This window comes from Saccopteryx bilineata, chromosome 2 (genome assembly GCF_036850765.1).
Source record: "Saccopteryx bilineata isolate mSacBil1 chromosome 2, mSacBil1_pri_phased_curated, whole genome shotgun sequence".
Taxonomy (NCBI): Eukaryota; Metazoa; Chordata; class Mammalia; order Chiroptera; family Emballonuridae; genus Saccopteryx; species Saccopteryx bilineata.
The window spans coordinates 388,650,508-388,763,503 of record NC_089491.1 but is presented as its reverse complement, the minus strand read 5'-3'; the positions used below and the strand labels follow the sequence as shown (position 1 = coordinate 388,763,503).

General features: G+C 50.9%; 4 protein-coding genes and 1 non-coding gene across 11 annotated transcripts; 4 read left to right on the top strand and 1 right to left on the bottom strand.

Moving 5' to 3' along the window:
- Positions 1-36,675: 36,675 nt before the first annotated feature.
- Positions 36,676-51,542, top strand: TMEM220 (transmembrane protein 220). Of its 4 annotated transcripts, none has more exons than XM_066264304.1 (6): positions 36,676-37,071; positions 38,551-38,694; positions 40,717-40,777; positions 41,864-41,987; positions 43,430-43,489; positions 50,168-50,522. In XM_066264304.1, exons 1-6 carry the CDS (start codon positions 36,979-36,981, stop codon positions 50,187-50,189), a joined length of 504 nt encoding a protein of 167 aa, XP_066120401.1. In that variant the 5' UTR covers positions 36,676-36,978; the 3' UTR covers positions 50,190-50,522. The 4 variants fall into 4 exon arrangements, with proteins under 4 accessions (XP_066120401.1, XP_066120399.1, XP_066120402.1 ...); XM_066264302.1 differs by lacking the exon at positions 50,168-50,522 and adding an exon at positions 43,606-43,727; XM_066264305.1 differs by lacking the exon at positions 50,168-50,522 and adding an exon at positions 50,530-51,224 and having other exon boundaries at positions 36,704-37,071.
- Positions 44,546-62,626, bottom strand: ADPRM (ADP-ribose/CDP-alcohol diphosphatase, manganese dependent). Of its 4 annotated transcripts, none has more exons than XM_066264296.1 (5): positions 62,481-62,606; positions 59,036-59,650; positions 58,085-58,201; positions 54,581-54,797; positions 44,546-48,466 (listed from the first exon to the last, which is right to left on the bottom strand). In XM_066264296.1, exons 2-5 carry the CDS (start codon positions 59,631-59,633, stop codon positions 48,397-48,399), a joined length of 1,002 nt encoding a protein of 333 aa, XP_066120393.1. In that variant the 5' UTR covers positions 59,634-59,650; positions 62,481-62,606; the 3' UTR covers positions 44,546-48,396. The 4 variants fall into 4 exon arrangements, 3 of the variants coding, with proteins under 3 accessions (XP_066120393.1, XP_066120392.1, XP_066120391.1); XR_010729581.1 differs by lacking the exon at positions 44,546-48,466 and adding an exon at positions 51,364-53,527 and having other exon boundaries at positions 53,991-54,797; XM_066264295.1 differs by lacking the exon at positions 44,546-48,466 and having other exon boundaries at positions 51,364-54,797.
- On the top strand, positions 47,532-47,665 carry LOC136327432 (small nucleolar RNA SNORA16B/SNORA16A family). Its single transcript, XR_010729650.1, has one exon. It is a non-coding gene; the product is annotated as a small nucleolar RNA SNORA16B/SNORA16A family (small nucleolar RNA).
- On the top strand, positions 60,636-73,365 carry SCO1 (synthesis of cytochrome C oxidase 1). The gene is made up of 7 exons (XM_066254589.1): positions 60,636-60,644; positions 62,527-62,907; positions 64,728-64,818; positions 65,025-65,222; positions 65,954-66,046; positions 67,766-67,881; positions 72,514-73,365. Exons 1-7 carry the CDS (start codon positions 60,636-60,638, stop codon positions 72,646-72,648), a joined length of 1,023 nt encoding a protein of 340 aa, XP_066110686.1. The 3' UTR covers positions 72,649-73,365.
- Positions 73,366-84,897: 11,532 nt separating this feature from the next.
- LOC136327244 (myosin-3) lies at positions 84,898-111,093 on the top strand. Its single transcript, XM_066264242.1, has 41 exons — positions 84,898-84,967; positions 86,252-86,310; positions 87,002-87,213; positions 87,825-87,968; positions 88,414-88,570; positions 89,084-89,111; positions 89,502-89,610; positions 90,179-90,271; positions 91,351-91,414; positions 91,494-91,592; positions 92,802-92,905; positions 92,991-93,129; positions 93,521-93,639; positions 93,725-93,874; positions 94,917-95,087; positions 95,236-95,542; positions 95,658-95,728; positions 96,319-96,406; positions 96,490-96,607; positions 97,022-97,145; positions 97,234-97,370; positions 97,475-97,730; positions 97,930-98,172; positions 98,262-98,438; positions 98,552-98,697; positions 98,807-98,897; positions 99,673-100,062; positions 100,176-100,302; positions 101,336-101,454; positions 102,025-102,221; positions 103,452-103,635; positions 104,709-104,874; positions 105,228-105,352; positions 107,611-107,919; positions 108,108-108,311; positions 108,386-108,511; positions 109,565-109,735; positions 109,832-109,936; positions 110,091-110,186; positions 110,291-110,428; positions 111,022-111,093. Exons 3-41 carry the CDS (start codon positions 87,010-87,012, stop codon positions 111,046-111,048), a joined length of 5,823 nt encoding a protein of 1,940 aa, XP_066120339.1. The 5' UTR covers positions 84,898-84,967; positions 86,252-86,310; positions 87,002-87,009; the 3' UTR covers positions 111,049-111,093.
- Positions 111,094-112,996: the final 1,903 nt, after the last annotated feature.

Sequence of the window (112,996 nt, the reverse complement as noted above, 5' to 3'; positions counted from 1 at the left end):
TAAAGGACCAGAAAAGCCAGCCGAGCTCAGAAGGGCCTCACGTTGAGCATAAAAGCGAATGCCGTTAGGTGTTGCCATTGTTCAAACATTGCATTTTGGGTCTGGGAACACTAAAACTTTTTTTCCATATAAATTAGTGGTAATTGCTTCTTGACTCTGTGACATTTGGGTTCTGAAGGGTTGGACAAGGAACACTGTACATTCAGAGAGCGGGGAAAGCCTGCATCAGCCTGGTTTCAGTGGACGAGAGAGAGAGAGCAAGAGGGCTGTACATGGCCAAGGACTAAACATGGGTGGTCAGGTGGCAGCTGCCTCCGACCTCACGGCAGCGACACATCCTCATTCTTTCCTCAATTCCTTTATTCAACAAATATTCATCTCTGGCCGCAGTCCCCCCTGGATCTGCCCCTCCGGGGAGATCCTTTAGTATTTGAGGTTGGAAATTTTTAGGGCAGGGCCACACAGTGAGAGGCTGTGAGGGCGGGGCGCAGCAGTGGAATTCAGCAAGCCCTCCAGGGCACCCTGATGCGGGCACACCAGAGTCTTAGAACCACTGGGAAGGATCTTTAAAGCCGAACTTGTGCTCGGAGGCCGCCCTCGGGGTGCCCCCATCTCTCCCCCGCTCTCCCAGGGCACGGGAGAGCAAACCTTGCCCACCATGGCATGCAGTCCTGGCCAGCTGCCCTTGCCCCGGGGCGGCTCTGTCAGCTGTGAGGAACTCTGAGTCCTGGCTAGCCCGTCCTGTCCTGAACGGCCTGCAGTTAGTGTCCCTTGCCAGCCAGGGGCTACATTGGTTTTCCCACCTGTCTCACCTGCATTTCAGTTTTCAAGATCAGACTTGCCATTGCTTGGGAAGGAAGTCCAGTCGGGAGTGGGGGGCCGTTGGAACTGGTGCAGGACACAGGAGGGAGGGGCCCGGGGGACATGGGGCAGAAGGCTGAGGGAGGGACACAGAGGGGGAGACACGGGGAGGGGGACAGAAACACCACAGAACAGAGAAACCGAGACGGGAGCCCATGGGGGTAGAATGTACTTGTCAGCGTGTGGTCCCTGGACCAGCAATAGCAGCGGCAGCACTTGAGACCATGCTAAACGCGAAAATCTGTGGTCTCATCCCAGAGCCTCTGAACCAGGAACTCTGGGAGTTGGGCCCATTCGTCCGTGTTTTTAAAAAGTTCCCACAAGTGATTCTGATGTACACTACAGTTTTGGAACCGCTGGGCTGAAAAGTTCTATTATTCTAAGCAGGCAGGCTGACCCTTGATCCTGGGTTTTTCCGATGCTTTGGAATTTCTGCCTTGGGACCTGGAAAGGAGAGACTGGGGCCTTCCTAATGTGACTCTCACACAGACCCCCGCGTGCTCTTGACCGAAGGAATGTCTTCCTGAATCCGCAGGGACGGGACGGAGGAAGAAGTGGCTGTAATGTCTGCTTCCTCCTCCATCGCTCCCTGTGGACCACTGCTCCCCCCCACCCACCCCCCACCCCCGCTGCTGGCCGTGCCTGATGGTGCAGCCTTCCGAGGGGAGCGTTGTGGGGCTTGGAAGAGCCCCAAGGAGCCACTGCCATGCGTCACTTCCTGAGTCAGCACCAAGATGCTCCTTTGTCACCTCTCTACCAAATACCCTTTCTCTGGAAACACGTCTCTGCCAAAGAGACGAATCATTAAGGAATAATTAATTCATTTCCCCATGACTTATTCATCAAACGTCCATAACTGGGGATGCAAAAAGCAGAAAACAGATGTATTCTGATCTCCATTAGAGTTTCTGAAACATTTAAAACCAGCCATTACGACCGCGATACACCCCAGAGGACGTGGGGGAGGGGGGCAAGGAAAAGAGACTCTGGACCTCGGCCGCCCGTGTGAACAGAGGTCATGGGAGAAAACGGAAAAACCAGAAACCAAATGCTTGAAGGCTCTTGCCACCCTCTCCTGATGCTCAGCCCGCTCAGGGCTTGGCCCCTTCCACAAACTCCACCCTCCGTCTGCCCCCGGGACTCCCAAAGGCATCGCATAGCGTCCCCAACTAAAGCAGGTGAGGCGTGAGGGCCGGCCTCTGTGACTTCTGCTCCTCTGAGCTCCTGCATCCGGAGCGTCTGTTCCTCTCCGACACCCCCTCACCCACACACACTCCATCTCTTGCTAGTGACCTACATTTCAGACTCAGCTGAGGTCCAGAGACCCCTGGACTAGAAGTCAAACATGAGTTCCTGTTTTAACTTTGCAACTTCTCAACCAAATGATCTGGTCACTCCATCTCCCTGAAGACTCCAATGTCATCTGTGAAATGGGCTCTGATGCCCATCGAGTGAGACAGCGCACGCCATCACAGCCAGCACGGACTGAGTGCTAGGCGCTACGTGGTTTATTCTCTTCAGTCTTTCTTAGAACCCTGCGAGGTTGTTACGCTATCTGACCCCAGAAAGGTTGACACCAAGATTCCAGTTAGTGACAAGCAGATGTCAGGCTGGAACCAAGCCATCCGAGAGCAGAGCACTTTGAGCTTTGAGATCTATAGAGCGCACTGCAGCTGCCGTCGGAAGGGGGAAGGCAGTTGAAAGGCAGTGCTTGGAAACTCGTGGTCAGTGTACCGCGCTAACAGAGATTTTTTTTCCTCTCTCTCTCTCTAGATCCCAGTATTCCTGGTAAGATCATCCGCATTTTTTGTTTTGTTTTGTTTTGTATTTTTCTGAAGCTGGAAACGGGGAGAGACAGTCAGACAGACTCCCGCATGCGCCCGACCAGGATCCACCCGGCACACCTACCAGGGGCGACGCTCTTCCCACCAGGGGGCGATGCTCTGCCCCTGGGGGGGGGGTTGCTCTGCCGTGACCAGAGCCACTCTAGCGCCTGGGGCAGAGGCCAAGGAGCCATCCCCAGCACCCGGGCCATCTTTGCTCCAATGGAGCCTTGGCTGTGGGAGGGGAAGAGAGAGACAGAGAGGAAGGGGGGGGGGTGGAGAAGCAAATGGGCGCTTCTCCTATGTGCCCTGGCCGGGAACCAAACCCGGGTCCCCTGCATGCCAGGCCGACGCTCTACTGCTGAGCCAACCGGCCAGGGCAGGTCATCTGCATTTTAACGTGAGCTCTGCCAAGTGAGTCTTACACAGTCCAAAGTTTGAGACCCTCTGAATGAAAAGTAAATCATAACATTCCACTCTGGCCAAGATGGGGGAACAGAGACTGGAGGTACCCGCCCCTCTGAAACAACCACAAAGAAAACATAGGAAATGACCATGTATAGGACAGTCGGCATCAGTGATGAAAGGCAGTAATGTCTCATCCATAGTCCACGACTCTGTATGTGGGCCATGGTGCAGAGAGAGAGGAAGGCAAGGGAAGGCTGTCAGACTCCTGGAGTGGAGGCACTGAAGGCAAGAATCCAAGGAGAACAAAACAGCTCGAGTGCAAAGAACAAGACCTCAGAGAGGAGAGAGTTGCCAGAGAGATCTGCAGAGGGTTCCAATTGATTTTTCAGCAGAACACGGATTGGCCTGTGAGTGTGTGAAAAATCTACCCAAGGCTGGGGACGGCGGCGGGGGTGGGGGGTGTTGGGATGATCAAAGGAAATGCGGAGGGTACCATGCAAGGTCTTCAGCAAGGTCTTCTGCAGGTTATCTTACACAGAAATCGAGGGCGAGAGGAGAGCTACCGTATTTCCCCATGTATAAGACGCACCTTAATTTTGGGGCCCAAAATTTGGGGGGGGAAATGTATTACACAAAATTATTGAACTCAACTTTTATTCATCATAAAATTCATACAACTCCTCATCACTGTCAAATGCAAGTAAAGAGACTACGACCACTGTATAAGATGCACCCAGTTTTCACACCCCAAATTTTTTTTTAAAAAGGTGTGTCTTATACATGGGGATATATGGTAATTCTCACAGGGTCAAAACCTTCTAAGGGGCTAAGATGAGATTCAAACCCTGTCATCCAAAAGTCTTTTTGCTTCTGCTTCTCTGGGTGTCAAAGCAGAAGAATTAAGAGGTCTGTGACTCCTAAACACTCTCCTCGCCTTCGGCCAATCCACAGCTTATTCGTCCTCTTCCCCAAAGAATTTACCTTATGTCCTCATTCTTCTAACCTACATTTCTGCTGACACGACGCTGTGTTCTCTGCTTCTCTGATTTCCCCCCATTTCCCCTTAGAAATGTTCAAAGCCAGTGACAAAATGGTCATGTTATGTTGCCGACACCCACGCTGGGTGTATTTATAGAATTCTATCCTAGGAATGTTTTCCTTTTATTTAAACAAACAAACAAACAAAAACATGTTCATGACATCCATGTCATGTGAGCAGCCATATATTCGGTCAGGTCTCAGAAAAGTGGGAAAACACACAGAGAAACTACAACCTGGAAAGGGGGTTGGGGACCCAAATGACAAATGCAACATATTATAGTATTTGAATCCAGAACATATAAAGAATTCTCATAATTCAACAATAAGAAAATAAAAACAATTTAAAAACGGCCAAAAGAGCTTAATCAACATTTCACTGAGAGTATGTTCAACATCCTTAACCATTAGGGAAGTACTTTAGCCACTCTGAGAGACTACTACACACTGACTAGAATGTGGCCAAAATAATAAAATACCGACAATACCAAGTGTTGGAAAAGATGTTGAGCAACTGGAATGCTCACTCCTTGCTGGTGGAAATGGAAAATAGAACAGCCGCTCTTTAAAAAACGGTTTGACAACTTCTTATGAAGTTCAACATACATGTACCGGGGGACCCAGGAATCCCACTCCTGCATATGTACTTTAGGAAAATGAAAAACTTATCTTCACACAGAAGCACAAATGTTTGTAGCAGCTCTATTCGTAATTGCCAAAAATGGGAACAACCCAACAGCCCTTCCGCGGTGAGTCACTAAGCAAGTGGCGGTGTACTCACGCAAGGCAACATGACTCAGCGATGAAAAGAAGCTTGCCGTGGATACGGCTTAGCTGAACCTGCAAGGCACCAAGAGGAGTGAGAGAGGTCGGTGCCAAAGGTTACGCAGTGTAGGACGATAGAGCGTGCTTGGAAAGACAACGTGACGGTGATGGAGAGAGATCCGTGCTTACCAGGGGTCAGGATTGGGGCGAGGGTGTGATTACAAAGGGATAGCACAGGGAGGTGTTTGAGGTGGTGAAACTGCTCTGTATCTGGATTGTAGCGTTGGCTCAACCAATCTATATGTGGGTTAAAACTTTGGAACTGCACATCCCCCCTCCAAAAAAAGTCAACTTTATGTATGTTAATTTATGAAATTAAATTAAATTAAAATTTCAAGTTCTTTAAAATTTCTCTTTCCAAATTGTGCAAAAGGGTCTATACAGGTGGGTCAACTTCTCTGAAATCTCTCCCATCTAGTCACCCAACCCGGGTGTTTCTACACCCCTCCCACCTTTCACGCCCAATTTCCCTATCCAACCCTGGGGGGGAGGAGGGAGTGTGGGCCCCCTAGTCCTCCTCCTGTTCCTCATTCTTTCATATGAGCAGAAGACATGCTCAATATCAAATGCGAGGGTGAGCAAAGGTGGGTTTACCGTTGTTCGTATGGAAAAAGAAACGCAGGTTATGAATATAATAATAACACGAGAACAAACTCCACGTTTCACTGACTCACAACTGTAGCCCTACTTTTGCTCACCCCCGTGTCTGTTCAAGTTCCCAGTTTCCAGTCACTTCAGCATCCCGAAGCTTTTCCCCAGGTGGACATCCTGGAACAGATTTCTGCCCGCGGACTCCCTTCTTTCCCTTTGCCTCCCAGTCTGCATTGCAAAGCTCAGAAAAGGAGATCGCCTTTTAGAAAGGCAGGACCTGCCACGACAGTGGTCCCCACTGGGCTCAGCCCGCACCCCCTTCAAATGACAGGATGAAGGCAGAGTCTGGGAACTGCCCTTCACGTTGCCGACACGCATGCATTCAAACGAGTCCTTCAAAATAGCCAGGCCGGGAGGATGCAAGCTGGATAAAGCCAGGCAGCTGCGTAGCCCGGGGCATTTCCAGAGTTGGTTAATAGCCTCAGAGGCAGGAGGTGCTGCAGTGCATGCCACTAATAACAAGGAAGATTCAAACCCTTCACAGGGTGGTCCTCGGGTTACGACACAGTTCTGTTCCTACGACAGTGATGTAACCCCAATTTCGGTGTCAGTCGAAACACACCCTCTAGCCTAAGTCACTTACCTATCCTAACACAGCCGTAACATCGTCATTCTAGAACGTAAAAACACAACTGAGCCACAGGAAAAGAATATGGCGTATTCTTTCGCCAGGCGCAACCAAACTAGTTTGCCCCCGTAGTCTGTAAGTAGGACGCTAATGGCATAAGCTGAAACACTCACATCTCAATTTTTTTTAAAGTTTTTATGAAAGTGGGCATCATAAATTTGAAACGTCGTCTGTCAAGACTGTCGTAACCCTGCCTGACCTGTGGTGGCGCAATGGATAAAGCGTTGACCTGGAACGCTGAGGTCGCCGGTTCAAAACCCTGGGCTTGCCTGGTCAAGGCACATATGGGAGTTGATGCTTCCTGCTCCTCCCTCCCCTTCTCTCTTTCTCTCTCTATTTCTCTGTCTCTCACTCTCTAAAAATTAATAAAAGAAAAATTAAAAAAAAAAAAAAAGACTGTCGTAACCCAAGGATCCCCTGTATGTGTACAAATGCATTTAATCCTCACAACAACTCTGGCAAGTAACTGAATGAGCCCATTATGCAGATAGGAAAATAAGGCACAAAGTGGAAGTCACTTGACTGAGTTTGTAAGGGTAGCAAGTAAGTGGTCGAGGCTGGCTTTGAACCCAGGTGATCTGGCTCCAGAGTCCACGCTCTTAATCACTAAGCTGTGTCACCTGTCTATACATTGAATTTCTTTATTTCGCACCAAGTAATTAGATTTTCCCCAAGTTGTAGCAATCTATTTGAATTTTAGTTATTTCTAAAGAAGCAACCCATTATCCAAGGGAAATTACTGACACAGACTAAATGCAAAAGAGTTGGCTGCTCGCTCTGGGAGAGGCTCCTCACCTGAGAAGTTTCACCCCTGCTCAGGTGAAGGCAGCCTCCCAGGGCTACAGAGTCCGCCCACATCCTCAGAGCCGTGTTATGGGGTCTGGCATGTTGGCTAACCCACCCACCACATTCTGTTACAGTCACCCCTCAAAGCAAGCAGCCACCCTACGGCAGGTGAGGGGTGCATCTCCCAAGACCCTGGACCCCCTTCCTTCTCCAGGGTACTCGGTAAGATGGCAGAAAAGGATTTTAAATACTCTTTCTGCCAAATAACTTCTATCCCAGCCAGTTTACCCACAACTAGGAATAACCTCTCTGCCCAATGTCTTTGGTGGGCTCCAGGCTTTGGGTGGGAGTGAGTGGCCAAACCAAACATAGCTCAGCTCTGGGCACCCCTCCCATGACCCCTCCCAGACTAAAATGAGGCTCACCCGAGGCCCTGCCCACTCCCCTCACTGGTTTCCAGGTAAAACTAGGCTTTTCAGAGAGAAGGCCACCCCAGAGAGACCCTCATGCTGGGGACTCAGAGCGCTCAGAATGGCGGGGACCAGTTTGGAAGTGGGGGTAACAGTCAGCTGGGGGAGCTGTGAAGGAGGCTGGGGGCCAGGAGACCTGGTACCCCAGACAGACAGAAAAGGGTGATTCCCCTGGGGGGGTGGCTTTTAAATCTATAAACCCTTCCCCTCAGGTTCCATGGGTCCAAGCCCTTGAATGTATTCAGAGTTTTCCAGGGTGAGTTCAATATAAAATCAGGGCTAAGAAGCGCCCCTAGATCAGAGGTCAGCAAACTTATCTGTAAAAGAACAGATAGTAAACATTTTAAGTCCAGGCACGTGTGATGTCTGACATTTTTCCTCCTCCTCCACCATCTTCCTCTCTCTCTCCTTCTCCTTTCCTCCTTTTACCCTTTTCCTCCTCTTCCTCCTCCTCCTTCTTCTTCTGCAACTTTTCAAAACTGTCAGTACTATTCCTAGCCCTATGGACAGTGCAAAAGTAGGTCGCAGCTTGGGTTAAGCCCACAGGCTACTGTGGTTTGCTGATCCCATCTCTGGCCAACAATTCTCAAACACGAGTTCTTGGGCCAGAAATGAATAGACTCAATGGTGTGGGATAAGCTGTCTCTCATAAACCCCAACCCTCTATTTGTAGCACTTGTTTATTTCCAAGGTGTAATCACCCAATTTTAAACTGCCCAGGTGATGTCATTGAGCCAGAGTTGGGTCCCGCACACCCCTCTTTGGGACTCACCCTGGGAAACTGCTTAGCATAGTAGCCCCGGAAGTTCTGGGGCTGCCAGGTATGGAGAACACTGCCTTTGTTTCCGTGAGGGAACAGTTTGTGGACCCATTCATTCAACCAATGTTTACGAAGGCCTTGTGCTAAACTTCAGGAGCCCAATGGTGAGTAACACATGTCCCCACCCTCTGGGAGGCCATCGTCTAGAGGAGGAGACTTCACAAACGGGTGTGCGCACTATAAAAATAGACTGCGATAAGTGGGTTCGGTTGCTATGACGGCACCAAGGAGGGGGACCTACACCACCTGGTCTCACGGGTCACGGAAAAGTCTGTTTGGAAAAAGATCTGTGACTTGGAAAGAAGACAAGAAAAGATGATTGATTGTGTGACCGTTGGATGCCGTGTGGAGCATTTTCTAAAAAGCTCACCTGATGATTATCTGACCTCCTGGGAAACAGATCTTTGTCTGACAAATTCTTGATTACAGCCTGGACGTAGAATTAGAAGTTAACTAGTATAAAACTGATAGAGATGACTTTTTTTTTTCTCAGCCAGTAAGTAAATATAGAAATAAAACCAGTGTGACTGAGTTCTTTATCTACTACAACTAGGAATAAAATAAAGCAAAAACAATAGGTTTGCCTTGTCCAGCTCTGATCCCTTGCATCATACAACTTTGACTATCTTCCATAACCATGAACTCCCTAACAAAACCTCATGCAGCATTGATTTTGCTACGCTGCTCTCTGAGGCTATCCCATGACCTTCGGGAGCGCGCCTATGGTCTGAGAGAGCCGATGTTTTTTCCATCGTGGAAAGGCTAGTATAGACGTGCTAACTTTGGTGATTTTGCAGTATTTTCCTTTGAAATGCTCATCGTGCTTTGTATTTGTCAAGCCAGCCCTTCTGAAACCTACTCCTTGACATTCCTGGAAGGGAAACTTGTACTTTCATTTCCTGAACATCGCAGTCTCCGAGTCTTGGACAGAAGATAACCCAAATGGTTACTTTTCATTGCCCTGTGGGACACTGACTAGTCTGATACTGAATTCCCGGTTTTGTTTCAGCATTCTTTTTTTACACTTACTGTATAAACTCCAGTTTCTCATATCTAGAGTGAATCAGCTATTTTCTTTCTGCTGATTCCTTTACTGTAGGGTCAGTGCTCCGCATGGCCCTCCCTCGCCCCTCCCCACCAGTCAGATGGCGCCCAAGGATCCTGACCTCGGGCCAGGAGATAAAGGGAAGTAAAACTGTAACTAAGGTTTTACTAAGAACAATGGAACTGACTCACCAGATATGTATCGAGGAGGGATAATACAGCGTGTTGCATACCCTTGCCCTGCTTACCTGATTGCTGGCACATAGACAAAACGTTTCACTTGAGTAACCGCTCTGGGCTTAACTATTTAAACCCCAAACCCAGCCAGTGGACTGTGGAATTTTCACAGACTGACCGCCACTGGTGCTGCCCCTGTATGTAAGTAATAGATGCTGTGTCCACTCCATCTGGTCCTCCTTCTGGTTTCTTTGGGATCTCGCAACAACACCAAACTCATTTTCCAGGTCGGGACTTCCTGCATTATACCTTATATATCAGTTAACTTCAGCTGTGTGACAAAACTGAGTGGCTTAAAACAAGAATCTGAGAAGCTCATGATTCTTTGTTTTGGCTGGGAAGTGCTTCTGGTCTGGATGGCACGACTAACCTCTCCTGGGTTCACTTACGCATCTGTAGTCAGTCGGCAGAACACTTGGTACCCGAACAATCTAAAGTGGCCAGCTGGCAATCAGAGCAAGAGGGATAACTGGACCAGGGGTGTCTCCGCCTGAGAGGCCAGCCCACACTTTCTATACGGCAGATGCTGGTTCCAAGAGTAGGAAGTGAAGGCAAGCGCCAACGTGAAAAGACTGTCGGAATCTCTACTTTTATATCTTATTTGTTATTGTACGGTCGGCCAAAGCATGCCATGGCTAACCCAGGGGGGAAGGTGTAGCTACAGCAAAGTGTGGATGAGTGGAGACGGTTACAGCAACAATGTACCACACTTCATTCGTGAGTTGAATAAAAGTTTGGCACATGCTGACAGATAACTGGGCCTGAGAATTATGCTTTTACAGGATGAAGAGAGGCCTGAAGGGAACCCTGTAAAAAAATGGAGGTCATAGTGAAGGGAAGGGTGCTACAGGCAGAGGGAACAGCATGTGCAAAGTGCCAGAAATAGAACGGAAGAGCCTGTTTCGGAAAGTCACTCACTGTGGCTGGAACAAAAGGCAAGGCTAGAATACCTTGACTTGAAACTTCTGTTTTATTGAGAAGTGCTTTTTACTTACTGAAAGGTCAGGACCTGCATGCCCTGGAAAAAGAGAGAGACCCGGTCTTTGGTTGATTGAGGACAAGGTCTAATGGGACGTTGTGGACTATAATGAAAGGACGGTGAAGGAGGGAGAAGAAATGACTTGCCTCTGGGAAAGGAAGGTTTTCTCAGAGATTAAAAGGGAGGGCCTAGCCTGACCTGTGGTGGCGCAGTGGATAAAGCGTCGACCTGGAAATGCTGAGGTCGCCAGTTCGAAACCCTGGGCTTGCCTGGTCAAGGCACATACGGGAGTTGATGCTTCCGGCTCCTCCCCCTTCTTTCTCTCTTCTCTCTCCCTCTCTCTCTCCTCTCTAAAAATGAATAATAAAAAAAAAAAGTTAAAAAAAAAGGGAGGGCCTAGGAAGAAGGGAAGAGGGGACAGTGTTATGAAAGGGGCGTGGCAGGGAGTTGGGTGATGATCTCAGGGGAATGCCAGGAAGGGGAAGGGCAGGTAGTTGGGAAAAGCTGGGATGGGGACAACCTCACAAAAGACCTCAAAGACGATCTTTGCTCTAGAGCCCAGAACCAAGTTCTACAACAGAGAGACACGAATGGAGTCCCAGTCACCACTCAAACCAAGCACCTCTCCCTGCCCCAAGCTACACCCTGTTCCCACACTAGCTACTCCTCCCGCTGGGACCAGTGAAGACTTCACTTGGTCACCATCCAACACGTTTTCCAGAGACCTCTCTCCTTGGTCCCCATCTGAGTGCCGCCTCTGGAAAACCCACATTCTAGGCCCCCAAGCGCCCACACTGGGGGCCTGGACGGTTAGTAAGATGGGGAGGAGGCAGGGTGAGGGGCACCCCCTTCCCTCTATACCTATTCTTTAGGGTCTGATGCAGTGAAATCAGACTGCACAGAACCAGCTAAGGAATCCCTGAGCCCGCCCCGCCATAGGAGATTCTGCATGAGAGCAGGGACCAGCCCAAACACCTCATGCCCTCCTCGGAGTTACTCACTGTGGGTTCCTGTGTGGTGTTCTAAAAATTTTATGTGTATCTACACACATTGAGCCAGCACATCCACAACTGTGGTTTTCAGATGTGTTTTCAAACAGAGGAAGAGCGAGGGTGTGGGGAGGGGGAGAATAAAACCAGAGAACCTCGGTTCTTACAGGAAACCTTGATAAAAAAAATTGCTGGGTTGGTTCTCTGGGGGCGCTGAGTGATTTCACGCAAAGTAATCTGTATACCCGGCTGAGTGTCAGAGACAGGAGGAATGAACGATCTCGTTTCATTACCAAAGCCACTCTCTTCCTGAACTGTGGGAGGAAAAAGCATCAGTCAGCTTTTCCCCATGACCGCCCTGACATCTCCATCTCACTCTCTTGATCAGAGAGGAAAGAAAGAATGGGCCCCTGGGATTGGAAAATGTGGTTCTGCCCCCCCCAAACGCGGGGGAGAGGGGAAAGGACAGCACAGAGGAGGCCAGATTGATGGGAGGGCAGCTCAGGAGCTAATTAAGTCTGCAGGGGAGGTGCGCCGACCCCTCCCTGGTCCACTGGGCGAGCAGGAAGCCTTTTGATGTCTCTCTGCAAGCTGAGCAGGCAGAACCAACGTCAGGCCCCAGAGTGCGGGTTCGGGTTCGTATCACAGCCGCCGGAAGTGCCAGGAGAGGAGGGATGTGAGAAGGAGGCCTGTGGGCCCGACGGAAACCACCACCTGAGGGTGCAAAGATTGCGCTCAGGGCATTTCACCTCTCGTCTTGATTTATAATGATTATGTCCATAAATAAGACCACTGTAATCAAGCGGGGCAAAACACGTCCTCAAACGATTCCTGAGATAAGTCATTTTTCAATCTTTTCATCTCATGGCACACATAAACTACCAAAAAATATATTTTTTGTCGATCCAACAAACAAACAAAAAATAGGTATAATTTTGATGCATTCACCCCGGATGGCTACTGTTGTGTGGGCTGTTGTCGTTTTTTAACTTGACAGTCCAAGGGAAAAGAGGTCAGGGTCCCTGACCCTTTTATAGAGTCAGGTATTGTGTATTGCATGTTTGAAAAAATTCTTGCAGCCCACGGGGTTGAAAATCGCTGCCTTAGCCAACCCTGTCATCATCTGTCAGACACCACCTAGTGTCAGCCCCTGGAATTACAAGCACAGGCATTACCAGATTTGGCTACTTTTGCAAAACTAAATAATAAAATAAGTACTGTCACACTGTGGACATCACTCATTCACAGAGTCACCAGCAGCTTGTTTTTTGTCTTTTTTGTTTGTTTATTTTTTGCTACTACCTTGTTGTAATTATATACCCACCTCTGGCCTTATTTTTTGGTCTCACAGGGCTAACACAATTAATGCAAATGCCTTGCATGCGTGTAGTTTTTTGAAATTGACAAAGCCATTTCACATAAATGACCTCAAGCCAGGGACAGGAGGAGGCAGACAGGTGTAATGATCCTCATCTTACTGAGAAAGGAAATCGAGGACCGCCTGACCTGTGGTGACGCAGTGGATAAAGCGTCGACCTGGAAATGCTAAGGTCGCCGGTTCGAAACCCTGGGCTTCCCTGGTCAAGGCACATATGGGAGTTGATGCTTCCAGCTCTTCTCCTCTTCTCTCTCTCTGTCTCTCCTCTCTCTCTCTCTCTGTCTCTCCCTCTCCTCTCTAAAATGAATAAATAAGAAATAAAAAAAATTAAAAAGAAATCGAGGACCAGAAAGACAAAAATAACCTACTCAAGGTCAAAGATGATGATGTAACAATGGAGCAGTCCTGACACCTCCCGGCTCCGAGTTCAGCGCAGTGGCCTTCCATCCCACTAGCTCCTCCCGAGGCACACCTCAGACTAAAGTGCTCAGGCGCACATATGGCTGCAGCCAGAGTCACCCGCGGGGCTTCAAGCACACACCAGTGCCCGGGTCCTGCATTCAGAAACCCTGATTGAGCCCGTGGGGGTAATCCCTGGGCATTGGTGTTTTATAAAGCTCTCCAGAGGAGTCTAATGTGCAGACAGGGCTGAAAACCATGGTATTAAAGAAACAAAACAGAAGAAGATAAAGTCACTATGCTCAAGTCTCTGAGAGCTGTATTACCACTAAAATGCCATACACACCAGAGACCGTCTTGACTGTCACAGAATCCAGAACCATCCTTCTGATGTTCATGTCACAATTATACAGGTACATCCAGACACACTCACAAAGACACCATAGACACATCCAGACATAATAATACATCCAAACGCATGCAGACACACGCACAGACGTGCACACAAAGATATACAGAGGCACACACACATATGGGACAACTTCCCAATATCTAAGGGACACGTGTTTTCTTGTATTAGGACTCGCCCTCTTTTCTAAATAGTTAAGGGAACTATTAATATTAAACGGGGTCCTGAAGTCCCCTCCCGGTTTACAAGACCCCTTTTGTGTTTATTAGATGCTATTCGTCCCTCATGTCAGATGTAAGAACCCAGGAGAATCTGCCAACCCCCAACCCATTCCCTGCTCCCCCTGATCAGGGGACCGGGGCATCCAGAGAGGCCTCAGATCAACTGGTGCTTGCCGCTCAGGGGGAGGTTGTCCCCAGAGCTGTCCACCCAGAACACGGGAGGAACTGCATGTCCTGAACTTCAAGTTTCATTCGGTCAGGTCACGCAGTATTTTCTGTACTTGGCAAAGACTGGGTTAAAGTCAAGGCTACAGTCAGACGCCTGCAAGTCATGCTAAGAGAAAAGAAGGTAAGAAAAAGGACAGGATGCAGAATGGGAATTTAAGATAACAACAGAAGAGAAGGTAACATCCGGGTAAGGACGTGAAGGCAGGGAGAGGGTCAGTGTGCAGATATCTGGGAGAAGACTAGAACAGCAGGTACAAAGGTCCTGAGGTGGCAGTGGGTCCAGGGAGTCCAAGGGGCTGTAAAGAGATGAGTTCAAAGGAAAGAGGAAGCAGGTCATTAGGGACTCGTTGGCCTTGCAAGAACTTTGGCTTTTGCTCTGAGTGAGATGGGAGACCTACAGAGGACATTAGAAAAGTGAAAAAGAAAGAAAAAATTTAAAAAAAGAAAAGTATAAAGAGGCCTATCTCTGAGAGGAAAACAAAAGGGAGAGAGCGTTGCATCCCCCAATCCCAATGGCGTTTGGTCTCCTCTGCAGGGCTTCCCCATCCATTTCTCTCTGCTGCTGCTTCTGGTCTACCAGATGCCTCAGAATGTCTGCGCAAGCTTTGCCTGTCTTATTGGGCCATGCTTATCACTGCCTAGGAGACATCTGTCTGCGCCCAGAGCTGGGTGTGTCCTCTGGGCTCCGACATTTTGTCCAAAGGGCCGATCCTGTTGGAGGCTGGAAGGCAAAGATCCCAAGACGGAAAGGGGCCAAAGCGGTCTTTTATGACCTAGCTGGAGCTCCAAAGGTGAGGGTCCACCTTGTCTGGGAAGCTGTGTGGGGAGCTCAGGGAGGGATTCACCCTAAACAGCCTCTGACCAGGGCCTCACCCAAGCCCCAACTGGCAGTGGCCGAGACCGCCACTGGCCCCTCTCAGAGGCAAGAGAGAGTCTGAGACCATAAACGTTGTTGTCCATCCATCCATCTTTCCCATCCAGAATGGAAGCATGTATTTGGCACCTGGCTCCCCTGACCGTATTCCAGGTTTGCTGACCCAAACATCCAGACCAACACAGTTCTAAATTCCCCAGGGCGGGCAAAGAGTCAGGACCAACCACCGACCAGGGCGAGTACCTCTGAGTGGACCAAGGGTAGAAATACATGCTACAATATGGATGAACTTCAAAGCATGTATGCTAAGGGAAAGAAGCCAGACACACACACACACACACACACACACACACACACACGTGTTTTGTCATTGTATCTATATGGAATATTCAGAATAGGCAAATCCGTACAGGCAGACAGCAGACTTTTGGTTGCCCAGGAGCTGGGGAATGAAGAAAACTGCTCAGGTGGCACCAGGTTTCCTTCGGGGGCAATGGAAACCTTTTGAAACTAGACCTGAGGGTTGCAGAGCTGTGACCAAGCCCACAGTTGCAGAGTCTGGCTTGTTAGGCAAATTCAGACCTGGCTTCCTGGGCATGGGAAGAGAGTCCGTGTCCTTTGGGCCACAAGAAGTCCCCACCCACAGGCCTGGAGCCAGTGCCCAAACCCTGATTAGAGTGACTTTTCAGCAAACGAGGAAAATAACACAGCAGAGCCCGATGGGGGCTCGTTTCAGTGTGGGTCAGACGCTATCTGAGGAAAGGTGCCCAGCTCGGGGCCAGACTTGGCCAGAGATCTCTTGAAGGAAGAAGACAGGCAGGATGGTGACGAATCCGAGAACTTTTCTTTCTAGGAGGAAAGGCGAGAAGAACTGTGAGGTTTGGCCAGACGAGCAGAGGGCAGGCACCGAGGGGTGTCTTCAACCAGCTGTTGGGCACATGAGTTTGTAAAATTTGTATTAGCACTCATCTTGAGCAGCGTCTTCTGTCCTCTATAGAAAAGGGCGTCAAGTCTCTAGGAAACCCTGACACCCATGACGGGACGAACGGACGCTTCGCGGGAACCCGTTATAGGTGCACCGGACACCTCTGAAGCTATTCCGAAAGTGTGGGCTTTGGAGTTAGCCCAGACTGGGCTCTGATCCGGTCCCGCCGCTGCGTTTATCCTGGAAAGCCGTCTGTCTGATTGCCCCCAGCCTCAGTCTCCCTAGCTCTGTAAGATGGAGAAGATACAGAAGGGTTGTAAGGACATATGTTCGGTATGTACAGTGCCAGTTCCTAGCTGCAGCGCCCTGATGCGACCGAGCCCAGGAGGACGCCATTCCAGTGGACAGGGAGGCTGGCACCGCCTGGGCACGCCGCTGTCCCACAAGCCCTCCCTAGATCGGGCCGGGAGACCGTCCCACCTCTGCCGTGGCCAGGCCACGCCCACACCTCGGACAGGGCACGGCTCCCCGGGAGGCAGCATCCCCGGGAGGCAGCATCCCCGGGGCAAGAGACCTCAGTCCCAGAAAGCCGGCCTTCCCAGCAGGCCTGCGGCTGAGCCAGGGGCGCGGAGGCGTCTAACAGGATTAGGTTAATGAGGCCGCGGCTGGGCAGCCGCCTGCTTCCTTAGCCGGTTGCGTTTTCCAGCTGGTGATTAAGAGGCAGAGTCTGCAGGATGCAGGCTCATTACCATGTAATTGAATCTCCTCCCGGACGCCCGCGGAGGCATGCGGAGGTTAAGTACATTGCCCAAGATCGCGAAGCCAGCCAGGCAGCCATCGGGGTCCTTGGGGACGGCTCCGGGATGCTGGAAACTGTCAGGCCCTCGGGGAGGGGGGGGGATGGACGGGAGCACAGAGTTCTTTCTGCCAACTGATAGCCGCCCCAGCGGCGGCTTTGAGCGAGAGCTGCAGATGAAACGCCACCCCCACCCCGCCCCCAGCCTCACCCCCACCCCGAGCTTCCTGTAGGGCTCAAGCTGAAAGCCTGGGGGCTTGCTGCCCTGCCCGAGAAGAGAGCTACAGAGAGAAAGCTGGGGGTGCGGGTGGCCGGACTGGGGTCCTTCAGCTGAGCGGCTGTGTGGTTGAGGCTGAGGGGCTTGGGGTGGGGGGTGGGGCAGCATGGTTCAGGGCAGGGCTCTGAAACTCCCATCTACCATGACCTTGGATGCGGTATTAACCTCTCTGTGTTTTAGTCCCTTTATCTATAAAATGATGAAAGTAAAATTCTATACCCCGTAGCCTCGCTGTTAACATTTGAAAAGTCCCCAGCATACAGCCCTGGCTGAGGACTTGTGCCTGGCCTCCTCTCTTGGCTTCTGGGCTGCCAGGGGCTGGCTGCTCAGGAGCAGTGATGACTAGTGCATCCGTCGCGCACTGAGCAGGCCGTCACCTGCAGCATCCCTCGCATGTGCCTGGGGCCCCGTGGGGCTGTGTACTGAGCCCTCACTGAGCTCTAGACACGGAACTAGGCACTGGCTCAGGGACGTCCAAGGTAAGTCTATGTTATGTGGGAACAGGCTCGGAGACCCGGGGAGGAAGGGACCTCCCCAGGAGATCTCACACCCACAAGCAACAAGAGACAGGGCTGGAATTTGCACGCCTGTGCGTGACTCCAATGTTCATGTCCTTGCCGGGTACACCTGTGACTGATGACAGTCTTCGCATTCCGGGAGAGAATCAATAGGAGGGCAGCTGAGGGGGCTCTTACACCTCCTCGTCAAGGGGGCCTGGTTGCCTCGGGACAGGGAAAACGACCCTGTACACTGTTGATGTTATTTGTTGTCTGCTTGTCTTTTTCCTCTTTATTCGTTATTCAGTGTTGACCCGGGGGTATCTGTGTTTTTATAGCACCCTCTGCATCACCCTGTCTGTGGCCCACGGTAAAGCTGCAGAGACCTCCCGGAAGGACCATCAGGGACACAGGAAGCCAGCCGTCGTCAGTGAAGGAAGCTCTTGCCTGCAAGGGTAAAAGGACAAGAAGCAGAGGGGGCTTGCTCATTCCACTCTTATGGAACGCTAGGGTCCTCCCTCGGCGCTGTTGACATTCAGGCCCAGAAAATTCTTTGTTGTGGGGGAATGCCTTGTGCATTGTGGGGTGCCTAAGAGCACCCTAGGCTTTAGCTACCAGAGGCCAGTGGTACACAGCTGCCCGCTACCACAAGTCATGACAACAGGAATGTCTCCACACGTTGCTGCATGTTCCGTAAGTGGTTCTCAGATTGTCCAGCTGAGAACCACTGTGCTAAAGGTTCACACCATCTTGGAAGTCTAGCTGTTACAGTCAGACAAGAACATAAAACGAAGGGCGTTAGGGAAATAAGGACGCTGGTTCACTTCCTCACATGTATACCAAGTTAAACGTCAGGTGGATTAAAGAGCTGAGGTGTCAAAAGAATCAGAAGACCTAGGAAGATGTTTGTCTGATCCCATGGTCTAAAAATGCAAACTTGTACACCAAAAACACCACGAATAAAAAACAAAATTTAGTGTGACACAGTCTATATCACAGGTAATGTACGTGACCATAGGACAGTCTACAATCCATATCACACGCAAAAGCTTAATAAATCGACATTATGAATAAATTCTACAAATAGATAATAAAGGAGCACTGCGCTGGTAGGAAAAAGTAAACAAAAAACAGAGTATGAGCTGCAAAGCTCAACAAAGGGCATACTATGCACAAATGAAGAAAGGCAAGGAGTCAATAAAATTTTAAATGTCTATCTTGTACTAACCAAAAAAAAAAAAAAAGTAAGTTAAAACGATTGCAATGTACCTTTGCATTGGCAAAAAAAATAAAAGTAAAAATTGATTTTCAATCCTGTTACTGTCCAGCTGTAAGCAGCCGCGCCAGAGCCTGGCTCTGCAGATGGGCACTCACGTGGCACTCTCTTTCCAATGGACAGTCTGGTGTCCGCAAGGGCACCCCTTTGACCCAGACATCTCACTTCTAGAATTTATTCGGGGGAAAAATCATGAATGTGTACAAAACATGTTAGCACAGCGGAGGCTGCTGTTTGCACGCATGGTGCTGTACCCATAAGGAACGCCAGGCTGTTTGTTCAGAGGATGTGTCGGCAGAGTTTCCCACACGGGCCTCTCCCGGGTACCGGAGTTCTCTGAGCTGTCTCGGTGGCTGCCTGCGGTGGAGGTGGGGAGCTGTAGGAGAGGGAGTGGGCCAGGGAACCAGACCAGGCGAGCCTGCGGGCTTCCACCCCTACTGCAGCCAGTTCAGCTCCGCTCCTACCTGTTCTGCATTTAGGCTTATGGGAAAACCTGCTTCAAGAATGCATTCTGGAGCGAACATGGTTTGCAGAACCCTCTGGTCCCACAGTGTCATCACAGAAAGGACAGGGGTTTGGGGGTCAGACAGATGTGCTATTCTCCTAGTTCTACCACTAAACTAGCTGTGTGACCATAGACGAGAGACCCGGTTGCTCTGTACCTTGGTTTCCTCAGCTGTAAAATAAGAGTGATAAGGGTTCCTATCCTATAGTTACTAGTGTGAGAACTGAGACTACACAGGTGATGTGCACAGAGCTCAGGATGTCACAAGCAACAAGGACAGCTAGCTATGATTGCTGTTGAGTGAGAGGCAAAAATGTTCACTGGATGCACTGAGCAGAGATCATACACCATGTAGCCACAGGCAGGTCAGTGTGGGATGACTGCGTGGGAGCAAGTGTGTACAAATGCCAGCTCTGGTGATGGCTCGGAGGTAAAGGGAGACAGTGACAGGTGGTGTAGAGTTATAACATTTTGCTTCCTCCCCGGGCTGTTATAGATTTCTCAGATCCTGCAACTCCTTATGCATAGAGGAGGTCATCTGATACCGACTCACTTTTCCTTTTTACAATGTTGCGACTGTCTAGACAGAGCTAGACCTTTAGCCTATTTGATAGGTAGGATTTATATCGTCTTCAACATTCGTCTCATCTACTAATGCTGGATGGACACTTAGGGGATGACATATCGGTGTCGGTGTCAGGATTTGGGACGCGTTAAATCCAACCGAGGACGTTCTTGTGGAAGCTGAGGCAAAGATGCTGTATATCACAGGACGCCGGCATCTCATAAGCCCTGAGGACAACTACCTCCAAAATGGCAGGGGCTGAATGTTGATGTGCTGGCCATTCCTCCTGTCTCTTTTGCTATAAATGCTGCTTATTATGGGATGTCTTTGATATTGCAATGGGAGACAGGACAGGAAAGGGATGTTAGAATAGAGGGCACGGCCCGTATAAAACTATCTCAGGTTCGCCTCTTTGAGCCATGCCAGAGGCCACACTATCTGGCAGCCACCAAGAGGGCAATGAAATGTCCTAAAATCTTTAAATCAGTCTGACCTCCATCCTCCCCACCCCAAGAACACCACAGCTCCTAATGGGAGCGTGAGTACGGGTGTCTTAGGAGGGAGTAGGGGCTGAAAGGGTTCAGACCGAAGGGCCCAGGTCCACTACAGAGCTGTCCAGGAGAAGCTCTGGTAGGAGGGACATGTTCTGTAACTATGCTGTCCAGAATGGTAGCCACTAACCACATGTGGATAGTGAGCATTTGAAATGTGGCTCAAGGGACTTTATGGATTTTTTTCTCCTTTTCCAAATGAGAGGAGAAGAGATAGAGAGACAGACTCCTGCATGTGCCCTGACCAGGATCCACCTGGCCATCTCTGTCTGGGGCCGATGCTCTGACCATCTGGGGCCATGCTCGCAACTGAGCTATTTTTAGCACCTGAGGCAGAGGCTCCACGGAGCCATCTTCAATGCCTCGGGTCAATGTGCTCAAACCAATTGAGCCATGGCTGCCAGAGGGGAAGAGAGAGAGAGAGAGAGAGAGAGAGAGAGAGAGAATGGGAGGGGGAGGGGTGGAGAAGCAGATGGTCACTTCTCCTGTGTGCCCTAACCAGGAATTGAACCCAGGACATCCACATGCCAGGCTGATGCTCTACCACTGAGCCAGCTGTCCAGGGCCTTAATGGATTTTAATATTACTTAACTTCCACTAATTTATATTTAAACAGGCACGTGTAGCTAGTGGCTACCTTACTGTGTAGCTAGCTCAACATAGTGGTTAAGAACACCAAGTCTGGATACAGACTGCCTGGGTTTGAGTGACGGCTACTCTCACACTGCCTTTGGACACTCTTTAACCTCCCTTTCCTTATCTGTAGAATAGTGTGATGACAGTCTCTAAGCTCCTCCCAAGAATAACGTGAGTTGCACATACACACTGTGAGATGCTCTCTACGTTATGGGCTCACACAGCGCACAGGAAGTGTTACACAGGCCACCGTGCTGGCCTTTCCCTATCTGCCTGCTCTTTTCTGCCCGACGCTGTCCTCCAGGAGGGTGGCCTTATGGACCACATCAATTCTCCCCTGGCCTTCTAGCTTCCAATTGGCTTCAGTCGATGAGAAAGGCTGATGGGAAACCAGAGGGCTGGAGAAAGAGGCCTGGGTGTTTCCGCCCTGCCCACTCTCGGCCTACCTGCCGTGTGGTGTCCCTCTGCTGAAGGCCACAGCACCTGTCAGCAGCCCTCCCCGACGACTGTCCTCTCCTATTTCTAGCTTCAGCTCCGTCTCCCAGTCCCCGGGGCCAGAGGTGGGAGGGATTTGCCCTGGGCTATTGTCAGTACCGGTACCTCATCACCTCTCCTAACTGGAGTGTCTTGCTGCCCCCCACAGAGCAGACAGCCCCTTGACTAAGCAATGCCCACTGCCCCATTGGAGGGCATTGCCCTTTCGCTGCCGGGCCATGCAGGTGCCGTTGCTGTCATTCCCATGGTTACCATCTCCCCTTCCCCCATCGTTGCCATGGGCAGCTGGCAGGTGCCTTCTAGGCCTCACCCACTCATTGGCTCTCTCCTCATTTTGATGAACCCATCAGTCTTATTCACTGGTCTCAGATGGCTGGCTTGGGATCTGTAGAAGTGGGGAGAGGCCCATCAATAAGAGAAAATGTGTTTTCTCCGCAAGAATCCCTGTCCTCAGAGGACAACCGGATGCACTTCGTTAGCAAGCCGAAGCCAGGAGACATTCTAACGGCTGCTCTTCTGTGCTTTGTGTGGGACTCCTGAAAGCCAAATCCATTATTCCCGTCCCAGTGGGAGCAGTAACCCTCCCCAACCCCCACCAGCTGCCCTCTGCTCACACCCTTAACTACAGCCATCGTCACGGAGGACAGACCCAGACTGACTGTGTCATAACTCGCAGAAGAAACACGAGTTATGTCTCAGACCACCTCAGGCCGCATGAGCTGGAGAGAGGGCCAGGGTCCAGGGTGGTCTGCTGCTGCTCAGAGCAAAGACCGAGCGTGAACTTGAAAGAGATGAAGATAAAAGTTGCCATGGCAGCTGTGAGTCTCAGAGTGACCCATCCATTGTGTCAGCAAACATTTATTATTTGCAAGGGCCTGGATGTCTGGATGGTTGGTACATGCAAGTGGCAAAAGACGTCAACTCTGGTTGATTTAAGGAGCAAAGTAATTAAGTGAGAAGAGATCGAGAATGGTCACAAACACAGAATGGGTGGCTAGAGGAGAGGCCACACCCAAGTCGTGCCAAAGAGCCAGGCGTGTGGGTCCTACTGCCTGTGTACGGGGTGCCCCGGCTCATTCGGCCACCCTGCTGCCTCTGGGGACAGAACCCTGCAGGTGCCACCACCCAGATCCATCCTCCCCTACCCTGCCCCTGCTTCCTGCTCCTGCTTCCAAGTCCCATGGGGGCGAGACAGCGTGGCCGAGACTTGACCACATGCCTGTGGACCCTGTGCTGGGGGGCTGGGAGGGAGAACTGGACCCTTCCGCTTTGGGGAGGAAGTGGGTTTTGTCTCCTGCCAAGATAACATGGCAGGAAATCCCCAGACACAGGAAGTGGGCGAGATGCTGGGAGGACATATCCACACGGTGTTGATGGATAAATAAAGAGCACAGCCTGTAGCTTGGAGGAACAGACAGTTTCCAGACCAGCAAGGACCTCACACTAATGTGAACATGCCTAAGCATCAACGGGGTGGTTCGGTAAGCATGGACAGGATGGTTCGGTAAGCGTGGACGGGATGGTTCGGTAAGCGTGAACGGGGTGGTTCGGTAAGCATCAACGGGGTGGTTCGGTAAGCATCAACGGGGTGGATCGGTAAGCATCAACGGGGTGGATCGGTAAGCATCAACGGGGTGGTTCGGTAAGCATCAACGGGGTGGATCGGTAAGCATCAACGGGGTGGTTCGGTAAGCATCAACGGGGTGGATCGGTAAGCATGAATGGGGTGGTTCGGTAAGCATCAACGGGGTGGTTCGGTAAGCATCAACGGGGTGGATCGGTAAGCATGAACGGGGTGGTTCGGTAAGCATCGACGGGGTGGATCGGTTAGCACCGACGGGGTGGATCGGTTAGCATCGACGGGGTGGATCGGTAAGCACCGACGGGGTGGATCGGTAAGCATGGACGGGATGGTTCGGTAAGCGTGGACGGGATGGTTCGGTAAGCGTGGACGGGATGGTTCGGTAAGTGTGAACGGGGTGGTTCGGTTAGCATCAACGGGGTGGATCGGTAAGCATCAACGGGGTGGATCGGTAAGCATCAACGGGGTGGTTCGGTAAGCATCAACGGGGTGGATCGGTAAGCATGAACAGGGTGGTTCGGTAAGCATCGACGGGGTGGATCGGTTAGCATCGACGGGGTGGATCGGTTAGCATCGACGGGGTGGTTCGGTAAGCATCAACGGGGTGGATCGGTAAGCATGAACAGGGTGGTTCGGTAAGCACCGACGGGGTGGATCGGTTAGCATCGACGGGGTGGATCGGTTAGCATTGACGGGGTGGTTCGGTAAGCATGAACGAGGTGGTTCGGTAAGCATCAACGGAGTGGTTCGGTAAGCATCAACGGAGTGGTTCGGTAAGCATGAACGGGGTGGTTCGGTAAGCATCGACGGGGTGGTTCGGTAAGATTTGCTGCACCACTTTTAAGGGCTCCGATTCAGTCGACCTGTGCTGGAGTCTGGAGCTACACACGACGCTGGGCGGGCGGTCCCCACACCCGTGTACATACCTCAGCAGACGCCGGTGCCGTGCCCAAGTGCTTGGAGAGCACAGAGGAGACTCTGACCCAACCCGAGAAGATGAGCTGATTCTGGACGATGAGGTGGGGAGGTGAAGAGGGTAAGGAGGGCATTTGGGGCAAAGGGGCTGGCGTGAGCAAACGTCCCAACGTGAGACCCAACGTGGGACGTAGGAGCAACCCCGGGACACAAAGACTAACGAGAACCTGGACCAGAGGGAAGTGGGCGGGGCGAGGTCTGGGAAGCAGGCGGCCGGCTACGGAGGAGCCGGAGCCGGAGCTGGAGCCAGAACCGGAGCCCGAGCCGGAGCCCGAGCCCGAGCCTTCTGCTCCAACCTCTCCGCCAGCGCTTCCAAACCGCTCTCCACTCCCTAGCACAGCGGGAAATCCATTGAGTGGGTCCTGGCCATAAGTTTTAAAAAGTGACATGGAATACTCAAGTAAGTGTTGAATCTGGGATAAAAAATTGCTTCGGTTATAGAAATAAGCGCATTGTAAAGTCAGTTGTAAAACTGTACATTTCCTACGGTGGGCCCAGGTCACGGAGGTTCGGAAGCCAGGGCTGTGGGCAGGAAGGCAGTGTTTGCGGCTTTCTCTTTATGAATGAGCGGGGTGGTGCGACCAGATCTTCACTGCGCCCAGCTCCCCGTGGCGCGGGGGCAGGTGGGCACAGCGGAAGGACGGACCCTTCAGGAAAGAGGGCCCAGACTTCCACAGTGCTCGGAGGAACGGAGAGGACAGTGACAGACCGAGCAGGGGGAGGCTTGGAGGAGACGAGGCCGGGCTCCCCTGGCCTCAGTGTGAGTGACCAGGAGGAGGGTGTCAGCGCCACCCCCTGACCTGGCGCCCAGCGCGGAGGTGCGGTGTGGGCTCTGGGCGGAAGCACAGGCAGCAAAGGGAATGGGTGCGGGCTGGACACTGGGAGCCTGCAGAACCTCACGGGGCCTTGGTCCAGTAGCTAGCCTGAGACGTGGGCGGGCGCCTACACTGACCACACGACGCTGTCCCTGGGATCGGAGCCTTGAGCAGAGGGACACAGGACCACTCACTCTGAGGGGCTGCCTGGCGTGATGCCCCTGGTCGGGTGGATCCCTTCAGAGACCTGGTCCTTCCGCTCCCACTAAACCCGCCGGCTCCCCCCTGTGCCTCTCCCCCCTGCGCCCCTCCTAGATGCGTCCTTTTGGCTTAATTAGCCAAAGCCATTTTCTGTGGCTTAGTACTAAAGAACCCCGACTGATAAATAACACCTACAGTGCTGACCCCACCGCTTCTGCGAGGACTAGCCAGGCGAACTTCCAAAGCGCACTGTACGCTGTCACGTGCCGGACGCGGGGGTAAGAACCGGAACTGACCACCACCAGCTCTCCCAGGCCCTTCATCTCCATCGACCAGTGTTCGGATGCTGTTCATTCCTGCGCTTCTGGAACTCACGCAGGACCCCGGGCTGGCTCGGGCTGTGGAGAAAGCGCAGGTGGATGCCCCGCGCCCCTGAGGCCGTCCACCGCGGACTGGTCAGCGGCACAATCCCCAGACCGCACTGCCCGCCCACCCTGCTCAGACCAAGAAGCATCTTGATGCCTTGTGAAATCCGGGGCGGGATTTGCAGCTGAACTCTGCCAGCTCGCTGGGGCGGTGCCGGCAGCCTGGCACTCCCCGGGTCTGGACAAGGGACGCGGGAGAAGGCCCAGGCCCTCCTGCAGCAGAGGGCCGGCTCAAGGGCATGCGAGATCGGGGCGTGGACTCGAACTGCGTGATCACAGCTGCAGCCCTTAGGAGCGAGTCTGGGGGTTAAAGCTGTCCTGTTAGAGGCTCTCAGACGGGGTCTGTCTCAGAGCACCCCCCCCCCAGGAGGAGCTTAGTGTCCTCTTTGTGTTCTCATCTCCCCCTGCTTCTCCAGAACGATGACTCCCTCCTTGTTATCTCCCCCAACCTGTGACAGTCAAGGGGCCAGGACGCTGTCCTCACTGTGTCCCTACCTAGTCCCTAGCATGCAGCGGGCGCTCCACAAATACCAAGCCGGTGAGTGAATAAAGGAACGGATGAATGGTCCTTCTTTCTGCCAAGGGGCTCCAATGTCCCTCTTCCCACCGAAGGGCAGACCAGAAGGCTGCGTACACACAGTAACGTGTGGCCTGTCCACCTCAGAACGGGCCAGCTCGGCTCGTCCCTCGGGGCTACCTGCCGAGCCCTTGTTTAAAGCAGAGGCCAGGTCTGACCAGAGTGAGCTGAGCCCAGCCCGGTCATGAACCAGGCAGCAATGGAAAATCCCCAGCCTGGCCCCCAGCTGGTGCAGCCTCCACTCCCTGCTGGCAGATGTCGTAACTCGGGGGGGGGGGGGGGGGGGATGCAGGGGGGGGTGTCAGAGCAGGAAACCCCGCTGATCCAGCTGCAGCCTGGTGGGCCTGCAGCCCTGAAGACCCCCACGGCTCCCACCCTTTCTCTTTGACATTTGGTGTTTGGGGGAAGGCACAGGCCTGGGTCCTTCTGCTTCACTGCAGTCTGCCAGACCCCGTCAGGGTGTGAACAGGGGCAGCAGACTTTTTCTGCAAAGGAGCAGAGAGAGTCAATACTTTAGACTTTGCAAACCAGACAGACTGTCACAACTCCGCCACTGTAGCAGAAAGCAGCACATTCAACATGTCAGTGAGGGGGCAGGGCTGTGTGCCAATTTGCCTTTATTTATGATGGGCCCAGCCTTCACGGTTGATGGGCCCAGATGCGGGGAAGCAGACCCGCCAGGCTCCCCCGCCCCCAGAATTCACCTGACCCCCTCCTTCGGGACGGAGTCCCAGAGCAGAGCTTCTCCGCCAAGGTGGTGGTGCTCCCGGGGCACATTGGCAATGTCTGCCCGACACTGTCTGCAGTGACGAGGTTTGCTCGTCACGGTGTCCGGAGGCATTTGGTGAGTAGAGACCCCTCACAAATTCTGGAGATCCAATGTGCAATCATGTGACTATAGTTAACCGTGCTGTGTTGTATACTTGAAATTTGCTAAGAGGTAGGCAGATCTTAAATGTTCTCATCATAAAAAAAAAGTGAAGAAAGAAAGAAAATGGTGACTATTAGGCGATGAACATATAATTCACAATATATACCTATATCATATCATCAAGTCGTATACTTTAAACCTGTGCAGTTTTTAATTGTATGCCTCAAATCAAGCTGAAGTAAAAATAAAAAGAACAATGAAAGGCCCTGGCCAGGTGGCTCAGTGGATCCAGCGTCGTCCCGGAGCACCGAGGTGCTGGGTTCAATCCCCGGTCAGGACACACACAAGGAACAGTCATTGAATGCACAGCTAAATGGAGCAACTAAGTGGAGCACCAGGTTGATGCTGCTCTCTCTCTCTATCCCTTCCTCTCTCTTTCTCTCTCTCTGCTGAGTCAGAAGGTGGTGGGGGAGACGGCACAGTATCCCTAGACTGGTCACGCTCTCGGGTGGGCCTAGTGGGCAGCACTGTCTTATTCACCATGCCCCCCCCCCATACTCAGCACGAACAAACGAATGAGTACATCTGGGTGCTTGCCTTCAATTCTTTCATTTCTTAGCACAGTTGCCCTGCTTTTATAGACAAATGCCTCAAGGGCACCTAATGAGACTTTATAAGCACCCGTCCCCCCTCCCCCAACCCTACCTCTTGGGATCAAGGTCAATGTCAGGCACAAGCGTGAACCATAAACCACAGTTTGCTGACTGGCTGATGCCTGCTTGCGGCCTGGGCCTCCAGAACACCCTTGTCAGGAACATGCGTGATGGATTCTTGTGCTTCTTTGGCGGAGACTGGAGGGCAGGGAGGCTAGGACAGCCTTGGACTGGGCCCCAGACAGCAAGGAGGAAATGAGCTCAAATCACATTAAAATGGTTCTCTGGTGGGGGTGGGGGACTGCCGAATGAGAGGTTCTGGCAGGAGCAGCTGCGGCCTTCTAATAGGACGTGCGTATTCTGAGCAGTCACGCTATTCGCAATGGTTTCTGAATGTTCAGCTTCTGCAGCCCTGAGAGGACAGGGCTGGTGGTTCCAGTCACCAGCTCTCCACTGGGCCAGGCAGAAGAGTGACGTCCTGGGGACACGCCCTTCCCCACCGGAGCAGGGGACCCGCTGCCCAGACGGACGACCTGGAGCAGGGGTGGGGGCTGGCTTCCCTGCCCGGCTCACACTCCCGGAGCCGGCGGAGGGTGCGCCCCTGCCGGCAGAGGCGGGAAGGTCTCCGCACCAGCGTGCTGCCCCAGCCTCAGCGGCTCCCTCCCCTCCCTCCCGGGACAATCACGCAGCTGCCTAGAGCAGCAGGTCCCTGCTAAGTGCTCCTAACAGCTTCCAGGGCCTCTCTCAGCACTTAGGCTTATCGTTGTGATTTGAATAGCACTTCCTCCCTTGATTAGTAGAATAATAAAGGTTCCTTGCAAAAATAAAGCCACATGTCAACGAAGGAAACAGACTGTAAGGCCACAGCGCCCAGAGAGCACACTTTGCTCGCACAATTTCTCTTGTGCATAGTTCTGAAAATACCAGTTTTTAAAAAATGGGGTCGCCCCCCCTCCCCCCGCCAACCCTGGCGCATTTTCTCTGCCTCTCTGTTTCTCCTCAGCTCTAAGGGACCCCATGAGACTTACCACCAGGAAAGCAATGGGCAGCGGCAGCTTGTCCCAGGGGGTCCCCCTGAAACTGTCTCCAAGGCCCCTTTCCCTCCGACTTTCTAGAGCCAAAGCAGCCCCTCCTAGGCGTGGCGCGTACTTTGACCTCTTTTTCCAGGGATGTGTGAGAAAGGAATGGCTGCCAAGGGCTTGCCCATCCCTCAACGTTTGGGGGCCTAGTTGTTCATGGAATTAGCTTGTGCAGTTTTATTTACTTTGGGATCTAATAACCCCGTTTGTTTGCTCACTTCACTCTTTTGCACGCTATCTAAACTGAGGCATTCAGTAGGAAGTACCGATAGTAAAAGTTTTAGCTGGTACAGAAAATTGGAATGTCTGATCCCTCTGGAATTGTCTTGGATAACGGGTGTCCTTCTCTGCCTTTAGACCTCTGGGTCTGCAAAACTCACACTGAGCTTTCTATTTTCTCCAGAGCACCCGGCAGGAAATGAGGTAATGAGGCTGACGGATGAGAGGAGGTGCCCTGGCTGCAGCACGAGAGTCAAACAGAAATGATGAGCCCACCCTAGACAGAGCCCACAGGCCTTCCTGCTTGTTGTCCTCAGCACCTGGGCTGGCGCTCTAACCAATCGAGCCACTGGCTGCGGGAGGGGGAGAGGGAGAGAAGGGGGAGAGGGAGGGGTAAAGAAGTAGATGGTCGCTTCTCCTGTGTGCCCTGAGCAGAAATCAAACCTGGGACGTCCACACACTGGGCCGACACTCTATCCACTGAGCCACCAGCCAGGGCCACCGCTGCCTTTTCTGAATGCTTCCCACACGACCTGTCAGTGAGTACTCTCGACACTGAGGGCAATGCCATTCTCACAGAGCCATTTTACAGACACAGAGATAAAAACAGTATGCGGTGTAGCTGGGATTTGAACCAGTGTAGTCCAGTTCCAAAACCTGTCTTCTTGGGCACCGTATTTCTCAGTGTCTCAGCGTGGACTACCTTTTCTGGTAAACCCTACATCTATAGTCGTTTGAAACGTCTTCTTCGGTTCACCGATTACACAGAACCACAATACAGAAAGCAGACCGGAGTGGAGGTGCTCTGACTGGGGTGAGGCCCCCAGTCTTGGCCACCTCAGCTATCTGGTTTCCTTCTGTGCCCCGCACCCCTTAGCAGCAATCCCTGCAGACCCACCACCTTCCCTCTTTCCCCATGGAGGGGAAGGTTTGAAAAATCTCCTGTTTGTGTGGGGTGGGGCGGGGCTGGGCAGCGGCAGCTGAGCTTCCTGGTCATAGGCTTCCCGGAACGGTGGGGGCTCTGACTCCAACTGCCTGTGTCATCTGGCAAGTCACGCCACCCCTCCGACTTCAGGGTGACCGCCTGTAACTCACAACGGGACCGACTGTCTCTGCCCATCCCAGGACACTGCTTGGGAGCTGGGCCAGGCTGCTTGCAAAGTCTGGCACGTTATAAGCTGGAGCCCAAGGAAAGGAGAAAGAAAGGGAGGAATACGTTGTGCTCCGCCCTGAGCTCCTGCTCACCCACCGGGCGCAGAAGCAACAGTGTATCCCCCAGCATGGCCCCTGGGGACTGCCCTCCCTCAGTGTGGAGGGTCGTTTCGTCTCTCCACCCCCTCTGTGTGCATGTGTGTCTCAGCCTTCTCCCCTCTTTGTCTTGGTATTCGGACTTTATCACAATTTACTACATTATCAACCAAGTAAGAACTCAGTACTGGTTATATGATTGTAGAACTTCAAACCTCTTTTCTGATAAGCGAATCTGCTTATCATTCCCTAGGATATGATGTCTTAAAAACATACTTAGAATGTAATGCAATTTTTTAAGGAGCTCTAAAGCGAGCATCCCCATAGAGATCAAAGGCCCCCTCCTGCAGGTGGTGCAGAGGGAGATAGCTAACTGTCTGCAGAGACAAGAAGGGCCAGCACCCTAACTGAGCCTGTTTCGGAGCACAGCCTAGCAGACTTCTGACGCATGTCTTTTACCCGGCCCTGCAGTGGCCCGGCCTTGCAGTCAGCAGAAAGCTCTGTGCTCCAGGTTGTGATCACTGGGCCGAATCGAATCATGTTCGGGTCCAATCAAAGAAATGCTCCCCAGGCAGGAACCCGGAGTCATTAGCCGAGTGGGGAGAGGTGCTTAGGCGAGGAGGAGACAGAATGATTGACCAGGAAGTGAGGGCCATAATTTCTACGTCAGGGGACACAGTCTAGCTTCCAGGTCAGCAAAGCGACTTCTGACTTACAACCAAGATCAAACTGCCCAAGGGATTTAGGTTTTTTCCACTCTGGTTCCAACTTTGGGACTGAATCAGATCTCTCCCCCCACCCCCAGAAATTCTGTCCTTTTTCTCTTTAAAGGACCATCATTATGGCGATGAAAATCACTTCGTGGGTATATTTTCTAGGCCAGCACTGAGCTAGGTGCTTGTTCACATCTTTAAGGTACAAATATCAATGGCACGTGCCTGTGCCAGGCTGTGTTCGGTGTTGGGGATGTGGTGATGGGTAGACGGTATGCAGTCTGTATGCTCACGAGGCTCACACTCAAGCGGAGGAGACACAATTTTAAAGTGAGCAAAGAAGTACACACCATCAAGCAGGGAGAAGTGCTCAGAAGAAAAACCAAGCAGGGTCCAGGGAGAGCCAGGGAAGAGGGGTGCTATTTCGGATAGAGTAGCACAGTCTTGACAATAGGGTACAGTCAAAGGGAATCCTAGGGGGAGGGGGAGACCAAGCTCTCTATGCACACAGAGAAGAACAGTACAGCTAGCGGAGAGATCGGGAAAGGGGAGAGCACCCTTTTTTGGCTTATAATATTTTATTCTTCAACATTCTTAATGCAAATTTTCAAGCAGAGCAAAGTTGAACGCACTATGCGTTGAAAACCTACATAGCATCACCCGGCGTCTGCCTTTAGTGTCTTTGTGCTGTTTGCTCTATCCCGTGTGTGTTCACCTCTCCATCCCTCTGTCTGCCACCAATCCATCTTATTTCTGACGCACTTTGAAGCAAGGCGCAGTTATTATTAGTACACTTCATCCCTAAACACCTCGGTCGGTGTGCGTATCATTAACTAGAGTTCAATATTTGCTGAAGGGTTTCTTTTCTGAGATAAAGTTTGCAAACAGAGAAATTGAACTAATCTCATGCATACGTATGCTGAGTTTGGACACCTGCAAACACACCTGGGTAACTGAAACTGAACCTCTATCAGAATAAGAACGTCGTCATCACCCCAGAAAACCTCCTCCTGCCTTTTCCTAGTCAGTTCCCACCGGCCCCAGGGGCAGCGGCTGACGTGATGCTTTCGCCTTCTCTAGAATTTCACATAAATGAAATCCCACGGCATGTTCTCTTCTGTATCTGGCTTCTTGGGCTCAGTATCATGTTTTCTGTAACCCGTCAATGGAATAATGTGTGATTAGTAATTCATGTTCCCTTTCTACTAGCGCTACTGCGTCCTAAGACAATGTCACAGATTGTTTATCCATTCTCCCGCTGGCGGCAATAATTATTTTTGTAAAGACAATTACTCTTTAATGAATGTACAGTCAGACGCCCCTTCCTTTCTGATGAGAATTCTGTCATCTAACACAAACCAGATCTGTCTGAGTCACAGCTGTTAAGAGCTTCGTCTTTGAAATCAGAAAGTTCTAGATTTCTCTCTCAATTCCAACTGTTGCCCACTAGGTGACCTTGGGCCAGTTGCCCAGCCTCACTGTGCCTCCCCTTTCACATCTGAACACTGGGAACACAAATGTCTAAAAGATGTGAGGGCCCTGGCCGGTTGGCTCAATGGTAGAGCATCGGCCCAGTGTCTGGAGGTCCCAGGTTCGTTTCCTGGCCAGGACACACAGAAAAAGCACCCATCTGCTTCTCCCCCTCTTCTTTCTCTCTGTCTCTCTCTTCCCCTCCCACAGCCAAGGTTCCATTGGAGAAAAGTTGGCCCGGGCACTGAGGATGGCTCCATGGCCTCTGCCTCAGGTGCTAGAATGGCTCTGGTTGCAGAGCATCGCCCCCTGGTGGGCATGCTGGGTGGATCCAGGTCAGGCACATGCGGAAGTCTGTCTCTCTGCCTCCCTGCTTCTAACTTCAGAAAAATACAAAAATAAATAAGTAAATAAATAAATAAATGGAAGACACGAGTTGCCTGTACGGATTAGGGCCACTCCTCCGTGCCTTCGCTTGTTCCTGGAACAGTAGTTAACAAGCACCTGCTACGTTCACGAAGTGCTGAGAAAACGGGAAACAAAAGCAGGCACAGACCTCGTGGGGCTTTGCAGGCTGGTGGGATCCACGGACACCAGACAGCTCATTGCACAATTACTTATTGAATTGCCATTGTTACCAGTGCTGCGAGGGGACATGTGACAGCTGCAAAGAGCGTGAGACAGGGTTGTTCAAGGAGTCTGAGCTGAGTCCAGCAGGCGAACGGTGAGGCTCCCAGCCGGGAGGGGCCGCAGTGCCCTGAAGCTCTCCGGAGGGCGGGAGAGCTGCATGTCGGAGAGCTGGAGAAGGCTGAGTCCGGAGATGTCGTGTTTGGGGAGGGGTGGGGAAGGTAGATGGGCAGGGACTAAGAGGCGGCTGACCGGCTGGGCTTCAAAGACCATGTTCACAGTGGAGGTCTTTGACCTCAGGACCTCAGAGCCACAGGGAGCCCGGCAGCAGCTGGCCTGTAAGCTTCATTGGACCGTCCACTGGGAGGTGTCTTGTCTTGTTCACGGTTGTATCCAGGAGCGCTCAGAACAGGGGCTGGAGCCATTTGAGAAAGAGAGCGGAGGAAGGTTGATTAAGCACAGGTTTGAGATTTGTGTCTTACTGGCCACAGTGTGTAGACTGGGTTGGAAGAAAGTGCAGAGTGTGTATTAGTTTGTTTGGGCTGCTATAACAAAACACCACAGCCTGGGAGGCTGAAATGACAACAATGTATTTTCTTGCAGTTCTAGAGATGGGAAATCCAAGACCCAGGAGCTGCCAGGGCTGGTTTCTGGCAAGATCTCTTCCTGGCTTGCAGTTGGCCCACTTTTACTGTTGTGTCCTCACATGGTCTGTCCATTGTGTGTGCATGCAGATCTCTCTGATACCCTTTCCAATTTTTAGAAGGACAACAGTCCTATCACATTAGTGCCCAGCCCCTATGACATCATTTAACTTCCCTACCCTCCAATCCAGTCACTTTGGGAGTTAAGGTCGCAATATAAGACCAGACGATGGGGGAAGGACACGGGCTAGTCCACAGCATGGTAGATGCTGGGACACCAATGAGGAGGTCAGGAAAGAAATGCTAATGGCTTGGCCTAGGTGTTGGCAATGACAATGAAAGGACATTGAGCAGCAAAGCCTCCCAGGATCAGTGGGAGAATCAATGAGGAGGGGGAGGAAGGGGTGCCCGGGTACCTTTTATGAAGGTAGAATTGAAAAGATACAGTTCACGTCCTGACCTCTGAAACCTGGGAACATGACTTTTTTTTAGAAAGAGGGTCTTTGCAGACATAATTAAGTTAAACATCACTAGATGAGATCATCCTAGGTCATCCGGGTGGGCCCTGAATCCAACTACAAGTCTTATCAGGGGCCGAGGGTAGGAGGCACACAGACACAAGAAGGTGATGGGTAGGGGCAGAAGGAGGCTGGGGTGGGGTGGCCACGAGGAGCCACAGAAGCTGAAGCGGCAAGACAGGAACTTCCCCCAGAGCCTTCCGGCTAAGCCCGTCTCTAGGGACCCCTGTGAGAGAATAAATTTCTATTGTTTTAAATCTGCAGCTTAGTGGTAATTTACTAAGACAGCCCTAGGCCACCAATCCAGGAGTCACCGAATATGTGGCATTAGGGGCCATTCACAGAGGGAGGGAATGGTGGGTAGGCCCGGGAGGCGGGTGGGTGCTGTGGGGCCAGAAGGAGAGGGTCCGTGCTTAGATGTGGAGTACAGGACTGGTGTGACTTGCAGATGCCCAGGAGACGGCAGGGCAGCAGCCGGGCTCACAGGACATACTCAGTAATGGATGGCCATTATCGTTCTTATTTACTGCGGGAACGCTCCGGCATTAGCAGACGTGATGGCTCCTCTCCGGGGCATCTGATTTTGCTGCAATCTCGGGACGACGAGCTCTTTGAGGTCCCGCCAGCAGCACCAAGCTCAGTGCTTTCCCAGCAACTCCCCTGTTGGGACACAAGTATTTCCTGGTACAAAGTTCTGTTTGCACCTCTTCACCCCGGGCTGATACCAGCCTGGTCCCCACTCAGAGAGCCTACATCGCAACCTTCCGGAAGGACCCAAAGGGGAAGCCCAGCCAGCCCGCTGAGCCCCCGACCCTTCCACCCAGAGCCCCTGGGCCGGCTGACTCCATTGGTAGCAGCAGTGCGCCACCTTGCGGACAAAGACGGTTCTAACAGCCCAGTGGTGGATTAGAGAGGTTTCCTATCTCCAAATAGGGCCTCAATGAGTCAGGCTCTAAAGGTCAAGGGGACAGGTGTGACATCGTCGTGGTCTTTAACATAGCTGAAAGGTCAGCACAGTGGGAGCTAGGCGCTCCAGAGTCTCTTCATTGTCCTCGGGATAAAACCGAACATCTTAACCTGCACCACCTGTCCCGCCCTAGCTCTCCCCACTCACGCCCAGCAGGGTGAGCTCCTGGACCCTGACCCGGCTCCTCTGTCTGTGCTGAGCATCGGTCCATGCCTTCTGTCCCGGCGTCAGCCCTTCATCCCTGAAAGTCGCCTCTCCAGGATTCCTCACAACCCCTGGGAGAGGTCCGATTCCCCTCAAGGCGGCAGGCAGCAGCCTTAGTTCCCTCTGAGGCCGCCTCACTGGCTTGCAGATGGGTATCTTCCTGCTGTGCCTCACCTGGTCTTTCCTCTGTCCATGGCTATGTCCACGTCTCCTCTTCCTCTAAGGACACTAGGCCTATTGGGTTAAGGCCCACCCTAGTGACCTCATTTTAATACAGTTACCTCTTTTCAGACCTATCACCAATTACAGCACCACTCTAAGGTCCTGGGGCTTAGGGCTGCAACACCTGAACTGACAGGGGTCCACATTTACTCTATAACATTCTACCCTCTCCTTTTGTTTATTTGTTTTTCAGATAAGGAGCAGGACCCTGAGGGTGGTCCCACGCCACCCCCAGTCCCAGGGCTGACTTCAGTGGAACTCATTAAGGAGCCTGACCCAGCTCCAAGCAGCAGCAGCCCTTGCTGAGCCCGCCCAGCCTCTGCCCGACTTAACCCCACCGTGTGGCCACTGTTAATAGACACGCGCGGGCCTGCTGCCCCGAGAACACCCACCCAGCCACGTTCACGGGTCCTTGCGCTCACACAGGACCGGGCAGGCACTCAGCAGGAGATGTCAGAAGAAGCATTCCTTGAAAGGAATGAACCTGAGAAAAGAAAAAATTCCCCAAGAGCTTTAGGAGGAGATCAGTTCAAGGAGGGAAGGACAAGGGTCCTGCTTGTGACCTGAAGGGGCGACGCCTCCAACACCGCAGACGTGATGGGGCTACGGGTGTGTCACTGAGCCCGGGCCGGGACCCATCGGAGGGATAAATCACAGAGCAGGAAAGGCTCACACAGGCGAGGGAAGAACGGTGACTTTATTTCAGCGTCTTTAACTTCATAAGAAATTCATGAGCAACGCATGGGAACATTTTGTTGGTTTTGGTGGTGGAGAAGAACTGTAAATATGTATAATATGTAAATACTCTTTTATAATAATAATAATAAAAAGCCCATGGAAATAAAGAGCCTGCTGCAGGAAAGCTGTGAACTGTGCAGGATGCTAATAGAGCTGTCCTCACTCTAGGAAATTACCATAATGCTCACGGGGCTCTGCGAGTCCCAAGCTTTGGAGAGACGTGCATAAATAAATACGAACCAGAAAACACACCAAACGCCCACGCATCTCTCTGGTTTCGCTTTTTTATTTTCTTTATGTGGGAAAAGTAGCTTTAATAATAACAAGCATTGGAGGTAGACCTTTCTGGGGTCAAAGGCGCCTCCTCACCACCGCCGGGCCGTGCGGCCTTGGGCTAGTCGCCCAGTCCTCCGGGCTCGCTTCCTGCATCTGCACCAGGGACAGCAGGACAGTGGCCGCGGTCTGCGGAAGGGGAAACCGGGCAGCACACCGAGATCGGGCGGCGCGCCCTCCTCGCCGGTGCGCCCTTCCCGCCTGAGCGCGGATGGATCCCGGGGCAGGGCCAGGGCAGGCCAGGGCGGGGCGTGCCTATCCGGGCGGAAGGACCGTAGTGGCTCGCCCGGCACTGCGCCTGAGCCCATGGCGCCGGCCGCGGGGCGCTGGGCACCGGCCGTCTGGAGGGCCTGCAACGCACTGATGGCTGCCTTCTTCGCTCTGGCAGCCCTGGTACAGGTCAGCGGCGTGGCCCGGGAGGCAGGCGGAAGGCGGTGGGGGAGCAGCTCGGGGGGCACCCCGAGGCGCCGGGCTCCAAGCCCCTGTCCCCAGGCCCGTGCAGGGCAAGCCAAGCGAGCAAGCCCGTAGTGTCGCGGGGGCGTGCAGTGCAGGTGGAGGGTGGAATTGATCGGCATTGGATGATAGGTTTCTTACCCACCTGACTCTGTCCCTCTGACCACAGCGCCCCCCTCCCCTTCACGTGCTGGTAGGAGCTGGTTCCAAGTGGGTCACTTTGAAAGCTGCCTGAGCAGAAGCAGCCAGTGGGTGAGACTGAACACCGTTCAGGGCTTATGTCATGAATTTGAATCAAACCCCTTATAGCAGTGGTCCCCAACCTTTTTTGGGCCACAGACCGGTTTAATGTCAGAAAATATTTTCACAGGCCGGCCTTTAGGGTGGGACGGATAAATGCACCGAATAAAATTATGCGACCGACAAACGTAAAAACTGGTATTTTTAAATATAATTGTCGAACTTACGAGACAAGCATCGAGAGTGAGTCTTAGACGGATATAACAGAGGGAATCTGGTCATTTTTAGTATATGTGCTGCCGAAGCGAGCACGGAATCTGGTCATTTTTAAAAAATAAAACATCGTTCAGACTTAAATATAAATAAAACAAATAATGTAAGTTATTTATTCTTTCTCTGTGGACCGGTACCGGTCCCCGGCCCGGGGGTTGGGGACCACTGCCTTATAGCACAGTTAGCGCTCCAAGTCCATGTTTGGCTTTCTTCATTCCTGCAGACGGAAGGGCCCCTAACAACACTCGTTCTAGGTTTGGCATGCTTTGTTTGGAGTTCCTGCACAGTTCTTTACAAAAACGTGTGGGTCTGATGTGCCAGCCATCTGCTGTGTTCAGCCAGAAGCCCTTTCTGCCACCATGAGCCGCTCCGGTGGTAGTCAACTCGGTGCCTACCGCCCCCTAGTGGTGGTCAACCTGGTCCCTACCGCCCACTAGTGGGTGTTCCAGCTTTCATGGTGGGTGGTAGCAGAGCAACCAAAGTATAAATAAAAAGATAGATTTAACTATAGTAAGTTGTTTTATAAAGATTTATTCTGCCAAACTTAGTGAAAATCCAACATAAAGTACTTGGTAAGTAATTATTATTATCTGCTTTAACTTGCTGTAACTCTGCTTTATAAATTTTATAAAGTAAAATGACTTCCCTACTTTATAAATCACCGTTACTGTGGAAGCGGTGGGCGGTTAGAAAATGTTACTACTAACAGAGATACAACAGTGGGCGGTAGGTATAGAAAGGTTGACTGCCCCTGCACTATGTCTTATTCCTATTCTGAATCCCCAGTGCCTGCCGGGGGCCAACGGCAGTGTCTGGCATGTACCCAGTGGCTGGGATGAATCGGAGGGCAGACCAGAGACAGTCGGAACCTGACGCCCTGTCTGCTAATACCTGATGTTTTTGGCTTTCCAGGTGAACGATCCAGATGCAGAACTCTGGGTGGTGAGTATGAGCCGCGCTCCCAGGTCTGAAGGAATTGTGGAACTGCACCAAGCACTCTGTTTGCTGCCACCCCCTGCTCTGTGTGTGCTGAAAAACCTAGACATCAGATCCTTTGTAAGCTCTTTCCCCTGAAGTATTCGGGGGAAATGGGTCAGAGTGATAAGGCACTGTGTGTGCATGTGCGTGTTAATTCAGAATCTTCCAGAGACATGGGGGTCTTTTAGCAGTATTCTTTTTGAATAAAGGGTCCAACTGAGGGTTCATCTTTGAAGACACAAAGTAGAACTCTCAAGGTCAACTGAACCACTCTTCATGAGTGTCTACCCAGAAACTCCAACAAACATCTGACCAGAAAAGACCAGTTGAAAGTTTGTGCTTCTGCTACCGACAGTCCACACTGAACTGGTGCTCTGATAAAAACCATTGGGGGGGGGGGGGGAGGGAAGGCATTCCACACATTTTCTGAAATATCTGGATTTTGCCCTGTTTCTTCCACTACAGATACAGAAGACTGTACAATATCACCAATGAGAGTATTTTAGGCTTTGCAACAACATCAACCGTGTACAGATTAGCAATAAGTAAACGCATTTGGAATTATAATGCAAAATTCTAGGCAGTCTTTTTTAGTGCAGAATAGTAGAACTGTGTTCTCATACTGTCCAGACTCACACGTCCCCGAATCAAAAAGTGCCTTTTCCTCGGCAGCCTAGTCTGTATCCTTAGCTCCAAACACTTTTTCCCTGCAGGCAAGTCTCAGATATACCGCTTCATGTTGAATTTACAAAAGGCTGCTAGATAGCCTCACCTGGGTGTCTCATTGGCTCCTCAAATACACCCATGGGTCCGACCAGCATCTTCCCCTCAAAACCCACGCTTCCCCTGCTCACCGATTTGTTTTCAGCAGAATCACTCTGAATCATCCTTGCTCAAAACCTGTCACTTCTAACATCTCTCTGCCCCTTACTGTCTTTGAGATCCCCTCAAAACAACAACAAAAACAAATAAAAAACAAAGCAAACAAAAAGCCCAAGGTAGGCCTAATTGTTTACCTGTACAGAACCTGTCCATTTTACTGCTCACTTCAAGCTTAACTGACGTGATGTGAAGAATAAACCTCACGTCCCAAGACATCCTCCCTGTCCCCAGACATCTTCCCTTGCCTCTCACGTGGACCCTGGCGATAGCTTCCTAACTCTCCTAGCTGCTTCGAAATGTCTTCCATGGAGAACACTTCTGGCATTTTTCTTCCTACTTTAAAAACTTTTGTCATTCCTCAAGGTATCTAAGTTGAAACTCTCCAACTGGGCATTCAAGGCCCACCACTGTATGGCTAACCCGCCTTCTCAGCTTGGTCTTGGCAGCCTAGGCCATCTGTAATAATTACTGTGCCTTTGCCCTGGAATTCCAGTATGTCACAGTCTACTCAAGCTTCAAGGTCTAACTCAAAGGCCATCTCATAAATCTCTATCCACTGCGCCACCACCAGCCAGGCAGAGCCACATGCTTCCTGTAAAGCGACCATCTCCTTACCTGCCCTCTTCCTGCAACACCCATGCAATAGCAGGTTTGGCCAGAGTCAGCTCGCTGTGAATGAGGCTTGAAAATCGGTCCTGCTCACAGGCCAGTCTCCAAACTCCAAACCAACTTACCAGCAGTTTCCAAGACGGAGAGCCGGGGCTTCTTCGGCACATCTGACCCATCGTTAGTACATTTCCTGAGGCCCCACTTGCAGGGAGGAACATTGGGCTGGAGGGTCCATGGTGCCAGACCCCGCAGGGCCACCTGGCTGGTTATGGCTACTCCGGCTCTATTTTCAAAGAGCATTTTCTTTTATTCAAGTGGGGAAGCCCGTTTGGGCATGGATGTAACTTGGCAGAGATTAGGTGTGTCCCGAGACCCAAACGAGGAATAATGCGCCCTTCCCGGACTAGCCTACAGTCTAGGAAGGCTTGCCGTGGTGCGTACCATCGAAACACTGGTTACCACCTCCTCGGTCGTTACCGAAGCCTAAGGTAAATCGAGTGTGGTGGCCACTGATGTCAGCATCTTCCTTTACTTCCTCAACACTTCTGAACACCTCCTACGTTGGACATACGTCTTCACCCACGTGACTGCCGTTATTTCTGCTAACAGGTTGTGTATACAATCCCTGCAGTGCTGACCCTGCTTGTCGGACTCAACCCTCTTGTCACAGGTATGAACCTTAGATTCTGAATGGAGATACTTAATAAAAAATGCTTCTGAATGAATGAATGGCTCTAGAGCAGAGGCATTATCATGTATTTATTTATTTTGTAACCTGCTTCCTGGACTCCTTACATATATATATCTATCCCAGGTTTTAAAAACAAACCACTCAAAATAGCTGGCTTGTATTGCCCGTAGGATACCCTGCCTCAAGTATGGACAAAACATACCCGCTTTGCCTTTTATGGCCCTAAAAACTCTCAACAAGCCTGAAGTTAGACAAGTTATACTATAAAGCAATGCTTTAGAAAAAAATGCATTTTACATTTTTTACGAACGTTTTCTTATTAATGAAGAATAGTCCAGCAAGTTATTCTTTACTTTCTTGAAAACAGCTTCTCCTGGTAGGGCTTGAAGTTCTCAGCACCGGAGTGGGGGAAGCTCGTCCCGAGGTGCAGGGGTTCCTTGCACAGGCCCCTGGAACTGCCCACATCTTTCAAGTGTGTTAATTAAGTCAGGGCTCCACTGATTGCAAGCAAGGAAAAAAAAACCCTAAAATGGGCTCTAAGCTAACAGGTCGCCGTCCTGGGAGACTTGACCGCGAAGGCGCAGGCGGGCCAGAGTTTCAGCTTCTCTCCTCTCCGCTCCACCGCCTGTCGCACTGACTTCAGTCTGGGGCCCCACACGGTAGCCCTGAGACTCCAAGTCCACCAGAACACAGTCCACTCCCCTGATACAGCCACAAGCCTCAAGAATTGAGTCGCTGGCCCTGATTTGTCATCGGTTCATCCTGGGCTAACACAATGTCACCAACTGATGAAAAGCTTTGACTGACCTAGCTTATGTAGGACTTTGGGGACCAGAGCGTGGGAGGGGTGGGCTTCCCAGTAAGAGTCGTCACAGGAAAAGGGGATGCTGGACAACCAAATTAGTCATTGTCCACTTAAAGTTATAATCATTGCTTCAACTTCTACAATGTCCCTCAACACAAAACCGAACCCCGCCTACTCTGCTGTCTGACAGCAGACTGCAGCAAAGCACACAGAGTCCAGTTCTCCCTGGGACGTGTGTGACTCACGATTTCTGTTTGCAGGGAACTTGATTTGGAAGAGTGTCTCTGCAATACACATATCCTTTTGCACGGTGTGGGCCGTTGGCCTGGCGTACCACCTCGCGCTGCACACCTTGCGGGACATCTTACATGAGGAGGAAGGCAGGTAAGCACGAACTTTGGCCCTCAGAAGGGGCGCGGGCTGAAATCTCCCACTCCCTCATAACACGTCACCTGTCACCGTGACGAGGTCACGTAGTCTCTCCCCCTACACCACGAAAAATCAGGCTAAGTATTATCTCCTTTCCAAGTTGACGAACCTGAAGAAATGATGGGACCAGAACTCGAACCCAGCACTGTCTACCACACTCCATGGCCACTTCCCCGGGCAGCCGTTACGGAGTACATGTTACCCTCAGGGCGTTGGGCCTTGGCCCCGTTATAACGGAGCATGAATACCGCTACAGTAGTAGTCCAGTCTATTAAGGTGAAAATTCCACCAGCATTGACTCAGTTTCTGGTTCAAGCCAAACTCTTACCAACTAGGTATTGCTCAGCGACCTCTGAGGTCAGCCTCCCTCAAGCCTTGTCCTGGTGCTGTATTCTCTCTCATGTCTTCTCGCTTGGTCATGGCCACTCAATTCTTATCCACTTCTCCTTTGCTTCCTCCCACCCTTGACTTCCTGGCCTCACTAACGGCCCCATTCCTTCACTTTTTATCCCACTGCTAACATCTGCCAACATCTGTCAGTTACGCATCACTGGTAAGGCGCTGCTACATTGTAGGACCGCATCCTTGGGAAACTAGATCTGGTTGGGTTCAATCAATGAGAACGGAAACCAAATGGGTTGAATCACCTGCAACTTAAGAGCCTATACGGTATGGTGAACTCCCAGTGGTACTCTGGCCAAATATAATTGTTTCTTAGTCTATGTAAAAGATAAGTGTTTAACATTTCTAGCATGCAGCCACCCCCAAATCACTTGCCTGGCCCCCAATACAAATCATCTCTCCACAAAGCTGACAGTCTCCACAATATGTGCTCAAATGACTCATTTGTGCTCAACCTGCCGAACTCCAAACACTCTAAAACAATGTAAAATACATGATCAAGTTGAAATGCTTTTCTTGGTTGTTGTCTTCTGGAGACCCAGCGACATGAAGTGATCTGGCTGTGCTTTTGTTCCATTGGGTTTTTGTTCCCTGCTAACTTGGGGAACGGTCATGGAGCTTATATCTGCTTCATGCTTTTTTTTAATGTATTAACTTTAGAGAGAGAAATATAGATTTGTTGTTCCACTTGTTGACGCACTCATTGGTTGATTCTTATACGTGCCCTGACTGGGGCCTGGACCTGCAGCCCTTGCACCTCAAGACAATGCTCTAACCAACTGAGTGACCTGGCCAAGGCTGAAATTTATTTTTATTAAACATCAGAGAAAAGTAATTTATGAGTCATGCCAGGCTTGAAAGCACTCTGTAGATGCTCTATCTCTTGGGGGAAGTCACCCAACAATCAGCAGAATCGAGTGTTGTGGAAGTAGTGGGACAATACGTATCTCACTGGTAACCACTTCAGAAATGTGAAATGTATGCTATTTTTACAGGGAGCTGTTCGGGCTGGTGATTATCACAGCATGGATGGGTCTGTGCCACAGTTCATCGAAGTAAGTTTTCAATTCAAAGGTGTATTCAAGGTTGATCAGATCAAGTAGGAAAGGGAGACTAGTGAAACACAAATATACACAGGAATCTTTTGAAAGAAGTTATTTCCTTCCCTAAGGAAAGCTAATGATGAAACCAGTCTTCTGTGTGGCCCAGTGAAATCATAGGGAATTGCCAACTTAAAGGATGTTCTTTGGGGAGATGGAAAATGATCTCAGAAGGAAGCTCGAAGATTTAGGGAATGAAGAGCAAATTTAAAAAAAAAGCGTGAGTACATGTAAATGAATACTAACCTTATAGCACAATGATGTTTTATGATACTCAAACATAAAAATAATAAATGCATGACAAGAGTAGCATTAGTTGGAAAGGGATAAATGCAGGCAGTGTTCTAAGATCCTTAAATTGGGAAGCAGTAAAAATATCAATTTATATTAGACTTTAATAAGGATTCATGTGGTACTCCTTAGGGTAACCACTAAAAGAAAAGAAGAGTACAAGGCAGGGAAAGAGAAGGGAAAAAGAACAGAGAGGAGAAATAGGAAGTATATGTTTAGAGTTTATTTACCCAAATATATGAGAAATTACATTAAATGTAAATGTTCCAAATATTCCAATTAAGAATCAAAGATTTTCAAAGTGGATAAAAAGATTAAAAACTCACTAAACACTGCTTACAAAAGACACCCCTTATAGATACAAAAAGATTGAAAGGTAAAAGATGGAAAAACACACTATACAATCCATAACCAAATGAAAGCTAGTATAGCAATTTTAATTTAAAAAAGTAGACTTTAAGGCCAGCATTATAGAAAAAGGATTTTTTAATTATTTTTAAAAAATATTCAAACATATAAAAAAGCAGAGACTAATGAGTCAGGTGTACCTATCACCTAGCTTAAACAATCATCAGTATATATGTCCAATCCTGTTTCATTAAATCAGTCTTCTCCATACTTAAGATTTTGAAGTAAACCCCAGAAACCATAGTTATATCTGAAAATATTTCAGTATGCATACTTACAAGATAAGCACTTAAAAAAATAACCAGTCTACCATCATCACACTCAAAATATATAATTCAGAACTGAGTTTTCCAGTCAGTGTTTACATTTCCCGAATTGTCTTGAAAATGCTTGTTCCTCTGTGCTGTGCTCTGTATTTCCAATAAATTGGTAGTTACCGGTAGATCTAGAGGCCTGGCTAGATTCTGGTATTATCACTACTAAGCAAAACTATTTCAGGGGTGATATGTACTTCCATCATAATATACATAATGCCTAGCTGTTTCTTTGTAATGTTAATAGTTTTTAATGATCATTGCCTAAGTCCATTAACTCATTTGAGCTGCCAAATGGTGCTATTCTAATTATACCATTCGTTGATTAATAGCTGGTAAAGATCTACAAAGAGAAACTTCCACTTATCAATTCTTTGAGATACAAATCATAAGATGAAAAGGGCAAAGAAAGTGTTGATCCCTAATTTACCAGTTTTCAGAATAAATCGTTCATGCCTGGGCATCTTCCAAAAGTGACCAATCTGTTTCCGTTGCGTTAGTATCATCATTGTAGTCAGGGATCTCAACATAGTTGATGTTTTTCAGTCCACAGATGGTATCTTTATTGATGCTTCAACTGTCCAACTTCAGCCAGTGGCACTTACTCAGCTTTGGATCCTGAGTTCTTTTTGACAGGACCCTAGTAACCTTTGAGTTCTTTCTTGCTTTCCAATATGACACAATGTTCCAGGATAATGTTGTACATTTTATGCCCCATACCTGAAATCAACCATTTTTCCAAAAAGCCGATTACTTTTTAGTAGGTAATGGGATTTAGAGGTCACGATCCAGGCGTGAGCAGTGCTTGTCACTAGTGGATTGGTTATGGGTTCTTCTCCGTGGAACAAGCTAGAACATTCACATACATGTGCAATTTGTACATAATTGTACATATAAAGATAATATGATTACATATATACTTAAAATACCTTGTGAGTTCATACTGATCCTAGCAATTCAAATTCAAAAACACAGATTTTCATTTAACTTTATCAGCAATCTTACATCTGCCTTTCCTTTTAATCATGTCAGAGTCTCTGGTCTCAGTGTCTTCAACATTGGCTCCTTGGACTTACCTCACAATACAAACACAGTCTCAGAATAACAATGGTTACTGAAGACAAGAGTTTCCGGTTTGTCCTTGTTGTTGTTAGGGAACATCCCTCTAAGGCAGTGGTCCTCAACCTTTTTTGGGCCACGGACCTGTTTAATGTCAGAAAATATTTTCACGGACCGACCTTTAGGGTGGGTCGGATGAATGTATCACGTGACTGAGACAAGCATCAAGAGTGAGTCTTAGACAGATGTAACAGGGAATTTGGTCATTTTTTAAAAATAAAACATCGTTCAGACTTAAATATAAATAAAACGGAAATAATGTAAGTTATTTATTCTTTCTCTGCGGACTGGTACCAAATGGCCCACAGACCGGTACCAGTCCGCAGCCCGGGGGTTGGGGACCACTGCTCTAAGGAATATATATTCAAATTATTTGGGATAGTTACTCTGTATGCTAATGCTACCAAGTGAATCCAGTTAAGTTTTTTACTTCCATTTCCAGGGATACCTTTATTAAAAATAGGTTTTGTTTTATAAGTATGTAAATAGCTACTTGGTCCCAAAGTCAAATCTACAAGACGACGTCTATTCAAAGAGCTCTAGATTCTTGATCCGCCAACCCAACACCCTGCCTTTGTCTACAGGTGCAGCTTCCTCTGGTTTTCGGGTTCATCCTTCCCCGGTTATTTCAGGGAGCAAACACGTTCATTTATTTGTATTTCTGCGTGCCTTGGATAAGTGGGGGCAGGTCACACACAGCTGTCCTCGCTCTGATTTTCCCTTACTAAGTCACAGAGCTCTTTCTGTAGGACAGAGTTCCCTATTCTGCTGAGAAGTCCACAGCCTATCCAGTCCTCTGCTGCTTAGACTGTACCTTTTGCTATGAAACAGAATACCAACAGAGGATACTGTCAAAATTTTGAATTTGGGAAATTTTGACAGTTGGGAAATGGGCAGGAAATTTGCATTTTTATTAGAAGCAGAGGTGAGCACATTTTCACATTGATTACAAACCAGTTGTATTTCTTTTTTATATAAAATATTGGTTCATCTCTGAGAGATGTAGGTTTAGCCTGTTTCTTCCTTAAAGCTGTGAGTTTCCTCTGCTTTTAGAAGCTTTCTATATAGATTATGGCTCCTAACCTTTTGTAACACAAGGAAAAATGTTTTTACAGTTTGGTGTCCTTTTATTTCGCTTAGGCAAAGTATACATTACTTTGCCATGAAAATGTCTTGTTTTTAATGTAACCAAATATATCAATCCTTTCCCTTCCTGCTCCTGGATGTGGGGTCAAAGGAAATCTTTCCTCTCAGGTTTCAAAGTCATGTATGTTTTCTTCTAGTATACGTACAGTTTCATTTTCACATTTAAACCCTTTAGAATTTATCCTCGTGTGATGGTATAAAAAACCCATCCAGTATTATCTCATTTCCTTTTGGCTATCTGGTAAAATAAGCCATTATGTCAGATGCATAACAACAATTCTAAATTTGTATATAACTAAGAACAGAGCCTCAAAATAGATAAAACAAAAACCAACAGAAGCCTGACCAGGTGGTGGCGCAGTGGATAGAGCGTTGGACTGGGATGCCAAGGACCTAGGTTCGAGACCCCGAGGTCGCCAGCTTGAGCGCAGGCTCATCTGGCTTGAGCAAAATAAAAAAAAAATATGCTCATCAGCTTAGACCCAAGGTCGCTGGCTTAAGCAAGGGGTTACTCGGTCTGCTGAAGGCCCGTGGCCAAGGCACATATGAGAAAGGAATCAGTGAACAACTAAGGTGTCCCAACGAAAAACTGATGATTGATGCTTCTCATCTCTCTCCGTTCCTGTCTGTCTGTCCATATCTATCCCTCTCTGACTCACTCTCTCTGTCCCTGTAAAGAAAAAAAGAAAAAAGAAAAAAAACCCAACAGAACTAAAAAAGGTGGCCCTTACCAAAGCTGCAGCTGCTTCCACATGGCTGCTGCGGTCAAAAAGGAGCCCAGAGAGACCGTTTTCCATGACAGTCCCCGTTCTGTTTGCGTAACTGATCTGCACCATTTTAGGAAAAGACAGCGGGGGGGGGGAAAAAAAACTAAAAAAAGAAAACTAAAAAATCTATTGTCATTTTGAAAGTTGTTATAAGACTTCTTTCAGTCACTAATAGTAGCAGAAAACAAACAAAAATATCGAGATATAGATGATCTGACCTACACAATAAGAAACTTGAGGTAATGGTCACATACAGAACACCAGCACCAAGAATAGCAGAATTCATTCTTCTCAAGTTCACATTGAATACTTACAGAAAGACAGTATGTTGGGCCATAAAATAAGCCCCCAAAATTTCAGAGAATATTCTTTGACCACAGCACAACTAAACTAGACATAATAAACAAAAATGATTATTAGACAATCACTGTGTGTTTGGAAATTAGGAAATACACTTCCAAACAATATTTGGGTAAAAGAAATCACATGGATTTTAGAAAAAATTTCTAACGCAGTGATGAGATTACTGTGTACTGAAGTTTGTGAGAAGCAGCAAAAATCATGCTTAGGGGAGAAATTATAGCTTTAAATAAATACATTTAAAGAGCAAGAGAGGGTGAATGAGCTAAGTTTCCAAAAACTTAGGAATTCTCCAATTCAAGAAGTTAAGAAAAGAACAAATTAAACCCAAAGAAAAAAGAAGTAAATGTAAAAGCAGAAACCAATGAAATGAAAGTTGACACAAAAAAACAGAGGATGAAGTTGGTCAAACATTCATTCTCTGAAATGACTTGTAACAGTGACAGGCCTGACAGGCCTAAGAAGGGCAGAGAGGGGGGAGGCACAGACAACCAACATCGGGAATGTCCCAGCATGTCCAAGAGATCCTGCAAAACCATAAAAGGACAGTGTGAGTGACTTTTTTGCCAATAAACTTGAAAATGTAGATAAAAACGGACAGATTCGTTAAAAATTACAATGTATCAAAACTCACACCAGAAATACTCAGAACAGTCCCATAAATATTAAAGAATTGAGTCAGTAATTTAAATTTTTTCCTAAAAGAAAACTCTAGACCAAATGGCATAACGGGAGAAGCCTATCTAACATTTTAGGAAGAAATAATGCCAACTTTCAACAAACTCTTCCAGAGAACTGAAAATGAAAAAATACTTTGCAATTCATTTTATCAGAAGAAAAATGTTCTTGATACCAAACGTGACAAGAACATGACAAAAAAATAAAAATAAAACAATTTAAAAAAATACATGGAAATCTTACTTATGACCACAGATGGAAAAATGGTAAACAAACATTAGCAAATTAAATGCAATATATAATCCAGCCACCTGGTTGCATTTATTCTAGGAATACAGCTAGTTGCAATGTTCGAAAAGCAATCAATGTTTTCTACCACGGTAAGAGAATAAAAGGAAACTATCTTCTCAATCTATATAAAAAAGCATTTGATCCAATTCAGCTTCCAGTCGTGATCAAAGGTCTTAGGAGACAGGCACACACGGGCACTTGGCCTGACAAAGGGTATCTCTGCCGAAGCGTGATGCTTCACGGTACGCAGGCGACCCGTTCCTCCCTCGGAGAGCAGCAATGAGACCCGGCTACTCGCTACTGACACTTCTTCTCAACACTGCTCTAGCACTTGTCCTAGCCTGTACAATAAGGCAAGAATAAGAAATAAAAGGCCCAAAGATTAAAACGGAAAACCTAAATTTTCATTATTCATGGTAACACTGCATGCATAGAAAAATCAAAAAGTACTAAAAAGTTATTTGAATAAGTGAGTTTAGCATGATTGCTGGATACTAGGTCAATATAATAGAATAAACTGCCCTTTTATCAGCAAATAACAAAATAATAACAAAAGTTTATTTAAAACAAGATAAAACAATTCCTGTGGCTCTGTGGTAGAGCATCCGCCCCGCGTGTCGAAGTCCCGGGTTTGAGTCCCAGTCAGGGCACACGAGAAATGCCCATCTGCTTCTCCACACCCTATCCTTCTCTCCTCCCGCAGCCACAGCTAGAATGAGCCAGTTGGCCCTAGGTGCTGAGGACGGCTCCATGGCCTCGCTTCGGGTATTAAAAATAGCTCGGGTGCCAAGCAACAGAGCAGCGGCCCCAGATGGGCAGAACATCAGCCCCAGACAGGGGTTGCTGGATGGATCCCAGTCGGGGCGCATGCAGGTGTCTGTCCCTCTGCCTCCCTGCCTCACACTTGATTCAAGGGTAAAAAAATCAACTCCCTAGGAATAAATGTAACAGAGACATGTAAAATATGTACACACAAAACTATAAAATATTAAGGGAGAAATTAAAGAAGACCTAAATATCCTGTGGCAGTACAGGCTAAACCTATTATTGGCAAAAGGATAAATCAATGAAACAAAATAGAACCTAGACACACAACCTACCATACAGACACTCTCTGTGTCCTATGACACAGTGGCACTGAGAGTGACAGGGTACCCAAAGGCAGTCTTTTCAATAAACAGTGCTAGAGCATCTATGTATCCATACGAGAGAAAAGCAACAGGACCCTACCTTACAACTTCCATGAAAATCAATTCCAGGAGGACTACAGACCCAACATGAACGCTACACACTAACACCTCTGGAGAAGACAACTCAGTCTTCTCAAGACCCCGAGGAGGAAGCATCTTCTTAAGCAGGGCACAGAATCATTATGACAAGACTAATTCTAACATTGCTTAATTCATCAATGACTTCAGTTCCTCAAATCATACATATAAATGACAAGAATTTGCATAAAGAATAAAGAATTCCTAAGATCAATGTTCTTTTTCAATAAAAAATTTTTAAAGAGATCTTACAAAAAAGAGGATGTATTTTACTGAATTCTGTCTTTATACTTGTTTTCAAAGCCATCTGTAACTTCACTGGATTTTCACTTATAATTTTCGTGTCCTTATAGGAAGCCAGGTGGTGGGAGACTTCAGCTGGCTGTGGCCACTGTCATCGCTCTGTCCCCGCTGACCGCGTGGGCCTACGTCTATGTCCACGCGGAGATGCGCTCCTCCTGGCCCACTCACTGCAAGACGGTCATTTAAATGAGGAACCTTCTTCTGCAAATGAAGTCTCCATTTTTCATAACCATGAATTTTATTTTGTTAATCCTCACTACTTTTCAAGGCTGACTACAGCACAACACAGGGTGGGATGGGACCAGAGAGGCGGGGCTGGACCACCTACCATGTCAGAGTCGCAGGAAAGACAGCCGGAAAAAAGTTAAGGCATGAATTCTAACTGGGCTTCCTATCTGTGACTCGGGCAAATATATATAAAAACCTCCTGGCGGATAGTCCCTCACCTATCAGAGGGTTAACGGCGGATCTCCCACTTACCCTAGATAATATGAAAGCTCTGAAAATACCAAGTGCTCACAAAGGGCTACACGTGATTAAAACAGGGGAAGCAGGGTTTGGTTAATGATAGGAACAGAGGTTCAAGAGAGGGCTGTACCCCTGAACGAATCTCACCACCTCTAACGGGACAGGGCCATGAACTGAACGAGGATCCAGGTGAACAAAATGGGTGGGTCTTGGGAAGAAAGGAAAATAAAGGAACCTGGAACCAAAAATGAAACGGAGTATTAATTACATTGTAAATAGAAAACAGGACCAACATCTATACACAGTTTTAGGAAAATATCAAAAGCAAGCGAGGGGGCCATTTTAGAGCCCCGCCCCCAATACCGCACCACTGCCACCCTGCGTCCGGCACTAGAAACGTGTCTAGACTGAGGGCAGAACGTTTTTCTTCTTTTTTATTTTAATTTAAAAGCATTCATTAGCCTATTAGAAAAACTATTAATGTTTGGGACACCTGTTTTAAGTATGTTTGGAATAACCTGGGTATGTCAATCTAGTCCTTCAACTGCAAACTTGACATCGAAATACAGGTCAAATGTTTCCAATGAAGTCAACGTCCCAATGGATGCTGTAAGTATAAAATATACACTAGATTTTAAAGATATAGTATTAAAAAATGTAAAAGTTTTTGGATTGCAGTATTTTTCTGGATTGAAATATTTTAGCTATATTAAGGTAAAATACATTAAAATTCATTTTATCTGTTTGTTTACTTTTTAAAATGTGACTGCTGGAATATTTTAGGTTACTTATGTGGCTCACAGTGTATTTCCGTTGGTCAGAGCTGTTTCAGAGCAGGCGGATGGCAACTTTTCTACACAGGCTGGCATCAAACTCCACAGTGAAGACGCTGGTTCACGAGGCGCAGGAACTAGTTCACTCAGGAAGTATCAGCACCAGCCACGTGTCAGGAGTGAAAGTGAGCCTGGAGTTGACCACATATTTTACAGCCTTTCATGCAATGCCGAGTCTTGTATAGATGTTTGTTAAAGGAGGTACGCAAGCGTTGTTTCACACCACGGCCACTGGAGCTGGACCGAAACACAGATCTAATCCCACACGGCCCAGCTCAGGACCCGAGTCCCCGCACTGTGCAGCAGGTTCAAGTCCCTCTCCGGCTGTGACTCGGTTTTCTCCACACGGCCCGGCTCAGGACCCGAGTCCCCAGCTCAGGACCCGAGTCCCCGCACTGTGCAGCAGGTTCAAGTCCCTCTCCGGCTGTGACTCGGTCTTCTCCACACGGCCCGGCTCAGGACCCGAGTCCCCAGCTCAGGACCCGAGTCCCCGCACTGTGCAGCAGGTTCAAGTCCCTCTCCGGCTGTGACTCGGTCTTCTCCACACGGCCCGGCTCAGGACCCGAGTCCCCGCACTGTGCAGCAGGTTCAAGTCCCACTCCGGCTGTCACTCGGTCTCCACACGGCCCAGCTCAGGACCCGAGTCCCCGCACTGTGCAGCAGGTTCAAGTCCCACTCCGGCTGTGACTCGGTCTTCTCCACACGGCCCGGCTCAGGACCCGAGTCCCCAGCTCAGGACCCGAGTCCCCGCACTGTGCAGCAGGTTCAAGTCCCTCTCCGGCTGTGACTTGGTCTCCACACGGCCCAGCTCAGGACCCAAGTCCCCGCACTGTGCAACAAGTTCAAGTCCCACTCCGGCTGTGACTCGGTCTCCACACGGCCCAGCTCAAGACCCAAGTCCCCGCACTGTGCAGCAAGCTCAAGTCCCTCTCCGGCTGCCACTCGGTCTCCACACGGCCCAGCTCAAGACCCAAGTCCCCGCACTGTGCAGCAAGCTCAAGTCCCTCTCCGGCTGCCACTCGGTCTCCACACGGCCCGAACCAGCCGTTTCCTGCTTTATTTCCTGCCCTTTGGGGAATCGTCATAGCACTTCTTGCCTCTCCTAAGCTTAGTATATCCTTCAGTGTCTCATCTTCTGCTCTTCCATCACTTGAGATGCACTCCCACACCCACTTAAACCATCTTTCTTCCTTCAAGTCACCTGTAACCCCTGCACACAAGTGAGATCCATGCCCTGCATCCTCGGCCTTCCCTCGCCCCTGTGACCTGCCCTGCCCCCACCAGCACACAGTGTGAGTGCAAGGAGTGTGTACGGTCCCCTCTGCAGGCTGGAGAACGGCCTCGAGGACGTCCGGGCCAAGCCCCCGGACCTACGCATGTGAACCGGGCAGAGCAGAACAGGCTTTGCAGATGTGAGCGAGTTCCGGACCTCGAGATGAGGTGACCCTGGCTTATCTGGGTGGGCCCTCACTGCCATCACAATTGTGAGAGAGACAGAGAGAGACAGTGGGCTACACGAACAGAAGAGGAAAAGGTGAGGGGACAACAGAGCAGAGAGAGACTTGGAAATGCTACCTGCTGGTTCTGAAGGTGGAGGAAGGGGCCACAAGCCAAGGAACGCAAGAAAGGCAGCTCCAGAAACTGGAAGGGGCAAGGAAGGAGGCCCCCCGAGGCCCCCGAAGGAGTGGGGCCCTGACAACGCCTCGATCTTAGCCGAGATAACCATTTCAGACTTCTGACTCCAGAACTGTAAAGAGCAAATATGTGTTATTCAAGCCACCAAGTTTGTGGTCACGTCACAGTAGCCACAGAAAACGCTCCTGTATACCTGCATAATGCCAGGAGCTCAGCAAGCACGCGTATTGACTAGTTCTGTTTCTAAGCCCTGAATGAGACTTTCTCTACACTTCACAGTCCTTACCTGTCACCTAGTAAGTAAGTGTATCTGCAAATGAGCCTTGCTGCGTGTGACAACTGCGTTAAACATGTCCTATGTATCTACAGGGAGAGTCACAGGTAAGCTCATTTAGCCGCTAGCCTCACGCAGCACTGGCAGGTGGCCTGGAGACCATGTGGGCAGGCACGCGGAGGCTCGAAACAAGGTCCCACTCTGGCTGCAATCACAAGAGGCCCACCCAGCTCCTCTGTGGCCCTCCACCAGCTTCACAGGGGACGGCACACCCGTGTCCACGGAAGCACCGTTCACTTACCTACGAAGTAACCTGACAGTTTGGTTTTGTACAGAACAGGAACTCAAGCCCATGAAAGCATAACATGATGGATATTCTGAGCGCAGAACTGTCCAGAGCTCATATGCATAGCAGGTTCCATGGGGAAACGTGACCTGAGCTTACTCCTTCTCTTTTCCCACGAAGTTTAAGTTACACAGCTAATACGTGAGCATATCGTCCTTGTAAAAATGTAAAAAAAAGTCAGGTAAGGTTGAAATAAAATCTGTCTTGATGACAGTAACCCCCACCCCCTAGCTCATTTCTGCCAGTTCCATTCACTTCCTTTCTGCTTTTCAGCTGGGGATACACAGTCCGGAAATACTTCGGAACGTCTGAGCCCACACACATCGAAGCATTAATGAACACATGTTGTAATGCCCACAGGAAACTAAACATGAGACGGAGGACTCGGGTGGGGCGAAGGAACAGAAAGACAGAGCTGGCGTCCCTCTTCCTACAGACCAAGTCAAGCAGACTGAGGCTGGAGGGGCTTTTCCCGCCTGTAGCTGATGACTCGGTCCGTCACCCTGCCTTTCCCCTTCAGCAGCATCCTGTCAGGGTAGACGTACACCGTGCCGAAGGCCTGGCTGTCGGGGCCCGTCTCGATGACCCCCTCCACGTTGACGTGGTGTACGCCGAAGGGGTCCTCCGCGTAGCCGCCGTCGTGGGTGTGGCCGGCGAAGAAGCACACCACGCACTCGTGTGCCCAGATGACTGCGAGGGCGTCCCTGTAGTTCCAGGCCAGGCACACGCTGTCAGAGGCCTCCGGGTAAATGGGAAGATGGCCTGTCCCAGAGAAGAGAAGGAGCGAGTCCATCAGCATACGCTCTTTCACCAAATCAAACGGCTAAACAGCAGCACTCAGGAAAACGGTGTGCAGGGCCACCTTGTTACGGGCGGAGGGGCTGAGACGGCGAGAGAACACACACACACCCCCACACACGGGCTGGGGAACCATCAGCCACACCCCTGGAGCGGGAAGGCTGAGACAGTGCACACACAAGGGCAGCGAGGCCTCAGTGACAACAGGAGCCCTGATATCTCTAGGGCCTGGAGCAGGCGTGGCCAACAGTTTTTGCCCCAGGGCCAGATTAGAAAGAAAACTTTTATCATGGGCCAGTCGAAATATTAAAATTAAAAAATGTTAAATACAAAAATTCGTTTAAGTAAACAAAATTTTATTATGTAATTTGATTATGAATAAATGAGTGAAAAGCAATTTTAATATACAATATTATTTTAATAAAAATATTTTAATGAAAATATAATTACATACCGTATAAATATCCAAACTGTATCACAATCAATCAAAACAATATTTAATTAATAGAATAAGCTTGAAGGGGTTATATCGCAAATAAAACAATTATTTCATTTTACAAACAGCCTGGACACGTTTTCAGTTATCAACTGCAGCTACTGTCTATGCTACAATGCCACTTGATTCAGCACACTTGACCACAAAAATAACGAATTGTTTGACCTTGGGTGCGCACTGGCAAACTCCGCCTTTTAAAAGAATGTGGGTTTCACATCACCACTAAACGTCAAACAATGCATATCGAGTACAGACGAGTACAAAAGTTGTAAATCTTTATAATGGAATTTTTTAAAAAATAAAGAAGTATCACGAATCCATTCAACCAATTATTGGAAGTTAACCCTAGATTAGTCACACGCAGAATTCTTTTCTGCATATCACTATCTCCTTAAAAATCTCAATTTCCAATAATCCAAGACGCTTCTGCTTCTGAGTAGCTGAGATTTTAAAGTAGCGGAGAATATTAAAATTTAATCTCAGGCCGCATAAACTCATGTGGGCTGGATACAGCCCATGGGCCGGATGTTGGCCATGCCTGGCCTAGGGTCTCAAGACGTACAATTAGCACAGGAGACTGACGGCACCCAGAACCAGGCACATGTATGGACTCCAGTCCCACCCATTTCCTCAAGTGTATGAGTGGTACGTACACACGAGGTGCTACTCTTAAATAAAAGAACAGGTAAGGGAAGGACCAGTGAATTATAGGTCATTTTTATAAACACTCGATGTTTTACAAACAGCTGATTTATGCCACGATAAACACCTCTGAGAACTAGGTACCCCAGCCATCTCGCAGATGAGGAAACTGAGATAAAGTGGGGAATATTCATACTGGGTCCCACAGGAGAGAGGGAAGCAGAGCTGGGGGTGGGGGTCTTCCAGTCCCTGACGCCCAGACACATGAGGCCACATCACACATCGGGCCACATCCACATCGACATACAGATCCAGCAGCTCACTGGTCTTTGCTTCTTCCCATTAAGTCACTTTTCTTTTCTCTCGATTACTGTTTATTTTTATTCTGCTTCATCTCTGCTGGGTTGTATTACAGGTAAAAAAGGAAGAGGGGCTAACGGTGCATCCCTGCAGGCACATGCACGCTCAGCCACCCGTCCAGTGGCGACAGGGCGCAGCGTCTACAGAGGTTGCCACAAGGGACTCATCTCCAGAAGCCCTGGACAATGTCACCGTCAGCTGCCCCCTTCTGTTTCAAACACTAGACTTCCAGGGCAGTGCCCATCCTCCCGGCTTTCCTCCACGCTCGGCAGCTGCTAATTCTCACTCTCCCGGCCAGCTCCCCATGACTGCCTGCTTCCTGGGCGTCCTCACTCCGTCCACTCCCAAAGACCTGGTGGTCTCTGAGTACTGCACACAGCTCTAAGTATCGCCTGTTCTTTCGCCTTCCACATGCATACTTCTAGCCCCAACTCCTACTTTGAATTGCAGAGTCAATGTCCAAACTGCGTCCTCAGCATCTCCATGGATGTCTAACAGGCGCCTGGAAGTGGTCATTTGAAGCCTGAACTCTTGAACTCGGCACTCAAAGCCCCTGCTGCTGTGGTGTTCCTGTCCCAGCGAACAGCACCCCTGTGCTCCCAACTTCCTGGCCAGAACCTGAGAACTAGGCAAAATGACCTCGGAGCAGCCAAAAGCAACGTTTTGAAAAAGCAAACAAACAAACTAAAACCTATTTCTATTAGTCATTTTCACTTTGCTAAAGAGAACCCGGGACACTCTCATGTTGAGGGATTCCATCCACTTTCTAAGCTCACGGAAAAACAAGAGATTGAAGAGGCTGATAAAGTAGATAAGCACAGAGACACAGCGACACAGGACAGCATGGGAACGGGAACGGGACACCAAGCACAGACTCTAGTCTCAGCTCTGTCAGCAGCCACACGATTTATATAGTGTAATCTCCTTCAATTCAGTGTCCCTACTTTTTTTTAATTTATAGGTTGACATGGTTCACCAAACTACACAGGTTTCAAGTGTACAACTCAATACAACACCATGTACACAGTGCACCAGTTTCCCTATTTTTAAAATTAGAAGATTTGACTATATGATTTCTAGGTCTCCTTTAGCTCCAGTGTTCTCTAAAGAAGTACCACTCAGCAGTGAAACACCAGAAGCGGACAGGTCAAGAAGCATTCCCCTTGGCCCTGGCCGGTTGGCTCAGCGGTAGAGCGTCGGCCTGGCGTGTGGGGGACCCGAGTTCGATTCCTGGCCAGGACACATAGGAGAAGCGCCCATTTGCTTCTCCACCCCCCCCCCTTCCTCTCTGTCTCTCTCTTCCCCTCCCGCAGCCAGGGCTCCATTGGACCAAAGATGGCCCGGGTGCTGGGGATGGCTCCTTGGCCTCTGCCCCAGGTGCTAGAGTGGCTCTGGTGGTGGCAGAGCGATGCCCCTGAGGGGCAGAGCGTCGCCCCCTGGTGGGCGTGCCGGGTGGATCCCAGTCAGGTGTATGCGGGAGTCTGTCTGACTGTCTCTCCCCGTTTCCAGCTTCAGAAAAATACAAAAAAAAAATTAATTAATTAAAAAAGAAAAAAAAAAGAAGCATTCCCCTTTTAAGACCACTCTGACTCAACTTTCAATGTTAATCTCATAGATTAGTTTTCTGGTAAAAAATTTAAACTAAGCATTTACTTTATAGAAAGATGGTATCACAATATAAGACATTAGTATGCATTAAACTCTAACTTTTCCCATCCTTTAAAATACTAGTATCAACAAATCATTTACTTACTCACGATCACCACCTTCTCTTGGTTTGTGTCCGAGAACGTAAGGACTTCATTCAACCAGTTCAGCTGTTCTTGGCTGAATCCTCCATTGAACTGGACAAACTGAGGCTCAGAAAGTCCTAAAATGAATTCCGTATGTTAGATCCACGGAGTACCATTCTCTCCTCACCAGGGCATTCGAACGTAGCTAGTTTGTGCACACCTCTTACCTCTCTTTAGGAACCCTGGGCAGCAACTGACCTAAAACAGGGAACTACACGAATTTAGAGCAATACATAAATACTGTAAATCATGCGGTACCTTACTCCTACCCTCGCTACTCCTCTGCTCACTTCACCAGCTTCCTGTCACATTGAACATCAAGTACGGGCTCTTGACGGTGTCCACTGAGCCGCTGCAGCATCACCCTGCACACGAGGCGCTTTTCAAGAACGCCCGTCCTCGTACGCTTAGTGCCTCTGCCGCAAATCCTCTTCCCAAGACTGACTCCCCTTGGTCACGGAGGCTGCAGCGTCCTGCCTGTCTGCTGGGGAGGCCGCCTCTGACCACCTAACCTAAAACAGGCCCCTCAGTCCTACGGTATTCCTGGTAGTCTCCGTCACCGTGTGAACAACCCTGGTCCTGCCTCACTTATTACCTCTCCTGCACCTGCTTTCCTGTTCCCTCGACTCCACCCATTGGAACGGTGATCCCATCGGAGCTGCTGACAGTTCTAAATAGCTAAGCTCTAGAAAAAGTGCTCAGTCTAGAACAGGCATTCAGATCCTAGTTTAAATAAATCTTGAACCAACTGCAGCCAAGCCATGTGCCACGAGGCTTGTGGGAGAAGTCCGGACCCTCCACAACAGTGACGATATACTTTTACCTTAGTCATCCATCTTCCTGCCGAATAAAAGGTAGCTGAAGAATTTAAAGACAATGCATTAGACTCTCAGCTCAAAGGAATAATTCACCTTGCGGACTATTCAATTCCATATTTGGGTTGTGCTCCTTCAGCATCTTCAGACACTGCTGGTACTTGGGAGAAGACTGATCCACGCCCAGGACACTCAAGTCATAAGCATCGAGTAAAATGAACCGGAACTTAGGAAACGGTACAAAATGGTAAGCATAGTAACTCCCTATAGGCACAGTTTCCAGACCGTGCACGGTCCTGTCTTCCAGAAACTTTGTGTTCAGTTTCGAGTTTGTCAAATAGTCCCTGCTGAAGTTATAGAATTCATGATTCCCCCAGGTATGATGAACTGGGACTTTGAGCATTTGAAACACGTTCATAACAAGTTCCAGTGACCTTTCTGAGGCTTTATACTGTGCGTTGTAGCCATCGATGATGTCCCCAAGCTGAAGAACGCAAGAGGGCGGGCTGCTTTGTTTATTCCAGTGTTCGATAGCACCCTGTAAGTGCAGAAGACTGTGTCTGTAGTATCGCCGTCTGTTTCCTTGGTAATTATAGCCATCTTCTAGGTTAGCATATTGAATGTCTGCTATAACTCCAAAGGAGAAAAGTTCTGAAGTCTCACGGGCGGTTCTGGAACTGGGCTTGTCATCCATCACCTCCAAACAGATTTCTGAAGGAAGTAAAAAAAGATAACTAAGTTACAAACATCTTAATTTTCTAACTGGTAAAATGGGTATTATTACACTTAACAGTTAACCCAGCAGCAGCCTGGTATAGAGGAAAATGCATGGGCTTTAGGATCTGACAATCTCAGGTCCAAATTACCAAGTTCTTGAAATGCTTCCATTCTTATCTGTGAGACAGATGATAAACCTGTATCCTTTAGAAGAGTAATAACTTACAGAGTATTATCCCAGGAATGAGTAGGCATTCTCATTCTAGTCAAGTCAAGTTCCAATCTGGAGTAATTTGTGGTTTTCAAGAAACACACACTAGTTTTAAACATGTATGCACACACGTACACACACATATACCAATACTTCTACGACCATTTCAGGATTTTTTATTTGAAAGTCATACGTTATATTCATTGTACTTTATACATTAGGTTATGGCTGTGGGTGATTTTGTGTCAGAATGGATCTTTTCTCTTTGTTCTTGGGTAGGTCACCAGAAATAAGGTTCTCATATTCTATATCTGTAACAACAGGTTAAAGTACTGGATTGCTAGTAACGCCTCTCAGCACTGATAACAGAGCTGGGAGGGTTTTCTGAAAGTTTAGGCCTCGCTGTCCTGATCAAAAGAGCCTAAAGCGAGCACAAAAATTGATCAGCTCTGTCAGATGACATTATCTGTGTCCTATCTGTTTCAAGAAAAGTGTCTATCGATCTGGAAATGCTGAGGTCACTGGTTCGAAACCCTGGGCTTGCCTGGTCAAGGTACATATGGGAGTTGATGCTTCCAGCTCCTCCCCCCTTCTCTCTCTCTGTCTCTCTTCTCTCTCTCTGTCTTTCCCTCTCCTCTCTAAAATGAATAAATAAAAAAAATTAAAAAAATAAAATAAAAGTGTCTAAATTGAAAGAAAATAAAAAAACTCTCATTTAGGAATCTGGGTGGTTTGACATTAATAACAAAAGTGATAGGTTTACCCTAAATGTCTCAGGTATCTTTTAACACTAAAGTTTCATAGGTCCATAAAATCAGGCTGAGAGGGGCTACTAGCCATTCAGCAATGATAGTTATAAAACACCTATTTTAAGTTAGGAACTGTTTTAGAAGCTAATACTTTATGTAACATTACACATTTAATATGAAGAGGTTGCATGGAAATGCTGTGATAAGGAAGTAAAGGTAAGGCTCTTAGCCTGACCAGGCAGTGGTACAGTGGATAGAGCATCAGACTGGGACGCGGAGGACCCAGGTTCAAAACCCCAAGGTTGCCAGCTTGAGAGTGGGCTCATCTGGTTTAAGCAAGGCTCACCAGCTTGAGTCCAAGGTCTCAGGCTTGAGCAAGGGGTCATTCGGTCTGCTGTAGCCCCCCCCATCAAGGTACATAAGAGAAAGCAATTAATGAACAACTAAAGTGCCCCAATGCTTCTCATCTCTCTCCCTTCCTGTTTGTCCCTATCGGTGCCTCTTTCTGTCTCTGTCACACACACACACACACACAAAAAAAAAAAAAATGGTAAGGCTATTTAATGAATCACTCTAGTACAGAAACAAAATTTAACTGACCAGTTAAAAAATACCACTATTCTATTTTAATTTACTGGATGTGTGTTTGATCAATTCACCTGTAACGGAAAAGGATGAACAATAATTTTATATACCCATTGCCTGAATCAGCAAGAAACTTTTGCAGCTTTTTGTCAAATTGAGGAAAAATTTCTCCCTGGGCAAACAAATATACAGAAATAAAAGAGTAAAGAAGTAAAACAAAGTAAAATGAAATAATAAAATAAAATAAATCTTACTACCCACAGGAAACTCCAAGACAGAAAATTCACTTTGGTGAAAATCAACTTGACATGCTGAGCCAACCAGTTACTTTGAGCCGAAATTCCAGAAATTCCTGACAATCCCAGGGAAAGCTTTGGAATGAGGAAATACGGGTAACCCTGGACCACAACCTCAGGGCGCTGAAGAGCAGCACAGACGCCCAGCCATGCCTGCTCCCAGAAGGTCCCAGGCTTCAGGGTACCCCGCACCGGGGCACCCGCCGCTTCTGCTCAGAGGAAACCCGACACAGGAGTGGGAACTGAAACTAAGAAAGAGACCTCGAACGCTATTTTCCCACCATTTTTTTCCTGTACTTTGCAAATCCACCACGGAAGGGGGGGGGGGGAGGTCCAGACCCCAGATGCTGAGACATAAACAAAGGCAGACAACAGGCGAGTTAAACTTCCAAAGGAATGCAAAATACACTTCTACGCGCTCAGCCTGGTGAATATGCGGCTGTACTCCCCCCACCCCAAATAAGCGGATCCACAGGAGGAACTCATCAACAACCCGGTAACCGAGACCCTGGCAGGGGGCAGGGAACGTACGAGTGCATGTCAGACCCTGGGGCCCGGGGCAGGGAGACCGAACTGTGACACAGCACACACGACCTCGTGCTGTGCGGTTCATAATCGGGTCACCTTCCACCCCGGGGCAGGAAGCGCCAGGCACCTGGGTCACGCTCGCCTCGCCCTTGCTGCCCTAACGACTCAAGGTATCATTAATAGCAACACAAACTCAAACTACTTCCAAGTGCAAGAGGTCGGCCTGAAGGTGCAAAGGGTCAGCCGCGGGGTGTTCTCGTCTCCGAGGTCGGCGTCGCCCAGCGGGGAGGGGTCGCCCCAGCTTCCCCGGGCCGCCCGGCCTAGGCCCCGCCGCGCATCCGGACCCCCAGGCCGGGCTCTAGGCCGCCCCTCTCCTCCGGGTCCTGCTGCCCACCCTCGCCCAGCGCCCGGGGCCGAGCCGCCGCCCCTAGGAGCCACTGCGAGCAAACACCTACCACGCGCCAAATCCTCCTGGGCGATGGTTGCTAGCCTCCCCGCTAGGCGACCGCGTCACCATCGAGCCGGACGGAGCGAGCGGCGCGCCTGACTTCCGGCGGAAAACGTCATCCCCGGAAGTTAAGGGGCGGGCTGAAGGAGGCGCGGCGTCCTCAACTGACGGTGGGGCTGTGGCTGGGCTCCGGCCGGAGCATGCGGCTTCCGGGTGGTCAGCTTGGGCTGCTGCTGCTGCGGCGGCGGTTCGCTGTGTGGAGTCCCGCCCAGAGGACCGGCGGGGTCTTGCTCAGGCCGCTCTGCGCGCAGCTAGAGAAGGGGTGGCGCGCCCCGGAGCTCGCCGGCCGCGGTCTGCGTGGCCGGCCGCTGGGCACCGCGGCGCCTCCGCCCCCGACAGGCCGCAGGGACCCCGCGGGGCCCTCGCAGCCCGGGGTGAGTGGACGGCGGGAGCACCGCCGTTCGAGCTCTCAGCCTGCAGTGTGCCATCACTGAGGCGTCAGGGCGTTTGTACGGTGTCTGGCACGTGGGTTCCCCCTTCTGAAGTTCGGGGTGTCCGTGGAAATGGAGCGGAATGTATGGATCATAGTTGCGTGCTGGGTCTGCTTGTTTGTTTGCTTGCTTGTTTGTTCCTCTCAGGTTCTGGTGCTGACCCAGCACCTCCTCCCTCTAGCACAGTGGTAGTCAACCTGGTCCCTACCGCCCACTAGTGGGCGTTCCAGCTTTCATGGTGGGCGGTAGCGGAGCAACCAAAGTATAAACAAAAAGATAGATTTAACTATAGTAAGTTGTTTTATAAAGATTTATTCTGCCAAACTTAGCGAAAATCTGACATAAAGTACTTGGTAAGTAATTATTATTATACTTTTTAACTTTGCTTTATAAATTTTATAAAGTTATTACCCTACTTTATAAATCACCATTACTGTGGAACTGGTGGGTGATTAGAAAATTTTACTACTAACAGAGATAAAAAAAGTGGGCAGTAGGTATAAAAAGGTTGACTACCCCTGCTCTAGTAGGTAAGTATAAGTGGTTTTCAGAGCTTGGGGAAGGAGAATGAGTTAGGCCTAGGTCAGGGGTCGGAACCTATGGCTCATGAGCCAGATGTGGCTCTTTTGATGGCTGCATCTGGCTCACAGACAAATCTTTAATAAAAAAATAAATAACGTTAAAAATATAAAACATTCTCATGTATTACAATCCATTCATTTCCTACCGCTCATGTTCATGGTTGTGGGTGTCTGGAGCCAATCACAGCTGTCCTCCAGGACAACACCAAATTTTTATTGGATAATGCATAACGTACATGGGTCGTTGTATGGCTTCCACGGAATTACATTTTAAAATATGTGGCATTCATGGCTCTCTCAGCCAGAAAGGTTCCCAACCCCTGGCCTAGGTGCTCGACATCTCACCGTGGGACGTGGAAAGGGTGTCAATAAAAATAAATAGTGCAATTTGCAGGAAGCTCCACTTTTTGATCTCCTCTACTTTGCCTTTGTTATTTCAGAAGCCAGAGTTAGGTTAACCTCCCAATTTTTTTTTCTTTATTTATACTAACAGTTATTAGTACAAGCAGGTAATTAACAGGTTTTTAAATCAGCAGTCAGAATCAGGGTCACACATAGAAACAGTCTAGGTTACTTGGCTTCGGGTTGTTCTTTGTACTGGGTTTTTTTTCACATGAAAAGAAATTGACTTGGCCCTGGCGGGTTGCTCAGCGCATAGAGCTTCCCCCAGTTTTGGACATATGGATGTCCCCTTGGTCAGGGCACACAGGAGAAGCGACCATCTGCTTCTCTCCCCCACCTGGTGGCTCCATTGATTCCAGCATGGCCCCAGGCACTGAGGATAGCTGGGTTGGTCCAAGCACCTCAGCCTAAAGCCTATTTTCTGGCACTAAAAATAGCTCAGTATTCCAGCATCTGCCCAAATGGGTTGCTGGGTGGCTCTCCATCAGGGTACATGTGGGAGTCCACCTATCTCCCCTTCTCTCACCTAAAAAAAGAAAAGAAATTGACTTAGAGGACTACTCTACACTTGGAAACAAATGCCTGTGTAATTATATTAGGAGCGCAGATGTCCCTGCATCCACAGAAACTGTATTTTCTCATCCAAATGACAGAAACCATTTTGTACATCTAACAAGGTCAACAACTCTGTGCACATTATATTAAACATGATAATAAGTTTAATGTGGTTAAATGTCTGCATCTTACTTGTATTTTTATTTTTGAAATCTGACCTAGTAGCCTGTTTCCTGGAAGTCTTTAGCAATCACATTTGCTATTGGAGGGGCTTTATTGGCTGGAATGAAGTACTTCAAGAAAAAGAAGACAGAGAGTAAGTAGAGATCGTCTGGTCAGCTCTGAGTAAAATCCTCCCTGGCTGTGTCCTAGCGTCTTTTTGTTCTTAGAGCTTGATTTGATTTATTTGATTTTGTTTTATTATTTTCACTAGTATAGGATGGATCATATGTCAGGCATTTGAGTCCCTGTGGTTAGGTTAACTTTTTTTTTTTTTTTTTTTGGTGTATTTTTCTCTTTAAGAGCTGGAGAAAGACCGACAGCGAAGCATTGGAAAGCCTCTACTTGGGGGACCGTTTTCCCTCATAACTCATACCGGAGAGCCCAAAACCGATAAGGACTACGTGGGTCAGTGGGTGCTGATTTATTTCGGTTTCACTCACTGCCCTGATGTTTGCCCTGAAGAACTAGAAAAAATGATTGAAGTCGTGGAGGAAATAGGTAAGAAAGCCACCATTGATGACAAGACGTGTGTTTACTTACTGTCCTTAATGTTACCATGCTTTTCACATTCTGGTATTGTTAGGTGGAAGGTCATAATTATTTGGTTTGTCAGAACAAAATCTCAGCATTAGGCTTGTTTTTTACTTTGATTCCCATGACCAGTAAATTCTCCACCAAAATAAGCCTGTTGTGATACAAAATGTTGGGCTTCTTACAAGTGTCGGTGTGGTCTGGGTCCCCCTTAACTCTGCTTTGTGTCCCTTTATTGTGGCCTTCCATCATTGACACTGCCGCTGCCGCCTCCCAGGTGACTTGGTTTGACTCTGAAATCTGTGGTGTGGTCTACAATGTGCAGTCCGGGGCACATAAAAGGAATTACTCCAGGATATTCAGTCCTCATGAATAGTTTACCCTGCTCTTGGGGTAGGGTGGGGGGAAAACAACCCACACATACTGGATTGGATTAGGAGACAAGGTACCCACATGGTGAGATCAGATACCAGCATGTATACACTGGTACAGGGCTTTGGCAGATCATTTATCTGAGTCCACTGGGAATATATAGGGATCTGTCCCTCCTAAAGGCTATCCTAGCCCCTTCCGCATCAGTGCATCTTTGTGTTTCTTAACGCTGTGCTGTACTAGCTACTGCACTGGACTGTAACTGCTGGTGTTCTTTGTTTTTTCCCTTGGAGTGTGAATACTGACTACGGAGAACTTTGTTTCAGATAGCATTCCGACTCTGCCAAACTTAACTCCCCTTTTCATCACCATTGACCCAGAGAGGGACACCAAAGAAGCCATCTCCAGATACGTGAAAGGTATGTTTCGTGAAGGATACTTTGTATCTGGTTAGCTCTACAGTGTTTGAAAGATGCACCCACTTGAACTTTATAGCGCCCTGTGAAGTGAGGGGACAAAGGTTATTACTGATTTTACAGGCACATAAACAGGTAAGGGTCAGAGTTGTGACTGTGGTTAGTAAGTAAATAAACAAGAAGTAGGTTTCTAAGTCCTGGAGCAGGGCTCTTTTTATTTCGTTGCAGTGGAAGAACTGAACTTGGCCTTCATTTAGCAGCAAAACTAGTAGAGCCTTGAATTGAGAGTAAAGACACGCCGCTGTTAATTCTAGCTCTGGACCTCATTCTCTCCTTCATACAGTTAATGGGAGTGTTCTGGTAGAATGTATATTGAGAGATCAAAAATGAGATTTTTTGGCCTCAGGCACTGAGGATATAGCTCCTTGGAGTGTCAGCCTCAGGCACTAAAAATAGCTAGGTTGATTCAAACATCAGCCCAAGATGGGTTGCGAGGTAGATCTTGGTCGGGGGGCATGAGGGAGTCTGTCTCACTATCTCTCCTCCTCTCACTTAAAAAGAAAAAAAAGTATGAATTATATGTCAACACATTTTGAACTTAGCACATACTATTTTATAAATCCAAAACATTCATTATGACAAACATAACTGTTAATGGAAGAATTTCAATTCAAACATCTCAACATGCAGGTTAAAACCTATTAGAAGGCACTTTTAAAGACTAAATGGTGGTAGAGTTAAAGGTGAATACTTAACGTTTTACAGGCCTGGGTGAGTTGCTTAATTCCTCTGGATTCAAGTTTTTTCGCACATTCCAATATACATATTCTATAAAGCTTTGAGGTTCTTTTAAAAATACGTTTTGTGAAGGACCTACTATATATTTTATGATTTAACAGATTTAGGGAGATATACTTGACATTAAATACACATATTTAAAGTGCAGAATTTGTTACCTTTTGACACACGTATGCACTTGGGAAATCATTGCTGCAATAAGGAAGTGAACACATCCGCTGCAATAAGGAAGCGGACGCGTCCGTCCACTGCAGTGTGGAGGGGGGACACGTCCTCTGCTGCAATAAGGAAGTGGACACATTCGCTGCAATAAGGAAGTGGACACGTCCGTCCGCTGCAGTGCGGAGGGGGATACGTCCTCTGCTGCAATAAGGAAGTGGACACATTCTCTGCTGCAGTGTGGAGGGGGACACGTCCCCTGCAGTGAGGAGGGTGAAATATCCACTGCTGCAATAAGGAAGTGGACACGTCCGCTGCCGCAGTAAGGAAGTGGACACGTTCGCTGCTGCAGTGCGGAGGGGGACACATCCGCCACCCCAGCAGTGTCCTTGTGCCCTTGCTAACCTCCCCTCCTGCCCTCCACTTCACCACCCCCCAAGTAGGATTATAGGTTATGTACTGTTTTTGAGTGGCTTCTTTCAGTGGAGTTACTTTGAGATTCATTGTATTATGGAATATATCCATAGTTCACTCGTTTTTATTGCAGTGTAGTAGTCAGTTGATGGACACGGGAGTTTTTCCCAGTTTTTGACTTTCATTCCACGTGAATTTATTTTTTTTTGGAACAAGAGGAAGTGGATAGGGACTCACAGGAAGAAGGTGGCAGTAGGGACGCTTCATAACCGATGCTGCATTGTAACGTGGTGGTGGCTGTTGTATGTGGTTCTCATTTTTCACTGTCTTTCTCGTTTTGCATTTATTTAGAATTTTCTCCCAAACTTGTTGGCTTGACTGGCACAAAAGAGGCGATCGATCAGGTGGCCAGAGCGTACCGGGTGTACTACAGCCCCGGCCCCAAGGACGAGGACGAGGACTACATAGTAAGTACATGCTGCAGCCCCAGGCCAGCTCCAGGTCAGCTCCAGGTCCGGGGGGTCACCCGGCTCCATGCGGTGACTGGCTTCAGAGAGGAAAGGAAACCGAAGGCTATTGCAAATTCCTGAGGAATCAGGGATCTTTGAAAGTACAGTAGAAGTACAGTTCCTTTTAAAAGGATGCTTATTTAATAGGCATTCACGGTTCCCATAGTTTAATCGCCTTGTTTCTTTTCTTGTAGCGCGTAAAATGAGAAGGCGATATAAAATCAGTGGTGCTTAGACTCAGTAGGCTGTACTACTGGGTATCACGTTGGAGCTAAACTTACTTTAGTTTCTATAAACAGTATATTGGTTCGCTCTGTGCCCCCTATGAAGAGGTCAGAGAAGTACACTGATTTTAGAAAGCACTGTAAGGCCGCGAAAGAACTGCATTTTTGGGTTGAACAGTAAGAATTCGGAAAAGCAGGAGACAAGGGGAAAGCCACGGATAGGCAGACCCTCCGTCGGGTGTGTTTCCATGTCAGAGCGCCCTCTTCACGTTCCCTAGCACCGCCCGCAGCCCTGGGCTGTGCTCCGGTGCCTGCGCCTTTTCTCGGTGGTTCCCGCAGTCCTCCTCTCTGCACGCGCTCTTCCCCGTTGCAGGCAGCGTGGCCCTGGTGCTTTAGCATTTCCACGTGCACCAGGGTGCTCGGGCCCGTGCAGCCCGCTGCGGCTCCCTCAACCGTGGACCAGGAGCGCGGTTTGCGCCCCTGCAGCCTACGGCCTAAATCAGACTTCTGGCCCCTTTGCCCCACACCTACATTGGAATCTTATTTTCTAGGTCTGGTGCCTCATAGATTTAGGGAAACTTGGATTCATGGGGCAAAAAGACAAAAATTAGCATTTTTTGTAAGCCCTGAGTTAAGGAAACAGGAAGCTCTGCTGTGAAGTAGTGAGGGGAGCAGAGGGGGTGGGCACGGGAGGAGGAAGAGCAGAGGGGGCGTGGTCACAGGGGGAGTAGAGCGGAGGGGCGTGGTCACGGAGTGGTGTGGTCACAGAGCGGAGGAGAGCGGAGGGGCCATGGGGTGGGGGACTGACTCCCAGACCCGCTTCCTCTTTCCATAGAGGAGAGCTGTGCTAATTGGACTTGAGTTTGTACAGCGAGATTTGTTCTGTGCGTAAATTCAGAATTGGGGTGTTAATTTTTTAATCTTAAAAATTGAAATGCAAATATTTAAGTCTTATGGAACTTCTTAGACACTCAAGAAGCCACCCGAGACCCCATTTTGAGAAATATTGGTCTCCTGCCATAAGAATCGAACATTCTTCCTGCCCGGTGGTGGTGGAGTAGAGAGAGCATCGACCTGGGTGCTGAGGGCCCTGGTGTGAAACCCCGAGGTCACCGGCTTGAGTGTAAGCTTGCCAGCTTGAGCACGGGATCATCAGCGTGATCTTAAGGTCGCTGGCTTAAAGCCCAAGGTCACTGACTTGAGCAAGAGGTCACCGGCTGGGCTGGAGACCCCCGCTACCCTCACCTCCCCTGGTCAAGGCACTATGAGAAGCAGTCAGTGAACAACTAAAATAACGCAGTTACGAGTTGATGCTTATCTTTCTCCCTTTCTGTCTCTTTCCCTTCCTTGTCTGTCTGTCTCTCTCAAAATAAATAATTTTTAAAAATTGACATTTGATAATCTGTGTGGAGTTCATTGCTCTACATTTGCCAAATCAATCAGTAGGGGGAGACACTGTCCAGCTTCTCAGTTTGTCATGGTATGACTTCCGCCCCTGGAGGTGACAGGTTGTCATCCGTAGGAGATGTGGGAAACTGCCCTTAAGATTTAAGGACCTGGCCTGACCAGGCGGTGGCGCAGTGGATAGAGCATTGGACTGGGATGCGGAGGATCCAGGTTCGAGACTCCGAGGTTGCCAGCTTGAGCACGGGCTCATCTGGTTAGAGCAAAAGCTCACCAGCTTGGACCAAGGTCGCTGACTCAAGCAAGGGGTTACTCAGTCTGCCCAAGCCCTCGGTCAAGGCACATATGAGAAAGCAATCAATGAACAACTAAGGTGTCGCAATGCACAATGAAAAACTAATGATTGATGCTTCTCATCTTTTCGTTCCTGTCTGTCTGTCCCTGTCTATCCCTCTCTCTGTCTCTGTAAAAAAATAAAATAAAAAAATAAAGATAATGTAAGTGTACATTTTAAAAAAATAAAAAAGATTTAAGGTTCTGCAACGAGTAAGGGACTACCTTAAAGGCTGAGATGTAACAGAATGAGGTTTTCTTCATCTCAAATAACAACAGAAAGTAAGCTCAGTTAGTTAGAGCGTCGTCCTGATCCACCAAGGTTGTGGGTTCAGTCCCGGGACAGGGCGCATGCAAGAATCAACTAGTGAATGCATAAGTGAGTGGAACCACAACCTGATCTCTCTCTCCCTCTTCCTCTCCCACCTCCATACTTTTTAGAGTTTGTCCTACATATATAACCTGCACTATTGTCTGTAAAAAGACTGAAAACCACACAATCATTTTTAAAGAGGTTACTATGTCTGTGCTGATCTAGAACAATTATAGTGTATTGTTACTTCTGTGTAAAGAGGAAAAGGTGGTAGGTGGTAACAGGAACGAGTGGATGTGAACTCACACTAATAAACGCAGAGAATTCCTCTCAGAGAATGCAGAGGAGCTGGGACAGTGGTTCCCTCCAAGGAGCAGAGCTGAGGACTCGGGGGGTCTGCAGTGGGCGGAGGACATGCGTTCTGTAAGTTTATTGCATGTTCCTTCTTTTTTATTTAACGTACTTACTGATTTTAGAGAGAGGGAGGGAGAAAGAGGAACACCGGTTGGTTGTTCCACTGTGAGCACTCACGGGTTGACTGTCCTCTGTGACCTGACTGGGGATCGAACCGACAGCATTGGCATGTCAGGACAGTACTCCAGTCAACTGGCCACCTCCCCGGGGCACTTACTGTATATCCTCTCATCCTTTTTTTTATGAGCTATATCACCCTTCAAAAAGTACAAGGTGTGTGTGTGCGTGCATGCGTGTGTCGCGTGTGTGTGATCAGGGTGCGTGAGTGTGTGTGTGTAGATGCACAGTAGAAGAACTGAGTTGTTGGCCTCAGTGGAATCCCAGCAGAGAGAGTGGCAACGTGGTGATATAAAGAGCGGGGGCTGTGCAGTGGGACACATCTGGGTTCTAAGCCTTGGCCTGGATTTCCCAGCTTCAGCTCAGCCCCTGGAGACTGCCCTGCTGTTGGTAGAGGTGTGTGTGGAACCTGTCTGCTGGGCTGACCTGCCCCGTGGAGGAGCTGGGGAACTAGAACTTCATCTACTCTGTACTAGAAACTGATTGCTCTTTACCCTGCCCAACCCAACCCAAGTGCATGCTGAGACCAGACCGCTGACAAGTTTCACATCTATGAATAAAACAGTACTCTAGTGTGTATTAGAAGTAATGTATACTAAGCACACTTGTAAGTCCAATACATTAAACTTCTATTTCTAAAGGAGAGGGAGAGCAGAAGGAAGAAGAGGGGAGAAAGAGGTGTGAGCTGCAGGGGGAGGTTTGAAGAGGGGCCTGGAGACCGGGTGGAGCCTGGGCTTGTCAGCCGTGTACAGAAACCTGCCCCCTGCAGCGCGGAGCCAGGACGTGCGCTCAGCAGCTGCCGGCGCTCCCTCGCTCTGCATTCTTTCCTTATGTGACTTGGCAAGTGGCTCTTTCCATTTGCTGTGTCTTTATGCATGTGTGTATATAACAGCCTCATTACCTCACAGGCATACAATGTGTGCGCGGGTATATTTGCAGGGTGTCCAGTTCGGTCTGTAGGATCACATTCCTGTGCTCTCTCCTTGCCAAAGGGCAGTCAAGCCTGCAGGAAGTTCCGAGAACTCTGCATTCCAAGTCATCTGCTCGTTGAAACTGCGATTTTCTGGAAGCATAGAACTGAAAAGATTGATGACTTTCAGATAGGAGTGAGTTCTCAGTGTGGTATAAAAATTCCCTAAGGGATAAAAACACCAATATTCACGTTTCCATTTGAATCACGAACATGAGTGCTAAATACTGTGTTAGAATTTATAAATTGTATGTTTAGTAGGTGGTTTCTGGTGTCTTCTCACAACGCATGGTAAGCAGAATTTAGGTGGTAATGAAGGCAGACAACCAGATCGTCCTAAAACAGGAATACACATCCAAGAGCTTACTGAAGAAAGTCGTTCCTCCCCAACCCTTTGATTTCACGTGATGTGTCTTTCTAATGTGAAGGGGTCAGAGGAAGCACTGTACTCGTAGTGTAAGCTCTTCCCAAGCACGCACGGTGGTTCCACAGCACGGGCTGCTTTACGGGGTTCAGCAGCTGCCGTGTTTCCAAAGGGGGCTCTTCAGAGATTGTGTGGATGAGTGTGTTAAGGATGGAACCAAAAGAAATCCAAATTCTAGTTGCTCTTTCAGCAGTGATCAGTGCAGATTTCTAGAACACAGAGGATTTTGGGTAATTTGTTGCTGTGAATTTGCTGTAACAGGCATGAGTAATAGGGGCCACAGAAGTCAGCGAAGCGTTAATGTGACATCTCTTACCCCAGCGTAGTGTTCAGTGAAATAAGCAGCTCACTGGTAATCTTTTTGCCATCCCCACCCTCTTTTTCTCTGCAGGTGGATCATACCATAATCATGTACCTGATTGGACCAGACGGTGAGTTTCTAGATTATTTCGGACAGAACAAGAGGAACGCAGAAATAGCCGGGGCGATTGCAGCACACATGCGGCAGCACAGGAAGAAGAGCTAGCGTGCGGCGTGCTGGAGCGGGCTTCTCCCGCTGAGGACGAGGGGAGCTCCGCCTCCCATCGGACACGGCACACACGTGTATATACACATGTGTGTACACAAGTATAGATGCGCCTGCAGAACGGCCTGCACACCGGGAGAGCAGCTCACTGCGGACCGGCACACTGCCCTCGGGATCAGCCAGCGTAGATTCTTGGAACTGGAAAGAGTACAACCAAGCCTCCCAGCAGCCACCACAGGACCGGAGGACCAGACTGTGTAAAGCCGGTGGAGGGGACCTCGGGGAAGGACACAGCCGATGAGGCACGGCCGGAGTGCTTCTGCACGTGGTTAGGGCCCTTGGTCAGCGCGGCGCCTCTCCGGGGTGCTGGGCCCTTGCTCATGCGGGCTGTGGGACAGATCTGCAGGAAGGGTGACTCCGTGGTGCTCATGGTGGCTGGCCAGTTACTGGCCGTCCAAGGACTGTCCCTGTCGGGTTTGCAGTCTACTCCGCTGTCAGCAGGTGCCGATCTGACTGAGGAAGGGGGAATCCATCGGGGGACCCATTAGCTCAGTGTCCCCACGATCTTCCATGTGATTTTCAGCCAAATGACGTGTGAGGTTCTCAGGGGCACCTCGTATGTATGGAAGCGAGAGGGGCTGATCTGAGTGTGAGGCAGAGACCCCTCTGCCTGTGCTGGTCTGCACTGTGTGCAATAAATGTGTGTTCAGTTCTGCAGCTTGGACGAGCGTGACCTTTCTCCTGGCTGACGAGTGAGGTCACAGAGGGTGCTGGTGGCCTGGGGCCGGGCCTTGAGAAAATTGTGAGGAGACAAGTTTTCGTCTGACTGAGTGAAGACTTGAGCCATCATTTGGTGTGTCAGTAAAAGTGTTTGCACACACAGCCACGAAAACGATTGTCAAGTGATGGAATGAACCTTGGCTTTTGCTCTAAATTTTACTTTTTCCACCCAAAACTGCTGCCTGGGGCCAAGTCCTCAAACTTTTCAGTAGCTCCTGTACGGCAGGTGCAGTGCCTAAGCAGACCACAGTCTGTCTGCACCTCCGTCATATTTATGTGCACATGGCACAGGCCTGCCTTTCGGGTTTCAGATGTCTTCCCAACACCTAGTTAGACCTAGCTGTAACCAGGTACCGCAGGCCAGGTGGCTTAGCAAAACGTTTGTTTCCTTACTGTGCTGGAGGCCAGAAGTCTAAGACCACAGTGTCACTGAGGTTGGCTTCTCCCGGAGGGAGGGAGAGAGAAACATCAATTAGTGCTACTTATTTATGCATTCATTGGTTGATTCTTTTCCATCTTATTTTTTGTGTGCACAAGAGAGAAGAAGGGAGAGAGATGAGAAGCATCCACTCATAGTTGCAGCACTTTAGTTGTTCATTGATTGCTTCTCCTATGTGCCTTGACAAGGATGGGGGTAGGGGGCTCAAGCCAGCGACCCTGAGCTCAAGCTGGATGAACTCACACCCAAGCCAGTGACCTTGCGGTTTCAAACCCGGGACTTCAGCCTCCCAGGCCAGCGCTCTATCCCCTGCGCCACCACCCGCTGGGTTCTAGGTTTGTCAGCTGTATTTGTAAGTTGGAACAGGTAACTTAGACTGACTTTTGTCCAAACATAGTACTTATTTTTACTTTTCTGTGCATATAAATACTGAAAACATTTTCAAACCTCCAGAACCAATCTCGTTCGTAGCCCAGGGACTGCCTGTCTGGTTTGGAATGACTTTCTTAGGAGCCCTGTCAGGAAGGCGAGGAACTTACTAAAAGTCTAGTCCTCTGTAACAGAAGTCTCTCAGATGCCAGACGTTTGAAAAGATGGTCCGTTTTAAGCCACGAAGCATCTGTGTGGATCACTTTGCAGCACGTGGCTCAGGGTGAAGCTTGGCCTTCATTCTCAGCTGTTGCGGGTTAGAGCCTGTGTAATGACCCAGAAAGGGAACAGCAGCTTTTGAAGAAACCTTTGATTTGCTCTCCGTTCCAGTGTCAGGTTTAAAGGCTTAGGGTCAGGATGTGAGAAGCAAGGGAAGGGCCTCCGCGGTGACGTCCAAGTCTCTGCACGTGAGGAGACCATCCCGGAAATGAAGGCGTTGCCCTGACTTAACCTGGGTTAGAATTTGGGTCCCACTTTCCACTCCAGCCCCCACTTCTCCCACTGCCATGGGGTGTTTATGGTGACCATGTGAACCCAAATCAGGGGTGCTGTGTGCAGATGGGGCTCCTTTCAGTTGAGAATCTTGGAAGATTCACAAGGCCTCCTGCCTTGCAACAACATGATCACTTGCAGACCTTTCCCTGGTGGGTCAGAGTTTTTCCCTGGATTCTGCAGTGGAGTTAACAGAAAATGCTGTTTATTTAAAAATGATAAGAACCCTGTCTGCAGTAGGCCCGGGAGTCCCTAGTGTGTCCTGCTGTCCTGAGGCAGCTGGTGTTTTGGGTGTAAGAGCGCAGATCCACCGAGTACCAGTACACCACACACAGGAGTGGGGAGCTGATGGGACCCCAGAGAGCCCAGATCTACTGAGGACCAGTACACCACACACAGGAGTGGGGAGCTGATGTGACCCCGGAGAGCCCAGGTCCACCGAGTACCAGTACACCACACAGGAGTGGGGAGCTGATGTGACCCCGGAGAGCCCAGGTCCACCGAGTACCAGTACACCACACAGGAGTGGGGAGCTGATGTGACCCCGGAGAGCCCAGGTCCACCGAGTACCAGTACACCACACACAGGAGTGGGGAGCTGATGTGACCCCGGAGAGCCCAGGTCCACCGAGTACCAGTACACCACACAGGAGTGGGGAGCTGATGTGACCCCAGAGAGCCCAGATCCACCGAGTACCAGTACACCACACACAGGAGTGGGGAGCTGATGGGACCCCAGAGAGCCCAGGTCCACCGAGTACCAGTACACCACACACAGGAGTGGGGAGCTGATGGCACCCAGACAGCCCAGATCCACCGAGTACCAATACACCACACACAGGAGTGGGGAGCCGATGGGACCCAGGAGAGCCCAGGTCCACCGAGTACCAGTACACCACACACAGGAGTGGGGAGCCGATGGGACCCAGGAGAGCCCAGGTCCACCGAGTACCAGTACACCACACACAGGAGTGGGGAGCCGATGGGACCCCGGAGAGCCCAGGTCCACCGAGTACCAATACACCACACACAGGAGTGGGGAGCCGATGGGACCCCGGAGAGCCGAGGTCCACCGAGTACCAGTACACCACACACAGGAGTGGGGAGCCGATGGGACCCCAGAGAGCCAAGGTCCACCGAGTACCAGTACACCACACACAGGAGTGGGGAGCTGATGTGACCCCAGAGAGCCCAGATCTACTGAGTACCAGTACACCACACACAGGAGTGGGAAGCTGATGGGACCCCAGAGAGCCCAGATCCACCGAGTACCAGTACACCACACACAGGAGTGGGGAGCCGATGGGACCCCGGAGAGCCCAGGTCCACCGAGTACCGGTACACCACACACAGGAGTGGGGAGCCGATGGGACCCCAGAGAGCCCAGGTCCACCGAGTACCAGTACACCACACACAGGAGTGGGGAGCTGATGTGACCCCAGAGAGCCCAGATCCACCGAGTACCAGTACACCACACACAGGAGTGGGGAGCTGATGGCACCCAGACAGCCCAGATCCACCGAGTACCAATACACCACACACAGGAGTGGGGAGCCGATGGGACCCCGGAGAGCCCAGGTCCACCGAGTACCAGTACACCACACACAGGAGTGGGGAGCCGATGGGACCCCGGAGAGCCCAGGTCCACCGAGTACCAGTACACCACACACAGGAGTGGGGAGCTGATGGGACCCCGGAGAGCCCAGGTCCACCGAGTACCAGTACACCACACACAGGAGTGGGGAGCCGATGGGACCCCGGAGAGCCCAGGTCCACCGAGTACCAGTACACCACACACAGGAGTGGGGAGCCGATGGGACCCCAGGAGAGCCCAGGTCCACCGAGTACCAGTACACCACACACAGGAGTGGGGAGCCGATGGGACCCCGGAGAGCCCAGGTCCACCGAGTACCAGTACACCACACACAGGAGTGGGGAGCCGATGGGACCCCGGAGAGCCAAGGTCCACCGAGTACCAGTACACCACACACAGGAGTGGGGAGCTGATGTGACCCCAGAGAGCCCAGATCTACTGAGTACCAGTACACCACACACAGGAGTGGGAAGCTGATGGGACCCCAGAGAGCCCAGATCCACCGAGTACCAGTACACCACACACAGGAGTGGGGAGCCGATGGGACCCCGGAGAGCCCAGGTCCACCGAGTACCAGTACACCACACACAGGAGTGGGGAGCTGATGGGACCCCGGAGAGCCCAGGTCCACCGAGTACCAGTACACCACACACAGGAGTGGGGAGCTGATGGGACCCCGGAGAGCCCAGGTCCACCGAGTACCAGTACACCACACACAGGAGTGGGGAGCTGATGGGACCCCGGAGAGCCCAGGTCCACCGAGTACCAGTACACCACACACAGGAGTGGGGAGCTGATGGGACCCCGGAGAGCCCAGGTCCACCGAGTACCAGTACACCACACACAGGAGTGGGGAGCCGATGGGACCCCGGAGAGCCCAGGTCCACCGAGTACCAGTACACCACACACAGGAGTGGGGAGCCGATGGGACCCCGGAGAGCCCAGGTCCACCGAGTACCAGTACACCACACACAGGAGTGGGGAGCTGATGTGACCTCAGAGAGCCCAGATCTACTGAGTACCAGTACACCACACACAGGAGTGGGGAGCTGATGGGACCCCAGAGAGCCCAGATCCACCGAGTACCAGTACACCACACACAGGAGTGGGGAGCTGATGGCACCCAGACAGCCCAGATCCACCGAGTACCAATACACCACACACAGGAGTGGGGAGCCGATGGGACCCAGGAGAGCCCAGGTCCACCGAGTACCAGTACACCACACACAGGAGTGGGGAGCCGATGGGACCCCAGAGAGCGCAGGTCCACCGAGTACCGGTACACCACACACAGGAGTGGGGAGCCGATGGGACCCCGGAGAGCCCAGGTCCACCGAGTACCGGTACACCACACACAGGAGTGGGGAGCCGATGGGACCCCGGAGAGCCCAGGTCCACCGAGTACCGGTACACCACACACAGGAGTGGGGAGCCGATGGGACCCCGGAGAGCCCAGGTCCACCGAGTACCAGTACACCACACACAGGAGTGGGGAGCTGATGTGACCTCAGAGAGCCCAGATCTACTGAGTACCAGTACACCACACACAGGAGTGGGGAGCTGATGGGACCCCAGAGAGCCCAGATCCACCGAGTACCAGTACACCACACACAGGAGTGGGGAGCTGATGGCACCCAGACAGCCCAGATCCACCGAGTACCAATACACCACACACAGGAGTGGGGAGCCGATGGGACCCAGGAGAGCCCAGGTCCACCGAGTACCAGTACACCACACACAGGAGTGGGGAGCCGATGGGACCCCAGAGAGCGCAGGTCCACCGAGTACCGGTACACCACACACAGGAGTGGGGAGCCGATGGGACCCCGGAGAGCCCAGGTCCACCGAGTACCGGTACACCACACACAGGAGTGGGGAGCCGATGGCACCCCGGAGAGCCCAGGTCCACCGAGTACCGGTACACCACACACAGGAGTGGGGAGCCGATGGGACCCCGGAGAGCCCAGGTCCACCGAGTACCGGTACACCACACACAGGAGTGGGGAGCTGATGGGACCCCGGACAGCCCAGATCCACCGAGTACCGGTACACCACACACAGGAGTGGGGAGCTGATGGCACCCAGACAGCCCAGATCCACCGAGTACCAGTACACCACACACAGGAGTGGGGAGCTGATGGGACCCCAGACAGCCCAGATCCACCGAGTACCAGTACACCACACACAGGAGTGGGGAGCTGATGGGACCCAGGAGAGCCCAGATCCACCGAGTACCAGTACACCACACACAGGAGTGGGGAGCTGATGGGACCCAGGAGAGCCCAGATCCACCGAGTACCAGTACACCACACACAGGAGTGGGGAGCTGATGGGACCCCAGGAGAGCCCAGATCCACCGAGTACCAGTACACCACACACAGGAGTGGGGAGCTGATGGGACCCCAGTAAAGTGATTCGTTGCTGATGTAGCTGCGTATTTTAAAATTTTACAATGAGGTTAAATTTTTAGATCACTCATAATCCCCTAAATAACTTCTTTTTTTTACAGCCTCAGTAAAGAAAATTTGTAATATACAGAAAATTCAAAAGAAATTCAAAATCACCATTGTTTCACTACCAGGAAATAATATTTGGGTGCATTTCCCTTCAATCTTTTAACATTTTCAAATATTTCATACTAGAAAATCATAAATGTATTCCTTAAAAAAAAATTAAACAGGGCAGACCGAGCCCAAGGCTCTTCTGCGCACCTCTCCCACCCTCCTCCGGGCAGCTGTGCAGTGCTGGGTGGGCATCTCTCTGAGTAGCAAGGATCCCCTTAGGCCAGGGGTCGGGGACCTGTGGCTCGCGAGCTAGATGTGGCTCTTTTGATGACTGCATCTGGCTCGCAGACAAATCTTTAATAAAAAAATAACGTTAAAAAGATAAAACATTTTCATGTATTACAATCCATTCATTTCCTACCGTTCATGTTCATGGTTGTGGGTGGCTGGAGCCAATCACAGCTGTCCTCCGGGACAACACCAAATTTTTATTGGATAATGCTTAACGTACACGGGTCATTGTATGGCTCTCACGAAATTACATTTTAAAATATGTGGCGCTCATGGCTCTCTCAGCCAAAAAGGTTCCCGACCCCTGCCTTAGACTGTGTTTCTGGCCCAAGTTATGGATATTAAGTTAAGTTTTATTACCATGACTAGAACAGCGATTGCTCAGTTTGTATGTGGCCTATTTTTGTTGTATTTTTGCATATTTATTATACTACTGAATCTGGTAAATACTGAAGGAAGCCCCAAATAGCCCTCCCTTCTCCCTTGCCAAGGTTAGGTCACAGAGTCATTAGAGAAAAAAAATTAATTTGCAAGGTGAACGTCAGCGGTCCCCTTGGCCCAACAGGGACACGCACCCAGTACCGGATGATGCTGTCACTGGGGTAGGTCACTGGACCACCATTCTCTGGGGACAGCCACCTGGAGCTGGGAGCCAGTCAGAGCCCTTAGACTGGGCAGCACACAGGCACGTCCCTACAGCGGTAAGCACGCCCGTGTGCTGCCATGGAGCTGCTGCCTCTGGTGCCAGCCTGGGCGAATCCCAGAGACGCCGGCTAAGGGGATTCCCGAAGCCTCCCTTTCCTTCCCTGGAACCTGAATCCTGATAGTGCTCTTGTCACACGTGAAGGCTTTGCAGGCGTGGAGAACACTGGCCGTGCTCCGTGTGCAACGGCTGCCTGGTTTTCGGCGAGGGTGGTGATTTGGAGCTTGTTTGACCAAGCCTGTGTCAGCAGTGGGTTTGGCTCTGAGGGTCCTCACTGCCCCTCCCTGGCTGGCCCGCTCCAGCCTGCCCTGGAGAGTGCTAATTTCTAACTGTTCCCGCACTGCCTGCTCCCCTGCCCCATACACACCCGGAAGCCTGGAACTGTTGGGTCATCTTTCTTTAATGAACCATTCAAACCGGCTTTCTCTTATGTGGTATTAACTTTCCGGAAAATTGTTTAGAGAAAACAGGGTTCAGACCAGACACTTGGGCTTTGGGTCGTGAGTATACGGTGGGAGGGGCATCTGATGGGGCTCTCTGGGGCCCAGGGGCCTCAGGACGCTGGTTAATTTTCAAGCGGCTTACATCTATTGGGGAGGAGGGAAGCCCTCAAGGTTCTTGGATGTGATGCTCAGGACAGCAGGGGGCCGGGCAGGTCCCTGCTCTGTCAGATCATGATCCTGTCTCCCGGGGACTTCTGGGTCTGACGGTGGAGTGTATCACTCCCGCCCTGAGAAGGGGCCTGTCCCTGTCCGGTGGCTCAGGTGTTCGGAGGGCCTAGTGTCTGCCACTCTGGGCGTGGCTCGTTTAATTCTGTCCCCACCGTTGCCTGTGCTCCTTGGCTCACAAGGTGGTGCTTAGCTGATCTTCAGGGGGTTCAAGAAAAGGTTGTGAGCAAGCTCTTCCTTCTCTCGGCCCCGACAGCCAGCCCGGAGACTGCTGGGCTCCTCAGTGTCCCTGCTCCATCACCAGGTATCCATCACACACCCAGGCTGTGTGTGGCAGGCGCTGTCCTGGGTGCTGGGGACACGGGGTGAACTGAACCAAGCCCCTGCCCTTGTGGAGTTCATGTTTAGTGAGGTAGAGTATAAACATAAACATATTAACTGGTGTCATGTAAATACACCACTCACAAAGATTAGGGGGTCGGGGGACGTGCAGACGCTCCAGTACTTTCAGCCCTTTGGATAGTGCGTTTTCACTAATGAAATAAAAATTGGTTTTGCATCTCATTTGCATAATCGAACGTTCTTATCGTTTGCTTTTCTGATGTTCTTGTTTAATAAAAAAATCAAATGCTTTTTTTTTTACCACTTCATATTCATTTTGAAATATCCCCTAATTTTTGTGAGCAGTATATATTAAGTGGCATGAAGTAAAATAAGAGAGGGGAAGGGTTGGACAGTTATGGGAAGGGTGGGTACTCAGTGTGGTTGGTTGAGGAAGGACTCCTTCCAGAGGTGACCATGTGAAAATGGAGGGAGCCACGGGTGCATCTGGGGGTCCTTCCAGTGCGAGGGCCCCGGCCCCGAGTGTGTCCGGGTGCTCGAGGACTGCCCGGGCCTGAGCCCCTCCCGGCAGCAGCTTAATGAGTCCCAGCAGGGCCCGAGGTGGGAGAGCAGGACGGGGCCACCTTCCTGCCCCAGCGGGCTCTATCTGAGTGACCGGGAGGCGCCTGACCAGACCCAGTGCCCAGGGTGTCCACAGTGATGGCCGTCCTGACTCACATAGGGGTCTGATGGTGCTGGTGTCGCCCCTCCTAGGGGGGCTTAAAAGTCACTCGCCCTGTACCCTATTTCAGGACATGACGAAACAAAACATTTATCAATGGCAGAAAATTTAGCAATGGGTGACTCAAACCTGTAACACACTCAGGTGTTTTGTAGGTTTGAAATGTTCAGATAAAGAGCTATGGGGAAAATGTAAACACAAACAGGACCCTAGCCCAGGGCCCATCTCAAACCACCGGACTCAGAACCTCCAGGCGTGGGGTTTGGGTGTCCCTTGTAAGCCCCCCTCGTGGTGTGCGTCCCGGACTCAAATGCCCAACCGCGAATGAGAACCAGTTCCGGGGTAAAGGTGGGCGGGCGCCGTTGAGAGGAGGGGAAGGGAGACCCGGAACTTAGAGTGATACAAGTGTGAGGGGAAAGACAGATCTGAGAGCACACAGACACCCCCCAAGAAGGGACTGGAACTGGCAACCATTTACATCACAACATTGTTGAAACCGTGTCCAAGATTTCAGTAGGAGAAAATCAACATTGTTACATTATCGAGCCTTCTTATGAGAAAATAAACAGTCTCTTTTTTTCACTAATATCTTAAATTTTTCCCCAGAATTTTATAATCTTCTCGTGCATTCTGAATCATGATGACATTTATTCTATTCATCAGGTTATATGATCATTGTGAAAGTAACGATCTCTTCGTTGTATTTCCCATGACTATTATGACACATAATAAACATCTATTTTTGCATATTTGTAGCTGGAAGCTGATTAGATACATGAAATGCTCAAAAGAGGGTATAATACTGCTGCTGGCCTGTGGTGGCGCAGTGGATAAAGCATCCTGGAAGCTGAGGTCGCCGAGTCAAAGGCCTGGTCTCCCCTGGTCAAGGCACTTATGGGAGTTGATGCTTCCTGCTCCTCCCCCACTTCTCTCTCTCTCTCTCCTCTCTCTTCTGTCTAAAATGAATAAATAAAATCTTACGAAAAAAGAAGTTAAAAAAAGAGGGTATAGTTTTAGGTGCAGTGTTTGGCAAACTGTTTAAGGCAGGATGATGTGAAAACCGTCTTATTCTTTCTCCATGTGTGGTCAGTGCATCCCAGAGGCCCTCTCCCGTGACGGGGTCCGTGTCTGTGTCCCTAGCACGCAGCCTAACGTGGGCACTCACAAAGTGCTGAACAAACCCACGGCTCAGCGAGAGACTGCCCTGGAGCTGTGGCCCCTCCGTGTTCTGTAATTGCGGGGGCCTGGTCAGAAGCCGTGCTGGCCAGGACACAGGCAGATACCTTCTCCCAGGGCCAGTTCATCACCTCTGCCGCGCTCATCGGCCTGACCGAACCCGGAATTATGACGGATAACAAACTTACTGGGGAGAGTTCCTCGTGCCTTTGTAGCTCTTTCCGTCCTTCTCGCTGAGAACATACAGAGCGCTTCTCCAAACTGACAGGGTGAGTCGTTCCGAAGTGTGGTGATGTTACCAATGGGATGTCCTTTAGGTTTATTTGTTCCATCTGTATTCAAATTTTAGGAACTGTTCTTTCCCCCCTCATTTTTATTCAAATTTATTTTTGAATATGTAAATTGTTCACGTGGCTCAGAAGTCCAAACGGACCCTCCCACTCCCAGCACCCTCCAGGTATTTAAGAAGGCACTGCCAGCACCCATTCCCCACCCACAGTCTGCCCCGCCCGGGTCACTGCCTGAGATAGAACCAGGGCCCTTTGCACTGCCCCTTGGCTCCGTTGGGCTTGTTAACACACCTGCTCCCACAGGTGACGTTTATCTGTCCTGTGGCTGTCCTGACCAGACCTTCCAAGGAGATGGCCAGACAATGGCACAAAGACTTGGACAACAGTCGCCTAGCAAGCTGGGGGTGGGGGGCCACACCAGTGGGTCAGCGGCCTTTTCCAACTTACTCCCCTGAGGGCCACTCACCTTGACTGGCACTCCGTAGAACAAGCACTTACAACACTGTATTGCTTTAAACTGAAATTGCCTAAATCTTAAAAATAATTAACTCATCGTTTATAATATGAACGATGAAGCAGGAAAGGCTGCCTCTCCCTATTTTTTTGTTTTGTGTCTTCTTACAGTGCTCTGTATAGAGGCCAGCACACAGTCGACATTGAATTAATGCCCTTCCATGCCTCTGGGAGCAGCCTCCTCATTTGGGCTCAGTATGGGTGGAGGGGGGCAGTCTTTACTCTCAAGTGAGAACAGTCTACACAGTTCTATTTAGGTCGAATTAACAACCATGGCATGCCCACCGGCCACTCCCAAAGATGTGATCAGAACAAAAATGGATTAAAAAATCCAAAAAACCCAAAGAGTTGAACAGGAATGGGCAGAAGCTTCAGCTATACTTTTCCTCTCTTTTCTGAGGCTTTATTTTTCCAATCCTGATTTAGAAACAGGCACATTTGTTAGACACCCTCCCTCACACCCTCCCTTTCTCTGCAGGCCGCCCCTGTCCCCCAGCACCCCCCACTCAGACTAGCAGCTGGTCTTTCCTAATCGGTGATGTGTCTTCATGATCACAGGGTCTCAGGCAGCTGTGACTGCGAACACTGGCTGGTGGCATAGCTCCCTGTTCTTATTTTATCTGTTGGTCCTACTGGTGCTTAAGAAAGAATTAAGTTAATAATGATACTAATGAAACGGAAAGTTACGCAGTAAAAGAAGAAGAAAGAAAGGGGGGTGGAGGTGGGGAGGGCGGGAGGGAGGGAGGGAGAATTATGATCGTTGCTGCTGTTGTTCTTGACGTGTATTTTATAATCACATAGCCCCGTCACCACCCTGTGTTGCGACAAAGGTCTCCCTCAAAACTGCAGGAGGCTTTGAACTTTTTGGTTGCATTCGATTTTCCCATAGGACGAGACGTTGAAGGCAATCACTGTCCCTGTCCCCGAGGCAGGGGCTCGCACCCAGGTAAAAGCCGGATGGCTGGCTGCCCGCAGGTGGTGGGGTCTGGCTGGGCCTCCGGAGGTAGCTAGGCTAGTTCATCAGAGCCAGGACAGAGGCGCCCGCCCCAAGTTCAGAACAAGGCATCCCAAACTCCGCACTCTGTGGAGCTGGAGAAATGGTGACAATCCCGCTCATTTCTATATATACCTTCCCCTGGCAACCACAGCAACAACAAAACGTGAGGAAGGAGCTGCTTCTCAGCCCGGGGTGTCTGTCATTCTCTTTCCAAATATAGAGAAGGAACGAGCGCCCGGGGCGGGCGGGACTTATAAAAGCTCCGGCCAGCTCGGCCCCTTGTGGCTGCTCTCTCGTGGGAGGAGGTAAGTCCCAGTCCCTCCTGCACGGCTCCTCTCCTGCGTGTGGCTGAGCGCTCTGTGCGTAGCGCTGCCCGATCTGGTAAGAAATAGTTAGATGTGGCCTGACCTGCGGTGGCGCGGTGGACAGAGCATTGACCTGGAACGCTGAGGTCGCAGGTTCGAAACCCCGGGCTCGCACGGGCAAGGCACATAGGACAAGCAACTACTATGCGCCCACCACCACCACTCTGCACCTTCTCTCTCCCTAAAAGAAAAGACAAAGAAGAAACTCAGACGTGGAGGTAGACCTGCTTAGGCCCTAACGCCCACTCACCCTTCGCTGCCACCGGAGCAGGAATCCTGCAGCCTTCTCTGCTCCTCCCCACGCCCCCTTCATGGTCCGGCTCCCCCGGACCCTCCATGCCCACTGGCCTGTGCCCCGTGATCGCCTTCTCCCTTTGCCTCTCTGAACCATGCAGGGGACCCCGGGGGGGGGGGGTTGCTACCCTCCTGTGACCTTACCGTCCCCACCTGGGCTGCACGTGCCTGTGTGCGTCCTGTCCTCTCATGGCCAACCACACAGGCTGGGTGTCACTCGGCCAGTCCTAGAGATTTCTCCCTGGCCCGGGCTTGGAGCCACACGCTATTCAAACAGAGATTCTGTTTCTACCCCTGATTCTAAATGGAAGGCACTGCAAAAGGTCCCTGCTGGGCTGGAAGGAGCCAGGTTTGGGGGGCAGGTGGGCAGGGACTGTTACTCCCTTAGTGGCTCCCCTGTGGATGGCGTCCCATCTATCCCTCCAGCTTCCCTCTGGGGTAAGGCTCTTTCTATGTTACTGGTCCTTTAGCCTATTTAGTTAACTCATCAAGAGCTGATTCTTTTTTTTTTTTTTTTTTTTTTTGCATTTTTCTGAAGCTAGAAACAGGGAGAGACAGTCAGACAGACTCCCGCATGCGCCCGACCGGGATCCACCCGGCACGCCCACCAGGGGCGACGCTCTGTCCACCAGGGGGCGATGCTCTGCCCATCCTGGGCGTCGCCATGTTGCGACCCTCCTGGGTGTCGCCATGTTGCGACCAGAGCCACTCTAGCGCCTGGGGCAGAGGCCACAGAGCCATCCCCAGCGCCTGGGCCATCTTTGCTCCAATGGAGCCCTGGCTGCGGGAGGGGAAGAGAGAGACAGAGAGGAAGGCGCAGCAGAGGGGTGGAGAAGCAAATGGGCGCTTCTCCTATGTGCCCTGGCCGGGAATCGAACCCGGGTCCTCCGCACGCTAGGCCGACGCTCTACCGCTGAGCCAACTGGCCAGGGCAAGAGCTGATTCTAAGCTGGACCAGACACTCGGAGAAACCCACCTGAGTTGTCTTTTTGCGTGCTCATGGCAGGTCTGACTTTCCCCGGCTGCTGTGGCCTTCTGCTGTCCTCCTGTGGGTGTGACTCTCAGGTGAGAATTTGGGCCATGTCTGCAGCAGGTGGAGATCTCCGGGGGATCTGAGGTTACGATTCCTCCTGCCTCCCAAAGGCCTGGAGGGCACAGAGAGCCCAGGAGAGCTCAGGCAGGTACAGGGAGGCCACGGAGGAGCAGAGAGCCCAGGAAAGCTCAGGCAGGTACAGGGAGGCTGCGGAGGAGCAGAGAGGAGGCCTAACTCGAGGAGACTTTCCGAAGGGGCACGGAGGTGGGATGTGGCTTCTAGTCTCGGCCACTGAGAAAGGCACCCTCTGGGTTCCTGGTGTGAGGAGGTGGCCACCTTGACTCAAAGTGGTTCCGAGATTCTTTAGCTCTTTGCCATTGAGCAGAGTCACTTTGAAGAATGGCCTTTAGTTTTTAATAGTGCTTATTTTTAAAAGCTTCCCTCGGTAACACCTGCCTGGATTTTAGAGAAAGTGGGGTGCTGAGAGGCACCCACCCTGGGTCCGTCACCAGGCTGAGCCTCGGAGCATCGAGGAGACGGGGCTGCACGTGCCCTGTGTGTCTGGCACAGAACAGCCACTCCGTAATCCTGGGCCTGCTCGGTGCCCCCCCCTCCCCCCCCGCAGCTCCGTCTTATGGGTGGAGCTCCGAGGACCGAGGGTTCGGAGCAGGTGCTAGCCCCGCCTGGGAGCCGCGGGGCTCACCTGGGGGGTCTGCCTTCCAGCTGACACCATGAGCAGCGACACCGAAATGGAAGTGTTCGGCACCGCTGCTCCCTTCCTCCGGAAGTCAGAGAAGGAGAGGATCGAGGCTCAGAACCAGCCCTTCGACGCCAGAACCTACTGCTTTGTGGTCGACTCCAAGGAGGAATACGCCAAGGGGAAGATGAAGAGCACCCAGGATGGGAAGGTCACCGTGGAGACGGAGGACAGCCGCGTACGCCTCCTCCGTGCCCCCTGCTGCCCTGCTGGGCTGTGTCCCGGCCTCGGAGCTGCCCGGTCTGGCCTGTGCATCGGCCGCACCCCGGCCTTCCCCGTGCGGGTGCCAGCCTGCCAGCCAGCTGCTCTAAAGCCACCTCGCTCTCTCTCCTGTCCCTGCTCAGGGGCTGCCTACGTGCCGTTCTCCGAGTAGATAAGAGCAAGCCCACCAGCTACCAAGCAGGGTTTGGGTCCAGCTAGTGTTCCCCAGCGAGCGAGCGAGCGAGTATCCCCCCGGCCCCTGTCCTGCACCCTCCGTCCCCTGTATCTGGACACTCTTGCTCCTCACTTCCCTCCTCCTTTCCCCACGCGTGCCCGTCACCCAGGGAAAACACAGAGGCCCCGCATGGCTGCCACCAGTCCCGTCTGTCTTCTCAAGCGGCATCTATCCTGTCTCGCTCGCTGTCAGATGGGTGTCTTTTCTCTCTCTCTCTCTCTCTCTCTCTCTCTCTCTCTCTCGCCTACCTGCCCCTCTGACTGGCTCACCAGCCCCTTCCTGGGTGGCAGGCGTCCGCAGCGGGCGGACGGCACGGAGAGCACTAGGTGAGCGCCACTCTGCTCCCCTTTCAGACCCTGGTGGTCAAACCCGAGGACGTGTACGCCATGAACCCGCCCAAGTTCGACCGGATCGAGGACATGGCCATGCTGACGCACCTGAACGAGCCGGCCGTGCTCTACAACCTCAAGGACCGCTACACCTCCTGGATGATCTATGTCCGTGCCCGAGTGGGCGCCTCTCTCCCCCGGCGCGTGGCGGGGCCGGGGGCGGGGCGCCTGTGTGTGGGGCGGAGTGTCCGAACCAGCTGTTGAACAAACGGAGGGAAATGGGGAAAAGAAGAATGGGGAAGAGGAAGAAGAGGAGACAGCGAGAGAAGGGGGGGGGACAGGCAGAAGACAGGCTGGAGGAAGGAGGGCTGCGAAGGGGCAGGGAGAGCCATGGGTGGGGCAGGAGGACCGCAGAGGGTCTCAGCCTTGTCACTCACCGGCGGTGGGCGGTCCCGCCACGCCCCTCCTCGAGTCTAGCTTGTCTCTCATCATTAGAGGTTATTTATATCTCCCTTATTTTACTAGTTTATTGTAAAGAAAAGTGCAAAACTAATAAAGGCAAAAGGTTGTATGTTTACCTACGTATGCTTTTTTTTTTTTAACCTTCCCACAGACCTACTCGGGCCTGTTCTGTGTCACCGTCAACCCCTACAAGTGGCTGCCGGTGTACAACCCCGAGGTGGTAGCCGCCTACCGAGGCAAAAAGCGCCAGGAGGCCCCGCCCCACATCTTCTCCATCTCCGACAACGCCTATCAGTTCATGCTGACCGGTAGGTGCCCAGGGAGGCAGCCTGGGGTGGTTAGAACAGGCGCTGGGGGCAGGGGGGGGGGCACGAGAGAAGTGTCACGCGGCACCGGGCCTGCTCTGTTTGGCCGGGGACCTCACACAGAGGAGAGGAGGGAAAGATGCTGCAAGAGGCAGAAAGAGGACAGATCTGCGAGCCCCTTGCCGGCCCGCTGAGCAGGCTGCATTTAAGACCTAATGACCCTATGAAACTACTATTTGTAGGGGCCAAACAAACAAACAAACCAGCCTTGACATTTTCATATGGTTCGATCTAATGTGATCAGAAGTCACTGACTGGTGACACCCACTGGCTGGTATTAAGCAGGGGCTCAGCCTCCCGAGGCTCATTCTCAGGCCCCTCCCCAGGACCGACACACTCCAGAGGGTGGAGGATTCGTGCCGTGCACTGGCCGGTGACTGCTTGAGAAACGGGCTAACACAGGGCAGCTCTTGTCATATACTGCCATCAGCTCTCCTTTCTTCTTGCCTTCCACAGATCGTGAAAACCAGTCCATTCTGATCACGTAAGTTCCCGAGGCAGTTTCTTAGTGGGGGCTCCTTGTCCCCAGTGCAGAAGGCAGAGGTGCCACCTGCCATGTTCTGTCCATTAGAACAGATGTCTTAGAACAATGTCTTAAGCAATTAGACATTGCTTAGAACAATGTCTCTCAGGAGAAGCTAGATCTGGGGACGGGCAAGAACTTCGTGGAAGGCCTCAGGCTGCTGGAGCCACCCACCCTCGGCTCAGCCCAGCTGGGGAGCCTTCCCTTGGGACGCTGCGCCTCTGTGTGGTCTCACGTGTGTTTGGTAGACGTGTGTGTGATGTGGCTTAGAGCATGTTTAGGCCTCCGTGTGACACCTTGGAGACACTATTTATACTATCAGAACTTCTTTTCTGATCACTCCACATTTAGCGGAGAATCCGGGGCAGGGAAGACTGTGAACACCAAGAGGGTCATCCAGTACTTTGCAACAATTGCAGCTACTGGCGACCTGGCCAAGAAGAAGGACTCCAAAATGAAGGTACGCTGTGAGGGGGGCTGTCTGTGTCTTCACTTCCGGACGGGGGAGCACGGGGAGGCAGCACCCCCTCCTTCACAGAGAGGGAGCGGGCCGGGGGCTAGAGTCTTCTGATGACCCAGTGTATGGGTGACGGCGCAGGATCAGACCCTGTCTGCTTTCTGGAAAATAAGTCTCTAAAAGGGGTCAGTTTGGGAAAATCCCAGAGAGCGGCTTCTTTTGTGGCAGAATGACATACGCCCACTTGAGGGGACTCTAGTCACCTTTCTGAATGACAATGTGACAACAGTCTGAAGTGAAGACAACCTCCCTGACTGGAGAAGCAGGGAACCGAAGCCCCACAGGAATCTGCAGCTGAGATACTACACCGCAGCCAAAGACAGCACCGCGGCACCGCGGGCTTGGGTGCGCCGCGCTGCTGCGGTTCCTCCCCTATTGGGAAGTCAGGGCGGCAGGGACTGGCTCTGCCAGGCAGCCGGACAGGCAGGAGTGACACAGCTAGGGACCGCTGCCTACGGCCGGGCCGTTCTGTGGCTTTTTCTCCCCTTGATCCCTTGACTTTGTGCCTCAGGGGACTCTGGAAGACCAAATCATCAGTGCCAACCCGCTGCTGGAGGCCTTTGGGAACGCCAAGACCGTGAGGAATGACAACTCCTCTCGCTTTGTGAGTCTGATTCAGTGACGCTGGGATGTTCCCTGTGGCCTACAAGATGAGTAGGGTCCTCGTCCTCACAGAGGTGACAGTCCAGAGGGGACCGACAGCGGAGGACTGAAACAAATCAATGGGGCAGTTTTGGATAACAATACATTCCTGCTAACGATATATGGGTATGAAGTTCAATAAACAGGGCCAGCGATGACAGAGTAATTGGGACCAGGCCTCCTGTAGACGGTGTCAGCGGGCAAGTTCTCTGCGGGGATGTGGGTGTCTGTGAGTCCTGAGACCGCAGAAGGAGCAGGAACAGAGGGCAAGTGTAGCTCTGCAGTGGGGGGGTCTAGTCGAGGGGTCGGGGCACGTGTAGCTCTGCAGTGGGGGGTCTAGTCGAGGGGTTGGGGCACGTGTAGCTCTGCAGTGGGGGGGTCTAGTCGAGGGGTTGGGGCAAGTGTAGCTCTGCAGTGGGGGGGTCTAGTCGAGAGGTTGGGGCAAGTGTAGCTCTGCAGTGGGGGGGTCTAGTCGAGAGGTCGGGGCACGTGTAGCTCTGCAGTGGGGGGTCTAGTCGAGGGGTCGGGGCACGTGTAGCTCTGCAGTGGGGGGGTCTAGTCGAGGGGTCGGGGCAAGTGTAGCTCTGCAGTGGGGGGTCTAGTCGAGGGGCTGGAGGAGGGTCTGAGTGGTGGCAGAGAGGTGGCAGGAGGGCACACCCATGATGGGAGGGGAGAAGCAGAAAGAGACCTGTCACCGAGGTGTCTGTAGACCATGAGAAGGTGCCTGATGTCACTCAGGAAGCCACTAAAGGATTCTGTAGGCAGGGATGTGCTGCGGTTTGATCCACACCTGGAAAAAAGCAGCGGCTTACTCTGTTGATGGCGCGAGGTGGGGAGGTTGCGAGGCAGCGTAGCATTAAGGGGACGGGAAAGGGGAGTCACATCAAATGGGAGAGAGAAGAAGGGAGAAAGAGGAGGTCATATTTAACTTCAAACTGTAGGAAAATAAAGCTCCTATTCATGGGACCCAGGAGACTAGCTGGGACCCTTGGAGCCATGGTAAACGCCGGTCTCCCTTGCCCCACCCCTGACCCCCCACAGGGCAAGTTCATCCGAATCCATTTCGGCACCACTGGGAAGCTGGCCTCCGCAGATATTGAAACTTGTGAGTAGATTACTGGGCTCAGAAGATGTCTCCTGGTGTCAGGGAACCATGTGGGGAACTCCCGTGTCTGTGACCCTAGATCTGCTGGAGAAGTCGAGGGTGACCTTCCAGCTGAAGGCTGAGAGGAGCTACCACATCTTCTACCAGATCCTGTCCAACAAGAAGCCCGAGCTCATAGGTGAGCCAGCCCCCAGCCCCCAGCCCCCAGCCCCCAGTCCCCAGTCCCCAGTCCCCAGCCCCCAGCCCCCAGCCCCCAGCCCCCAGTCCCCGGTGGGGTAGGCCTTTCAGGCACTCGGGCTCTGACACCCCCGGACCCGGCAGGGCTGAGCCTATCTATACCAAGGCGCCTTCTCGACGGGCAAGAGTCCGCTTCTGAAATGAGATGCAGCCGTACAGACATGCTGATTTGAAAGAAACAGAATCCAGTGCACAACAAAAGCAAACCACTCCTGAATTCAGCACAGGTTTATCGATATGCTGCTCACAAAGAGTAGGGGATATTTAAAAATGAATATGAAGCTATAAAAAAAAGAAGCATTTTATTTTTTTTTATGAAGCAAGAACATCAGAAAAGCAAATGACAGTCAAAGAAAGTTGGTTGCTTATGCAAATGAGATACAAAACCAACTTTTTATTTCATTGGTGAAAATGCACTCTACCAAAGACTGAAAGTACTGGAGTGTCTGTACGTTCCCTGATCCCCTAATTTTTGTGAGCAGTGTGTATGTGTATATTATATACAATATATAAAAACTGAACACTTAAGCATTTTGTTGTCCTTTAGCGCCCCCTTGTGTTTCAAAACGGAAACCAGCCTTGCACCAAACGCAGGGAGGCGGGTGCAAGCTTGGAGGAACAATCCAGCCTGTAGGGCCACCCTGCCCTTTGCTCTGCACTGAACAGGGGCCTTGCGCACACGGCCTTCTGCGCCCTGTGGCTGTGTCTGCTCAGCCTTCTGGTCCCAAGCCCGGACACCGGGTGCCGCTTTTCAACCTGTGCCCCACCCCAGCCAGCGTGGGCTCCTCCCAGACCCAGGCTCAGCCAGCCTCCCTTCGAGCTTTTCTGAACCCTCACAAAAAGCCGCGTTCACATGCCAAGCAAGAGAATGTCCATTCTGCATTTTCTCCGGGGTCTTGAATGGACATTTGCACGGGGTGGGGCGGGGCAGCGGCACAGTCGTCCCCGCCCCCCCCACCCCCCCACGCACACACCGGGCCTCCACGCACATAGTCATAGTCTGAGTGCGGTGAGGCTGTTGGAAAGAGATCGCCAACTCTAAAATTCAGTCTGGGCTCCGGAAGAGGCAGTTTCAAACCAGAACGCAGAAGCTCAAGTCCGCTGGGTGTCTGTCTCTTACGGGACCTTGTCGAACCACGCCTCGTTTCAGAGCTGCTGCTGATTACGACCAACCCGTACGACTACCCGTTCATCAGCCAGGGCGAGATCCGGGTGGCCAGCATCGACGACGCGGAGGAGCTGCTGGCCACGGACGTGAGTGGGCCGCAGGGTGAGGCCGGGCACGCCCCTTCTCGGCCACTGAGGCGGCCGGCTGACATACGTGTCCTTCCAATGCCAGAGCGCCATCGACATCCTGGGCTTCAGTCCAGAAGAGAAATCCGGCCTGTACAAGCTGACGGGCGCCGTGATGCACTACGGGAACATGAAGTTCAAGCAGAAGCAGCGGGAGGAGCAGGCCGAGCCCGACGGCACCGAAGGTGAGGGCACCCTGGGGCCGGGTGTAAGCCAGGCTGGGTGGGTGTCCAGGTGCCGGGGCTGGGTGGGTGTCCTGCTGGGGCTTTCTGGCGCCTCCTGGGAGAGTGACCAATCCTCCTTGCACCTGTGTTCACTGAGTCGTTAGAATGTCCCTATTTCAGTAGCGGCGAGCGGTGACCAGGGCTTCCTGGAACCCAATCCGGCCTTTTCATAAAATCTGTCATATCCTCTGAGTGAATTTGCTCCCACGGCCGCACAGAAGCAGTTTAGAGATACAAAAACTAAAAACAAAACAAAACTCTGACAGAGGCTAGCTTGGCCACATCTGGATGAATGAATTTCCAAGGGGTTCTTCCTCTTGGCCCTTGGCCATCGTCTTTCTTTTCTTGCTAGTGGCCGACAAGACAGCCTACCTGATGGGCCTGAACTCCTCAGACCTGCTGAAAGCCCTCTGCTACCCCAGGGTCAAGGTCGGCAATGAGTACGTCACCAAAGGCCAGACTGTGGATCAGGTAGGCAGCCACTTCCGGGCCGGGAAGGGACGCGGGCTGCCCCGTGGTCACTGCCTTCGGACTCAGCACGGACCTCTCCCCACAGGTTCACCATGCTGTGAACGCCCTTTCCAAATCGGTGTACGAGAAGCTGTTCCTGTGGATGGTCACCCGCATCAACCAGCAGCTGGACACCAAGCTGCCGAGACAGCACTTCATCGGGGTCTTGGACATCGCGGGCTTCGAGATCTTTGAGGTTGGTGTTGCTTGCGTTCATGCTTCTGTGTGGCTTTGCGTGACCGTGGGGAGGATGTCGAGGTGGCCAGCATGCCGTAACATCACATCAATTAGGAAGACTAGAGGGAGGGTGGACCCGTCCATCCAGACAAAAGAGAATGTGGAGAGGGTTTGTATTTACTCTAAGAGAGGGGAACCTTTCTGTCAAATACAATTTTAAAGGATATAGTTTAATGATTTTAAAAAACCCACAAAACTCAAATGCGGTGATGGAGTTACAGAGAGCCAGGGCGATGGAGAATTTAGAAATAAGTCAATTGTGCAATATTTTACATAAAAATCCCACTAGTTCTGGGTTAGAGGCATAGAGCCATTCATCAAAGTATCTATTTGGTGTCCCAGAGAGAAGACAGGCGGGCAAATCAAAGACGAGCTTGTATCTACAGAGGAGGATGAGGAGTCTGTATAAGGCAGGGGTCGGGAACCTATGGCTCGCGAGCCAGGTGTGGCTCTTTTGATGGCTGCATCTGGCTCGCAGACAAATCTTTAATAAAAACAATAATAATGTTAAAATATAAAACATTCTCATGTATTACAATCCATTCATTTCCTTCCGCTCATGTTCATGGTTGCGGGTGGCTGGAGCCAATCACAGCTGTCCTCTGGGACAACATCAAATTTTTATTGGATAATGCGTAATGTACACGGGTTGTTGTATGGCTCTCATGGAATTACATTTAAAAATATGTGGTGTTCATGGCTCTCTCAGCCAAAAAGGTTCCCGACCCCTGGTATAAGATCTGCCAGAGAGTAACTACAAACTGAGGCCGTCTGTGGTTGGGCACGGGAGGGGCGCCGCTCACAAGCACTCAGGAGCGGGAGGAGCCCCTTCTGGTGGGGGTTACAGAGCAGCTACAGTTTCGGGGACATCCTGAAGATCATGAGCTATGTCTGAGAACACAGATGAGCTGGCCCGGGCCTGAGCCATCAGGAGGAGCTCGGTGGTCTTGGCCTTTGAAAGAAGTCTAACTTGTTACGTGCACACTCTCTTTCCATGTTAGTACAACAGCCTGGAGCAGCTGTGCATCAACTTCACCAACGAGAAGCTGCAACAGTTCTTCAACCACCACATGTTCGTGCTGGAGCAGGAGGAGTACAAGAAGGAAGGCATCGAGTGGGAGTTCATTGACTTCGGGATGGACCTGGCCGCCTGCATCGAGCTCATCGAGAAGGTAGAGAGATACATGCTACGCCCCAGGGGAAGCTCCTCTTTTGTTGGGACCATTACTAGAAGTTGTCTTTGGCTCCTGCAGACAGTGGAGTCACTGGGATATACTAGGATTAAGCACTGAGGTATATAGCCTGTTATGTTTCTTATAGCCGATGGGCATCTTCTCCATCCTGGAGGAGGAGTGCATGTTCCCCAAGGCTACGGACACCTCCTTCAAGAACAAGCTGTATGACCAGCACCTGGGCAAGTCCAACAACTTCCAGAAGCCCAAGGTCGTCAAGGGCAAGGCGGAGGCCCACTTCTCCCTGGTGCACTACGCGGGCACCGTGGACTACAGCGTCTCGGGCTGGCTGGAGAAGAACAAGGACCCCCTGAACGAGACGGTGGTCGGGCTGTACCAGAAGTCCTCCAACAGGCTCCTGGCGCACCTCTATGCCACCTTCGCCACCACGGACGGTACCCGAGTCCCCAGAGCGCCCTGCGACCCTGCCGCCCCCGCCCGGGCCCATCTGCAGGGCCGAACGTCCCTCCTGCCCCGCTAACCGGCACGTGTCTCTGTCATTCCTTCCAGCTGACAGCGGGAAGAAGAAAGTTGCCAAGAAGAAGGGCTCTTCCTTCCAAACCGTCTCTGCCCTTTTCAGGGTAAGAAAAATGCCGGTTTATCTGTTCGTAGCTGGTTGACGTCATCACAAACCGAGAAATGTAGAGATTCTCTCCTTTTTATCCAAGAATAACAATGTGGCCTTCATTCGATTGCTGTCCCTTAGTGATGTTCAGGTCTGGTGTCACGATATTTAAGCGAGGGCTAACGCACGTAAGACCGGAACTTGATGATCATCTCGTACTGGAACAGGCTGGGCTGGCCGGCCAGGGCGCTGAGTCCACTGCCCAAGCTTTCTGACCCGCTGGAAGGACGGGGGCGGCAGTGTCTCCTTTGTCCGGCGGGGAGCAAACATCTCTTGAGTTGATTTCAGAGGGCGTTTTCTACTTAGTTTCTGGTTCACTGTGAATCAAAAGACTATTGTATAAGATTTTTTTTTTTTGGTCCACTCCTCTAGCCATGTGACTAATAAAAGAAAGAGTTAAATAACCTTCTTATTCTTTAGAAGTCATGATAAGAGTCAAAGCTGTCTCTTACCTTTCACCACGATACTACAGTATTACAAAACACAGTGCTGTGTCTGTAAAAGCCTACCGCAGGCTCGCTGTCCACGGTCACCTTCTCCTTTCAGGAAAACCTGAACAAGCTCATGTCGAACTTAAGGACGACTCACCCTCACTTTGTGCGCTGCATCATTCCCAACGAAACCAAGACCCCGGGTGAGACGCGGGCCGGCTCCCGGCTGGTGGGCGGGCGGTGGGGGGCTCTGTGTCACGGGGATGTGTCTTGTGTCCTTGGGCAGGGGCTATGGAGCACAGCCTCGTCCTGCACCAGCTGCGCTGCAACGGGGTGCTGGAGGGCATCCGCATCTGCAGGAAGGGCTTCCCCAACCGCATCCTCTACGGGGACTTCAAACAAAGGTGCGTCACAGGAAGTTCTGTATGCGTCTTCCCATGCTGTGCCAACGCCGGCATTTGGGAGAGAGAGAGAGAGATACCAACGAGAAGACCCATTTTAACCGAACAGCGACAGATGGACTCCCGTGTAAAACGAATAACCTACCAGCTCGGCCAACAGCTTTCTTCCGAAGAAGCTGTTGTACTTCTTTCTTCCGCCTTGTCCCGGGAGCTCATCTGATGTGCACACGGCAGAAACACACCTGGACGGAGAACCAGGAGGCCTAGAGTCTAGGCTGTGATCTGTTCCGAGCAGGCTTCCCTCCTCTCTGGCCCGTGGCTTACTTGCTTATTAGGAAGGGAGGCCTGCACCGGACGGTCTCCAAGGCTGCTATGTCTGCTAACAGCCTCTGGTCCTTTCTGTGCCCACAACGGCAGGTACCGCGTGCTGAACGCCAGTGCCATCCCCGAGGGGCAGTTCATCGACAGCAAGAAGGCCTGTGAGAAGCTGCTGGCGTCCATCGATATCGACCACACTCAGTACAAGTTTGGACACACCAAGGTGGCGATCAGTTCTGACCGATGCTGGCCGTTAGTCCCTCTCAGACGTCCGCAGACCCCCAATTCACACCACCCTTCTCCCCTCTAAGGTGTTCTTCAAAGCTGGCTTGCTGGGAACCCTGGAAGAAATGCGTGACGACCGCCTGGCCACCCTGATCACTCGGACACAAGCCGTGTGCCGGGGATTTCTCATGCGCATGGAGTTCCAGAAGATGGTGCAGAGAAGGTTGAGTAGGGTCTTTGTTCAAACACGAGCGCTTTTCAGGAAGCGTGTGGTGGTGGTGGGAGGGGGGGCATCTTCCTTAGAAACAACCTGTATTTTGTTTCCAGGGAGTCCATCTTCTGCATCCAGTACAACGTCCGTGCCTTCATGAACGTCAAGCACTGGCCCTGGATGAAGCTCTTCTTCAAGATCAAGCCCCTGCTCAAGAGCGCGGAGACCGAGAAGGAGATGGCCACCATGAAGGAGGAGTTTCAGAAAACCAAAGATGAGCTTGCCAAGTCGGAGGCGAAAAGGAAGGAGCTGGAGGAGAAGCTGGTGACCCTGGTGCAGGAGAAGAACGACCTGCAGCTCCAAGTGCAAGCCGTAGGTGTCGCGGGATCTTTTCTGTTTCCGTTCTCCATCTAGGTGTGATTATGTAAGAAGACTAGAATTTTGGTGGGATTTTTGCTTTTTAGTTTGGATGCTTCCTCAAGAACTTCGGTCTAGAGCTAAATACTGGAATGTCGCAACCCTTATCTCGTTGAAGGAAATCACGATTTAAAAAAAAAAATTTTTTTTTTAGGAAAGTGAAAACTTGCTGGATGCAGAGGAAAGGTGTGACCAGCTCATCAAAGGCAAATTCCAGCTGGAGGCCAAGATCAAGGAGGTGATGGAGAGAGCGGAGGACGAGGAAGAGCTCAACGCGGAGCTGACGGCCAAGAAGAGGAAGCTGGAGGACGAGTGTGCGGAGCTCAAAAAGGACATCGACGACCTGGAGCTGACCTTGGCCAAGGTTGAGAAGGAGAAGCACGCCACGGAGAACAAGGTACTCTCCCTGTGGGGTGGCCAGCTCACCAGCGTCGTTGCACACCGAACTGCGTCCCTTCCTCACAGGGACCCGGGGCTTCTCCCTAGGTTAAAAACCTGACCGAGGAGCTCGCCGGGCTGGACGAGACCATCGCGAAGCTGACCAGGGAGAAGAAGGCCCTCCAAGAGGCCCACCAGCAGACCCTGGACGACCTCCAAGCCGAGGAGGACAAAGTCACCTCGCTGAGTAAAGTGAGGAGCAAGCTGGAACAGCAGGTCGAGGAGGTGAGTGCGCCCTGCTCACCGCTGGTCCTGGGCTTCGGGACCCGAGGGGCCCCCGGGACTCCTCCTCCGGGGCGGAGCACCGGTTCTCACGAGGAAACGACGCCCCTTTGCAGCTGGAGAGCTCCCTAGAACAAGAAAAGAAGCTCCGCGTGGACCTGGAGAGGAACAAGAGGAAGCTGGAGGGGGACCTGAAGCTGGCTCAGGAGTCCGTCTTGGATCTGGAGGGTGATAAGCAACAGCTGGACGAGCGGCTCAAGAAGTGGGTGCTCGGCCCTCAGACGGCGGTTCCCGGCTGCCCGGCCGGGGCGGTTCCTGCGCGGCCAGCGACTGCGTGTTCGCGTTCCCACCTCCTCTGCTTCCTTTCCCAGGAAGGACTTTGAGTACAGCCAGCTGCAGAGCAAAGTGGAGGACGAGCAGACTCTGGGCCTCCACTTTCAGAAGAAAATCAAAGAGCTACAGGTAAGGGGAGCGTTTCGGGTTTTCTCTTCTCTGTGTGGGTCCCTCCTAGCGGCTGGTGTTCCGTGCGCTGAGCCCCCGGGAGCCGGTGGGCAGCACCGGGGGGCCGCCTGCCGTGGTGAGGCTGTCAGAGCAGTGACGGATAACTTCTTTTTCTCTATGATTTTAAATAAAGTACATAACTGAAGTATTTTGAGCCAACATTTAGTCGAATGGAAAACATCCCGGGGTGATCACTGCAGGGTAATGACCTCGTTGGTGCAAGAAGAAGTCATACTAGGCCCTGGCTCAGTGGTAGAGCGTCGCCCGGCATGTGGAAGTCCTGGGTTTGATTCCCGGCCAGGGCATACAGGAGAAGTGCCCATCTGCTTCTCCACTCTTCACCCTTCTTTCTCTCTCCCTTTCCCTTCCCACAGCCATGGCTTGATTAGAGCGAGTTGGCCCCAGGCACTGAAGGTGGCTCCATAGCCTCCGCCTCAGGTGCTAAAAAATGGCTCTGGTTGCAATGGGGCAAGGGCCCCAGATGAGCAGAGCATCGCCCCCTAGTGGGCTTGCTTGGTGTGTATCCCGGTCAGGGTGCATGCAGGAGTGTCTCTGCCTCCCTGCCTCGCGATAAAATTAAAAAAGAAAAAGAAAAAGAAGAGAAAAATGTCAGACTAAAGGAAACTAGTGATACTTCTCTGGGAGAAGTTCCAGAGTGGGTTTGTTTAGTGGGAAGGGAAGCTCGCCTGTCCCTGACGTTCAGAGCGAGTCACTCTGGGACCGACTGGCTCTACAGGCTCGGATCGAGGAGCTGGAGGAGGAGATCGAGGCGGAGAGGGCGACCCGGGCAAAGACGGAGAAGCAGCGCTCCGACCTGTCCCGGGAGCTGGAGGAGATCAGCGAGCGGCTGGAGGAAGCCGGAGGGGCGACCTCTGCCCAGATCGAGATGAACAAGAAGCGGGAGGCCGAGTTCCAGAAAATGCGCCGGGACCTGGAGGAGGCCACCCTGCAGCACGAGGCCACGGCGGCCGCCCTCCGGAAGAAGCACGCGGACAGCGTGGCCGAGCTCGGGGAGCAGATCGACAACCTGCAGAGGGTCAAGCAGAAGCTGGAGAAGGAGAAGAGCGAGCTGAAGATGGAGATCGACGACCTGGCCAGCAACATGGAGACCGTCTCCAAGTCCAAGGTGCCTGGGCTGACGGGCGGGAGAGGGGGCCCAGGCTTCGGTTTAAAGAGACCTCCGGGGTCGTTCGCATCTCCATGCGGACTTCATTTTTCTCCCCCTTCTCAATCTTTAAGGCCAATCTGGAGAAAATATGCCGATCTCTGGAGGACCAGCTGAGTGAGGCCAGAGGCAGGAACGAGGAAATTCAGAGGAGCATGAGTGAGCTGACCACCCAGAAGTCTCGTCTGCAGACGGAAGCCGGTGAGTGCCCGGGGCGGGGGGGGGGGGGGGACCAGAAGGGCAACACCTCACTCAGGGAGCCCTCAGAGCTGGCCACTCATCAACACTGAAGCACCTCGTTGTGGAGAAACAGTTAGAGTCACCCAGAAAAAGAGCCATTCCGTTACCCTGAAGGAGGAGGACACAGAGAGTTCAGTAAAAGCAAGAGAGAGTAGGCCAGATAGAGACGGGATTCAGAATTGTCACCTGGTTCAGACTCTTCCCAAATCAACATAACCTTGCATCAAAAGAGTCTAGAAGGCAGAAAGGGGACCAGAAACAGAGCCCCGTGGCCTTTCTGCTTCCTGTGGATGTCTTTTCAGATTGTCCGCAGTCAAGACAGTAAATAAAGAAACAGGGACAATTTGTATAGGGCTCTTGCTGCATAATACAAATGTCGGGGCACGTTATTTGGGACTGTCACCTAGAAACGTGGCGTTACCCAGCACGGGCCCCCCAGGGCATCAACATGGGTGGATCAATCCTTTGCTCACCACCACAACCAAGACAATGGAGAAGAGCAGCTCAGTTTCCATTTCAGAATGACCGTGGTGTCACAGAGTCCTAAAGCCTCTCACCCCCTCTTTTTTCTCTTACCTCCTCCCTATGAGTGTATAAACCTGATCTGACCCTGTTCACCCAAGAGTCTACCTTCAAATGATCAGAGACCTCAAGACCTTGGGGAAGCGCTATTTCCCTTAATGACAAATCGATGGACCGTTGGAAACGCCAGCCACCGGGAGGTCTGGTGGGAGTCTTCAGGTGTGGCCGGTCAGGTTTAAACTTACAGTTGTCCTCAGGGGTTTCACTGACAAGAGCCACTCCACACTTCTAGCCGTTGAGGACAATTCTGATGGGGTGGTGCTCCCACTTTTCTCCTGGACTCGTCACCCCTCAGAAGGGACCACACCATAGGATCTCCTCTCTTCCCAGGTCTTAGCACAGGCTCTTCCTCACAGGAGGAACCTGGTACGCGAGTGAATTAATGGAGGAATTGATGTCTCTCTGGGCACAGGTGAGCTGAGTCGTCAACTGGAAGAGAAGGAAAGTATAGTATCCCAGCTCTCCAGGAGCAAGCAGGCATCCGCCCAGCAAATGGAGGAGCTGAAGAGGCAGCTGGAGGAGGAGAGCAAGGTATGGCGTCCGAGGGAGTTGCTGCTGTGACTCAATGTGCAGGTAGTGGCCCTGGCCTGTTGGCTCAGCAGTAGAGTACCAGCCCGGCATGTGGAAATCCTGGGTTCAATTCCCGGCAGACAAGAGAAGCACCCATCTGCTTCTCCACCCCTTCCCCTCTCTCCTTCCTCTCTGTCTCTCTCTTCCCCTCCCGCAGCCAAGGCTCCATTGGAGCAAAGTTGGCCGGGGTGCTGAGGATAGCTCCATGGCCTCCGCCTCAGGCGCTAGAATGGCTCCAGCCACAACGGAGCAATGCCCCAGATGGGCAGAGCATAGCCCTCCGGTGGGCGTGCCGGTTGGATCCTGGTCAAGCACATGTGGGAGTCTGTCTCTGCCTCTCCACTTCTCATTTCAGAAAAATACATACAAAACAAAATACTTTTCAGGTAGCACCTGCAGACCACACAGGGGGGCAACTGTATTCAGGAGGTGATGAGGGAAGGAGCGAGCTGGGACTGTCTCACGCATGCGGCCTCAGCATGTTACCCCCCCCCCCCCCGTATGCTCTCCACTATCATGACTTTTTTTCAGGCCAAGAACGCACTGGCCCACGCCCTGCAGTCCTCCCGCCACGACTGTGACCTGCTGCGGGAACAGTACGAGGAGGAGCAGGAGTCCAAGGCCGAGCTTCAGAGGGCGCTGTCCAAGGCCAACAGCGAGGTTGCCCAGTGGAGGACCAAGTACGAGACGGACGCCATCCAGCGCACGGAGGAGCTGGAGGAGGCCAAGTGCGTGACTCTGTTTACCTCTGGAAGAACCTGGACCCTGAAACGATCACTGATAGAGGGAGGGCTCTCGCTGTAGAACTACTGCCACCGGGGAGTGGACTTGTTCTGTGCCTGGATCTTTCCCCGTCCCGTGTCGCTCGATGCACTGTCGGGCTCCGGGAGGGATCTGGCCTCAGCCTGCGTCTCCTTAAGCCAGTGGTTCTCAAACTTTTTGAAGTCAGGGCACATTTAAAATCCTACAAATAATTGTAAGTGCACTATATACAAATTTCTGAGAACTACATTATAATAATTAAGTCAAATATTAAAGAAAAAACATATAAAGTCCAAACATGCTTTTATGGTAATTAAATGAAATAAATATGACAAAATTAAATTTAGCTGACATTAAAAGACATTTTTTACGTTATAGTTTTTGAGTTATGCTTTTTAGAATTCATAAAAAAGAGGAGTTAAAAAATAAAAAAAAAGACAAAAAAGTGATCTTTTTATATATATAGATACATTCTTAGTAAGATTTAGTAAATTCGGCAGGTCCTGCAGCGAATGTGTTAAGTTTTTTCATTCTTGTGTTTATGAGAAACATGAACCTAATGTGTCCTAGCAATTTCTTCAATGTTTGGGCATCTATTTGAAAGGCAAACTCTCATTTCCTGGCCAATACATTGAAGAATTCCTCTCTTTTTACTCTTAATTGTGTTGAGTGCAGAAAACCCCACCATACATATCATCTTAACTTGACATCAAACAAAGGATAGAAGAAATTTGCCTCCAGTCTTTCCGGGGAACATGGGGGGTAGTGTAAACAATCCAGCACCACAGCTTAACAGCCTTTTGCAACCTAATCAGGCAAGTGAGGTGGGGGGTTGGGCAAACTGTCAGCTTACAGTCAATTCTCCACACCTCTGTCCCCCAAAAATCTAATCTCCAAAAACCCTGTTGGTTTTTTGGTCCCCAATAGGCACATATTTCTCTGGAATAGCATAGGGCGCACCTGGAAATCTAGGGTGCATACTTTGAGAACCACTGGCTCTAAACAAGCAGCTTGATCTTGGGGAGAGATGCACAGGTTCTTGAGCACTGATTTTTTGCAGCCAGGAAGCTCTCCTGCGCTTGCGAACGCTAATGGGTGTTTGAGTCAGAGGGTTAGTGATTCCGACGTGATGAATAGGGACGTCCCAAGGGATTGAAACTTTAAGTCACCTCCGCTTCTCTTCCGCCCTCTTCAAGGAAGAAGCTGGCCCAGCGCCTGCAGGACTCCGAGGAGCAGGTGGAGGCGGTGAATGCGAAGTGCGCTTCCCTGGAGAAGACCAAGCAGCGGCTGCAAGGAGAGGTGGAGGACCTCATGGTGGACGTGGAGAGGGCCAACTCCATGGCCGCGGCTCTGGACAAGAAGCAGCGGAACTTTGACAAGGTGCGGGCTCAGCTCTGTGCTGGCTGGGCGCCGTGGCGTGCGGAGTGCCTTGGAGCCCTGGGAGGAGGGGCCTGGGTCCCTGTCCTGACCCTGTCCCACATGCGCAGCGTGAGCTTGGGCAGGTCCCTGGACCTCACTGAGCTGCAGTTTCCTCATCTGTCAAATGAAATGGGAAAGGGATGGGGGTGGGAGCTCCTCTCAAACATTGTCAGTGGAGACAAACCCATTTCTACGATGTTATTCAGACCCAGATGTTTTTCTCACCCCACCCGCATTCTGCCTGTCCATCGGGGTGGCTGGCATGCAGGAATCTCACCTGGGTGCCCCTGAGCAAGCTTCTTGCCAGCCCCCCCCTTTTTTTCCCTGTATTTTTCTGAAGCCGGAAACGGGGAGAGACAGTCAGACAGACTCCCGCATGCGCCCGACCGGGATCCACCCGGCACGCCCACCAGGGGGCGATGCTCTTGCCCACCAGGGGGCAATGCTCTGTCCCTCCGGGGCGTCGCTCTGCTGCGACCAGAGCCACTCTAGCGCCTGGGGCAGAGGCCAAGGAGCCATCCCCAGCGCCTGGGCCATCTTTGCTCCAATGGAGCCTCGGCTGCGGAAGGAGAAGAGAGAGACAGAGAGGAAGGAGAGGGGGAGGGGTGGAGAAGCAGATGGGCGCTTCTCCTGTGTGCCCTGGCTGGGAATCGAACCCGGGACTTCTGCACGCCAGGCCGACGCTCTACCACTGAGCCAACCGGCCAGAGCCCCGGCCCCCCTTTTGGTACAGCAAATAGGTTGACTTGAATCAAAGTTATAATGAAATATTTAAAAAGGCAGGGCCATTTTCATATCAGGAAAAGGACACTTCTGGCCGGCTAATGGCTTCTCAAAGGATCAGTTTGCTTTCTGGAGACAGTTGTGGCGGATTAATCATGAATTTTGAGTAATATTTACAGAGCAAAATCTTGGTTAGTCCACTGATGAAGACCAAGGAGGTAGGCGAGGGACACGCCACAGAGTGCAGCCCTGGGCTTGGAGGCTTCACCCCAGGGGCTGTGTCACTGGTGCCTTCTGTCACGCTGTCCCAGGTGCTAGCCGAGTGGAAGACAAAGTGTGAGGAGAGCCAGGCGGAGCTGGAGGCGTCTCTGAAGGAGTCTCGCTCCCTGAGCACCGAGCTCTTCAAGCTGAAAAACGCCTACGAAGAGGCCTTGGATCAACTTGAAACTGCAAAACGAGAGAACAAGAATTTAGAGCGTAAGCAGTGTAAAGCCGTCCGAAAGGCCTCCCCGCCTCCATCCCCGCCCCACTATGGCCAGAGCGAGTGCAGGAGAGGGTGTGACTCCAGGCTCACAGCCCTGCACCCGTGTGTGTGTGTGTGTGTGTGTGTGTGTGTGTGTGTGTGTGTGTATGTGTTATAGAGCACACACAGAAACTGTCCTCAGGGGGGTTCTCGAGTCTTTCTCTCTACAACACCTTATGTCCGGGCACCAGCACGCTTAGAACTATAATAAGGTGGTTAAAAGGGGGGCAATTGGATGCCCATGCCCACCACGCTCAGATGCCTGCACAGAGGTGTTCAGATGCAATCCTAACTTTCTTCTCTACAGAGGAGATAGCCGATCTCACAGAACAAATCGCTGAAAATGGGAAAGCCATCCATGAGCTGGAGAAGTCGAGGAAGCAGGTCGAGCTGGAGAAGGCCGACAGGCAGCTGGCGCTGGAGGAGGCGGAGGTGAGTGGAAGGCCAGGCAGGGGGCGGCAGGGGCAGGAGCGGACCCCCCAGTCAGGGCGGGGCTCCACCAGGGCACGGGCGGCCCCTCTGCCTAGATCTCGGCCTCGGTGGATCCCAGTACTAACGTCAGCTCCCTTTCTTCCGGAACGCCTACCTGCACGGTTGAACCAGTGAATCCCGTGAATTCTGTTAAATTCATTGGAAAATAAATTATTACACTGAAATAGGTCTAAAATGAGATTTTTACAAAATCTTAGGTGAATTTTAAGTATCCCTAAGCTGTTCTACACTCCTAAGGACTAGAATAACTTAAATGTTATCTTTGGATCATATAAACCAGGGGTCCCCAAACTTTTTACACAGGCGGCCAGTTCACTGTCCCTCAGACCTTTGGAGGGCCAGACTATAAAAAAAAATCTATGAACAAATCCCTATGCACACTGCACATATCTTATTTTAAAGTAAAAAACAAAACGGGAACAACTACAATATATAAAATAAAGAACAAGTAAATTTTTTTAAAATAAATTTTTATTAATGTTAATGGGATGACATTAATATTTCAGGGTACATATAATCAAAGAAAACATGTCTAGGTTATCTTGTCATTAAATTATGTTGCATACCCCTCACCCAGAGTCAGATTGTCCTCCGTCACCCTCTGTCTAGTTTTCTCTGTGCCCCTCCCCCTCCCCCTAACTCTCTCCCTCCCTCCCTCCTGCATCCTCCCTCCCCCCACCCCTGGTAACCACCACACTCTTGTCCATGTCTCTTAGTCTCGTTTTTATGTTCCACCAATGTATGGAATCATGTAGTTCTTGTTTTTTTCTGATTTACTTATTTCACTCCGTATAATGTTATCAAGATCCCACCATTTTGCTGTAAATGATCTGATGTCATCATTTCTTATGGCTGAGTAGTATTCCATAGTGTATATGTGCCACATCTTCTTTATCCAGTCTTCTATTGAAGGGCTTTTTGGTTGTTTCCATGTCTTGGCCACTGTGAACAGTGCTGCAATGAACATGGGGCTACATGTGTCTTTACGTATCAATGATTCTGAGGTTTTGGGGTATATACCCAGTAGAGGGATTGCTGGGTCATAAGGTAGTTCTATTTTCAGTTTTTTGAGGAACCACCATACTTTCCTCCATAATGGTTATACTACTTTACATTCCCACCAACAGTGTATGAGGGTTCCTTTTTCTCCACAGCCTCTCCAACACTTGCTATTACCCGTCTTGTTGATAATAGCTAATCTAACAGGAGTGAGGTGGTATCTCATTGCCGTTTTGATTTGCATTTCTCTAATAACTAATGAAGCTGAGCATCTTTTCATATATCTGTTGGCCATTTGTATTTCTTCCTGGGAGAAGTGTCTGTTCATGTCCTCTTCCCATTTTTTTATTGGATTGTTTGTTTGTTTGTTGTTGAGTTTTATGAGTTCTTTGTAAATTTTGGATATTAGGCCCTTATCTGAGCTATTGTTTGAAAATATCAGTTCCCATTTAGTTGGCTGTCTGTTTATTTTGATATTGGTTTCTCTTGCTGAGCAAAAACTTTTTATTCTGATGTAGTCCCATTCATTTATCTTTGCCTTCACTTCTCTTGCCATTGGAGTCAAGAAGAACAAGTAAATTTAAATCAACAAACTGACCAGTATTTCAATGGGAACTATGCTCCTCTCACTGACCACCAATGAAAGAGGTGCCCCTTCCGGAAGTGCGGCGCGGCCGGATAAATGGCCTTAGCAGCCACATGCGGCAGCAGGCCGTAGTTTGGGGACCCCTGATATAAATAAATAGCAATGAAACACTTTCTGCACTGAAGATAAATTAGACATTTATTTATTTAGAGAGGAAAGAAGAGAAATGAGAAGCATCAATTCTTCATTGTGGCTCCTTAGTTGTTCATTGATTGCTTTCTCATATGTTCCTTGATTAGGGGGTTACAGCAGAGCCAGTGACCACTTGCTCAAGCCAGCGACCTTGGGCTCAAGCTGGCAAGCCTCGCTCAGGCTAAGGAGCCCGGCTCTAGCCAGAGACCTCAGGGTTTCCGACCAGGGACCTCAGCACCCCTGGCTGATGCTCTGTCCGCTGCGCCACCGCGGATCAAGCAGGGGATTTGTTCTTTAAAATGATAGCTGTGAATCATGGAGCCAGAGCTTTGACTGTTCCATTATAGCTTTATGGCCCGGAGGGCAGTGTGGAGCGCTCTGCGAGATCACTGCTACTGTCTCTGTTTCTTGTTGGGTAAAGGCTGCCCTTGAACACGAAGAGGCCAAGATCCTCCGCGTCCAGCTGGAACTGACGCAGGTGAAGGCGGAGGTGGACAGGAAGCTGGCGGAGAAGGACGAGGAGCTGGAGCAGCTGAAGCGGAACTACCAGCGGACGGTGGAGGCCATGCAGGGCGCCCTGGACGCCGAGGTGCGCAGCAGGAACGAGGCCCTCCGCATCAAGAAGAAGATGGAAGGGGACCTGAATGAGATTGAGATTCAGCTGAACCACGCCAACCGCCAGGCCGCCGAGACCCTCAGACACCTCAGGAGCGTCCAGGGGCAGCTGAAGGTGTGGGGTCGCTGCCCAGCGGGGAACCCCTCCTCCCGGGCGGGGAACCCCTCCTCCTTGGCGGGAAGCCCCTCCTCCCGGTTGGGGAACCCCTCCTGGCCTCAAACGCCCCCCTGGAGATGCCAGCGAGGCTGACGGCCCAAACGCCTGGCCTTCCGCTAGACTTCTTCCTTCTCTTCTCCGGCTAGGACACCCAGCTACACCTGGACGACGCGCTCCGGGGCCAGGAGGACCTGAAGGAGCAGCTGATGATGGTGGAGCGCAGAGCCAACCTGCTGCAGGCCGAGGTGGAGGAGCTGCGGGCCTCCCTGGAGCAGACGGAGAGGGCGCGGAAACTGGCCGAGCAGGAGCTCCTGGATGCCAACGAGAGAGCGCAGCTGCTGCACACCCAGGTGGGGGGCGGGGAGGCCGGGGACGGGCCCGTCGGGCTGGACTGTCTGCGTGACGCCGGCTCCCCTTTCCCCAGAACACCAGCCTCATCCACACCAAGAAGAAGCTGGAGACAGACCTCCTGCAACTCCAGAGCGAGGTGGAGGATGCCAGCCGGGACGCGAGGAACGCTGAGGAGAAAGCAAAGAAGGCCATCACGGACGTAGGGCTCTTCCTTCCCGCTCCTGAGGCTGCCCAGACTGTTACCTTCAGCCCCCTGCCTTTCCCATCCCAAGATGATAGTTCCCGTTAGACGGCTGGGGCCGCCCCCGGCCCCACCTGGTGTACATCCTGCTCAGAGACCACTGCCCACCTCCCTCCGACTCAGCACGGCCCCTCCCGCACATTTAACAGGGGGAGATGAGAAATCAGGGTGCGCAGACAAAACAAGACCAGAAAGGGTTACCTTCTCTCTCTTACGCCCGTGGGGAACTACGCTCTTCTTTCCTTCAACATGACTTACTCCAAATATAGAAACGAGGCTCTCGGATGTCAGTATCCCACCAAAGTTCATTTTTTCACGGAGCGATTGGGCTCTGCTTCCAGCGGCGCTTCACCTTTCTGGGTCTCAGGTGCGGTCCCCCGGCGGCCACCGCTCCGACGGCGCCATCTGCTGCCCAAGGGAGGACACGACCTTGCCGCTGCGTTGCTTTCCTGCTGGCTCAAGCAGCACACCCCGATTCCCTAGAGGCCTTTCCTTAACCTCACTATCTTCAAACCTGCGACGCTGAGCATCACATCAGACTTCTCTTTTTTTTTTTTTATTTATTCATTTTTATTAGAGAGAGAAGGAGAGATAGAGAACAGGGGGAGGAGCAGGAAGTATCAACTCCCATATGTGCCTTGACCAGGCAAGCCAGGGTTTTGAACACGTCAGACTTCTCTAAATCTCAGTTTCCTCTGAAAAAAAAAAGTTTATTGGCGATCTTGGTGATAAAGAAAGAATTTCCTTGAGTGGCCTACGTTCCAAGGAGGGCCAGTTTAAGGAAAGAAAGGACCCATTTCCCATTTCAGTCCTTGAAAGTTTCGTTTCTTGGGTTATTTTATAGTCCCCGGGTAGCCCGTTTCATAGTCCCTTGAGGGAGGGAGGGCTCAATCGCCTTCCTTACTGCCTTTTCTCTTTAGCTTGTCCCCGGCCCTCTGGTGGCCCAGGTTTTGACAGCTCGGAGGCCCTGGGTCCCTGCCTGCGTCTTAGTGCCAGTGGCTTGCTTTGCAGGCGGCCATGATGGCTGAGGAGCTGAAGAAGGAGCAGGACACCAGCGCCCACCTGGAGCGGATGAAGAAGAACCTGGAGCAGACGGTGAAGGACCTGCAGCACCGTCTGGACGAGGCAGAGCAGCTGGCCCTGAAGGGGGGGAGGAAGCAGATCCAGAAACTGGAGACGCGGGTACTTGCCAGGAAGAGCCCCAGCACATCCCGAGCTCGCCAGCCTCTCCCGTGGGGCGCCGCCGCCCCGGGCTGACTCCCCAACCCTGTCCCCCAGATCCGAGAGCTGGAGTTCGAGCTCGAGGGGGAGCAGAAGAAGAACGCGGAGTCTGTTAAGGGCCTGAGGAAGTATGAGCGCCGGGTCAAGGAGCTCACTTACCAGGTAAGGGGCGCGGACGCCCGCGGGGCGCGCGCTCTCCGCGAAGCGCACACCCGGCCGTGCGCGCTCTCCGGGACACAGACAGGGAGACGCGCGCCAGCCCCGGGCAGCCGGCCGGACCTCCGGCAGCCCAACATCCCTGCGTTCTCATCCTCAGAGTGAAGAGGACAGGAAAAACGTGCTGAGGTTGCAGGATCTGGTGGATAAACTTCAAGTGAAGGTCAAGGCCTACAAGAGGCAGGCCGAGGAGGCTGTAAGTCGGACGGACGGACGCGCCGGTGGTTTCGAGGCAGCAGCCTGGTCCGTTTCTCACAGGGAGCGCTGATCTTACCTGCCCGCGGCTCTCTCTGGTTCCAGGATGAACAAGCCAACGCCCATCTCACCAAGTTCCGGAAGGCTCAGCACGAGCTCGAGGAGGCTGAGGAGCGGGCCGACATCGCCGAGTCTCAGGTCAACAAGCTCCGAGCTAAGACCCGGGACTTCACCGCCAGCCGGGTAGGTGGAGCCGGTGGGCAGGTGTGGGCTGGACCTGCAGCCCCACCCCGCACCCCTCGCCCCCGCAGCCCCCGGACAACCCAGCAAGAGCCCACTGTGATGGGGAAAGTGTTGAACTGGGAGGAACCTTAGAGAACCCCCACCTTTGGACTGGTCCATCCTGCGCTCAGGGAGGGAAGAAGGGGTTTGCTCCAGGTCACTTAACTGAGAACAGCCCGGTCAGGGCCCAGGCCTGTAAGTTGCAATCAAAGACTTAAATCACACCGTTCTGAAAAGGAATGAACGGTGCCCACTGAGGTCTTCTCAGCGCCCCCTGCGGGCACTGTCTTCAGTCACTTTACATGTGAGCAGGTGACTGTCCGCAGGAAGTCCCCATGCCCGGGGCCAGTCCTTTCTGAGGGCCCATTTCTCCTGCTGTGGGGTGGAGTGAGTTCCTCCATGCACGCAATTGTTTATTCTTCTCAGGTCTGAAAAAATACCCCCGTCCTACTGAACTGTATAAGCAAGCAACCCCTGTCTCTGCCAGGAGAGGGAGCAGCAGGAAATGTGTCTCTGCCCGTTGGCACAACTACCAACGCCCCCTGTCTTTGCAGATGGTGGTCCATGAGAGTGAGGAGTGAGCCGCCCTCTTCTGGGACAGGACAGAGAATATGCAAAATGCGTATTTTCACCGTTTCCTGACCTCTTTGCTTCATTTCCACAGGACTGCTCCTCACAGGCAATAAACGTTGCTTCATTCTCAGTTTCGGATCTGCTTCCTTGTCTCCACGCCGGGAAGCAGTTCATTGCTTGGTGGTTTTCATGCCTAATGTTGAAATCTCAGGAAGCAGGTGGCTTAATAGGTTCAACTGCTCTGCATCTGCAGGGACCGGAAGAGGCCGCTCTTGGTTGAAATTTGAGATTAGATCAGAAAGGGAGAGTACTCCAAGGCCCACCAGGGTTTCGGCGGGGGCGTCTAGCAGCAGGACAGGAGGAAAATGGATTGGGCAGGACTGTAAGGCAAAGGTACCGCCCCCAGTTCTCTCAGGGGGCCTCTGGGACGTCTGCTGGGCAGACTCCACAGGAACCCTGCGCCAACTCTTAGAAACACACAGATGAAGGATATCAACGAATAGTCTGCCGCTGAGTCCTCGGCTGGGTCTGCGTTATTACAAAGCCACACAACAGAAAGGCTTACCCTTCCCCAGAGCAACCCTGTCCTTTGCTTAACAGATAAAGTGTGGCAGGAAGTCAGAATAGCTCTTTGGCTGATCTGCTTCTTGAAATAGCATCTTTTAACCTAGCATCGTTTGTCTGCTGCCATCATTAAACTTATCAGGAATAGCTGTAAGTTCCCTTCTTTGTCTAACTCTAGAAGATTACGGGGGACCCATTTGTGTGAGAATTACAGACCCGGGGGCTCTCTCTGGCACCCAGCACCGAGTCGAGCACCTCCTACATTGGCCATTTACAGAAAGGAAGCCATGAATAATGTTAGATTTGGCCTATCCATGGTTTCGTATAATTCTGTCTCACAGACCATGTTTTGTTTTGTGTTTTTTTTTGTTTGTTTGTTGTTGTTTTTTTACTTGCCTTCAATACTCATGGCAACACTGTGACAAAACGTGGCTTGTCCTTCTGGGGGTGGCTGTCCCCACACAGACATCACAGCAATGAGAACAAGTCTGACCGGGCATGGGGCTGGGTGCCGTGGGCGGTAGTCCTTCAGAGCCTCTCGGGACTTCCTGGGGCTGCCTTCCGTGGAAAGTGGGTGACAGAGAAAGCAAGTGGAGTTTCTTGTTACAGAAGTATTCAAATTGGTATTCAAATTGCAAAGAAGGAACGAAAGAACCAGAGCATCACCGCTGTTACGTGAGTCGTGAATCCACAGCAAGTTGTGACTACTAGTCTCACAAAAAATACAGACAACCAGACACGACACGCCTCGTGAGAGAAGTGCTTACCACTGCCACTCTTGCCCAGCAACCTAACCTGGATCTGACCAGGCCCCCACATGGGACCACCAGCTTATAGGAAATGCAGGACTAGGACACGACTAACAAACTCCACGATATGGAGAGCTCAGCTGAACATATCACCTAGTTTTTCTGTAAATAAATTGCAAGAAAAGGATATCAAAGAAATAGAAGGGGGGCAACTATAGATTATAGATTAAAATAGATTTTTAATGAAAACTACCCACCAATTGTGCTGCATGGACTTTGTCAGGACACACACGCACGTGCACACACCCTCCTAACCCAGTTGGTGAAGTTTGAAAATCAACTGAATATTTCACAACGATATGGGGAGGTGATATTGCAATTATGTTTTCTCAAATAGTCATTATTTTAAAAATACACACAGAAATACAGAGAAGAAAGGGAGAAAACAAAAGGAGAAAGGAAGGGAAGAAGGGAGGGTGGCATCTTTGACGTGAACTTGTGTAATAGAATTTCAGACAGAAAGGATCGATGAAAGAGGCCCCTGATGCGCTTTAGGCAACAAGGGGCCACGGGCGTGAGAACCGCTGAGGTCGTAGAGCTGCTGGGCCCCTGTACCGGCGAGAGAACCGCTGAGGTTGTAGGA

Coding starts and splice junctions, on each gene's coding strand:
- TMEM220 (XM_066264305.1), top strand. CDS start 36,979: ATGGCGCCGGCCGCGGGGCGCTGGGCACCGGCCGTCTGGAGGGCCTGC. Junction 38,695..40,716: donor ACCTAGACATCAGATCCTTT/GTAAGCTCTTTC, acceptor TTCTGCTAACAG/GTTGTGTATACAATCCCTGC. Junction 40,778..41,863: donor ACTCAACCCTCTTGTCACAG/GTATGAACCTTA, acceptor TTCTGTTTGCAG/GGAACTTGATTTGGAAGAGT.
- ADPRM (XM_066264294.1), bottom strand. CDS start 59,633: ATGGATGACAAGCCCAGTTCCAGAACCGCCCGTGAGACTTCAGAACTT. Junction 58,202..59,035: donor GGAATTGAATAGTCCGCAAG/GTGAATTATTCC, acceptor AATTCATTTTAG/GACTTTCTGAGCCTCAGTTT. Junction 57,841..58,084: donor AGAGAAGGTGGTGATCGTGA/GTAAGTAAATGA, acceptor ATTTTTCTGAAG/CTGGAAACGGGGAGAGACAG.
- SCO1 (XM_066254589.1), top strand. Junction 62,908..64,727: donor CGGGGCCCTCGCAGCCCGGG/GTGAGTGGACGG, acceptor CTGACCTAGTAG/CCTGTTTCCTGGAAGTCTTT. Junction 67,882..72,513: donor ACGAGGACGAGGACTACATA/GTAAGTACATGC, acceptor TTTTCTCTGCAG/GTGGATCATACCATAATCAT.
- LOC136327244 (XM_066264242.1), top strand. CDS start 87,010: ATGAGCAGCGACACCGAAATGGAAGTGTTCGGCACCGCTGCTCCCTTC. Junction 97,731..97,929: donor TGCAGCTCCAAGTGCAAGCC/GTAGGTGTCGCG, acceptor TTTTTTTTTTAG/GAAAGTGAAAACTTGCTGGA. Junction 104,875..105,227: donor AGAGAACAAGAATTTAGAGC/GTAAGCAGTGTA, acceptor TCTTCTCTACAG/AGGAGATAGCCGATCTCACA.